This window comes from Anas acuta, chromosome 1, assembly GCF_963932015.1.
Source record: "Anas acuta chromosome 1, bAnaAcu1.1, whole genome shotgun sequence".
Classification (NCBI taxonomy): Eukaryota; Metazoa; Chordata; class Aves; order Anseriformes; family Anatidae; genus Anas; species Anas acuta.
In genome coordinates this window covers 115,814,491-115,926,637 of record NC_088979.1, presented here as the reverse complement: position 1 = coordinate 115,926,637, position 112,147 = coordinate 115,814,491, and the positions used below count along the sequence as shown (strand labels likewise).

Here is a 112,147-nt window from a genome sequence, read left to right as displayed (position 1 = left end):
ACACTGCTATAGTAGGGTAGAACCTTGAAAACAAGAATATAAAGAAGATTTCTGCATTACCTGCAACTGCTTGAAGATCTCCTTTAATCACTCCCAAAACCAAAAGAAAGAGAGAGATTTTCCAAATGAAGGCAAACATAGTTAATTGTGTCCAAAAACCAATAGGCAAAGATGAAAAAATCCCTTTTAGCAAAGAGCTGTTGTCTTTAACGTCTCCTTGAAACAACCAAGCGCATTGCCCTTCTTGAAAATGTCTTGATGTCACATATAGTTAGTTGTCTTTGGAAAAAACATTAGGTAAAAAAAGAAGACATCCTTGGAAAGATCTTTTCAAGGAGAGTATTCCACTTCAGTGAAGAAACAAGGAAAGGTGATGGAAGTAAATGCCTTGGAGCTAGCAGATGGACTGAGACAATTTTTTAATTTTAATCTGGCCAGCTAAGCTCTTTACCAGAGCTTGTCATACCATTAACCGACAGTCCAAATAAGGACAGCACCTTTCACACTTAATTAACCATGTTTTTGCCTTGGCCCTTCAATTTCTGTCCATTTTTAAAATCCAGCTGGCCACAAAACATCAATGTGAGCACGCTACTCTCCAGCAGGTCTCAGTGAGCTTTATCTTTTGCTTGTACAAGTATATGTATCTAAAAATGCAGCAACTTGCTTTAGCAATGATGCATATGTGGGTAAGACTGAAGCAGTATTTCTGTAAGTTTCTGCTGGTGACAGAGGTAACACAGCCCTGCTGCCTGAGTCTGTGCTAAAGCAGGAAATCTTGTGCTGCTAAAACATTGGTTTTTGCATCCCACAACATCTGCTTCCCCCAGGATAAAATCAGGGCAAATCGCGACTCTTTCATTTCTGTTCAGATATAATCTGAGATGAGCATTAAGAACAGATTTGTGCTGATACCTGAAGAGGCGATCAGTTAAGAAGAGCTGCAGAGAGGACACAGGGTGTAGGAAAGCAGCAGCTCTCTCAGCTCCCTCCTGTCCAGGCGTCAGCTCCTTGTGGAAATGTGTACTGAGGCCAACCTGCAATGGCAGGCAGCATTCACACCACTAAAAAAAAAAAGTGGCAGGGCTGCCTCCTGGGTGGCATTACCTGGAACTAGCTGGATACTGCATTCAGATGTATCTGAGCTAACAGCTGGTTTCACTGAGGTGACTTTTGGGCAGTGGTTTTGCATAAATATTCCCAAGGCTTCCCAGATGATGGTCTGCTGAGCGATAGCACAGGGCTCCTGAGGTATACAGTGCTGACTCCTCTGTTCTGGCTGCTCTGCTGAACTCTTAATGATTCAGGTAACATTGATAATCCCTGACATTACAAACAGGACACCCACAGGAATCAAAGGAAACCACCCTTTTAGACTCTGTCTTATGACATCTAACAGACTTTGGCTGGTATTCTCGATACCAAAAAAAATGCTTTTCCTTTTTCCACAAAATTACTAAACTACACTTTATATTAAACCACTGAGCTGCTCCGACACCCTCGAACAGTTTTCTTAGAATCAGACATTTCAGATACATCAAACCAGCACTCTTCACCCTGGCTGGCTCGGTTAAGCTAGCTACACAACTGGCAGCAGCAGTACACACACACTACACCACACCGAAACTGTAAATTGAACAGTCCCTATGAGGTGAGGCATAGGAACAATCCTGCTTTCCTGCCCATAAACTTTTGAGGCTAGCTTGGGTACCTGTACTACAATGCTGGATTCAGCAACACACACCAGCCCTTCTTTAATCCTCTGCAGATGTGAGTGCTTTCATTGTCATGACTGCCATTGCTTCCATTACCCTGGGAAAATACAAATGATCAAAACTAGAATTACTTTACATACTTACAAAGGCAGAGGCTAACTCACCTAAAGAAAGCATGGTAACTAATCCTTTTAGAAAACATTCTCAGAATGTGTGAGCTTGAGTAAGAGTATGAAAAATAGTACGAAGCTTTCCTGGAGAGTTTTCATATTTAGTGTTGCTGGTTTTTTCAGCAACAAAGTACTCAAATGCAATCAGAATTTGGATAGTATAAAAACTACCTGCTTTATCTCTCTGTCAAAATGTAATAGCTTTCGATGGTACGGCTATGTCAGCCTCTGCGTGACAAAGTATTCTAAACATTTAATTTCATGTTTTTTTGTATTAGTTCAAAGCATCAATTTTATATTCAATGCTGATTTCAGCACTGCTATTCGAATTTGCAACAGCTACAAATCTCCTTCTAGGCCTTTATGACAGCAAAATGCATAGCTAAGAAAGCATAATCATCGTTTAAAGTTTATTAAAACAAGCAAAACAACTCCTGGAATAAAGTTTTCAAAGTAACCCTCAAAAACGAATGCCTCTCTTGATTTGGCTAGGACCTTTAGAGTAATGTGTTGCATAAGAGTACTGTTAATTCTTCATTTCCATCAGCCAGATTGCATCTGTTCAAAAGTATTTCGGAAAAGTATATTCTTGCTGGTAAAAAGAGGGGAAAGTAAAGACCAAGGTCCTGTCAACACCTCTGATAATAAAAAGCCAATTTTCTAACACTATATTTCTGAAAAGGATGTGATTATCCAATTCATAGTACTTTACAAGATAACAGTCCTGAAATTCTGCTATAACGCACATAGTTTAAATTTTAGTTTTTCAGATACACTTTATTCAAAAAGCTAAATCCATCCATCTGTAGCTAAACAACGCAAGATGAAAATATACCTTAATTAAATACTTCTATCAAGGGGTTGCATGATGGCTTAAAAGCTCCCTGTTTTTCAGGAAAACAGCATGACACCAAGATTACAAATTGTCTCCTGTGCCTGCACTACAGCAAGCGACTTCATGGTATGTGACAGGATTCTCCAACAAAATTCCTGATCAGTTTAGCCAAGACAATCAGGTTAGACTAAGTCTTTTCACTCATTAGGTTTCTGTGCTTGCTGTTGCCAGCATTTCTCCATGACTGCCTTTTGCTTGTGTCCCTGGTAGCAGGAGCTCTCTGGTGAACCATGTCCCAAGAATAAGCACGGCCTGAGGCTGCTTAGCTTTCCAGCTGAGCAGATCAGCCCAGCACGGCTTGTCCTACTACCACATCTTCCATCATCTAGTATTGTAAAATATTTGGACCAGAAAAATCAGGAAGTGAGGTCAACCAAAGTAATCTAACACTTCATTATTTACTCCGTCCATAATATATAAACTTATTTATAGCATTCCTCCTTTTCTGAATCAGGTGAATACATCTTACCTTGTTTGACAGTCAAAGATGATCCCCGTGCCTGTGCTTCATCTTTGGTGTTTCTCATTTCAATCCTCCTGGACAGATTTATTGCTGTTCGTCTTGGTTTTATTTGACCATCAACAGAAGCATTTTCTGCTCTTTTGAGATCTTCCATGTCTCATTCTACAATTCTTGCTTTTAAATCTAGAAACCTATGAGCCCTTTTTTTTTTTTTTGGAAGGGGTTGCCAGAGGAAATATTTCAACTCCCTTCACAACCAAGACAAGAGTGTTGCCATTGTAACTTTTGAGTCCTCCTAATTTTGTAAGGTATAGTACTTACTGAGTATTGCGACCTCATTTCAGGGTCAAATCCCAGGAGGGGAGTCCCAGAAAGAGAGAGAGATTGCTATGAATCTATGCCTGCCAGTTGACAGATACCTTTTAAAGTACACTCACGTTTTCATGATTCAGTCCTCCAGTGCTTGATGAAAAGAAGTTTTTGTTGTTGTTGTTGTTGTTGTATATATATTTTTCCTGGAAGATTTATTTCCTACAAGTTATTTCTCTTCAGCCTTGTTTCTTGTGTCACGCTTGCCAACAGTACCCTAAATCAAACTCCATGAGTCAGATCTCTTTATGGAAGCCAGTTTCAGGTCCCACACAGCCAGATTGTGGCAGTTTCTTTTAGCTATGTTTAACATTTCATGAGAACAATTGAAAACAAATTGCAAAGTATACATTAAAGAGCCCTACAAAGATTGGTTTGCTTTTAAGTATCACACCACTCTACTATTTCAGTTAAACAGGGATTGATAAACGAAATGGAGACACAGATGTGCACAAAGAGCCCTGAGTCTGTCCAGTACTCCGCATAAAAGAGCACTGCCAGAAGTTATCTCTAGAGAGCTCTAGCAATTAAAAAGAAGCAAACAAACAAACAAAAGCCACCAACAAAGGTACATGGAGTACAACTTGTCCCACGAACACTTCTAGTATTCACCACATTATCTGTTAAATGCTTATGGCTGGAACAATGTGGGCTGAGGCTGTTGGATCCATGCATTTCCCCAACTATCACTCAGGCTGTCCATACTGTTAAGCAGAAAACTGAAAAGACTACAGAAAACTATGTCTGACAAGCCAAAAAGCAGACTTGCTTGCCACAGACGCTGTGAACTAGCTGTGTGCCTTTTTAAGGACTTCAGAGCAAATAATCACTTTGAAACAAATTTGAATTAAGAGAGACATACTAAGTACATACCTTAAATGCAGTAGGATGAACTATCTTACACTTAGCTCACCAGTTATTTGTGGCAGAAGGGAAAAGAATGGTTGACAGTCGTGTTCAGCAACATCTGGAGATTTTAATATCAAATGTATTGGCATTCGCATAGCACGTATCTAACATCAATCTACAAAGGTAATCCTTTACTGTTACAAAATCAATTTAGAAAAGTGTATACATAACTTTTGTTTTTAAATATCTATAAACCAGTCAATCTAAAACAGAACAAATATTGCTTCATGATATAGACTAATTATACCGTAAGAAAAGTCCAAATTTGTAGTAAGGGAACGTTGAATATATTCATCAATTGAAAAGGTGTAGAGAAAGGGTACACATTTCTGCATTTTATCATTTATCTCTTATAATAAATACAAAGATTATCCGTGTAAGTAATGGTGGTGATGAGATTTATTGGATCTAAGTCACAAAAACTCTGGGATGAGAGGGACAGATATTGGTGGAGGGTAGTGATAAGGATATAGAATTAAAGCAAAACTTAAGTCAAAAACACAAGGTAATTGCACTAGGCTGCCCACAGTTGTACATAAAGTAACTGCACTCAGAAAATTAGGTTTTAAAATTGTTTCTATTCTCCAGAAGGAATGCTTCCTGGTTTGAGAAACAATGCTGGTTTTTGTCTTTTTTTTTTTTTTTTTTTTTTTGGATGACAGTACAGAACCTGAAATAATGACTGGATTTTCCAAACATTAGGTATTGGAGTTGCCGTGAGGGAAAGGGTCCTGAGAATTCTGTGATACCATAAAATTGTCCACACCTTTGGGTTGCCCTAAATTTTTATTTTTACTCTCTAGCCTACCTCCAGTTTTAACATCTCTGGTTTTGCAGATACACTTATGACACAAGGTGGTTTTGGTGTTTCTCTGCAACATGGTTCTTCTGAAGCTTACTGTGATACAAAGTTACTTACAGTGAGGAATAGGAGAAAGCATCCTCTTAAAACAGCCACCTTCTATCGTGTATAACTACAGAAAAAAAGTGTGCACATATCAAAATGTTATTAAAGTTTTCCATGATCACTGTCTGAGAAAAACTACATAAGTCTATATGTAGACCATGATAAACTTGTGCTAGTTTATCAAATCAAGTCCTGAGTTCAAACACTTGAACATTTGGGTATCTTTACTCAATTCTCCTGAGCAAAGTATAAATCCTGTTTGTCTAATACATAAATGTAATGTCTTCAAGATATTATATGTAATAATGTCCTTTCTAAATAAAAACAGGCTTTCAGTGAAATATCTCAAACTTATTGAGCCACAATCTACTTGCCTTTTTAATGCAAATGATGCCTTGATATTCACAGGAATAATTCCCAAAAATAAGGCAAAAAAGAGTAAAAACTATTGCCTGCATGTATTGTACCAGCATGTACTTTTAGAGCAAGATTTCTATAATTTGACATAAAAAAAAAATCACAGAAGACATTCAGAAGAGTCTACTTCTGGCTTTAAAAGATTTCAGATCTTACTCTCAAATGTCTTCAATTCACTGAAATCAATTTTTATGATGAAAATGCTCAGGGAGGAAAAAAATCAAAACTCAGCAGTCTCAAATCTCACCAGAATATTCTGAAACATGCAGACTATTTCTGTATGTAATCAGAAACCAAACTAAAAAAAATACAGCTCTAAAAAGAGTCAATATCAGATACTTAAATTAAAACAATACATAGTATTCATTCTATCTGTATGAACTGCAAAGTAGAGATACAGTCTAATAGGGTCAAAATCCTGTCTTCAGGCCTGACTCCTATGTGCTCATCCAGCTCTGAGCTATGTTTAAGTAGAATTACAAAGAACAGGCTCCAAAAGATCAAAATATTTTTACATCTTTGCGGCACATACCTGTACACATTTTCATACTCCAAGTAAAAAAATCAGTTAACAACTTACATGTATTAGCTTTAACTTACATATTTACACTTATCTACAACATTTTCTTTTCAGCCCATAACTGCATCCAAATTAAAATAATTCTTTAAATAAATACACAACAAACAAACAAAATACTTCTTGTGGTAATTTTTCTCTTCCTTGCAAGGTAGGAAGAGCCCAAATTCTGCTAAGCAGAGTTCTAGTTACTTCATACAGCAACATCTTTGCCAGGTGAATTGAATCTGGCTGATTCCATTTATTAGCTACTGCTGCCACTGTGCTGTTGAAAGTACAGTTGCAAGATCAGGTCTCGGATTTCTTCTCTTTTGCTTCTGATCAGCTGACGAGGAAACCACTTCTCCAGGTGCACCGGCTGTTCAAAGTTAACTATGGGATTCTAGTAACAAAAAAAAAAAAAAAAAAAAAAAAGAGAGAAATATTTACAGCTTGAATTTCCTAGAGTGACCTTCAAAAACATTTTCAAAGTCTTCCATTACTGCTGAGACCATGCACGCACAAACAAGTTACCACGAGACATAGTAACAGAGCTCAAAGCTAAATTCTCGTTCCTCTACGGTAATCATATACATACAAACCACAAGCTACTCATGGTAAACACAAAACACATCATTTCTCTTAAAGATACTTCAGTATAAGCTCATATTCAAGACTGATTCCAAGTACTGTAATACAACTGGACATGCACACTTCAGTCACAAGATGGGTACGATCACACTATTGGGAAGGGTCAAACATACAGCAGCCAAGCAAGAGGAGGTTCTGAGGCCTCACGCATGTTTTTTATTGTCATGAGCTGGTCTGTCTGATAGAATGGAACAAAGAAGCAAGAACACTGCTAGCAGGTCTAGCAGGCCATGAGAGGGGAAAATTCGGAACAAAAGAGGATAGCAAATTTAAATGGATGGAAGAGGTTGATAGCTCTGGCAATAAGACTGCAATACCACAGCTCAATTGCCAAAGTTTTTGTTTGTTTGTTTGTTTGTTTTTTTAGCTCCTCTTCCCCTTGTCATTCTTTTACCATGCTTATATTTCACCTTCTCCTTCCTGTGAATAAAGTATACAATAAATTGAAAAAAAAGTGAGAAACTACATCATGATGTGCGGTCTATAAGCCATGTTGAGAACAAACTACAACCACCTGGCCTTGCTTCTGCAATGAGAACACAGCCACGCTGTTAGAGAACGGGAAGCTCAGTAGCTTTGGTAAAAATAAAAAAATGTCTTGTACCTACACAATAGCTCAACCTCTCTATCAAAGAATAACTGAATGGATGAGGCTGTAAGAAACTTCTGGAGGTCACAGGGTTCAGACTCCCTGTTCAAGAAGGGCCAACTAGAGCAGGTTGCCCAGGACCTCTCTAAAATGAAGAATTATGGATTTGACAGATGGACAACTCTATGGGTAAGGAATTGGTGGGCTGGTTGCACTCCAAGACTCACAGGCAATGGCTCCATGCCCAGGTGGAGACCAGTGACAAGCTGTGTTCCTCAGGGGTCAGTCTGGGACAGACGCTAACACCTTCATCAGTGACATGGGCAGTGGGACTGAGCGCACCCTCAGCAAGTTTACGGATGACACCGAGCTGTGTGGTGCAGTCGACATGCTGGAGGCAAGAGATGCCATCCAGAGGGACCTGGACAGGCCTGGGGGAACCTCATGATCGTCAGCAAGGCCAAACGCAAGGTCCTGCACCTGGGCTGGTGCAACCCCAAGCACAAATATAAGCAGGGTGATGAGTGGACAGAGATGAGAACCACAAAGAAGGACTTGGACTGGTGGATGAAAAGCTCAACATGAGTCAGCAAGGTGTGCCCGCAGCCCAGAAATAGCCAACCATATCTTGGGCTGCATCAAAAACAGCATGGCCAGCAGAGTGAGGGAGCTGATTGTCCGCCTCTGCTCTGCTCTTGTGAGATCCCACCTCGAGTGCTGCGTTTGGCTAAGGGGCCCCCAGCATAAGAAAGAGATAGACCTGTTAGAGCAGGTCCAGAGGAGGGCCGTGAAGATGATCAGAGGGCTGAAGCACCACACCTACGAAGACAGGCTAGGGGAGTTGGGGTTAACTAGCCTGGAGAAGAGAAGGCTCCAGGTAGATCGTACAATGGCCTTCAAGTACTTAAAGGTGGCCTACAGGAAAGCTGAGGAGGGACTGTTTATCAGGGAGTGTAATGGTAGGACAAGGGATCACTTGTTTAAAACTAAAGGATGGTAGGATTTAGATTAAATACACATTAGGAAGAAATTTTTCACACGATTGAGTGGTGAGGCACTGGCACAGGCTGCCCAGATGGAAGAAGAGTTGGGGAGATTCTAGAGACAATGTCTGAAGCCCAGTGGCTGCAGATGTTTAAACTTATGTGCTGAACAGGAAAGAGAGGCTCCCTTAGCTCTGTGCATTCTCTCTTAAGGATTCAACCTCTTTGCAGATGCAGTTGCCTGCAGAGAGACACTCAAAGGCAAATGGAAAAGCTGAATGAAGTTCAAGAGGCTACAAGAGGACCTGCACAGGAAATACGTCTTTGTACCATCTGTAGGCCAGAAAAGTGTAAACTACATAGGATCCAAATACATCCATATAGTTAGAGATCTTAAATGTTTCAATGTAAATGCAGTATTAAACCACGGGCTCAGAAAAGCCTGCCTAAGAAACACAGGAGAAATTGTCTGTGCTCCAGATACAAAGACACCCTGCTACTACATGAAGAATGGGTTTTATCTATTCCTCATATGCCTTTGACAATTTTAGAGTCTGAGCATCATGTCTTCTATCTGAGCATTAGCCTAAGGAACAGAGGATTGAAGTAATGTGGGGAAAAAGGGAAGGTAGCTTCCATTAGTACCTGGAAGAAGCTTTCCACATATTGCAGCAAATACACCCCACAATCACTGCTGTTATCTTGTTTAGGCACCCGGGGACAGAAGTCAACCATCGTTGATTTACTGAATTCCCGACGTGTCTTTCGTTTAGCTTCCCATTCCACTTCAAGGTACCTATTGAAAAAAAAAAAAAAAAAAGACTAAGTTTAATGCATTTTGGGATACTTCTCCGTATTGTTCTGAAGCTGGACAAAATGCTAAAATAGCTTTAATCATTTTCTTTCACAGAATCTGACAAAGAAATTCATACTAGGAGCAACAAAATCTCCACTACTTAATATTCTATCACACTCAGATGCAGCTTTACCACATAATAATGCAATACACAAAGGAAAAGATGTGTGAATTATTTAAAATAATAAAAAAGTCATTTGCACTGAGTTTATTCAAGCTTTTAGGATACTATAACATTTTAAAAACCGAGCTTAAGGAAGAACTCAAGGAATCTTTCCTGGCTATCACCCAGATTTTGCTTGGGTTCAACCTAAGAAGCCAGCAGTATTTTTCTACCCTAAAAAAAATTAGACCATTAAAAATTCAGAATTCACCTTTTGAATAACTTCAGTTATAACTGCACCAATTATAACCCTTACATAATACCATTGACTGAGTGCATCAACTTCCCCATTTGTTGTCAGTGAAATAAATCATAAGGAACCACTTGTATCAGCTCAATGTTCCTAAGTTCACTGGGCCTAATAGGATTCATCCCTGAATACTGAAGGTGTTAGCAGATGTTATAGCAGGACCTCTCTCAATTATCTACCAAAGGTCCTGAGAGTCTGGGGAGGTCCCGTCAGACTGTAAACTAGCCAATGTTATCCCAGTTTACAAGAAGAACGCAAGAGAAAGCCCTGGAAATTACAGACCTCTTAGATTAACTTTAATACCTGGAAAAATTACAGAGATTATCCTGGTTACCACTGAAAGGCAGTTAAACGATAACACAATCATCAGGCCCAGCAAACACAGGTTCACAAAAGAAAAGTTCTGTCTCACTGATTTGATATCCTTCTATGGTAAGATCACCAAGGGAAAGCAGCAGATGTATTTTTCTGGATTTTACTAAGACTTTTGATACTGTCACCTCAGAGTATCCTTCTGCACAAATTGTCCAACTGTGAGATGAGCAAGTACACGCTACACTGGCTCCACGTTAGGCCTCAAAGACTCGTAGTGAAAGGGGCTGCATCTCGCTGGCAGCTGATCACCAGTTGTGTACCCTAGGGCTCAATTCTAGGGCTGTTTTTCACATTTTTACCAGTGATCTGGATGCAGGAGTGGCAAGTTTGCCAATGATACTAAACTGGGAGTTGATGTTGACTTTCTGAAGGGAAGAGAAGCCTTTCAAGAGGTATCTGAATAGACTAGACCATTGGGCAATCATCAACAGCATAAAGTTCTTGAAAGGTAAATGCCAGATGCTGCACCTGGGACAGAGTAATGCCAGACAGGGGTAGAGACTGGGAAACGAGTGGCAGGAAAGCAGTTGTGCAGAGAGGGACCTGGGGGTGCTGGCTGACAGTGGGCTCCATGTGAGCCAAGAGGGTGCCCCAGCAGCCAAAGTAAACTACAGGTAACTACAGCCATGGTAAAGTACATTTTGGGATGCATTCAATACAGCATGGCTAGCTGGTCAATAAAGGTGATTATCCCACTGTATTTAGCATTGGTATGGCATCTTAAAAATACCTTCCAATGCAGAACTGGAGGGGAAAAATTACTTCTAATTATTATTTATTCACAATTTCAAAAGACTGCTCACTTTACAATTTTTGCATTATATCTATTGCAGAACAAAGACAGCTTTCTGGCACAAATCTCTGTAATGCTGTTATAATATTGTTGTGGCTGTTTATGGGTTTTCTTTTAGCAACAGAAATACACATCTTTATAGAGGAAAGCATTTTGAACATAGAAATATGACCAGCAGTATCTCTTTCACATAATAGAAACTGTAGTTACTTACTCTCTCAAAACCTGAACTGTCTTCTGCACGGAACCAGCTTTCAAAGAATCTAAGATCAGTATACAAGGCCTGTAAACAATGACAAAAAATCAGTTTAGTGTTTCACTACCAACACAAAGATTTATTTTTTTTTTGTATACGGCTTAACAAGAGCATTAATAGCTGAACAAACCCACAAAAAAAAAAAAAAAAAAAAGCAAAAACAGACAAGTCCCTACATTTGTAGCTGTATGACAAATAGCTGAATTAATCACTGCAGAATTTCTTAATAAGCCCTTTAATGATACAAAAGTTACAAAAGTACTATGAAAACACAAACATACCTTTTACAAATTTGCCTTTTGGAACTACTCAGGGAGATCTGGGAGAAGAGAAAATAAAATTAACCTTACAAAAATTACAAGTATAAACCCAAATGTTTTTACAGATTTAAAGGTAAAGCCAGAAAGACTCCCATTTCAGAAAGAGAGAAACCACTAAGAAATTATTTTTTTTAAATTTGAAACCATAACATAGGCAACATAGATAGGTAAAGGAAGATGCCAGGCTAATTCAAAGTGCCTTGGACATGCTGCAAGCCATGCAAATAACAACAGCAGCTGCAAAAAGGATAATGCAAAATCATTGGTCAAGTCTCAGAGCCTTCAGAAATTGAGTAATACATTTCCTCTGTCAGCACAGAAAGGCACTTACTTTAGAAATACCTGCATCCAGGACTGAGGCAGAAGCAGCAATTTCATTGCCACCTAGTACAAAAGAACAAATGTATAAAGTCTTAAGAAAAGATTTCCTAACGGAAATATTTTCATTTTCAAATTCATGATTATTATCATTCAAAAAACGTAATAAAATATGAACTAATTTTGTTTCCCTTCTGAACGTTTCAAAAGCAAAGTTACCGTGGGCATTCCTTCCTGATAAAATTCTTAATGAAATCAAAGAACTTTCTACTCATGATGGGATCTGAGCAACCGCTTTACATGTCCCTTCCATTATTTTCCACACTTACTGGCAAAAGGAATGCAGTGCAGTCCTTGCTATGCATGGTAATACAAAAACATATTACATCTGTATAGATACTTTATAGATACTGAGATACTTTTAAAGACATTATCTCTCTCCTTCAAGGATTAAGAAAGTATTAGAACTATATACAACAACATAATTTTCTTATAGGTCATTTACCTTTTGAGAATAAATTTCTGTTTGCATCCATTTCTTCTTCTTCAGGAAAAGCCAACACTGAAGCAGTTACAGTGTTCTCACTCCCCTTCTCTGACTGAAGTGAATTCTGATAGGGACACTCCTCATATACAGCTTCTTCTAACCAAGGAAAACAGATAACTGCAATGTACCAATGAGACCTGCCCAGCAATGGGGAGAGGGGGGAAAAACGTCAAAATTCTATAACATTTGGTTCTGAAAAGGATATGAGAAATTTTTATAACACTGAGAACTCATAGACAACTGTTGGACAACACGTAACTGGTGTTGCAATGTTACTTCATGGCATCACACACAAATCCTCTCACTCACTTTTTACTTTTCATTATGGCATAACTGCAAAAAATAAATATTAATTCCTTCCACAGCAAATTATAATTCCCTTATCACCCATCCAACTGTAAATAAAATAAGGTAATAAAATAATCTATGATGGTAATCTCAGCTTTGAATACAGCTGAGGGTATGGCATGCCTCTAGCTTTATCTCTTTCTGCAGATACTTAACATATGCAACTCGCAATTACTATTCATCTTTGCTGGAACTTCCACATGCAGAACAGTTCTTCAGCCAGGCCTAGGTACAGTATTCCTCCTGCTCCTTTTACCAATAACACCATGAGCTGCTGGGATTTCTTTATAGAAATATAACTTGCATGGGAATCATCATAATTATATGCAATTTATTTTGAAATATATAAAAGCATTTTGCAGTAAAACCAAGAAAAAAGATGAATAGGTTACTGAAAATGATAATTCATAAATAACTTTTGGAAAGACTTTAAAATTACTCATTCCACACTTTGTGGTTACTTCTTCAAAATCTAATGTGCTCATTTCCAATTATCCAAGTCTACAGCCATAGATTTTAAATCATCGTAACATTCAAATATTTAATCTTTATATATCAGTAAAAGGTATTTAAAACACAGAGACTTACTCCTCATTCACAGGCACAAAGATATAATCTTTATTGAAGATGTTTATGTGGCGAGTCCATGTTCTTACTCTTTTGTGTCTTCTTTGTGCCGCTCTGCGGAAACCAAATGACAATTACTGTTCAGTTTTGTTCTTTTTAGCTAGACTAAGGTATGTGGATTGGTACTCCTACATATTCCCAATGCCTATATGCTTTTTCCATTTGTTCTTGACATTTCTCTGACAGAAAAAATATACCAGCAGAACATTAAGCCCAAGTGACTAAACCCAAACACAAAACCAGAATTTCCAAATGTATCTCCTGATTGAGAACGGCTACAGGCCTTGAAATACAGTGAATTAAGTGTCCGTCTAGTTCCATGAGAAGGTTACAGACAGTCCAGCCTTGTAAAAGGAATCAGACCAAGGCACAACAGGTTTCTTAACACGGACCATTTTGTCTCCACCCCAGAACATTCAGGGTCAGAAGACAGGCACTTAAACTGATGGGAGACATTCTTAGAAGCACAACTTGTATTTCTGAGACTTCTTTGAAAATACTCGAGAAGTCACATTTTTCCTTTAACAGAGGTTTCATGAGCAATGACTGTGACACAGAAACAAGATGGCACCCCTCTTTCTGCAAGTGGCCTCGTTCACCAAAAAAATGAAGAAAATGGGGACTTCATTAATAGAAAAAAGATCAGTTCAGGGATAAAAACAAACAAACAAACAAACAAAAAACTTTGACAAGCGTAGTGATGGAAACAATACAAAAACACTTGGCAGATGATCACTCCAAGAAGCTGCACTCTCAAACACCAGTGTTGAGAAGAAACTGCAAGTGTGCTACGGACAGTCCCACCGCTTGCACAGACTTAGCTGGAAGTGCAAAGCAACACAGGGTTCTTAAGCTCTTATTGACAACTTTTTGTGAAACTGTCCAACTCCGGGATGTTAGTGTAAAAAAATCCCATGTGTATACAGTTGATGTGCAAGATAAATTTCTTAGTAAAATATTGGACAGTAATTTATTATTAATATGTAGCATGAATTACGTGGTAAATCTAAAATTATTTCTAAATGTACAACTTCTTAAAATTATGTGCTACCTTGCAAAACTCTGAGTTTATAATAAAATTATCAAAATCTAAGTAATTGCCTAAAGCGAAGACTCTCAAAGTTGGAGAAAGGTGGTAACACTTTCATTCCTACTCTGTATGAATTGTGTACAGATTTTAATGAAAAAGACAAGAATTCTTAAATAGTGAGCAACAACATTTAACCACTAGCCCTTTGGAGAACAGTGATTACTGTTTTATGTGCTAATTTGGAGACAATCTGTGGAACGTCTGAATAGCAGCAACAAATAGCTTACTTCTGGTCAGTATGCCATCTGAAATTAACTTACGAAACTTTGGGATCTCCCTCAGAGTTCTTTTCTGTCCTGGTCAGGCACTTATAGAAGAAGCTACTAAATATGTGCGTACGTTCAGCAAGATGTTTTGGAGCCTTCTCCAACAGCAGGTATCTACCAAAGAAAAAAGAAGGAAATTGTTATATTCCCTTTTTAGAAAGTATCATTACGGATAAAAACAAGAACGATTATTTTAATGATTTAGCAAACTCAGATTATACTTATCAGTTGTCTTCACAGCTGCTAATCATGCCAAACTTTTCTGTCTGCTCTACTTTGAACAGGCACATGGATGGACACCAGCTACTAAGAATACAGGTACATTTATCTCAAGTTTGTGCTCTGGTATCAATGCCGCTACGTTTATCTTCAAAGTTATGTTTCTGGGCTTTTCAACTAAGCCAGGATTAAAAATCTGGCCAAATATAAGCCTATGCAGTGCTATACTTCTGCATTTTCAAAAAGCATAGAACAGGTTAGTAGTATAAATTGTCCATTTTATTTCTACAGGCTATGCACATGAAAGTTGACACATACATTCAGGAACTCGCTTTTTATGATTTTACCGTTGACCATTTTACTACCAACATTATCTTGAATGTTTACTCTGTAATCCTAGAAGGCCAAAATTTTAATGATTTCAATGATCTTAAAATTTTAGTCACACTACACAAGGTGCCTTCAGCTTCACCTGATGACTCATGTAACACTGTCATTTATCATACAGTTTGCGGCATGATGTAAACTGAAAATATGGGAAGAAGTCTAATTTAAAAAGCAGAGGGCTTTCTGCAGTAATTGCATTAAATTCCTTATTCAAATCTTTTTCTGGTAAGAAGGAGCTTTAGCTATTACAAGGGTCATGCTATGTGGTTTATTTTAGTTTAGAACAGAAGATAGGAAGGCTTCACTGTAACGCTACATCAAAACACTCTGGTACATGTTTCCTTTACCATTCCTTTAGGCTAGAAGTTTTGTCTGGCTTGTTATTGGTTACAGTTACTACTGACATGCTGGATGCCAAGCTAAATGAAATTCTTGCAGACAGCCCTCAAAAAAGCCAGAATTCTGCTTAGGTTTAAGTCAGCACCAGGAAAATAAATCTCTGCTTTAGGGAATGGTGGCCTACAATGCCAGTTCTCAAGAAGTTACTTTCACAAGTAACTTAAGTAGGATGGCATGAAGCTGCTAAGGCAACCACAACCTCCTCAAAAAGTGTTAGCTATGTTCCTTTCTGCAGGAGCCACGTATCAGAAAAATCCCTGAACTCTTGCAAAGAATAGCTGAGAATAAATTTCATGCAAACGTAGTAAATAAACTACCCAGTACAGACCCTCTGCTTTGCTCAATTGCCTGATGAAAACTGCTCAGCACTTTCTGTTTTGTGAGGTCCCCATGCAGCCTTTTTTCTTCTCCAGCTTTTCTGTATCACAGCCCTTTTGAGGGCCAACGAGAATGAAATTGGAACAGATAAAACTGCTAAGAGTATGCAAGAACTTTTAAAAAAGCCAAACTTACCATGTCATCATACTGTTTCTTTTTAAACTGTTATAGCATATTTAGTGACCGATATTTACAGTTAGAGTTAAGTCCAGATCAAGTCTGAGGAACAAGGAAACAATTAAGTCTATGATTACTTACTTAAGATAGAAATCAATGATGACATCATTAAGAAACTCCCCATATTCTAAACACTCTAGATCTTCTCTTGTGACTCCTAGTCCTCCTTTTGCAGGTGGGGGTGGATAAACAATCAGACTAGAAAATAAAAATCACATTATAACAGCAAAAAAAACATGTTTTACTTCACACTTCCTATTATGGCTGTTCTGCATGGAAAATAATTTCTAGAAAACAAATGGTAGTTCTTAAAGCCATTAACTACCTCAAAAGCCCTTCACCCAATACTAAGAGTGTTTACAGAAGTGTAAGTGTGTTTACACTGCACACTAGAACACAGGAATTTTGAGAAAGCTTTTGAAAAGGAAACTACTTTTCACCTTCACCTTTTTTTTTTCTATTGATAAAAGTAATTTACAAATGGTTATACAAAATGAGAAGAAATACTAGGGGAGGTACATACTCAAAAGGTATGAATGAACAGTAATTTTCTATTCACTAATACTCTGTTACTAGCTTGCTGCATTACACATTCATGTGCTCATTTTCGCATGTCTTTTGTTAACCAAGGGCCTGTAATAAGTAGTGAACTGTATGACCAACTAGTTATACAAAAATCAAATATGACAGAACAGTGAAAGAAAACATTTTTAGAGGAAAAAAAAAAAGACTCAGCTTAAGTTAGCAGTTGTTTTGCTGTGATATGGACTTAGGGGACACTCACAGAGGTCAGAAAGTCTCTACCCTCCCACTGATGCATCCATGATATGACCTTGCAGTCACAGTTTAGGTATTCCCTAACTTCTATGAGATTCTTTTTCCTTTCATCCTGTAACATCCATCTTGTTTGTTAACTATTAAGATTGAAACAGGAATAGTTACATTTACATTTAATGGTATTTTCAATTTCTGTAACAATTTTCATGCAACACTTTCAAATCAACTCAAACATGCCAGGGCTTTCATTCCATCAACTTTTAAAATCAATTTGCTCCATCTTCATCTTCTCATTAAAATGAGAGATACATACTTCGTAACTGCTCCAGTTTCTCTTACTTCTTCCCATTCTTCATTCGGTGCGGAGGACAGAGAGATAGAATAGCAGCCACTACTCTGCTTATTTGCAAGGGCGTAACTGGGCCTGGCCACTTTTGGGTTTGATTTCTACCAGAAAAAAAAAAAATAATAAAAAGCATCAAATAACTTGATATGTAATACAGAACACACAAAGATCAAGCCTGAAGCCCACAAGACTACACTACATCTCTGAAGAGGAACCTTGCTGGAGAGCAGAAGTATACATAAATGAGCATTTAGACAAATGTGCCAGTGCTCAGCCAAAAAAAAAAAAAAAAAAAAAGCTATGCCCCTTCAATACAGTGACAGGTCTTCATCTGTTTCTAACCACTCTCTTAAACTTTTTATATGCATTACTCAGCCAACTGAGGCAGAATTAGTTTTAGAGAAGAAACAGGGCCCGAAAGGGTGATCAAAGACAAGTATCGAACTGCCTTACTAGGAGCTGTGTATTCTTGGAAGCTTTAAAAATCTACTTAACAATTTGTCTTGAAGCAATACAGATTTGAACTGGAAACAGAACAGCTTTACTTTTAAGTTCCAAGTTTCCCACCCGATTGATGCGTTGTCTCTGTGCTTTTTACTGATGAGAACAAACACATATAATATCTGAAGTGACAATGATGTGGGGTTGTGTTGAGACATCTAACTATTCAAAGGGGGCATGCACAGCCCCAACTCCTTAGCAGGCTTAGGAATCCTTTAACATTTCAAGCTGTGAAGCCCCCACAGGGAAGCCTAGAGGTGTCTGGAATGAGTAAGATACACAGCTCCTCCTCTGCTGCACCCATTGACTTCTGCCTCAACTGAAAAATGGCTCCATTGCTATTGACTCCTGGCTTGCTGCCCTGGAGGCAGCACAAGGGCAGGGAATCCCTACTGGTTCTAAGCTTACACAACCATAAGTGAACTGAAAGCTTCAGTATTTGCCACTTACAGATGAGGTCTACACATTATTCCTTCGTGCACAGTTCATTGCAAATCTTGCCTCTTGTGAGAAATAGCAAACATTGTGTTGGTTTTTTATGCTATGGATAAATAAAACGTATTTTCTGCACCCGACTGATCTAAAACTTACTGGAATATGCAAATACCAACAAGTAGTGATGAATCAAGCAACAGCTACTCACTAACCTGAAATGCAGGCTCATGAGCATATGAGGTATTCTCTTTTGTGACACATAGCTTTAGTAAATCTTTACTGGAACTCATAAAAGAGCTTTCTTCAGGAGACAGGTCCTTAAACAAGGGTAAAGCTTGCTTCAAAGATAAAAATTCAGGGAGATCTGGTGCTCTGTTCTTCTTGCTTATGTCTGCAATTAATTCAGACAGCCTGGCTTCTTCTTCTTCAGTGAGTGGTTGGGACAACTCAAGAAAAACAAATTCGCTAGATTTGGCTGGAAAAACGAGAGAATGGATATTATTAACAATTAGGTTATGTGATAAATGCTTGCCTGCACATCCATAGAGGAGCCCAGAGAGACAACAGCAGGAGGAGCCCAAGCAGTATCCTTTCTGGGCTCACCATAAGGCCGTCAGCCCATCCACAAGGCCAGAGGAGCAGAAAGCAGACGTCAGGTCACTAGTGAGCCTCCACCCTGCTCACACAGGGAGGGAAACAGGATGAGACTGTTACTGGTGTCTGTCTTTATATGAACACTCTGTGCCTGTCTGTAGTATGCACTGTCAGCTGTGTATATGCGGGCATGCCTGCTGGGACTACATCTTCAGCCTTGCTACTGACTGAAGTGGGAGACACGGAGCTGCAGCAGCTTTCCCCCCTGAAGTTGTTTGATCTGGTGTGATACATTTTTCTCTAATGTTATCACACTAAGAAAGCAGAGCAGAACTGTAGCAACCATTTACACCATCTGTAAAACTACCACTGATCTGTGTCTACACTCATTTCAGAAGATTTACATTGGTGTGTATTTAAAAGGCTTAAAACGTTCAAGCATAGAAATTTAATAATTCCTGAAGGTTTCCACCAGAATAAATACATAATCAAGATACATAAACCTAATACTAAGAAATGTCCCACAGCTTCATACTTAGATACCACTCATTTAACTGGTAGCTGTGTCTATAGACACTACCAGTAACTTTGATAAACTCAGATCTAGAAAAGTGAAGGTAACTCACTGCTAAAACATCACTTAATGTCTCATGTTAAAGAACTCCTGCTCCTTAGGTAAAGTTAGCATTACATGCATTTTATCTTTATAGAGGTAGTGACTGTACAGGGTAGAAGTACTGTTAAATTTCACAAAGGCAACTCTGACATCATAATTTTGCTAGATGTCATTTTGTAATGACTTTGCTAATGTAAAAACATGGCATGATTCAAACACTCTGAATTAATTGAGCAAAAGTTATACTCAGTTCTTACAGACCTTCACCCTCAAAAAAACAAACAGAGCTAATCTGTAAGATCCTACACACTAACCATCCCATTTGGCATCTAGTCAAAATTTTCTCCAATAATAATCCAATTGCCTTGGCAGTGTTGTCAAAGAAACAAATCAACATTTATCTGCCATGCCATTCTTCTAGCATATACACTACTCAAGAGTAAGGACACTTACCATATCCCATTTATTTTTGAGAGAGGTACTTCTTACACAAGCCTAGTTTTTAAAGGCATTAACACACAAAATTGAACAATGTTACAAGATCTTTTATTTTATTTATTTATGTAGCAGTGATTTCCAATCACATTATGCTGTGTTTTTTTTTTCTAAGATGTCTTGTTATGCTCATATTTGGAAAAGCAGAACTGACTGATTTTTGTCTTAAAAAAGCTATTGGTTTTCCTTAATATTCCAGAAGTGCAACTGTAAAATAACTCCGTTATTGACATGGACTAGACCTTTTCATTGTGTTTAGGAAAAGTTATTACTCACATGGTTTGCTGATAACCCGCTTTCCTAATTGGGTTTCAATCTTTTCTACATAATCCGCAGACAACCAAAGGAAAATTATTGTTGAACAGCCACCATCACTTCTCCACATGCCAAACCTTCTCAAATCCAGGGTATCCACTGTCAGCTTGGTATTCTTATTAAGTGCCACTGTAGAAAATAAGATTTAAATTAACTTTCTTTCGCTACCATAGATAATTGAAGTCATGCATGTCATAGTAATTACATACTAGGACCTCAGTACTATTAGAGTGTATTAAAACTGTATTCACATATTTTATTCCTAGCACTATACTAAATGTGTTGAGAATTTAGTACTTAAATCACTTATATCAAACCAGGTAAAACAAAGATACCAAACAATAACACTAGAAGTTAAACATCATTTTCACGGAAGAGAAATCTTATTCTTGCTCAGAATAACCACAAATAATACATACAAATTTAACAAATTTGCAAGTCATGAACTCCTATTTTCTTTTGGTCAATCCACCTTAGAAATGCTATGAGATATAGTAAACCATACACCACCTTTGGATAACAGACTGATTGCAAATCCATACTTATGTTCCTCTTGGCTTTAATCAATCCATACATTTTTAATAAACCTTAGGGTCTAAAAACCCTAATCTGAAAGGATTAACGTTTCACCTCAAAAACATGATTTGGTACATTAAATACAGTTCAGCACTCCATATATGCAGGAATGTACAAGCAAGCCATTAACACTAAAAGTTACCTTAAAAATGTAAAAACCTGCTGTTATTAATGCTTACACTATAGACACCAACACTTTCATTTATTGAAAAATGTATCAGTGTTTTTGTGAAAGTAAGATTATAAACTATTCACAATATAAATATATGCTGTGCTGTACTCTAAAGATATGGTTAAGAGAAGGCTAAATAAAAAAAATTTCTTACCTTGAAATGGTATCGTAATATACTTGGTCATAAACTGAAATAAGATTAAAAAGAATATAGGTGAGTTTGCTTTTTACAAATTGTTTAAAACTAAGTAAGAATATTTTATTATCTCCACATCTTTTTCTGCTTATAGCCAAATAAACTGAAAACAACAGACCTAATTTGAGACTTAACATTGTCTATTTCACCTAAAACAACACTCTTATATATGTATTACAGAATTCAAATGACAGTGAGAATAAGCAGTAAGTTAGAGTTGCTTACAGACTCCTTAAAAAAAAAAATCAACAAAGATCAATGCTTAGACAAAAGGAACTTATTTTTAGATGCTCCATGATAAAGACTGTAAGTGTAAGCTGCACTATTTGAACTAATAAATACCACATAAACAGTCGACACTGGACAATGACCTCGGTATTTATACTAAGTTTTGCACTGAAGGCCTCTAAAGTTTCTACTTATGCTGCCACTATGTTAAGAAGACTTGGCTAAATAAAGAATGCTTTATGATCACTTGGACTGAAGGCTGTCATATACGCTCACAGAAGAGGTTGCTCTTACTTCACTGCAACATGCACTAAGAATGAGTTTTTTTTTCCCCCAAGGAAAAATTTTACTTTCCACCTAAAAGCATTGATTCTAAAATATTTAAACTGGTCCCTGAAATGTTTTTGGCATATTCATTTAAGAGATTTTCATGAGATGTTTTCATTACTGCATAAGAACTGCTGCACAAAATTGCTGTTTTGTGAAAAGCTTAAATTATTATTACAACTCAGTATTTCAATATGTCTAGCTATGAACAAAAAAAAAAATACACATGCTTATACTTTTATAACTGCAATAAATACAATGAACATAGTCAAACGCCTGTGGAAACTTCTGGAGCTGGTACTGCATTTAAAGTACACCTTCACTTACGTTTCTATACCCTTTTGAGTCACATGTTGCCTATGCACTAATGCTTTTAGTATCGTTTTAACGGTCTTTGAAGCTACAAAACAAAGACTTTTCTGTTTAAATGTTAACATCAGTGCATATTAAACATCTCAACTCTGATCACTATGATTATTTTATTCTAAAATCTGTACTATAACCAAATACCATAGCCAGAATTTTCATTTTTAAATTTTATCAAGATGTCACCATAATACATCAACTTACCCTAGCAGGACCTGTTGATAACCATTTATGTTTCCCGATGTACAGATTATCAAATTCAAAATCTAATCTTGGGTTCATCTGTTCACTAGGTTTGCTTCGAGAAGATAAGCTGATGGGACAATTAACTTCATCTGACTCTGTTAAAAGCTGGAAAAAAAAAAGTATATGGGCATTAAATGAGGCATTTCCCTTCTGCAGTCTTATAAATTCTGTTTTTAAGAATTTACTCCCAAAGCCAAATTCTAAAATAAAAGCCGTAAGTTTTTATCACAGTCATTACTGATAACCTCCTCAAAGGTTGAATTGTATCTTGCTCCAAACCTTCTATCGTCAAGATACAACCTTCTATCTTTTTACTAATTTATAGCCAAGTTTACAGCCAAGTAAAAACTTGTAAAACAGCAACAGAAAACACTCCTCTTCTGATACTGAAGGTACAGGATCCAATTCAATGCTTATGATCAAAATGATGCATCTGTGAGAGGAGGCAACAATGGCTCTCTTGGCCTGTTTCCGGATTAAAGAGATAGCCCAAATCAAGGTCAAACAAGGCAAAACAAAGCTCATCATGTCTAAAAAGGGGAAACAACTTTCATGGTTTGTTTTAGATTGTAATTCCATTGCTAGACACACAGCAAAGGAAACTTTAACCTATCCTGTTCTGGCGTCTACAAAGATGCTTCAACTTCTCCAGGCAATGAAATACAACAATGGACCAGATAACAAAAGAAACTACCATGAAATACGTTACTACAGCTACTCCTTGGCTGGGGCTAATGGTATCTGCACTAAGCATTTCACACTTGTCCTAATGTGCAAGCAGAAATAAACTCTGTATAAATAAATTAAAGGGATGGTATAACAATACGTAGGCCAAAAACTGGACTACCTGCTCTGTACAGCTTTCCACATTGTCTTCCAATGGCTTTTCTGAGAAAAGGACATCAGACTCTTGATCTGTTTCTTTAATATCAGTACTATTACCCTGCAGCAGTTCTATACATTTAGGTTCAGAAACTCCATCATTTGGTTCGGAAGATCCATCTTCATCATCACTGGAAAGGACAACTAAAGAGGGGAAAAATAGATACGTATACTATAAGATCCTGACTTGAGAATACTTCTTTCATTGTAGATTTCAGATTAGCAAAACCTTCTCTCTCTTCCAGATGTAATACCAAAAAACATGATCCCAGCCAGCCATGGCCTGTGTGCACAAAACTGTATGCAACAAGATGTACTGTGTTCTATCTTTATTATCATTTCGTACTCAATTTTCAAAATTATTAAAAGACTACTAAAAGAGATAAGCCGCAACATACCTGCTTCAACAAAGAGAGTACTTTTCTCAATTTAAAGATCATTAAAAGGCACAATCTTTATTTTCCATAGCCACAAAAGCCAGCTGCAAGATAAGGACTGGAATTTGAAAATCCTGTTCTCTGCCTTTTTTACCTTTTACCATCTGTACTCCAGTAGATTGTACTGGACAGTCTGTTCTCAATCTTTTGTTCCATATATTTCAATTAGTCAGTCATGCGTGAGCTCTCCCAGTACCTAAGCGTATCAACAGTAATAGTTAGCAACACAGATACAGTACATACTTGGGTCAACCGAAACAACTGGCCGATCACCCCTGCGGATTCTGTTCCGGAGCCTGCTCAGGTACTGTGACGGGTCTGCCTTTGATTTCCTGATGGCACTAATTTGTGTTGAAATCACATCCTCGCTAGAGGCAGGAAGCTGTTTCTCTGACATATTTCTGGGAGGAGACTCTGAGCCAGGTTTCACTGTGCAGCTGTGAACAGGGTTTAAATGGTTGTGGGAGAGAGTGTCTAATTTAGAGTCTCTCTCCAATGTCCGGGCAATGCAACCCTGCACCAGGTTAGATTTGTGATCTTGTTCATCCTCAGAAGGAGTTTTGCAGCCAGGAGGTGGAGTTGAACTCAATCTTTGCTCTTTCTAGAAAATATGGATCAGACAAAAGATATGTATTGTATATTTATTCCTTGGCCTTTCTGTGATGGTTCAGATTAGAGATCACTGACTTTGCTATGCACTAGATAAAATAATTATAGCTGATTCACTAAGTCTTTTTTTTTTTTCCTAAATAACTGATAAGAATAAAACTTTCGGGAAGGGTACGACAGACGGAGGAGGAAGAAGGAATTCACCATCCACAAGATTTCAGTAACATCAGGTATACCTCACAAATTTTGTATAGAAGTTCCCCAATCAGTTACACCGTCTGTGAAGAGAGCTTCACTTTAGCTAGATAACTTATTTCCCAAATTATTTTACTCCATGCTCCTGTCTGAAGGAAACACTGTCATTCCTCTCTCTCAACCTTTCTGCTACAACAGGCATATTCTAATACCGCGAACAGATGTACATACTCGCTCTTCTTGATGCATCACTGAACTCAAAAGATGTCACAGTTCTGCTAGATATCCTATTTATCAGTACAATTCTTGAATTTTGGATATTGCTACCGCTACTACAGAAGTGCATGCAAGTGCACAGCATGGGCAAACATGTATACAAATATATAAATTAAAATTAAATGCAACTTACAGGCTGTAGAAGTGATTTTTCTGGAATGTGTGCATTACAATCATCAGAAATATGGCCACTATATCTTCTTTTCCTTTTCTCAGAATCCAAAGAGCTTGATCCCTTCCAACTAAGAGAAGTACTGTTTGTGTTTGTTTTCCTCTTATCCAGTTCATCACAGTTCTTGTTTTCTGTGTTAAAAAAAGAAAAAGTGATGTAATAGGTTACACTTTGTATTTCTTTGCATATATCTTTGTATTTCTTGATATCTATTACATTTTATATAAATCACATGGCAGCAGACAACTTCCATGAGAGATAGTTCTTTTCTAATTGTGTGTAGTTGTCAGAACATATTCCCTAAAATAATATGGGAAACATTATCATCACAAGAATAGATAAGCATATAACCAAAGTCACTACTCCCAAGTATGAATTAGTGCTCTATATTCCGCGGTCTTTCTTTTAGTTTCTCCTGGATGCAACATTCTCCACCTTCCTGTTCGCATCCGCATATGTTACTAAACGGTATTGAGAAGACCGTATGTTCCCCCTATAGAATCAGCAGACAGCTCCTTATTTTCAACAAGAAAAAACAAATAGTCATGTAGTAGAAATTTCAGCGGGGTTCACAAACCATTTCAGTATTCCTAATATATTTCATTCTTGAGAATAAAGAGATTTATTTTTAAAAAATCAGGGTTATAATGATGTAGTGAGGTTTCTCTCAGTTTCTTTTTGTTCACAGATCCGATTCATCATGGCTTTATTCTTATTTAAAATCATAACTACCTGATACATTTTACCATACCTGTAAAAGCTTGGTTTTGAGAAAACATATATACTGCAACATATATTAATAATGCAATGACGCAACAACTATTATTTTATTTCTGTGCTCTGCTTGTAACACTAGACTTCAGAAAAAAACATATTCTCAGCAATCTCAAACCATCATATCTGAACGCTAGGTTATTGCTCATTACAAACCTTTCTTTTGTAGCTCTCGTCTTCTACAGGTGACGACATTACTTCTTTCTGGTTCCTTAGAAGCTTTGGTCAATTCAGACAGATCATCATCTGTCATTCTTGAGCAATATTCTGGCCTGTAAAGAACATTAACCAAGAGTTATCTTTAATTTTGAAAGAATACTTTAAAAAAAATCAACAGAAACAAGAGTTGGTTAGACAAATTTCTGCCTCTCAAAAGCAGGTGGAGATCAGCAAATGAAACACAAGCTATTTCAGTTCCCACTATGAAAATATGCAGATGCTCTGACATCACTAATGAAATGAATGTTTATAGAAGACGCAAGGAATGAAAATTTGACATGCTTGATACCAGACACTGAAATATTATTTTGCTGTAAAGTATGACTGCCATGAGAACACAGAACAAAAAAAAAAAAAAAAAAAAAAAAGAGAACAACAGTCAACTAATTGTATCCTTGCCTTTGAATGTAGTAGGAATGAGGCAAAGTAGTATATTTGTTACTTAGATTTAGAACTGCTAATAGAGTCCACAGGGTAAGTTCCTGCAACGAGAAAAGACTTGAAAACGAAGTTCCTGCTCAAAAGAGCCTGAAACAGTAATTTTGAAGGGAGTTGGAAGGTAAATAAAGGGATCTGAATGAGTAAGAAACGTAAAAGAAATAGACAGGGTTTACAGTATGGAAAACTAGGAAACCTACACATGTATCTCTGAGCTTGTACCTTCATTCTAAAAATAAGGACATACAAGAAAGTAATCATCTGGGGTTTTTATTTGTTTTTGATTTTTGTTTTTAATATATTGGAGAATATATAGATAGGATGCAGTGATAGCCTAAACCGTATGACATCCCTACATTTGAGTCTGATGTTGCAAATGTTAACTTCACTATTTTAGTAACTGTACTCTGGCTTCCAGTGTATGTATTATGAACATATAACTCAATATGGTATCATGTGATATTTTCTCACTGCAACATAATTACATCGAATATACAAGACTTCTCTTCTGAAAATTTACCAGGAAACTAACCTTCTTGACCTTTGCTTCATTTGCTGTGAGAGTTGGAAGATAAGAAAAAAAAAACAGAAGATTAAAAAGATAAAGGAATTTAATGCTCCTCTGCAAAATCTGTTCCCTTCCTCCTTTTGATACCTCACTTACTACAAAATGATTTTGTGTTAATCTTTTTATTATGTGTTTAACTTGGAATTTTGCAGTCCAATTTGCAAAGAGCTAACTGCTGATCATATGGGTCCAAACAGCTGAGCTTGGATCTGTAAAGAATGTTGTGAACCAAGGGAAAGAATACTCTTTGCCATCTTTAACTGGACAACCAAAATTGTTAGACACTTTCTGAACAACTGCCCAATCTTCAGCACCATATCTGTAAACTGGAGTTTGACTGCTCTTGGGGAATGCTGTGAAGGTAAATAAAGGTTTCCAGAGTGCTCTGGTATTAGTGATGAACACTACATAAACACCACGAAGGAATTACTAACTCTCTTGCCACTCGCCAAGAACCACAGATGTGCCCATATGCACAAGAAGAGTATATGGAGATAAACTTTATCATTCATTCTAGATATTGAACACGACAGAGTCTTTCAAAGAGCAGGCAGCTCTAGGTAAGGAATAGCTAGCCTTATTGCAGAAAACTTGATTTTGGAACCCACAACTCTACTTAAATGCTTGTATTCAGAACATGTAATCTGACTGCTTTGAATGAAGATACTTAAGTGTTTTTTAGATTTTCTTTTACATCAATATCATAATTGAGACATCTTAACAAGAAATAGGGCACTTTTCTAGGAACGGTTCACATAGTGGACTTCCCTGAACATATTTACTCTATATATACAAACTGTGCAGGTTTTATTTTTATTTGCAGTCTGCACAGATAGTTCCATTTACAATGCACCTCTTAACAGGTATATGCATAACCTAAGAGGCTGTGAAAGTATATTCTGAAGTGTTCTCAAGAGCCACGAGAAACAAGCATAAATTTAGACAGCCCTAAGTTTATTACATTTAAGACCCACCTTAAATTCATTATACCGGTAGATCAGTGGTGACTTAAACAAATGCCTTTCATGCTGGGTTGCAGTGAAAAAGCAATGCAAAATTCCCTCTATAACACCAAAAGCAAGAAAGGAAACAGGGAACTCACAACAAGTTCTAGCTGATAGAGGACAGTTAACTTACGACCCCCCTGTTTTGATCACACACAATTCTTTTACTTCATTTGTGATTTCCATAGCATACCAAAGTAACAATGTTCAGTACAACAGAATCTGCATTCTAGTTATTCTGATGCTACCAGAGAATCTCAACACGGCCAAGTGCATACATATGCATATCCATAATAAGGGGGAAGCTTTGGCTGCTCAGAAGAGACTCCAAAATCAGAAACCATGCCAAGTGTATCCTTGCACAGACAGGAACTACAGAGAGGTGACCAGGATCAAACCGTGTCTTTGCTGGAACAAACCCTAAATTCTCCATTTCCCACAGGATATGTATTAGAACTTGCACTAATACCCTGCTCACTGGGAGGGTAAAGTGCAAAATCATCCTCATGTGCTTTCCTGCTAATAATGAGCTTTTTAGTTCATGCATTAGAAAACTGCATTTCAAGAAAGCTAATCCTTCAAGCAACGAACACCACCAAATCTAAAGCAAGTTGAGGAAACCAGCTACTAAAAAAAAATAAAATTACTCAGACCCTTTTTACCTAAAAAGAGAAAATTAACTACAGCAAAATACAGACATTACTTAACCTAAATTAATATAGATTTAGTTGCATACTTTTATTTAAAAAGTCTGAACTTCCCTCTATTGGTATGTCGGTAATGGATTTCTGTCGCTGTTTCTCCTCTTCACAGGGTTACACTGAGCAGAGTGGTTATCAGCTGTTTCAGTACTGGAGAGTTCAAGCCATTCTTGTTCTTAATATACAACAGCCACCCTTCAACTATGAGCTTGAAAAAACACGCAAGATGCTTCCTTGGATGTAGAGCATTACATTAAAAAGTTGGTGTTTTCCTCTCTATGAATGCACTACCTCCCATTGTACAAAACAATACGAAGAAGAAAAAAATATAGATCTTAAAGATTTTGTAGTAAAACAAAACAAAGAAAATCTAATCCAAACTCCCCACCTACAATGTTCTCTAACATGTTCATGTATCAGAATGAGTACATGTATAACTTACTTTTCTCAAGATTTTTTAATATTTCTTTAATCTAGGAACTGTTGATTATTCCTGCCCCCACCAATTCTTCTTCTCTTCCTTCCTCATTCTATTTTCTGCCCACAGATACCTAGCTATTTGTTCCTGTGGATACTTTGCCGTTAAGCAAAGAGAAGGCCATAAAAGGCAAGAAGAAACAGCTTACTGTGAATTCAACTGCCATCCTGGACTGGAAAAAAAAAAAAACATTACATAATTATAATATCTACTTTCTGCTAGTTTTGTGTGTCAAGCATTACTGTGGTGTTCAATCAATGTAAACACAGGAAGAAAAGAGGAAAAGCAGATGCTAAGCAATGAGTGTGACACACACAGGCCTTAAACAGTGGTCATCTGTTGATGAGACTTACATCTCTGATGGATTAATGAGAAAAGAAATGAACAAATCACAAAGAGGAACTTGGCAAAATCCTGTACGGAAGTTACTTGAAACTATGTTAGAACACAATAATAGCAACAGGAAAACAGGACTCATTCTGGACACAAAACCAACTAAACTATGTTTGAATTACATGTCTGTCTTCAAAGATCAAAACCAGCTATCCGCTGGAAATGCAGATTCCTCTTCTGAGAGAAGAGTAGCCTCTTGATGTAATGCACAGCTTGAATCAGAATAAATGCGAAGTTAAAATGGATCGTCAGAGAGGGATGTTAGTTTGCACTCAGGAAATTCAACTTCTGCTTCAAGGCAGGAGTATCATAAAAATTGTTCCTGTGCAAATCTTTTCCATTGTAAAGTTATGTCATTTCAGGAAAACCAGTGATATCAGCACTGAGTAACATACCTTTCAGACAGAAATGAACTTTCATGAGGAGAACTTAATATTTGACATGTCTGCACGTTGGTAACTGATGATGAAGCTAGTTGACCTGATTGCAATTTGTCAGCATCAGATAAATCAGCATCAATTATTACGTGGCTGTCTATGTATTTTCTTCCAATTCTCGTCCTCAGGACATTCGTCAAGATAACTTGAGGTTGCCTGCCATATATATAACAGTAAATCATAAATACTGCACCAAAATCCAGAGAAAGAAGCTTCATGTTAAATTCATGCATTTTAGGGGCTTGATAATGCCCAACATCATCAAACTTCATTACTCTTTTCTCAATCCTCTAGAAACAAAATGCCACTAAAAAAATTAAAATCCAAGGTAAGCAGATAAAGCCAAAAAATAAAGGCAAGAATTTGTAAAGGAAAAGGCTAGGGAAATAATTTCACCTTAACAAAGTATTATTCACACTATGTTGCCTCTAATACATAATCTAAGTATTGTTTAATAACACTAAAGCAGCTCTAAAACAATTCAATCAATACCTGTATATATTTCTCTGAATTATGGAACAATCTTGATTTTCCTGTGAACAAGAAGCCTCCAGTAAAACAGAACCCCCTCAAGCAGTTAGTCAACAGGTAAAAAGGAGCACATACACAAAAAGTTAGCATTAGATTTTGTTCCCCCTCCACAACTTTCAGGGGAGATTCTACAATACAGAAATAGCGAGGCTCAGAAAAACAGCTGCAACTCTAAGAGACTAACACAAAAATAAGCTAGCCAAAAATATGAAGATGTTCACTGGACCACGGATGTATAAGAGCAGCACAACTTATTTTGCAAAATGCAACTGCAGCCAGCCTGTAGTACAGCCTTTGACTTACTCTCCTCCTCTTTCTCAAACTGGGTTTAAATTCTACCACTTCCAGTCCAAGTTATTTTGGATCATTATGTATCGTCATGGCCTTTTTCACATCTATTACAAACAATGTTGTCTTTTGGGTATCTCCTGCATAATTCTCCTGCTGCCTGTATTCACCCACAAATCACACTCCAGTACAGACTGCGTGATGTCTGGGGAGCACGCAGATCTCCTCCTGCATTGAGATGCAAATCTATTTTTAATCAGGAGGCTACATTAGGGACAGGCTGTTGCAAAGACTCACGGGTGACGTCCAATGATTTATCATTATAAAAACAATTTAGAGGAAGAGTGATACAGAAGAATACCATAGTCTGGATGCAACCTCCAATAAAGGAAGTCCCTAAACTGTTTATCATCAGAAGCTCAGAGAGAAACATCAGTGAACACTGGACTTGATATGTCTCTCTTCTGCTCCTTTGTGCATGTTCTTGTATTTTCATGTGTAGTCGGTAGAACAGTGAAAATACACTTGGTACCTTGCCTGAGAAAGAGGGAAGTTAAACGCAGGTGTGCTCTTCTTTTCCCAAGAATTTAAAATTTGTGTATCTCTTTTTGAGAGTCTAATGGCTGAATGAAATTGGCCTTGTCAGCGGTACAGGAACATCTATAAGTCATATGATCAGAAATCCCATTACAGTGCACCTGGTACCATCTCTCTCAATAATTACCAACAGGAACCAGGAACAACAGAATTCAACCCAGTCAGATGACAGGAGAATGAGAACAAATTTCACGAACAAGACAGCTGTGATACAACATAGAATAGTTACTCATGAAAAATAACTGCAAGGAAAATTATTTTCTTTAGGAATACAAGGCAAAGACAACGTACCTTTTAGACAGAAAAAGACTTTGGAGGGTAGGATTTAAAATTTGCCATATCTTTAGGCTGGCAACAGATGATGAGGGTGGTTGATTTGAGTGCAGCTTGCCAGCATCAGAAAAACTAGCATCAGTTTTAGGTCGCACCTGTGTGTATTTTCTTCCTATTTTCGTCCTCAGGACATTCGTCAAGATAACTTTGGGTTGCCTGCCATGCATATAATAATAAATTAATAATAGGGTGCTGAGAGCTTGTTAAGTCACATGAATTCAACACAGCTTTTCCATGAGTTTCCTGTCCCTGCATCATAATTTGTATATTCATTAGAATTAACTTCACTTTCCTGACAATTTACAAAGCAATTCTCTTTGAAGAGGAGGAATAACAACATGATCTGTTGACCAACCCATCCTTCCAGGGTTTCTTCTTCTGGTTATCAATGACTAAACAGATCCATATGTGATTCCGAAGTTGTTAACTTTCAGTACAGGGACATGGAAATGTCAATGCCTATTTGTTATTGCAAAACGTCAGAAGTAGTAACACCATGGCCTTACAAACTATTCTGAAACCATATTGGGTATTTTCAGGGAATGAAAACAAGTAGTCACTTTGTGACATCTTATTTTAGAACCACAGAGACTGGCTTCCACTTAACATTTAGAATACAATCTCACAGTCGTGAAGCTCCAACTGATTACATCTCTTCAATTTCACTGAAGAAATAACAGTCAAATATGAATTACTAAATTAATGAAGACTCACTACTATGATCCTTTAAACAGGTAGCTAAACTTCTGAGTCTGCTAGGTAGATACTGAAGTCTTGAAGGCCGGGTTAAACCACGACACCTAAAGAATTAATTCTGCATCAAGGTCAGTATCTTGAACAGCTTTCTTTAAACTGATAAGCATTATGTACCATAGTTGGTTTGTCAGGATTTATCCTAGATTACTAATTTCATTTTCAAACAGGTGGGAGTTGGACTGGTTTTCCCAGGACAGTTGTAAGAGCACACCAAAGCTCAGGCTAGCGTGATGGTTTTGAAAAGATTACCAAGGTAAGAACTCCTTTCTCGCTTGTGTGTCTAACTATGCATTTCCTTGTGTGTCTAGCTATGCATTTCCTAGACGAGTGGTCTCCAGACTTTTTTGAGCATGCACCCTATCAGTAGAGACTTTAATCACACAATGTTTATTTAATTATAAGTTATACAAACACACTATTAATACATAAAGTTAATAAACAAATACTGAAAAAAATGAGTAATAATGATAAAAACATTTTATTTCTTATTTATTAACGGTACAAATATTGTTTTCTGCACACCACTGGGTTGTCTTGCAGATCTCCTGAGGGTGTGCACCCCACTCTGGAGTCCAGTGTCCTGCATGACGGACAGTAAACTTAAATGGTTCCAATTCAAAACTAAGTAACTTAAGCTGAAGCATAGACACTGTCCTCCATTCTCTGGGCTTTTCTTACAAGTTTTTAAAGGAAAACTAAATAGAAGAGCACTGGTTTTGGTTCAGAAAGAGTTGATTTTCTTCAGAGTAGCTCTTGAAGTGCTTTGTTTTGGATTTCTGGTGAAAACTGGTGTTGGTAACACACCAAAATCATTACAGTAGAACACCATGAGACAACATAAATAAGTTAATGTATGGAACCTTCCACCCTCCTGACTAGAGTAATGCTAACAGACTATTTGGCAGAACTATTTTTTTTCAGGTTTCATTGTTGTATAAATAACAGGTTTTCTTTTCTTTCTATTTGACAAAGTCGCCGTAATTAAATTTTACTAAATTTAGCCTGAGTTCACAAGATAATTAGTCCAGTGGGAACATACATGGTCACAGAGTCTTCGGTTTAATTGTACGATCAGGACCTACAAAGCTAACTGAAAAGATTCCAACCCTTGAGGACTTTAACAATATCATAGTGACAAAAGAAAACCTACAGCAGGAGGTAAAGCAGTTAGAAGAATTTCCAGTGCAACTGGACTTCATTACCTATAACTTGTTCTGCTAGATTGGAAGCTTAAATCTGACATCCTTTGCTCTTATTCCTATCAGGTTCGATCCTGACAGGCTCCAGGTCCCTTAGCAATTTGGTTTAGTAATTGTTATTAAGACCTGAATTAGCAATGTTTGCCACTCCCTTGATTTAAATAGGCTTTATATATTTTAATAGAAATATCTTCACAAAAATCATCTTACAATTTCAAGTATACACTCATTTAGGCAACTAGCTTTGCACTGGAAACCTGCCTGGTAAGGTAAAAAAGCCTCCAACAAATAGCCAAATATGTATCTTTTTCTTCCTTGTTATCTGGACAGGTGACAGCATCAAACTAAGGCATCACTTCCTACATGGAACCAGTTTCTGACTGAAGACATTCACATGAACCATCTATTACAACCTATCTTCAGAGCTGTACAGTGCTTGCAGCTCTCAATGGCTTCCCTTTTTAAAAGGGAACCTGGCACCTGGTGGTATTTCTTGAAAAATCATGCAACTAAAAGTAAGCATGAAAGAAATGCAATAAAAACACCTACATTTATGCCAAAACCAATCTCTGCTATGAGCACTGGGACACAGATACCTAAATTACCTATTAAATTGTCTGCAAAATGAAGTGAGTAAGTGATGCAAAAGGAATTAAAAAAAAAAAAAAAAAGAAAAACTGATGCAAAGCAGGAAAAAAGCAAGCGAAGTCTGCACCAAGTCCTGCTGACAGAAAGCAACCTTGCACAACACTAAGACTGGAGGCATCTTGGTGAAGGAAAACCAAAACAGTGTTTTTGTTTCTACAGCAAATACCCATCTTATTTATGCCCTCTTCTCCACTTCCACACATACATGTAAAGATAATGAAAACATACTTAAAATTGTACGGATGGGAAAGAAAAAAAAAATGCAATGTGAAAAATGCTGTTAGCAGCTCCTCTCGAGTCTTAAATCACTTTGTGGGCAGAAGTATTACGCTAACTTAAGAGTGCAGGACGGAGTAATTCATATCAATTGGCAGAAAATGGCTGACCTCTACTGCACACGAGAAACAGAGCTCCAAGATCCATCTCCTTTCTCAGTGCTTGTATTTGGGTACAAATCAGTGTCACAACCCTTGGCTCCCATTTGTTCAGAACTATATTACAGTGCGATCAAAAGCAGACCTAGAAGCTACCAACTTCTCTTGGAATAAACAATGGCTTCACAACCATCTCCATTGCCAATATTCTTCTATGAGTAAACACAGATTTTATACAAATACGTATTTTAACAGTGAGATCCCATGTATCATGGCAGGGTCCCCTGTCAGCTCCTGTAATAGCTGAATACTTGTCCTGGGCTCACAGAATAAGGCCACTGATAGACCTGCTATATATCATCTACGTTTTTGCAGTATGTACACAGACTAGGTGGTCCTCAGCCCTTCAAAGCCCAAGTGAATAAAATGATGCACAATTTAATAATGGCAAACTCTCATTGTCGCATTCACTGACTACATCATGTGGAATAGAAAAACCTTTCTGTTGTCCTCATCCTCCTACTCTAAGACCTTGCCCTTCCAGCAATTCATTACAAGTCAATGTTTTAATGGCAAACATTCCAACTACCCTCACCGCTTTGCTGGAGCAGGAAGTTATTACGACCTGGATGCGTGCATCAGGGCAAGGGGAAGCACTATGTAACGATTGTCTCAGGGTGGTACTCGATTCAGTTGTGACATATTACAATTAATGTTTACAATTCTGAGCTGAAAGAATCCCATCTTATTTAAGTACTCCTCCTACCTTCCCCCAAAGAAAACTTAACAGACCAGGACTAGAAGCTTGAATTTCAAAACAACTATGTTGTTGTTGTTGGATTGTGTTTGGTTTTTATTTCCCTCTTAGAGAATACAGGAGTAATACAGCTGAGGTACGTGCATGTCCCTTGGCTTTTTTTTGCAGTCAGTGATAGTCACCCTTGGAACAGTGTCATCCCCTTCCCCAACAATAAAAAAAAAAGCAGCTTCATAAGTGGGATTAAAAAAACAAAAACATAATATGACCAATAAATATCATGCTTAACTTCCTGCAAAAACGCTGATCGGACTATTTGTATTTAACTAAAAGTTCTAATCTGTTCTGACACAATCACAAGAACATATAAGAGATCACCAAGGTATCAGAGGGACTATGGAATTAACACACCTTGACACCTTGTCCAGAGATCACAAACAACCCACCTCAGAGTCACTTTCCACCAGGCCCTGAGCAGGTATTCAAATGTAAGCCGTCACGTTTTATGACCACTTCCAACCCTCATGGTCCTTCCTCTCAGTAGAAGGAACAGAAGCAATGAACTACTACATTTTGTAATCCAGAACTTTAATTAAACCGTGAGCAAATGCGAGTTTGTGCTAACCCATACCTTTAGTCACTTCTGACTAAAAGAAGTGGCAGTAACAATGCTTAGGCAACACTTTAGATGAAATATACCTCCCTAAGGATTTGGTATTAGCTACCATTAATTAAGATCATACTTCAAAAAAAAAAAAAGCGAGGAGCTAAGAGTTTGCCTTGAAGACTTATTTCCTGGTTTCACAGTAAATGCGAGTGTGACAGAACACCTACTGTCACTATGCATTCTCATGATCTTTGTTTCTAACAGTCTCTCCTTACAATAAATCATTTATGACCAAGTTAAATTCCAGTCAGAAAACAGGGCAGAGAATGGGGCAAAAATCATGCAGTTATTTCCATGATTTATGAAACAATAGTTGCTTCATTAAGATAAATAAAATTAACTCTTTCATGAAGTCACTATGCTTCTTGGCTACTGTCACTGAATCTATTTCTCCATTTTCATTTCCATTTGTCTACAATGACTGTAAAGCTTCAGAGTTTTCTTGGACACTATTCAAGATTGTAAGCAGGTCAACAAACTGTAATTCCTCTAGTCAGTATTCCATTCTCATTTTGATGTTGCAACCTTGTGTTGAAGCAAAAAAAGGTATGGTTGCTTCGTAATTTAGTGTCATTACGTCACTGAAACATTATATTCTCCAAAGATGGGCTACCAGCTTGAAAACCATCTCCACATGACCCAATTAACTAGAAACCAACAATACCTGTATTCAAGAAAGATTACGAATTTCAGAAAATACAAACAGAATAACTAATTTTGAAATGGCTTCTTACCCAATTGATTCTTCATCATTAGAGCTGCATCTGTCACAGTCCCTTTGCCTTTTTCCATTTGCATAAGTCCCTCTGTTGCTGGCACTTAATCTCCACTGAAATAAAACAAATAAAGTTGTAAAGTTCCAACAGACCCAAGTGTCATAACGGACATTACACCTGAAAAATGAACAACGCCAGACATCGAAACAAGTCAACTGATCAGATAGAACAGAGATGCAAGGAACACATACAGCAATTTTGTAACATGAGTTTATTTACTATTAAGAATGTATATATTGCCTGATCTTGCTGGGAACTTGCTCTTTTTTCCTCCAGAATTAATACAGGACAATTCAATTACTCCCCTATCTAAAGGGAACACTATCCCAAAAAGATACTTTAATATTAAGCTTGTTTCACATAGTTGCAGTTTAGTGAGATAACCTCTACTTTAACTCTGTGAATTTAACCAAGTGACATTCCACTCACAGATGCATAATTCTAATTAGGAATTAGCTGAAGGTTTGATATTTGCATAGTGTGACAAAAGCAAGACCTGCCCTTCCCCAGGTCATCTTGCCTTACCAAAATGCATTTATAATTCCAAATTACATTAATGAAGCCCACAAACAAGCTGTTATTTCTGCAACTCCAGAAACCTCTCTACTCTATCCTCACATTTTTCATATAAAAGATAAACCAAACTGGAGGTTTGAAAATGATGCCAGTCAGGCTTAAGGCAGACCAAGTTATCATCATTTCTGTTTGAGTGTGATGTGAAAGGATGCCTGAAAGGTTCATGCCCACACATATTTTGCATGCTTTAGAGAATTCTCAAAGATGTGTACCAAATCATACTTTTTCCTTACCAAACTGACTGTAATGGAAAAAAAAACAACAAAAAAAACTCAGTTTTACAACACCTGGAAGCAAGAAGGTGCTTTCCCCTCCTTCTGCCTCCAAACACCATGTAGCTCAACAATCAATGCTCTGAGGTGAGCATGTGACAAACCTATATGCTCAAAACCAATGAAAGCTACACAATATTTTTTCTAATGATGTTGAGCCAACACTCAATGCTAAATACAGCTTGGATAGATGTTTGGTCCTGTGTACAGAATAAAGATTTAATTACAGTAACTCCTGAGTTCTCTCTTTTTACAAGAGAATATAAAAAAGACTCATTTATAGCATATGAAGACCCCTACTGCATGGAAAAATACGAAATACGTAGAAGGTAAGGAAAACAAGAAATTGAAGATAAGACAGTATAGAGGAAATAAGAAATGATTTTTCAATTCACCCAGTCCAGTCACCATTTTTGTATAGGCAGAAAGACAGGAAAAACTCTATACTGGTGCTACCTGGCTCTGCCTAAGAGGCTGCTGCTTTTAACTCCAGGGTATGGCTTCCTAGTTCAAAGCCCTACTACAACTGCATGCTCTGCTTGCTTTGTCAGTAAAGAACATAACAGGGCCTACCATGAGAACTGGGTCACATTACCAGCACTCCTGTAAGTTGCAAGAATTCCTAACTTTCCTTACCAGGTTTTTACAACTTCTCTGTAGAGGAGCTGTTTTGTCTAGCCACGTGGTTCTGAAAGCAATAAAACTGGCAACAAACTCTCAGTGTCCTAAGTTGAAGGAGTCAGGAGCAGCAAAACACATTTCTTAAGTATGGCATTTAAAAAAAAAAAAAGTGAATTTCCAACAGATTTTGTACTTGTTTGCTTCTATGCCTGACCAAGATAATCAAGACAATCATTTATGATAATGCCACTTACAGTCTTAATATGGAAATTAGTTATTTCTGCATTAAGACTTAAAATTCTATGAAAACTCATGCTGTATTTCAACTATTCTCTTAGAGTTTCAGCTCTTAGATACAAATAATAACCAACTGAAAACCGAATGTGAAAGCAACTTCCGTAGCATAATAAAAACAGCTTGGGTAAGTAACCCAAGTCAGAAAACAATGGAACAACAGAAACATGTACATGCCTTTAAATTCATGGTGTAAGAGAGAACTTCAGCACTTGAGATTGGCTTTAACAAAATGGAAACCTTCTGTCAACTCCATCTGAGGACCAACTCTGCTTTTTTACGATTTAGGCTAGTAACACAGCACAGGCTTCCATTTCTGTAGCTGTACACTTGCAGATACATTCCAGACCTACACACTTCACTTTCCTAGTTAATCCAGGTCAGTTACTGGTCACATAGGTATAAGGAAGTACAAAAAAAAATATCCAACCTCCGAACCAGAATAAAATACCCATGCAACTTTCCTACATACTTTGAAGAACTTCTCTTTACCTCTTTTAAAGGGTAGTCCCAATGGTGGGAGCCTGGGAGCCTTGTCAAAGGGGACTGAACTTGGACATCCTCTGACTTGGTGTTTGATTTCTTCTTTGGGATACGAGACTGAAAATAGAGGATGTTACACACATGATAAAACTTAATCTGCTGGTGCTATGAGCTGACTTACTGCCAGGTACAAAGTTCTTGTAACCATGAGACAAAAAGTTGCAAGTAAAGCACTGACCTTTGACTTGAACAATGCATTCTCATTGATGCTTCATCATAAATCAAGTCATACCACATGAGGAGCTAGTTTTAACAGATGAGATGTCTTAAAAAAAAACACAGGAAGACCCCTCATATTTCATTAACTTTACAATGACCTCAACTACATGCCCAAGAGATGAAAACAAATCTACTGGCACTGAGTTTTCTCACTGCCCTCTAGTTTACGTACACTATAGATTAACCCTCACGTATCAGTTTAAAGAACAATAAAGAAAAAACAAAATAGCTGAACCATATGAGGTTTGCTCACTCAAAAAAATATATCTTGTAATAGTATATTGTAATAGTATCACTGCTTTAGTATGATTATTTAGAATCGGTACTCAAAATACTATCAGCTGTTGTCATTCCCAACCTCTGCAAAAATGAAACTGGTATTTCAAATTTAAGTACTGAAGAGGAAGCATTTAAATCTTAGTTTACCAGTTCAAAAAAAAAAAATTATTGGCATTAAAAACAAAAATAATCAAGCTGAATTGCTGCAAGTTCATCCAGACAAGAAAAGTGTTACATTTTCTATCAAGTTGATTAAACCCATTAAATAATCTCAGCTAAACACAAGAATGGAAGCCTTGACATTTCTCCAGGTATCCTGAGATGTAAAGCCTTACCACTGCAAATATGACCAGATTCATGTGCATCAGCAATGGAATGCAGTGCTGATACCTTTCACAGGATCAGTATGTCAGCCAAGAAAAGGTTGAAGCTACTCCGTAAGATGGCTACTGCAAAATGCATTAATGAATTGAGTTTGATGGATGCCAGATGTCCTACCTTGCAACATGAAAGGACAAGTAAGGACTTTAGAAGAATAAGGCTAAACTTAATTAACAGAATCTGCATTCATCAGCTCCATATGTAGTCTTTCAGATCATAACTGAAGTACATGGTATCACCAATGAGATAATCCTTCAATTCTGTAATTTGAACTGAGAGTGCTCTTATTTTTCTCTTTAACTTCTTTGAAACAAAAACATATATATTTTTAGTGAACTTTCAGGCCTGAATTTCTATACTGTACCTCAACCTGCTTCTTATAGTCAAATACAATACCAGATTCCTTAAATTATAAAGGACGTAAGTGTAATAATACACAGGCATCAACTTTAAAGAATGAATTTTTAAGGATGGAAAAGATAATTTTTCATAATCAAAAATCTCTACAGTTAGGGGGCTTGTTTATTTGGAGAAATGGTTTACAAACTTCTCCTCTTCCAACCTGTGTATCAGCAGCAAATTCCTTGCTTCCGAATGCCACAGAAACCACTAGTCAGGCAACAGGTTATAAGCTTTGTGACAGCACGTAATTGAAAAAAAATTTAATATACATTTCATGTTACTGAGGTGCGGATGACCACTGTAATAATACAACATTGAGAACAGGTTAAGTCAGACTCAGAAAACAGAAAAAAAAACAGATGGACAGACAGAAAGGGATAAAAAGCATAAGATATGTTCATCAGCAACATTTCCACCTCACTGTATGTTATTTTGTAAACGTTTGCACTTGTTAAGATCTTGGTTAGTCATGGCCACAAATAACTTCTGGAACAAGCACAAAGTGAACAGGGACCCAACACAGGTCTGAATTTATGGCAATTGCAACGTATGCAAGTTGCATCAGCTTTCCTCTATGAGAAAGGGGCTGAATCAATGTATACATGCGCATACGCATTTAGCAGGTTGCTCATCCCAACCAGCAGTACTTTTCAGGATGTTCAGAGCAGTAGGAGCAAGGGTCAGGAATCATGTGTAAACAAGGCACTGGAAAGGGCTTCATTTCCAAGCCACCAGGCAGACCTTACCCGATCAAACCAGCTGCTGTGCCCTACAATTTGTTTTCATGAGTGCTGCCATTACGAGAAACTACTATTAACATAGATATTTTAGAAAACACTAGCATACAGTGTCTCTGAACACATCTCTGCAGAAAACCAGTTATGTGGCTCTTCCTCTTACTTAATATTTTAGATGTTGCTTGGAACTTAATGCTGCCCTGAAGAGCGTGTTTATGTTAAATCGGAGGTTAACCCTTTTGTGTATTAGTGTGTTCAGCAGCAGACATTGGTACTGAAGGCTGCTACATAAACCGGTTCTCAGAAAAGAGATTCCAGAGAAGTGAAAGCAGGACCACTAGCGAATGAATCTGGTTAACAAACACATCAGGACACACTAGGATAGCCATAGGCTGAAAGCCTATGTTGCATGTTGTAAATTGTACGACAACTTACATTGACTTGACTTGAAGATGACGTTCTTCCATCCATGACTTGCTTCTGAAAAAAAAATAAAATAAGCTTAGCAAACTGTATTTTATTTATTCAGAGGGAATTAAGATCACAGTAGTAGGTACTAAGTAAAAACGAGAAATTCCTTTTTAAGGAAGCCAGCACAAAGAAATTGACAGGCACTATACAAGAAAGGCACGTGCCTGAGGAGCGCTCTGGATTTTAAGTGCAAAAAGACAAGTTGGCAAAGTTTTCTCTAGATTTGTCTTTAGTGAATACATTTACTGCTTAAATTCACTTATTAGTCACCTAATAATTCAGGCTTTGATTACGAAGTGAAAAGGCATCACAGAAAGACATCTGTAATGCTACAACAGCTCTGATAACAATAACAACAAAACTCAAGCGTTTCTGTTAACAGATCAAAGCCTTCCTCAGGGGAAGAACACCGCTTCACAACTTCCAGCTCTCCAAGGGGTTTATTCTCCCTGTCAATACTCTACGTGCCTCAAAGAGGCATCCTACGACCTTCAAACCTCGCCCCTAATCTCCAGACCCCCCAAAAAGCCGGTAACACCCCTTAAGCCAGGCTAGGGGTGTTTCCCCAGCGGCTTCTCCCAGCCGGTGCCCTGCTGTCAGGCAGGGCGAGCAGGCCGAGCGGTGCCGGCCAGGCGGGGACCCGCTGACAGCCCAGGGGGCACGCGGAGCCCCCAGCCCCCAGCCGTGCCCCCATTCCCCGTTCCCCCGCTACGAGCGCGACGGGCGGACACAAGGGGTCGACGACATTTACTGCGCTCTCCCCTCAGCCTCGCAACCCCTGGCGATTTCGCTTTTGTGGCAGAGACACCCCACCTCCCCTCTCCTCCCCGTTGATCCTCCCTCCCCCGGCGGCGGTTCAGGTGCTCGGGCGGCCGCAGCTCCCTCCCCAAGACCCCATCGGGCAGCCCCCGCTCTCCTTGCTGCTCACCCAGGCCCCGGCGCCGCCTTGCGCAGCTCCCCCGGCTGCTTCCGGGCATGGCTCCGCCCGACCCGGGAGAACCGCCCCACAACAGCCGCCCCTTCGCCTCATCCCCCCCCCGTTTTCGCCTCACCCCCCCACCCCCGTTTTCGCCTCACCCCCCCCACGCCCGTTTTCGCCTCACAGGCGGCCCCTCAGGGCGGCCCCTTCCCGCCACTTCTCCCTCGCACCTCTGCCGGCGGCCCCTCTGGGTTTTAACTTTCTGGCTTATAGCCAAGTGTTAAAGGGAAAAATGAAAATAAAAATAAAAACCAACAGTATATAAATGACGTAGAGCAAGTGACAGCTGCGTGGTTGCACAAATCGTCCTCTGTCCGCCGAACCGATGAGTCGTAATAAAATCAGTAGATCTGGAAATCCGTTACAACAGTTGCAGCACGTGCTGACAAACGCTGAAGGGAGGGAGACAACGCTAACATTTGTGAAAGTACTATAAAAGACTCCTTTTTTTTTTTTTAAAGTAACATCCAACCAAACAAAACTCGAGTTTAAACTGTATTTTGTTTTACTAATTGCACTTACATCTCCATTTTAGTCAGAATCCTGGAGACGGATTGTTCCCTTCAATCCGTGTGCCTCCCCTGTCACACACACCGCAACCGCTCTCCTACCTCAGTGCTGAAGCCAAAGAAATCCTGCAACTGAACACCACCAAGATCAGCATCCAGCAACATAACACCCTCAGCTGATGTCTTTGGAAATCCCTTTACAATAAAAACTTTTTTTTTTTTTGTTAGCATACCTTCAGAATTGTAACTTTGACATGTAATTTTTTAAAATAATAGCAGCTGTTTCCTCTTGTTATTAATGATTTATATCAAGTAATGGGAAGCTGTGGGGAAAAAAATAGTTTTGACGCTTGTTTACTTTCACATCAAGGAGACTTAGCTTTAATTTATGCTCAGGTGTAAAACATGAGATGGTAACTGGTAACCTGGAAACATCTGAAATACTTAACACTTCAGATGGCCTCAAGAGTCGACAACTGATGTATTTCATAGGCACACCCCAGAATAACGTATAAAAAGAAAGGAAATGTGAATTCACATGGGTGTCCTTTCATATTATGGAGAAATTATTTATACCCCCCAGAGTCAAAAAGATCTGTATCTATGATGATGACAGATTTTACAGGAGAACTCTTGGTAGGTACTACTGAACTTTGCTACAATAATTTTTTAAAATAACAAATTACATACTGCTTCTATGATTTATACTCTAGTAGCATTTATAATATGCTAAATGCTGCACAAATACTAACCAAACTTAATGGTGAAACATCTTACAGTCTGAGTAGCAAGATAGTGTTTCTTTTTCTTACCCAACAATATTGTTTAAAATCAAAACTTATGACGGCTGCCAGAATACACATCCTTGAATACTATGTTTATATATAAACAATTAAACAAGCAGAAGTCAAAACTGATTTAGAAAATAGATTTAGTAAAAAGAAACTCATTTTGCAACTACAACTAAAACAATAAATTACTGTTGTGGCTTAACTCTGTGATATTACGAGAATAAAATGTTAGTCTAGAGAAAACAGTAAGGTTCTAAGGTGCTGTTCATCAAATGAATGCTCTTAAGCAATAACCTAGTTATTGATATTACTAATTGCTTCATAACTCTTGAGTTCACACCTTGAATGCAATTTGAGTTCAAATCTTGAATGCAAGTCGTACCTTCACTTCTACATCAAGTGTATTTTTGTGTACTTGCTTCTTGAAATCTTCTCAAAGCCTTTACAATACTCTGTAAAACAGAGATTTAAGTAGGTGTCCAGTGTTACATACACAGGGCTTAATTTGGCATCGTATGTTGTTGTTTTGCTTTGGAATTGGAAAAGCATTGCTGTCAAGAGTGGCTTGAAGAGTGTAGTAACTTGGTATTTGTAGCGTGCTGGAAAAATATGCCCTACAGCCTCCTACAGAGGAGGAGAGAAAGAGAGAGAAGTGCTGGATAGCAAGACAGCCTGTGAGGAAACTGCATTTACCAATTCTTATTTGTTTTAGGATGTTTTCTTTGTGCTTATCTCTTCCCCACAGACATCTTTCCTTAAGCCATGTGCATTTTTCTTACACTTAATTTTTAGGGAAAACAACATGAATATGTCCTTACTAAATATATTTTTATATATATGTCATACACATAAATAATATGTATAATCACATTTATATGGTATAGTTTATATATTATTGAATCTGCTTTTTATCCTTTTCTGAGTGTATTTTTAATTATGTATATATATGTAACGAAGAGGAGGGTAGCATTTTCTAGCTTATTCTCTATTAATTGAAGATGGAAATGCCCCTAAAGGGATGGCTTAACATCTCAAACCCTTATGGAGATGACTTAAAGGGAGAATGTATATGCTGTTTTGTGAAGAAGTATACTTTTTTTTTTTTTAATTTGGAAGCATAAGAGCTTATTTTCAATGTGCTAAGCAGCTTACTGAAGGGAACTTACATTCTGTAAAGGAGTTGAGCTCCAACACAAGCCATTTAAACAAAAGTTTTCAGATCACTTTCTGTCCTAGTAATCACCAATACCAAATGTTGTAGTTTTAACATAATCCATGTGATTTATTGCATTCTCAGTGATCCTGGTAGTTCAAGAAAAACTGAAAGATATATTGTCTTGTACCGACGTATTTGCCAAATATAACTTCTTACAAACCATTTGGCAAAATCCAATCAGTGTGTTAAATGATAGACACAGCTTAAAAATGCTTGTATTTGTGGGAATTGAATGCTAGCAAATATCTGTTAAACAAAAAAAATCTATAGAAGTATGAGTCTAACCACACCAAAGGTAATCTCATGTTTGCCATTTTACATGCACAGCAACAGTCAGCAGTAGATTGAACAGATTTGAAGAGTTATTGGGAAAATAGAAAGCTATGATAGACTAGAATGTTCTCTTGTATGCAAACTTCTTCCTGGTATAATTCTTATCTGCTGATCAGTCACATGAACTGACAAATTACTTTAGTTGAAACCAGAGGCCATAGTATAATCTCATGAAAAACTGCTGTATGGATTTGTATGTCTTCTCCTTGTTCCTGGCTCACAGTGGCTGTTTTATTCTGTCATTGATTCCACAATTTCCATGTGGCAAATGCTTACGAAGATGGCTAATAACCAGAGAGATTAACATCAGTGTACTGCTGTTGAAATTTAGCAACTGCAATCTGTAAGAGTCTTTACAAGCAGCTGGTTTACTACAGACCACCAAAAGCAATGAATGCTTGGTATGTAACTGCTTTTAAATGTGAATTACAACAGGTCATCTTTATGTCACTGATGTATGGAGATCTATCCTTATGTTGACATAGTTTTCTTAATTTGCAGTGGTTAAAAACAGAGCATGAACTAAGCTTGTGGAAACTAGTAGAGGGTTCAGAGTACCAAGAGCAACTGAAGTATGACTTCAATATAAAAGGGGAACTGAGGCATCTGGACACAAATGAGTCCTTTGTTTTCAATTATTACAAGAATTCACATGAGAAGAATCATGAACGCTATCAAGTCTTGGGACATCTGATTACTCAATATGTTTATGAGCTCCTGGAAAGAGTCTGCACACTGCAGAAAGTTTATATTCCTACTGATGCTACAGAGGATGAACCAAGAAGCTTCTTTTTTATGAGTGAGAAAGCACTAACAAGTTCCTCTAGCATAATTGTGCTTCTTCAGGACCGTGGAGTTTTCCATGCTGGGCAGTGGGGGCAAAAGACCATCATCAGGGAGGGCCTGAACCACGGAACTCAAATACCATTCATCAAAATGGCCCTCCAGAGCCATGGGGGGGTGATTGTACTGAATCCCAATGACAACCTTGTTGACCTGAAGATGGAAAGGGAGAGGCGAAGTTTTTCTGCTGGAGAAGAATCACTGACTTCTACCCAGTCCTGCCAGTGGATCCCTAAGCGGTGCAGCAGCAGCCCTGAGGAGCACACCATGTATGTATGGGATCACTTCATTTCAAAGAGTGCAGCCAAGCACGTGGCCTTCATTGCCCATGGCTACGGTGGCTTGGTGTTCGTTGACCTGCTTGTGCAGAGAAAATGGGAAGTCATAAATAAAGTCTACTCTGTGGCATTCATTGACTCCTTGCACAACATACAGCATCAGACTGGAAGCGATCCCCAAATACAAGAATGGATACTGAAACACTGCCGTGAATGGGTATCCAACAGTAAGCCTCTGGATAAAGCCGTGGGGTCCCTCCTGAAAGTGAATTGTCCTACTGTCTCTGCTGGAACTGAAAAGTATGGCTTAGCACCTTCCTGCTGCCTGCATGCTGTCTTTAAGTACCTGAAGAGCACACTGAAAGCTAAGACCACAACAGCCTTCACGCGTTCACCTATTGCAACCAGAGGCAGCACAAGTAAGAAGAGAGACAATAAATAAAGGTGTCCTGGTTTGGCTTTGATAGTAGTCTCTTCCTTTCATAACGACCCCTGCACCTACAGCTCTTGGCAGGGGAGAGCCTTGGAGTTGTACATTTGAAGCTAGTTTGTTTTTGAGAAACATACAAGTTAACAATTATGGAAAAAAAAAAAAGTGCTGTGTTGAAAGTTCCAGGTCACGTTCCTTCAGCTATCTGTGAAATTGCAAGTTGCACGAAATAAAGATGTTAAGATATCAACTCTTATCTGTATCTTCTTCTAAATAAACTTCCTGCAGTTTTAGCTCTATAATTAGATGAAACTATCAGCAAAACTGATTTGTTAAGTACATAGCTTTCAGTAAAAGTACAGTTCTGAAGTATATAAGGCATGCAAAGGAACCAGCACTCTGAATTATCCTATTGCCTACAGCAATATTACTTCTTAGTGCATGTCATACAGTGTTTAAAAACTTTCCAGAGCTGAAAGATCCACCTTCCTCCTTGAAATGTTCACTTGTTAAATCTTGTGGGAACTGAAAATGGTCCATGTCTGCAAAAGAACACTGAAGGGCGAGAAAAGCTTTTCCTACAGCATCAGTTCTCATCTCAGTCAAAAAAAAAAAGTTACTGAACAGTAATATTGGTTACAGAGAACAGAGTCAAATTGCCTTTCATATTTATACCTATTTGCAATTTTAGTCATGCCTGGTAACATATGAAGAAATTTCCACCCCATTATTCAAGAACAGATGGAAATGTGAACAGTCAGGTAAACGCTTCCAATAGCAACCACAGCTTTTTGAATTAAGTAAGATGAGCTGATGTTATATTTGAATGAAACTTAGAGTAAATAAGCTATTATTAGAATATACTGTTTAGTTCCTTCAAGAAAATTGCACTGGAGTTGCTGTCACAGTGCATGCAACAAGCCTGTTCTATAGCTGCCAGTCAGCATGCAACTCAAAGAATAGCCACTTACATGCATTCTACATGTTGAACACGTAGCTTTATTTACAAGAGAAGTATTAGGTGACAGAACATCTGTCTTCAGAAGGAGACCAATATGATCCTTCAATGCAAATACTTGAAATGTCCCACGGTGTCAGAAGTTGTTAAAAATGCTCAAAAAGTTATCTAGAATATCTGCCAGTTCCACAGTTCTTTCTCTCAGGCCAGCTCATTAAATTCCTTGGTAGAGAAGGTCATATTTAGGAATGTTATTAGGATCGATAGGACTTCTTACAATGAGCTTTCCACGCATTGCTCCACGGTAAATCACTTCAATAAGATCTATAAAGTCTTGCTTTGTTTTGAAGCTTCCTACAAATTTGGTGTGATCTGGAGACCTAAAGATAAGCATAAGATAAAGGCAGAATTGTAACATTAAAGTGTTCAAAGCAAAAAGACTTGAAGGTAAGAAGAGCTGTATAATGAAATTAAGGATTCTGACTTGGTCATTCTGAAAGAAACCCACATCAGTAGTAATGTCAGAGCCAAATCTGGAATATACTGTGACTTGACATCCTAAATCCGAAAAGGTGCAGCATTGCGTCTAAGATTTTACCCATGCTATTTCTTGCAGAGTCAGATAAATTTCACAACTGACACATACTTATTGAATTACAGCATATTTCAAAATACTTTTTAGTTTTATGTCCTTCTGCCTTTTCTCACAGTTATCTAAAGCAGATGTTGTCAAGAACAGTTTTCAAACCTTATGTCCTATAGACAAGGTAACCCAGAGAGAGACTGCTGATTATTACGGACATAACAGATAACATCAGGTAGGATGACATACCCATAGTCAACCTTCATGTGCTGTCCATTGAAGAAAAATACTGTAGAAGGAATATAACTGATGTCAAAATACTGGGTGTACACAGGAACGTTGTTCACATCCACCAGGTAGATGACTGCCATTTTACTTAGGTCATGAGCTGTCTTTGCAAGCTAAAAAAAGTGAGAAAGATGACAAATGGGTTAAGACACAAGATGGGAAAAGGTGGAAAGCTTCATAAAGCCCATTTCCATTACACCTTATCACTTAAAGCAGGGCTAGAATATCACCTTTTTGACTTCAAACGCTTTGTATGCCCATTACGATAACATAAACATCTGCTTAACTTTCAAATGGTTTATGGCATTATTTCGGTTTATATCTACTTGTCAGCATGCAATCACCGTCTTCGTAAGGCCCCATCTTTTCCAAAAGCAACACGACGTTCTCCTGTGCGCAACAGGTATACCCGTAGAGTTTGTTTATTTAAAAAAGGGGGGGGGGGGGGGGGGGAAACGCTCTTACAATATCATCGAGCTGCAGACAAACAGCATCGTTATCTCTTCCAAACCGGAGCACCAAAACCTTCTCCGCCACGCTTTTTATCGCCTGATCCACCTCCCTCTTACAGCTCAGCTTGGGCAGCAGAAAACTCATCGTGACAGACCGCAGCTTCCGCTGAAGCCCCGCACCGAAGTATTAATAATTAAAAAAAAAAAAAAAAGCGTCAAAAATTAAAGCAGCGAGCCAGCCCCTAACGGCGGGTGACGAGAGAGACGGCGCCTGTCTCCTCCCCGGGCATGCTCTGCCCTTTCCGCTGACGGCGAGCACAAAATGGCGGCGGCCGGCGGCGGCGGCCCTTAGCGGCGCGGGGAGGAGGCAGGTGCGGGGACGGGGCGCTGAGGGGAGGAGGAGGCCTCATGGCGCCCTGGAAGGCTCCCGGGAGGGGTCTCCGGGGACGCTCTGCGGTGCTCGGGGGAGCGTTAAGGGTCTGGCGTGGGCCGCGTTGGAAGTTAGGAGGAAGTCGTGTTTAAAAAAATAAATAAATAAATGAGAAAAGCGGTTATGGTGCTGCAGCTCTAGGTTCTCCAAGAGGTGGTTCAAACACTGCACGTTGGCTGCGTAGAAAAATAATTTGGTTGTTATCAAAAGCTGAGATCAGGTGTTCAGATTGTGGAAATCTGTCTTTCAGTTTCACTGGAGCTCCAGTAATAGAAGTTAATTGAGGAATCTGTCCCTTGGCTTCTGCAGTTGGATGGCAGACATTCTCAGATTATTAATTTTGTTGGGATGTTTAATACTTAGGTTTCAAATTACAAATATTTCTATTGTAACACTTAAGCATTTTCTCTTTGCTTCACACTGTTAGGTATTTTTGTTAGTTTTATCTTAATGAAAGTAGAAAATGAAAACATGGTCACAAATTTTGACAAGTTACGGTACCACAGAATCATTAAGGTTGGAAAAGCCTCCAAGATCATCTGGTTCAACCATCCCCCTACTGCCAGTGTCACCCACTATGTTTAAACGCACTTCATTTTTATTTAAATGCTTATTAATAATATACTCTTTCTGTGGCTCTGCATCTGGGCAGGTATGTTAATTATATGTTAATTCCAAAATAAGTTTAATTTGTTCTCCTGTACATCTGATTATTTTCAGGTGGTAAGTTATTGGGGGAGATTCTGAATTATATTTTGTAGAATCTTAAGCCAATTTTTATGTTTTGGCCAAATAATTTTTTTTCTCTAACATTCACTGAATCTTCAGATCTTCCTTAAGTAGATTTGCACTAGATAAGGAAAATATTAAACATTCTTTGTATTTTTCTTTCTACAAACCTCTTACATTTAAGTACAAATGTGTGTGAGATTAACAGCATTGTAGGTTTCCTGTCCTTAACTTTATGCAGCGATACTGGCTTCATAGGCAGTCCAGCAAAAAAAAAAAAGAAGATGGTCACTTCCTGTACTAGTTCTTTGTTGCTTCATTTTGTTTTTGTTCCAGGAACTGTCTAGCACATCAGGTATGGAATCTCATTTGGCTGGGATGATCACACTTTTTTTCCTCTGTTTTCTTCTTTTCCACCACCTGGTTAGTTGACTGTAAGATCAATTCACTGATCTGGTTCATAGTGTGGCCACGTGAATGTTTGCACTGCTGAGAGAGCCAGGAACAAGGGCCTCAGGTGTGTCTTCACTGGCAGTAGCGTTGGCTTAGCAAAACTGTAGTACTGGTAGTTCCACTACTTCAGTGACCTGCAATGTGGAAATGCCTTCAAGAATTAAAAAGCAAGTATTAAAGTAAAAAGGGAAAACTTGAGTACCAAAGTTTGCTAATAAACCTTTCTAACACAATAGAAAACAAAAATGTGATCTTCTTTAATACAAAGTTATTCCAGAAAATATTACTAGATGAAGCACCTTATCCATTTTCACAGTGTAGGCAAATTAGACCAGGTTGTGTTTTTAAAATAATTTCAGATTACATGCGGCATTTTGCTTACGTTTGTTGCAAAGGCTCTTCTTTGTCAAATGATAGGGGTAATGGAAATAGATCTCAGACAATACTTAAAGGCTGACTGCATTTTGAAGTGCAGTAAGTACCACTGTTTTAAGCAGTAGAGATAACCACGTCTATTTGTGACAGCACTACATACATCATTTTTGTTTAGAAAGAGTAGTAAACCAATAGTGGAAGCAGGAATTCCTAGTGTTCCCCAAGAAGCAACTTACTGTCTGTTGACATTAATAAAGATGATTATCTGTGTGTGTTTTCTTCATGACAAGCTTTCTGACAAGTTTTCTTCACCTCTTACGCTGTTTTGCAGATAAGCGTTTGACCACAGCACATGTCCAAGTATGCAGTCTGCTAACATGCTTCTGAAAAAGCTTGTAAGATATTCTGTCTTTCCATTTGCTGCACAACATGGGATGAAACAGGATTTGTTTTCACTCAGTAGGACTCTGATTTTATCACATTGCCTGAAGGAGGGCAGTTCACGCAGTCCCTCAGAAAAACTAGATTTAGATGCGTGGAAGGAAGTAATGAAATCTGGGTTGCAAGAAGTCAGTGTGACGGCCTCAGAGCCTAAGGAAACTTCCACTTTGGCTGCTGCACGTGAGATTCTGGAGATGTGGAGACTAGCTGGTAGATTGGTTCCAGAAAATGTCACTGAAGAACAACTAAAAACGTTTATAGAATGTCCTTCCAAGTCAGCCAAAAAGAAGTTCTTAAAATTTTTGTATCTTAAAGAACTTCACAAGAAAAGTGAGAAAAGGAAGACAGAGGAGAGAAGGGAAAGGAGGCTAGAAATGCAGGAGAGCACTTCAAAAACTGAAGAGCCCAAGAGGAATCCATTTTTATGCTTGTGGACCAGCTCTATGGACAGAATATACAACTGGAGGGTAGCTCAGTCAATGATCTTTGGCCAACCTCTAGTATTTGACATGTCTTATGAAAAGGATATGTCAGACAGAGAAGTAGCAAATACGGTGAGACAGTTGGTATTGAGTGAAAGTTGTAATCGAAGATCCGTGGATCCATTCCACATTCACTTCTGTAACTTCAAAGATGACAGCCTGTATCACAAGGAATTTATCAAACATTATAGAGAAGCGTGGGGCAAACTACTTATAACTGTGACAGACCAGTGCTACACAGATATCTTTCCGAAGAATAAGCTTGTCTATCTGACCGCAGATTCTCCCAAAGTCATGAAAACTTTTGATCATGACAAAATCTACATTGTCGGGTCTATGGTTGACAAGAGTATAAAAACAGGAGTCTCTTTAGCACAGGCAAAACGCCTGGGGCTGGAGACTGCAGCCCTTCCGCTGGAGAAATACTTGCTTTGGAGTAGGGGTGCCAAAAATCTCACACTGGATCAGATGATGCATATTTTATTAACCCTGAAGGATACCGGGGACTGGAAGAAGGCTCTGGAATTTGTTCCCAAAAGGAAGTACACAGGCTTTGTAAACAAGCCTGTGCATGAATTGAAAACGGCCTTAAACCTGATCAACGCGCTTAAACTTCGGAAGAGGCAGGGTGAGTTACGAAAGCAATTTGCAAAGAACTACTCCAAGAAGCTAACACAAAAGTAGAGTGCTGAGGAAGAAAACGATATTTGCGGGCAGGCTGTACCCTCCAACGCTCCAGTTTCTGTGGACTTGCGGAACTGTATTTGAGTATTTGTCACTAAAAATGCAATTGTTAGTCCAACTGAGATGACCTTTGTGAGGGGTGGTTTTGTAAATTGACCGTGGCGTGGGGCAGACTGGATTTATTTGTGCGTTGTTGGAATTAACGTGCGAGGAAGGAGATAAAATTGGCTGTTCACAGCGCCTGGCTCCGTGCAGTTGTGTGTGGGGGGGCGGGGAGCGGACCTGCCCCTCAGGGGCTGCCGTGAGGCGCCAAGAGGGGGCGCTCGCGCTCCCTGAGGCGCGGTGGCGCCGGAAGTGCGTCACGCCCGCCGCGCGTCGGGGAAGAAGGCGGGGAGGGAGGAACGGGGTCGCCCCGCCCCTGTGGCTGCGCGGGGGGCGGTGCGCATGCGCGGCGCGGCAGGCGGAGGCGGGGACAAAATGGCGGACGGCCGGGCGGAGGGCGACAAGGCGCGGCGGCCGCAGCAGCCCGCAGGAGGTGAACACGCAGCGCCTCGCCCCGGGAGGGAACGGGAAGGGAACGGGAAGGGGGCTCGGCGGCGGCCACGGGGGGTGGGGGGAGCCGGGTGAGCAGCCCCCGGCCGGGCCGTGAGGGGACGGGGCCTGGGCCCGCCTCAGGGCTGGCCGCGGCCCCTCAGGAGCGGTGCGGCCGCTGCGCTGCTGGCGCCTCAGGATCTGCTTTTAGCAGCTGCGGTACTTGTACAAGTAGAGATGCAGGGAACGTTCGTTGTGTGCCATTTTAAGCACCTTGGTGGCCTTCTTTTTCCTCTTTTTTTTTTTTTCTTTCAATTTCATCAATCCTTAAGTTTTCAGTCTGATTTTATGTTATTCCAACCTTAACTCGGATATTCTTGTCTTCTTGTGTACTGCTTATCATCAGTTGTCTTCAAATTTGTAATCGTGCTTCTTTCTCTCCTTCTCTCTCTTTTTTTTTTTTTCCCCTCATGACTTAAAATTGAGAAAATAGTGGCCTTGCAAAAGCTAGAGCTTCCCTTTGCTGTTTTTGGTTTAAGTATACCTAGAAACTGGTGGCACTTCCTTGATCAGTTAAAAGATTAAATTAAGCTTGTAAACCAATTAGCGTAGTCTCAACAGTGAATGTCATTTCTGATGATCGCCAAAATACGAACGGTAACACGTGATTTGGGGTAGTTCCTAGACTCTTGAAACCCTGGTGTTTTGTCTTTGTTTTTTTAATTTGGTTTTATACGTTCTAAATTCTAGTAATATAACCACTGGACAGCACCACTATATCAGGTGTTCATGCTGTCCTGTGCACTTCTTCGGTGTGCTGGAACGAGCTATGGTGCATTGACCCTAATGAAAGGTGTCGTTCACTGATGACATTTTAAAACAATTTAGTTTTTCTTTTAGCAAGTTTTTTCCCCTTAAAGTTAACTTAATTATGACTCTTCAATGTTTTTTATCCCCACTGCACAGTGGTCACAATCCCACAGACAACATATCCTGTGATGCTTTGCACCAAGCCCTCTTGGTCCTGTCACTTGGACCACCTAGGCGGTGAAGGTTGTCCACTTGTTTATCTTGATACTTATGAGGAAAACTCATCTGTGAAGCAGCTTATGATTACTGTGATCCATTAAAGAGCACTGGTCAGACTAGATCTCAGAATAGCGGTGCTTGTGGTAGGTGAAAAATGACCACCTGAGATTTCTAGGAAATAATGAAAAACCCTTAATTAATAAAAAAGTCTACCTTGGCTTGAGAAGTTAGACCAGTTTAATGAACAATATATGTCTGCGTTTATAACTGTTTGCTCTAGGAATATAATATTTCTAGACACAACTGTTCCCACACCCTCCCAATTGTCGTGAGCTCTTTATAGCACCTTCAGCAAGTTGAGTTTTTTGTAAGGAAGCAATTTCTTCCATCAGTCTACAGTTTGCCCTAAGCAGAGCCTGTCAAAAGTAGTATTTATAGTTCAGTGGTGATAGAACCTAATTTTGAGACCAGAGTTGCTTAACATTTCATAGCGAAGGGTGAGAAAACAGGTGTGGGAGTTGATACATCCAACCCTAGATTGTCTTAGACATGATGTTTTGCTCAGCAGTACTGAAGAATTCACAGCCAAAGCAGTGAGCTGCAGTCTAGTGCAGTTCAACTTCGCTTCAAGGTGGCCTGGCTCAGGAACCTGGACTGGGCCCATGTGCCCTGACATCTGGGCTGCTGCGATTGTCGTGTCTTACGAAGAGGCAAACTTCTAGACCCACAGTTCCCAAACTTTTCAGTCCAGTGTAACTTCTCCATCCCCTCAAATCACCTTACATGCTATGGTGTAAACTAATTAGTCTAATAACTTAATATTCTGCTTAATGTGATTTCATGGACAAGCTGTAACCAGCTTCTCAAAGCACTGCAGAGTGGTGTTTGTAAAATGCTGCTAAGACAGCAGCCAGTACCCAAGGTCACTCGTGTAAATGTTGCCTCTTCTCTTTCGTCTTTATTAATCACTTCTATATCTAGAGTCAAATTTCTAGTGGTGCAGACTAATATTGTTTTTTAATAGAGTGAAGTTAGAGATTTTTATTTCTCTGTGTGTTGTATATATGTTGTATAGTGATCTATCATCTTCCCAAAGGTGAATAATAAATCAATTTTTATTCCAATCACTTATTATCCTGATAACTAGAATAGTGAGGTAGAAAGGGTATATTCTGCTAATATGACAATACCAATGATTTGGGAAATAGCAGAAATATATATATACGTATATATAGATGTGGATAGGCAGTAAATGCACTGTGAATGGATGCCTGAAAAAATGCAATATTGAGCAGTTACAAGCTTAAACTGCAAATTGAGGCAATGTTAAGAAAAATTATATATGCCAAATTGAAGGATACTTCTGTTTTTCTCATTTCAGTTTCCTCATGTCCCTGTTTTTCCTTTCTCCTGACGTTGTGTGCTTCCTTTTTTTTCCCCTCAAAACTGCAATCTTGTTGACCCCAAATTCAGACTAGCCTCTCTCCCATTGCTCTGCCCTCTTTATCTGCTTTTGCTGTTAGAGAGCAGTGCCAAGAAATTTCTTCCCTGGTGGCCTGATTTTGCTCCATGTGGAGGGTCCTTTTCTCCGTTTCAGATGATGAGAAACTGGTGCTAGTTAGAGTTTTTCTTAGTCTGATAGTATGAATGCTTTCCTGTCCATTCTCCAATGCATGCTTTTTTTTTTTTTTTTTTTTTTTTCTCCCATCTGCTACTGCAGTGACTTGCTTATTGCAGCAGCAGAGAAATGTATTTTTGCTGAAGTGTTTACTATGTTCACCACGAGTCTTCCAAGGACACCTTTGTACCTTGGTGTAGCTGAAGAAGCCGTGTCTATAGGAGATGCAAATGTGATTCGAGTCATTTTTCCTCTGTGAATCATTGTTCAGCTACTGTGTTTTCTATGACATTGTGCAAAACCAGAAAAGTTGAAATCTCTATATATGTTTTTCTAGTGCTGATTCCTTCCTCAAGCAGAGCTTGGCAGATTTATTACAGATGAGATGTGGACAAGCAGTGACTTGAAACATGGTTGAGACAGACGGCCTCACTCTAGTCACTTCCATGGTCTTAGAGTTGTGCCAGACAAGCCTAGAGACTGGCATGGACACGTTTTTGTAAAAGTTGGGTAGAATTAAATTTATCTTAAATTATCTGCTGTAGATTTGGAATTGGGATTTTGATTGTGAAACCTTATCTGTTGCAACTTAAACCCTAAAAAGATTTAGTCATCTACATTTAATTTACTACATGAACTTTGACTTCCATACTAAATAAAGAGATGGTGCTTCAAGATTGTTTTCCTGGCTCGTACACAAGAAGTTCTTTACAAGTAGTGGAGTGCTTGTGGTTTCTTCTACTCGTTGTATTTTGCTGTCTACTAAATGTACATTGGTGACAACTGCTGTCACTAAAAACACCTAACCTATTGCACTCAAAGTATAATGCTTTATGAGGTTGCTGCTCCCATCAATCTGCTCAGTAAAAATAGCTCATCTTGGTAAGTTGTTTCGACTTCACCAGGACCTGAAGAAGAGGCAGAAAAACCTGTGAAAACTAAGACTGTTTCTTCCAGTAATGGAGGGGAAAGTTCGAGTCGCAGCGCAGAGAAACGGGCAGCTAATGAAGAAGCTGAAGACTTCACCACAAAGCCTGCCCCTGCCAAAATGTCCAAGTTTGGATTTTCCATAGGCAATCAGACAGCAAAGAAGACATCTGCAATATCCATCAAACTAGCAGCAAATGTAAGTTGTCTGAAGGCTTTTAATTCTCAGGAAAGTGTGGTGAAGGGGAAGTACTGTGGGGAGGCTTCCTTGCAGAAGGAGTCTTGAATTAAATGCGGGTGACTTCACCTAAGTTTAAGAAAGCACTGCAGGGCCGCATACTTTTGCATATGTAAGGACTTGCAGGCGATTAATCCCGGGTCAGTTGTCTCAGGAAGCGTAAGACTTCATGGAAATTAACTGCAGATCTTTGAACATACAGAATAATTTTGTAATGAGATTGGATAGTGGAATAATTTCCTGAGGGAAATGAGGAGACTCATTAAACTGTTCAAGCCACTTCGAAATGAGAGCTGGGAGCTCCGTTGCATGGGATGCTTAAAGGTGCACAAAAGCAAGTCCTCTCTGAGATGCCTAATAGGTCATCTTCACTCCAAAGATCATATTTTTGCATGGGAAAGGCTAGCTTGTTCTTCATAATTTTGCTTGTTACTTGCAAGGTCAGTGTGATTCATTTATCCTAGTGCACTCTTTTTTTAACCTTGTTGAAGGACTTTTTGGGAAGCCTATTAAAATAATGTGAAAGAGACGAGACCTCTCTTAAGAATTTTCATGCCCCGTGTTGACCAGTAAAGGTTATCCCTGTGCTTGTTTAATGTGAATCTGATGCTTCTCTTTATTATCAAAGTAGACCTGTGCTAGCTTAGGCAAGGACAAGCCAGATGCTGCCTCTATTTAATAAAGTTTATTTATACTTCCCATATCCCACTGTGCTGGATAGGTTATAAACCCTTGTCTGGCTTCAGTTCGGACTGTAATCATGAAAGGCTTGCACCTGCAGTGCCAGGATTTTACAGATCTGCAAAAAATGAAAAGAGTGGTTTGTTACATCTCCACATGGGAGGGAGATGTGGGCTGGCAGCATTCTGGGGTATAAATGCAATCAGGTCAATCAGACTTTGGAAAAATCGACAGAGCTGCCTTCTGAGCTACTAGCAAGCTTGGATTTCTCATGTAAGAAGCTATTTCCAGTGGCAGTAAATTTGGCTCCGGATTTTTGGCTTCCTGCGGTTAGTGGGTGACTGACAGTGCACCAGGTTTGACAGTGCTGTAACTCAACCGGTTTCCTTTTAGTCATTTCTGTACTTTCTTAGTATGCTACCTGTTCCTGTGGAGTCAAAGCTGTAAAAAATGACAGAATATTTACACATTATAGGCTGTTGGATGTGCTGTAGGCAGTTGCCTAAGGACTCGTCTGCAGTATCAGGTTCCAAAATACGAATGTATACAGAATGATAACCAATGAAGTCAAAATGGAGGATGCAGTGTATATGACTGATTTAGATAAGTGGTAGTACTGTTGCAGCAAACTGTTAATGATGATTCAACACTTTTTTGTAGTCTTACAGCAAAGACAGAAAGTAACTCAGATGTAAGTAGCCTGATACACTTGAAATAGAGGAGGGTATTTCTGGAAATGTAAAAATACGCTTTTCAAGGGGCCTTATAGTTATCAGGCCTCCATGGTGTGATGTGCAGTGATACTAGTTAAAAAGTATTGGATTGTTTTAGGCCAGAGAGCTGTTAAATTGTTAAAAGATGGGAAGGTAAACATATTCAGCTACCTGGCATTAATGGATAAGAAAACTCCAAAAGAATAATGTATAATAATAATAGTAGTGTAGTAAAACTCTGAACACCATGACTTAATGAAGTCCTGGTTTAATTGTTCATGTCATGCAGCAGAGGCTGTGTACCCCTGCAGTGTGCTAGGAAGTTGAGATTCACTTGTTTTCTTGTAATCTGAGAAGGCTCAGCTAGCTTTTCAGAGAGTATCTTGCACAAATGAGAAGCCATTTTCCCTTTCATTGGAGAGAAACCTTCACCTGTTTGATTAAAGCAAAAATACTTTTCCCTCTTGTTGCCCCCATCAGTTTAAATGAAAATGCTTGACTTTGTTTTACCAGGTTATTTAAAATGAAAAGGGGAGTTTTTTTTTTGATTGGGTAGACTTACTTTCCTTGTGCATTTCATCTCTTTCAGAAGCCTAAAGAGCCCGTTCCAACCCTTGCTCCAAAAACGCTTTCTGTAGCAGCGGCTTTCAATGAAGATGAAGATGTGAGTAATAAGGCAGTGACTGACACAACTTTGAATCCTGTTGGTGTAGCTTAGAGTTAGGTAGAGACCAGTGGGTCATTCAAGGTTTTTACACAATCGTGAAAACTTTCAGCTTAGAAACATCTGTCGTTTTTCTCTTTAAGTATGTACAATTTTGCAGCACTGTGTTGGTTCAAGAAATCATTAAACTTAAATTAACTTCTCCCTGAAAAAGAAATATACATAATTCGAATTAATGGTTGCTTTCTCTGGGTTTATTTTATTTTTTTATTTTTTATTTTTTTTTAAAAAGGAGCCAAAGGGAAGTTGTGCTCCTTTTAGTTTGAGTATTTTGTTGTCTTGTTGCTGCTCCATCTTGAACAGAGATGATCAAAGGAATTTGTACTTGTTACTTTGTGTAATCTTGTAGAACCTGTGTTTTTGTTCTAAATCAAATCTCTTTCCCGTGGGACAGCATTCCCCATATTATCACTGAAATGTTCAAAAGATGACAGCCAACCACGCTCTAAACTCTTTTTTCCTTTGTAGAGTGAACCAGAAGAAATGCCTCCAGAAGCTAAGATGCGCATGAAGAATATTGGAAGGTAGGTCAGCTGTGGTTTGCAGAAGGGTGAGCACATAAGAATTTCTTCAGCTCAGGTCAGGTCTTTCAGCTGGTTTACAAATACAGAAAGATGGGTTAGGTTCAAAAGTTTTTCTTCAGACATCAGAACATTTTATCTAAAATTTCAGCTGTAGATTGAAACGTACATTTATGTTTGCACTTTGGATCATACTTGCTGCCTTCTTTCTGAAGAATAAATTGATTCTGTATTAAACAGAAACTAGTTTGCTTCTCGAAAAGTATTAGTCAAGAGCTACAAATTGCAAGTGTTCATGCTTGCAAACTAAACTTTATATCTTTCTAGTTCCCTGTTTTATGAATTGTCCTGAAATAATGTAGTCTGCTCAGATTTTTTTAAACCCATGCAAGAAAAAGATGAAGATTATATCTTTCAGAGGGAAGAACAATAGCTGATGTACTTTTGAAATAAATGTATGTCATTCTTTTGCTTGACACACATTTGAGACACAGTCAGGTCAATCTTAAAGTAAACGTGGATGCTTCCAGAGAAGGCTTCACTTAAATGAGGGATGAATTTGGGCATATATATTTTAAAGAGTCTACCATAATAGACTGCTTTTAAAGGCACTCCCCTGAAGGCTTACTGCTGCTCAGTGGATTTTTTTTCTACAGTAGCAGACTTGGATTTTTATTTTTTTAGCCCTTAAAACAGATTCTTCGCTGCTAGCAGCAGTTACTGCCGCTTCCTCTGCTGCCGCATCTCCTCGCTCTCTTGGTGTACCACAGACAGATGAGTTCTGTGGCCAATTAACTGTTGCCAAACCAAGGGGTCCTGATGTAACTGAAAGAAAGATACGTGTGGTAGCTCCTGGCAGCAGGCTGGGCATGAAATCAATGTTTTCCCTTGTCCTGTTGCACCAATTACTACAGTTAAATTGACTTTCTCAGCTGATACTGTTTTTGCTTTTCACAGGGATACACCAACCTCAGCAGGACCAAATTCCTTCAATAAAGGAAAGCATGGGTTTTCTGACAACCAGAAGCTATGGGAACGAAATATAAAATCTCATCTTGGAAATATCCATGACCAAGAAAATAACTAAATGATGTGGATTGAGGTTTGGGGGGAGGGGAGGGGATAACATTAAAGGAACAGTTTCCTTTTTTAAGAATGGTATAAGACTATCTTTGGAGCCACTTTTTTAAGATTTTGAGTGGTACACTAATAACTGAGTTTGAAATTAGAGGTAATTTATGTTTTGTATACAGATTTCAAGGCATTTGCTAATTTTGTAGTTTCATGTGATTAGTTTCAAAAGGTTACAGATAATAAAGAAATTGGAGTGGTACCTTTTTAAGATTTTTTTTTTTTTGTCAGCGATTAAGGTGGATGAAAAAGGTTACTGTCTCTTTAATCAGGTTAACATTGAATGCTCTTGCATTCTCACTTCTGGCTCCCTCTTCCTAACAGGAGAAACAGTTGGCTCCTGGGAATACTGCAAAAGAGTGAGCATTGTTTGTGCTAGAAGTGTTACTGGACTATTAATTTGAATATGAATTTAAACAGGAAACATTAAGAACCTAGACTTTTTTTTTCTCCCTACAGTTAACTTTTTGTTTAGTCTCTGCAAACTAGGAATTACGTTGCTCTGAGTGGCTCTGGTAACTTAGCTCTAATTTTGTTTAAAACTTCATGTAGGATGTGTTACATTCTGTGGCTTGTTTCATCCTAAGGAAATGGGCCTTGTCTGTATATTAGATACAGTCTGTAAAGAATATTCACTACAAAGATAAATCAGTATTTTCAGTGTGCTCCTCTTAAATCATTAGCCTTGAGTAGTGCTTGTTAGCATTTCCTTGTGAATTAAATAGAGACTAATATTAAAAGCAGTAATAAGTGATACACAAAAGCCACCACCAAAAAGACAAGATAATGTACATTAAGTTTCCCATTTGGTTGAAATATTTTTCTTTACTATGCCTAGAAGGAATAAAAGCCACACCAAAAATCAGTAAGTCACTGCTTAAGTATGAAAAATCTAAGATGCACTTTCCCTGTCTTGCTATTTGAAACAAAATGCCTTGATGCCTGTGACTTCAGACACTATCAGGTTAAAAAAAAAAAAGTTGTTTTTTCAGTCCTAATGCTCCTAGGAAGTGTCAACTTCAGAAATAACTTGCTCTCTTTCTGTCTGTCTGCCTTGTGCAGTAATTCTGAACAACGATACTGGCACGGTCAGTGTAATTTCCTAGCTCATGTACTTCAGAACAGTGCTGAAAGATTTTAAATCTGGTAAGGACCATCTAAACTTTGGTCTGATTTGGATTTAATAGTTTTAAAACATCTTACTAGCAGAACTGTTTACTTAAAAATAATGAAAACTGACAGCAATGACAACAGACACCTGCAGAAACTGAAGGTTCTTTCTAGACTCAAATACCTGATAGTGTCAACCACTCAATTCATTTCAGCCAGGATCTGGTTGTAGAATTCAATATGTTAATTGCTTTCATTCTGTCTCTAAAGCCTCTCTTCATGCTAGAGTTAAAACTGCAAGAGCAGAAAGGAAAGTGCATCTTCAAGTGTATTTTTTTATTTCATTTTAGGAAAGCTCTGACCACTTGGACTTTTGAGTTTGTACGTTCTAAAAAATATTTTTTGTATTTTTGTATTGTATGTGTAATCTTTTTTCTTTTGAAGTCTGATGCAGTTGAATACCTGTAACTATTTTCTTTAAAAGCCTTGTTATAAACGTAACATAAAAATGTATACATTATTTTTTTTCCATAGCAGAAATCTTTGGTTTATTTAAAAAACAACAACAACAACGACAACAAAAATACACTAAAACTGACCTGGGGATTATTGGAGCTAGGCAAGACGAAGTGTTTTGCTTTTTGACTTTTTATTATATGTGGTTCTCCTTGTCCGAAGAAATGCCCATCAGGTAGTAGTAAGTCACTGTGAATAGCTAGTTTAACTTGCTCCTTAGCAGTTACTTGCTACCTTCTCAGTCACTTGTGTTGGGAGAAAGCAAAAGGGGGCTTGTGGTAAGAGGATGACTGAGACCTATTCATTCTTATTTAACTTACTGTCAACTGTGTCTTCCACGTCCTTGGCTGAAGTAGACGTTGATTTCAAGTTTCGTAGTACTTCAGCTTAGAATCCTTTAAGAGACTGCTAGGCAGAACAGCAGATGTGCTAGGATATAGCTTTCACATAAGTCACATAGCAAAAGTTATATTTATCTTATTTACTTGCATGGTCAATTAACGTAATCCTACCCCCTGTGAGAGACTGCAGCAACTTCTAGATCTGAGCTGGAGGTAAGCAGAGATCCTGTCTCACTCCAGGTATGAGTTCTACTTCCTTCTCAGTGCTACGTGGAAGAAAATCAAGTCAGGATTGCCTAAATTCACTCAGGAGAATGAGTGCCTAACACATTTGATCTTGTAACAACAAAGGTGTCTGTTTAGTGTAGGGCCTGATGCAGGAAAGAACTAATCTCACAAGAATTGTCAAGGAAAATGTTAGCTAGAACTTTGCTTGAAGTTCTGTGCTTCTATTATGACAGTCGTAGTCTTTGAATGAATATAGTAGTACTGGGGAAATATTTTCAGGGTTTTTTTTTTAATTTAGGAATTCAGGAATTGTAAAACTCATTGTAAGCTACCTGATTTAGCTATCTTAAGTGCTTCCAGGGCATTTGCAGAGACAGCTGCCTGGTATAGCGAGATATGTATGCCTATGAGTGGTTGAAACGTGTATCCATGCAACTTGTGCAGTTTTAACTCAGAAAGCTTTTGCTTGCTTATCAGTAAAGCTTTACTTAGCACCTGAGCAGCTTGTATCTTCAGCTAACATCCTGAATATTTTGCAAGTAGTGCAAACTGCCATGGCAACTGTCATAGTGTAGATTACCTAATTATTATATTCAGCCAATTTTGACCAAAAAACTATCGTGTCATAGTGTGTCCACTGGGGCATTAGCCACTGATGCATTCAGGCATTCGGGTGTGCTGAATTCCATATGCTGTGGGTAGTTTTATCGAAGCTTTCCTTGGGAGGAGACTTTGAGAAAAGTCAGCGTTGGTGGAAAATAGTTGCTTCTGCTTCCTGAAGAGGCAAACCGAGTTTTTAAGTTACTGGAAATCACTGGGGTCACTAGAACTCTTTTTAGGCTGCTGCAAGATAAGAACATAAATCTGTTTGGAGGAGCAACTGAATTTCGGGAAAGCTTTGTGGCTGCATATTTAGTAGCCTTAAAAGGTGTTCTGCAAATGTGTGTTCGTTTTTTCTTTTTTAATTATGTTTTTTAACACCCTGTGAACTGGGAAATGCCATGAAGGTCCTACAGAAGGGACGGTTACATTCCAAAATCAGTGATTTGTCTAGTTCCCATGCCATGAGATGCTAGAATAACATAAAAATTGGACAACTAGCAACTTGCTTTTTACTTGATCCTATTAATACAGTCCTTATTTTTTCTTTTTTATTAATAAAGGGATCTTCTGCTGTTCTTAAACTGCTGCATATTCATGTCTTAAAAATTACAGTGTTTACTTAGGGAAGGTGCTTGTTTAATAACTTTGAGCTGTTGTCTCAGGGCAGAGGCATAGGTATCTGTATAATTAGAAGCATAAACCTTGAGCTATTACACTTTAACTGCATATAACCTTGTTAAGTTTCTGTTTATGAATTTCCATTTAAAAGTTGGGCATGATAAGAGTCCAAGCAAGGGATTTAGTTACCGAAGTCAACCTTTAAACTCTACAGTGCATGCTTTTTGCAGTATAGGTCTGTATATGCAAGCTACCCTTTAGGGTAGGGTGACTAAGTAGGAGTGGTTGTCACAGCTAGCAATTAAAATATGAACTTTCTGATCCAGTTATGTACAGTGAGATTTTAAAAACCTTTGCTAATCTGGTGACAGCGGTTTTGGTTGTTGTTTCTTTTTGGATTTCCGAATGAAACAGATGCACAGATGAAGTGCTTGTGTTTTTGTAGTGAGAGCTTTGCTGAAGCTTGAAGTCCTGAGCCTGTGTTAATACTTTCCCTGAAGTATGAACGTAATAATCTAAAGTAATGCAAGTTATAATAAAGGCATAACTATCACTCCTCCTCTCCCCCAGCTTTCCGTAATTTGTAGTCATAGTCATTATGCATAAGCGTTGGTTGATTCCTAGTAGGGTGTTATAAAATGCTAATTCTGCCTTTGCTGTTGTGAAAGAAGTCTAACTGTAGTAGCCTTTCGTGTTCATACATACACCTTAGCATTGCAAACAAAGAACAGTAATCATGAAGCTGGCAGATAGCTTAGGATATTAACACTAACTTGCACTACTGCACAGATAGATAGTAACACTTAATGCTGATGCTTGTATTTATAAAGCAGAGCCCTTTTACTAAGAATATTACCCTTAAATAAAACCTTTCAAATGGGGGCAAGATTGAACGTTACTGATCTTGCTGAAGAGCCACGGTAGACTTGTAAAGGTATTTGACAATAACCTGAGAGTGATGGTAGTGACTGAAGTCATTCCAGGCCTTTGACCATCTTATAGTTTTAAAAAAAAAAAACACAAAAACACCCAAATAGCTAGCATGCTGTCATGGGAACAGGTCTCAATGGATAAGTGCTTAATAGGCACTAGGTTCCCAACAGCCAGTGGCAGCAGCAGCTGACCTAACCTATGGTAAGTCCATTACATGCATACTAGTAGGCCACATCACTTCTTCAGTACACAGCCTTTTGAATCCCCCCTTTTGACTGAATTATGTATTTCTAGTGTAGCCTAGTTACCTGTATAGGTCTGCAGAAGAGTTAATATGCTGAAATGCTAACCATTAATATACCTAAGTCTTACCATTTCTCTTAGGCCATCGGGATACACCATAAACCAACAAAACAATGACCAAAAAAAAAAAAAGGCTTTTCTGCAATGCCAATGTTGCCTTAGCGTTGCTCCTAAGAGGACAGGCCAGGAGGCAGCTTACAGCTCAGCCTTCAGCCAGGTGGGTGACTGGAGGACAACTGCCCAGAGCAGAGGCCAAGACAGAAGTGCTGTGTGCTACTGCCTTCTGTGTGGCAGCGTTGTACAGAGAAATAACTTAACTAAAAATGGTAGAACTAATGGTAGAACTGTGTTTTAAGTGAATGAGGAAAGGCCCCTTTACTACATGTTGCAGCCAGATTAATCCAAATATGAACATCCAGTGTTTTGTTAACATCATACTCTAGTAGATTGATGTTCTAACACAGTGGAGGTTTTCCTTTCCTTGTACAAGTTAATTTCAGTATAATTTTAAAAGTAGGTAGTACCATGTAGAAAGTCCCTGCCTATAATATAGAAGGGGAAATACTGAAGAGGAATGAACAACATTGTAACAATTCCCCCCCCCCCCCCCCCCCCAAGAAAATGTTGTTTAAAAGAGAAATTCATGGCAAAGCTTAGTTTATTTAATGACAGAAACCATAACTTTATACATCTAACACTAAATAAAAACAGCATCATGTACAGATCAAATTATATACAAGAGTTCATCACTATACTTTATAAATGGACAGGTCTCATGAACTTCATTAAAAAAATCAAATTAAATAATATCAACTGCATAGTTGCAGTCTGACATCAAAGAGGTTGCGGAAGCATAGTAATCATCTTAAATTAATAGCTTAGGATATCTAAGGAAAAACGTAAGGCAACCTCTGAAATACAGGAACAGCAAAGCTAACAATGATACTCCCTACTAACCTCATGCCCTTCTGAAAGATGAGGCACAGTATTCAGTGTTCAGCTTTGATATTCCTGGTTGAGTTCTGTTTATGAAACAAATTTATTTCCTTGTTTTTAAATGACAGGCTATTAAGTCAGTTGAAGTATTTCTACAGTGGCGAACAAGGCTCTGAAATTCATTTTCACTTGTTTCCTACCATGTATTGGGCAAATAAATAAATGCACCAAAGATTAAACTGAGGTGCTAATAATATTCTTCTTAAGTAACACGCTAAATATACAAATAATGTTCTAGCACTATTTACAGCTGTTTTCCCTTGCGATTTCATCACTCAATACATAATTACTTGTAAGATACAAATACTGGAATAAGTTTTAAAGGTTACCTAGCAGTCTATTAAACCTTTTTCCATCATAGTGGCAGTAAGAACAGTTAATTTACCTATGTGTTGTTTTTTTGTTTTTTTTTTTTTTTAAGCAGGATGGCTATCTCAAGATTCTTGACCATATAGATATTCAAAAATTACAGCTACCAGTTTGTGTTTTTTTTTCCTTCAAGTATTCATTTTAGCTTTACTCAGTGGGGTAACCAGAAAAAAAAAACACAGTTGGAAAGGGCTGCAGGAAGTATAAATAATGACATGACTTCTGTGCAGGACAACATTCATTTTTGAAAGAGTCATCCACAAGTTCAAATCTGAGGCAGGAACTCAAGCTACCTTAAAATTTCAACAACTCTTTATCTACATGTTTGCAAAATCTACAAAGAACAGTTCATTCTGTAGCTTAGTAGGCAGATATTCAAGTAGTTAAACATGATGGAAGGCAGATTCAAAGGAGGTGGTTACTTCATCATGGATTTTGCTTAAATTTTGCTTCGTGAATCAGTTTTAAGGGTTACAGCATTATATGCATACGATTTTAGTGACTGCAGCCTTAACAGGCTTCTGGCTCCTTGGATACCCTGCTGCTGTCAAAGTTGGAAAGCATTTAATAGTGCTATAGAAACTGAAAATAGTTTAAAAGAACACAGTTCTGGTTCTTCCTGTGTCTAGCACGTTCCATGATCTCTTGAAAGACGCTTATTTAAAAAAAAAGCAATTTAAAAAAACAAGAACAATTAAAGAACCCACACCTTGACGCGTGCACTGTACATATTATTAAATCAGCTCGGTCAAGCATGGCTGTGATTCATGCTTACTAGCAGGAAAGCCTAGGAAGGATTTTTTCCATCGATGTGATACAACACTGAGTAATTAGCTTGCCTTAGAAGTATTTGTTAGAGCATCTGTAGTAAGGTCTTCTGGCGACTCTTGTAATTTTGAGACTAATTCTTACCTGATGCTAAGACTTTCATAGTTCTTTCCTTTGACGTGGCTATGTGTCCCATCTGGGAGTCATCAAAGCTCTTCTCGTCAACGATATAACACAAGATCAGTTCCTAATGAGTGGGACTTCAGCATACTTATATGCCCCTTCTCACAAAAACATGCCATTATACTCCTATCAATTGAATGTTTCTGCATCACATTTAATGTAAGAGTATAAGCATCCAGCATTAGGTTGTCTGCTTTGGATATGTATAATGCAAACCATAGGTTCCTCTACACAACTGAACACCATTAACCTAAATATAGCTGTGCACGCAGGATGAAGTGTAAGCTCCTCTCACAAATAAGCAGCAGTTTACTTAGAGAAGTTGTCTCCCCTCATTAGGATATCCTCTAGAGAACTTCAGTTCCTGATCTCAGGGTACCACATGCTCAGACTTCATTGGAACCCCTTCCCTCATTGTTTTGAGGAACCATGAACCTGCCCCCAATGATCTGGAATTTAAACAAGTTCTTCACAACTAGGATTCGCTAATTGCGGATGGTGCACCTGCCTAAAGACAAAAGCCTCAGATTTTGTCACATAAAGCACGCACTGCATGGAACACTCCACCATTGCCTTGTTTTAGGGAGTAAAGAGACGAAACCCTGTGATGGTCATTCACTCACAAACTTGATGAAATGCATGTAAAAATAAGTAAAAAATGCTACCAACTGTACATTTCTAGATTTTAGTGCAGCCACTTTATAGATACTTTAATTTACAGCATGGTACTCCATGACACAGGAAACAATATTATTCCAACTTTTTTTTTTTAAATAGTTATGACCAGTGCAGATATCTTAGCCGTCAAAGCCTTGGACTACACTGAAGCATCCTAACTTTTGCCCTGTAATGCGTCGTGTAATATTTCGTAACCAAGAAATTCAGTACTGGAGATTAACAGTGCGGGTAGGTATCTGTAAGCCTCAGATACCCAGTTCATATTTAGCTGTCATGTATCGTAAGACCTCAGTCCCCTTGCTCTTTCTTATGTTCTGTATTCACTCTTTCTCTGCAACTTGGGCTACTTCTACCTCTACAGTTTCCATGGCCTGCGTGACTTCTGCCATTTTCTGTCCTTGCTGTTGTGCCAGTACATAATTTACCACCTGCATGATGCTTTGGTCAGAAAGAGTGGAGACTGATGTACATTCTTCAGTAGCTGCAACTGCTTCAATTGCTTCAAGTGTGTCTCCTGTCACTACTAGAGTCTCCACCTCCTCACCACCAACACTAATTTCAGTTTCTTGTTCCTGCACGTCTGCTGCTAAAATGCTGATGGCATGTTCCACCTGCGTCCCCTGGTTATGAAACTGAAGAGTATCTTTTTCCAACATAATTTTGCAGGGTACGTAGTCTCTGTGGAACTTGGTCATGTGCTTCCGCAGCGTCCGGGCATCTATGTAAGCCTCGTTGCAGACTGGGCAGACATACGGCCGTTCTCCAGTATGCGTCCTTACGTGACGCTTCAGGGAACGCGCATCAGCCCAGGCTACTCCACAAGTTAGACATTCAAATGGCTTCACACCTGTTTTCAAATGGAAAGCAAAGAAAAAAACGACCATCAGCATTTATAATTATGTATGCATGATGGTGAGAAATGACAGGGAGGACAGTAGTATAAAAGCACAAAGAAATGGTACAAGTAGTTCAAATTTTTCCAAACAAGAAAAAGATCTTACCATTTCTGTACTACAGTCTAACATAAGGATAATGCATTAAATGGTAAGATTATCATTTCCACAAGTGCTCTTGCAAACTAATGTCTTCTCATTACTTTTTTTAAACATTTCCTTTTCATGCAGATGCACTATCTTAAGTGCATAAAGCTTAATGTAAAATTAAGGCAGCACAGACAAAAACAATTTACTTCTGAAACCACGTTTTACTTATTAGAATATGTCACTTAGATTCCTAGTCACACCTCGTTTCTGTAAATCTTTCTATATACCTCTCAACAAATCAGCACCTATTCTAGTTAGTTGATAAGGCCATCTACAGCTTTTTTTTTCTTCCTCCTCCACACTACATATGTTCAAATTCTGCACATGGTGTTCGTATAATCTTATTCTCCCTTATAAAGTGCAAACTCTGTGGCCTGCATTATCTAATGGAGCATGTGGGTGGTGACAAGCACTATTTTAACTGGCTTTTAACTGACTTTTTCTCCATAGCAGTCACTGTAAGTTTAGGCTAGGTATCCAGTATCCAGGACGCATTGTATTTAGAATGAATCTCTATTCCAGTAGTTAGAGATATAACAGCTTTTTAAAAGGAGATAAGCTTCAAAAAATTTTTTTTTTTTTTTTTTTTATTTTTCCCCTGAAGATGCGTCTCTGTATTATAGACTTCAAACACAGCTGGAATAACCAAATACTGAAGATCACACTTCACAGCTAAAGTAAAAAATGCATATACTTTTAAAATTATGAAGTGTTTTCGTAGTTTCCCCAAACATTATAAAGCTTACTACTAGTTATACGTCAAGAAGTTAATCTCCAGTGGTCCTTTTTTTAAATTCAAGCCAATCACTCTCCAGTTTGAGGAATATTTTACTAGCCACATGCAACTTTCAAAGCACTACGTGCAATTCTTTCTTTGCCAGATACATATTTTTTTTTTCCTATTGCTTCTGAAATAATTTTTCTATTACAGTTTGAGAAAGACAAATAGTACTGGGACTGTGTGACTACAGTTTTAGAAAGATGCCAGCAGCATCTCTAGGAATCACCAGAAGAATGTTAATTAATCAGGATAAGCATAAAACTAACTGGACAATCTGTAAGAACTTGTGTGTTCTGCATCACAGGACACACAGATCCCAAGATAACCCATAATAACCCTTTTCTCCACAATGCTTTTAAGGGTAGGAGAACGCCGTAACTATTTGCTTTCTACATACCTTCATGATTGTTCATGTGCCTCCTATATTCCCGGAGCTGCGTGAATTTTCTTCCACAATGCTCACAAACTCGTTCCAGATTTTGTTTTGCTCTTCCTTTTTTACCATGTGTGGCTTTCTTTACATGCCTTCTGTACAAGGCTTTCTCATAAAATTCTTTACCACATACATTACACCTAGAGTATGTAAAATGAGAGTTAAAACCATTATCCTATGCTTAAAGTTTTTAAAGTAAAAATGTACTTGAATTAATGTAGGTAAAATTTAATGGGTATATTGCTTCATGACAGCTATTTCCATAAATAAAAATGCCACTGGACTGTAAAAGCCACGTTTTCTCTTATTAATAGCCACAGAACTTCCACTTACCATTCTAGAGAAGCAAGATTGCATACAAAGCATAACTTTACTAATTATACTTATCCTCTTATGACTTCACATGCGTTAGTCCCAGGATTGTGCCAGCAGATTACCAGTTTGACCACACTATTTGAAGTCATCCATCCACATTCTCAAGGTCTCAACGCCCCAGTCAAGGTCAATCAATCAGTTCTTGAACCACAGACTAGGCAGTTCCTTGGTGACTAATCTAGGGCTGTGGCATTATAATTTCTTACATTTCAGTTATTTCCTCTTACCTATAAGGGTCTGTGACAGAGTGAGACTTCACATGAGAATACCAGTCTTTCTTCCAACTATAACATTTTCCACAAAACTGGCACTGAAATGGCTTCACACCTAAGTGTTTATTCATGTGCTGCCGGAGATCTCGAGCTTCGTAGAAACTCTTTTCACACCTGTAACAGCAAAGGTTGTAGCATTCTATATCAGCAAGATCTTGGTAAGCCTGATTTCCAAGGCACAGAAATCCCCTTCTGTAACGGCAACTGAACACTTGGAGAAGAACTGTAGTGTCATCAATATTAATACAAAGCACAAACTCTTTCCAAACCAGGGGAAATTAAAAGGAAGAGCATCCTATCTGAAAATCTGGAATACCATTTGAGGACATTGTTCTGAAACATTTTTGTCTATTATGGATGATTATATTCCTTCTGTTTTTATTATGAGGATTAATCAAAGGCAGACTGGCTGAAAGACATCAAAAAGGTATATTAGATCTTAGGAATTACTCTGAGGGTTCTAACAGTTGTTTCCTCCCTTACCAAAGAGGATTACCAAAGAGGATTAAATAATAAACCAAAGATAACATATCTGGGTGTTTTTTTTTTTTTTTTCTGTAATGCTGAAGTATATTTTTTTCAAAAGTTAAAAAACAAATTCAGGATTCTACAAGAATGTATCTAAGATTAGCGATGTTCATTCTTTAGTGTGAAGTTTGAATATGTCTAAAACTAAATTCCTAAAGTTTTTCTTCATTTATATCTTCCCATAGTGTGACTACATAAAATAACAAATTTCTCTTGGTGTAAAAACTACAGGGGTAGTCCAGCCAAAAACATGCTTTATCTTTGAAACGTATTTTGCCTTACAGACCTCTTCTTCTACCTAATCTTCTACATCTCTTCCTCATGTATCACGACACACTGTATGACTTGAGAAAGGACAGAGTGCAGAGAAAGGCCAACAAGCAAAGTTATTCATGGACTTCCAAGTCCACTGTAGAGGATTTACATTTTGTAGCTCAACCACCTCTGGAAAGAGGGAATCTCTGAATTCTAACTAAGTGGAATCTGAAGAGAAGAAAGCTTCCATATGAGAACAAAACTTGTAATATCACACTTCACAAAGATTGGGTACCCTGGAAAGGTAAGAAAAAAGCCTTCTATGCTTTAGAGAAATTAAGTAGGTTATAGTCCCTGAATTGCCTGAACAATCTAGGCTAGGAAAAACAACAACAAAACCACCAACAGCTCCATTTCAAATGGGATTCTCAGGGATTCTGGGTTTCCACATCCCTAAGGGTCTTCACAGAGGTTGGTACTTGGTGTTCTCACAGACGGCGTATTTAGAAAATCCCTTAGAGAAGTATTAATTTCAAAAGTAAAAAAAATGAACCATGACAACCACCCTCTGACACTCACACACTGCTGTGATTTAATCTAATATCTACTTCTACTTTTAGCAAAGTACCTTGTGTGAAGCTTTATTTAACCGGGCCAGAAGCTCAAACTCAAGCATGGCAGGACGATTTACATACCAAGCCAATGTAGTAGAAAAATGAAGCCTACTTGTAGCTTAGTGAAGCTCTCTAAACCACTTGTGACATGAATTATATTCCTAGAATAGATCTAAACTCTAGAAGAAACAAGGGTTGTGTCTGTTTTGAAGGAGTTGAGGAATCAAAATACATTTTCATTCAAAGTGATGTTGCATCCATGACTACTGCCTTGAATATCTATTTTTAATATAACTCTTTCAGAACCAAAATTGTCTTCCCTGTTATGTTTCATTAACTACTTCTGTCCTGATGTGGATCCTATTAGCTTTGTTCTTGGCATTTTTGAGATCTACATTTTTAGTACTACAAACCACTCAACAAAAACACTGCAGACAGAATTAAAATGAATTTTCAGCAGTTAGGAAATATTTGTACAGCTGTACTACCCGAGATACATTACAAATATTTTTGATACAGGCTTTTCATTAATACCACAAGCTACATACAGGCAATCATAAATAGTACAGCCCCATTAAATACCTGTCAGTTTTCCAAAGACCTAACTGAGAGTTTGGAAATTAAGTACCACTTGTGCTCCTACAGGTTAATTGAAAGGTTCTCCTATAGTCTGCTTGGTCATATGAAAAACATCATGATTTGTAAACACCCTATGAAACACATTTTTACTGACTTTCAAGTAGTCATATAAGTTTTATAATCAGGTTAAAAATAGCCGGTGAGCCTTAATCTGTATCTGTAATCTAGATACTCCTGCACAGCTGTTTGCCAAACATAGTGTATATTGCAGTGCACACAAGTACATTACATCACAGACTTTAATAGGACATTTTCATATGCAACCAAAACTAACTATCAGGGTAAAGGAAGACAAGAGCAGGCTGAAGACCCTTTGTCTCCGACAATCTTACCACTCTATCTGTCCTACAGGGGAGCTTTAAAACCACAGGGCTACTTAGTACAGCTCCAAGTGCAAACATACTCATTAAAACATAACTGTATGAAAGTAGGTAACAGTTAAAAATTCCAAGGTGTTGCTCTCCAATTCATATATTAACAGAAGTCTCATTATTTTTTATAACACTCATGTTTTACAAATCTCATTGTAGGCCAATGAACTTTTGTTCTATAACCAGGATCTGCTTTTCATCTTGAAGCAAAATAAGGACAAAAACCACCCCAACAACAAACCAAAAGAACAAAACACCATAATAACTAACAACTTACTGAGTACACTGATATCCACGAACTTCAGGTTTTGGCTGGTGTTTCTTTATGTGTTTACTGAGTCCTGAAGCCCTGTGAAAAGACTTCCCACAGATAGAGCAAAGGTACTTGGATTCTCCTGACAAAAAAAAACACAAGCAAACAAGTTACAAAGCCAGGCCTCCATCTCTCTGGGATGCTTTGTGAGTGTTTTTTCTTCCTATGTAATTTATCTGAAGTAAGCAGAGCAGTGCTACAAAAAGAAGTTGGTTTAATTACACACAGATGGAATTTTCAAGTGTATTTTTTATGCGCCAATGTAGTCATAGATGGAAGGGAGAGTAACAACTCTCAATGACTTCACTGCATGTTTCTAAACACAGGGTACAACAGTATAGCTGATTAGCCATGAAATGTGAACAGTTTAAAAAACTGCCCTCATGTGAAAAACAGTTGCCTATTTTCATACAATACGCAATTTCTCCAGCAATGCGGCATTGCCTGTGGGTGACTCACACCTTGAATTTGTGGAACACCACTTCAAAAGAGGAGCTTTCAGCTCCAATTCATCTCTTCACGAGTCTTGAGTACTAACATAAATTCCTCCACTTTTGGTACAGGCTCTTCCTTCTGATTCCTCCCAACTCAGGAAACACAGACAACTTCTACATATTACAACATAGTTAAAAACTACTCGTCTTGGACAAAAGAAGCATCATCTTTTACATGCCAAGATCTTTCAAGATGCCAGTTTTTATAAAATTTCAGTATAAAACTTCTGAAATTAGAATACAAGTCCTGTACTTCTTAGTTAGAAGTACAGCCTTTGAACTGCTGTCCTACTGTAGAAGTTTTGAAGAAAAAGATTTTATTCCTTTGAAATGAGAGCTCTCACAGAAAATAACTAGTTCATAGATCACACAAACAGTATCCCATGAGAAAGTACACAATCTTAAAGACCATATAACCTATTAAAATAGGAATAAATCCTGAAGCATTGCTCATTTTTAAAAATATCTTTCCCTCAAGTCATTTAAAATAGCTGTGCAACAAATAATACATTCTTGCTTTAGAAATGTTTTATTAGTACAAGCAGAAATCTTGAAACAACACCCGGAGTTTCTCAGAGTTTCAATTTAGCAAGTTCTCCTCTGAAAGGACAGACTGAAAGTATAGTTGCTCAAAAATGTTCTAGACTCTTGCTTATCTTTGTTGAATTCACATGACACAGGCATAAAAAAGTAGGAACAGACTAACCACTACTCCCTGTTCTAGTATAGAATATTTGCATAATAATCTTAAGCTAAGATAAAATAAGCCCAAAGAAGAAATATAGATGAATAATTACATCTAAGTCGAGGCCAGGATGAAAAACTGCTTTATTTTTAAATTGTTCCTTTGGCATTAAAGAACAATGTTAAAGTTCACCAGCACACAAAAGCCATCCAAAGCAATTCTCACTACTTACCCGTATGAATGCTCATATGTTCCTGAAGACTTCTTTTAGTGACAAAGGACTTCTCACACAAGTCACACTGAAACTGTTTCTGTACTTCATGGAGAGCTAAGTGCATTTTTAATCCATGCTTATATGTAAAGGTCTTTCCACAAACCTAAAAAAAAAAAATCCATATCCAATCAAAGAGGACAAAAAAAAAACACAGAATATTTCAACAGATCAGTTTTGAATACCTGTTAGCTCCAAACACAATATCAACTCCTGTATTTCTTAGTAACAAGGATGACCAAGCCTGTGATTCCTCACCAGTAGCAAAAATGGTCCGTTAAAAAAGAACACTCAAGCAAAGACATTTTCTAGACATAGGAATATTAAATTCCATGATTCAAGCTTCCAGTTGAATTCTAGATTACAGTCTCGAACTACAAGAAATTTCATCAGCAATGTTATGTTATTTTTTCCCATTGTGAAATGACGTAAATTAACCTAACTTGTAGGACAGAGGGTCAATACTAAAGTATCAAATACATTACTGACGTGATTACCAAGTAATAGAACTTTCTCTTTACCTTGCATGCATGCGGTTTTACACCTGTATGTTTGAGCATATGTATCCTGAGAGAATAGAGCTTAGGTAGAGTTCTGCCACAGATATCACATACAAATTCCCGTTTAGTTCTCCCTTTCACTGAAGACATGCCTGTCTCTTCTACACTAGAAGCTGCAGTGTTCACTTCAGTCTTCCGTGTGTGTCGGACAAGATGAGCTCGCAGGGAGGCACCATACTGGAATTCTTTTTTACACAACTAGGAAAGAAAACATAACTTCAATCTGCATGCAGTATTTCAAAGCTATTTCAAAAAAGGTAAATCAAAGATTTTAAATGTAGTAATCTGATTGCATAGGTCTGTAATTTGACTCCAACAGATTTTTTTTTCAGGTTAATTAATAGAATTAAGCGTTGGCTTTTTAAGGCTACTGACAGAGCCGTTGTTCACTTCCCAGTAAGAAGTAACTCCCAGGATAATCTAAATACAACTGTAAATTTACCAGTAAGGTTAAAAGTAAAGCCCACCCAGCATCACGAGCAGCGCAGGCACTCTCATGCCACACGATGCTGTCAGGCCATGTGGCTGCACTACATTTTAGCCATTTAGATCAAGGCTCTGTCCGTCTCTGAAGTCTGTAAAGAAAATAAATGCAAAATACTAAAAGAGACAAGAAAAATAATTTTAATAGCAAGGTTTACAGACAAAAAAGACTTACTGGGCATTTATAATCTTTAGATCTTTCATGTTTTAGTGTGTGCATTATAAGCGCATAGCGCCGCTGGAACACCATTCCACACTCCGTGCATTTGTGCTGAGCTTCTACTTCATTATTTTCTGTGGTCTCTCTTTTGGGCTGTTTCATTTTTTTCCCTCTCTGTACCAGCTTCATGGCAACCTAAATTGGAAAAACATAACCAGTGAATGAACTTCTTTCAGAAGTACGAAACACAATGTAGCCAGTGATAAAAGCTTATGTTTCTTTATGTTACAGTAACATCACCCAATCTCCCTTAGTTTCTGTAGCCACTGGAAAGTTAAGCCTTTTTAGATCACTGAAAATCCAGAGAGATTATGGTAGGAAAAATGGTCTTCTTTCACAACCACAAGCTGACTGTAATTACAGATAGACAACTTACCACTTCAGATCCAACTAGCCCTCCCTGAGTAACTGGCTAAACACAAGCTAAGTGATAGTTAGAGAGGAACCACAAATACTTCCAGTCATTACTTCTATAAAATGTTTCTAACTAAGTCCTTCACTTCAGCTTTCCTTTTCAAGACTTACTTCAGAAGTTATCAAATTAGACATAAAAAGAGTGGCCTAATACATTCTTACCAGCCAGCAAGAACAGAGTTATTAATAACGTGTAAAAAATTTGACACTATTTAAGCAAAGCTCTTTCCAGTTAAGGGCGTTCCAGCTTGAACGTTTGTGTGAGGTATTGGCAGTGCTACCTTGAGCTGGCAATCTCATTTTCCTTTGCAGAAACTTGCTGTCATGTTCTTTAAAATCCATAGCTTAAGTGATCAGGCTGAAATTTCTTGTATCAAGTATCTCCCCTTCAGGTTTCTGAGAATAAGGCAAGGGGAAAAAACAGTACATTGCATCCCCATTTCTTCTCCCCATTCCTCCAACAAGTGAAATATCTAGAAATTTTTGCAAACACACTAGCCTTTTCTTGTCTCACACAAATAAACTCAACACAGGGACAACATTTTCAGACTCTTTTATGTCTTACTGTTGCTCTGAAAAGTTATGCAAACTTGGCCAAATTAGGAAGCCACAAAAATCATTTTGTCCAGTTGATGATTAATAAGAGCTTGGAAAATCACCCATTCATACAAAGCATGCTTTTATCCATGCCAACTGCAATTATGCTAATTCAAGTCAGCAGTATTTCCTTGCAATTTCTCTTTACTGTTATTCTTCCAGGATTAAAACTAAGAACTCAAGAAGGAGCGTCTATTTTCTAACACTTATACAACATCCAGTGTCATGGTGGGAGTTGAGGAAAGCATGAGACAAAAAGGTGAAAAATTAAGAGATCAGTTATGAAAGTAGAAACCTATTCCTAATTCCAATTCTAAGCAATTATCTAAAACTTTTTTATTCCACACGTGGATGCTGTCTGGAGACCTTCTCTATCAAGGGGAGAGGGTTTAAAAACTGTGAAGTTAACAGGACCTGCTCCTGAAAGAGCTCCCCCTCCCCAAACAGAGAAACAGAAATCACAAATATAGCTCAAATATTTGGACTGTGCTGGTTTTAACATCCGGTCTTCATAATGATCAGAGGTAAAAGGGAGACTAATGCTACAATTTCCATTTAAAAGGGTAACAATTTATACCTCTCAGTGCAGAGGGATGGATGTTACTTTGGTTTGCAGTAACATTGATTTCTCAAAAGAAGAAAACATTTAAAGCATTTGCCAGACAACGCTTGGAAATGGGAAACAGTCTTTTCAGACTGGTGTGGAAACAAAGGATGATTACCGCCAACAGGCTTAAACAGAGATAGAATACCTGCTGTATTGCAGATTTCGGATTTGTCTTTCTGTTTTGCAGCTTTTTTTCGATTCCTTTATGCAATCTGATATATCCACCTTCGCTAACAGAACGCTGGCGAAGCTTGCTTTTATAAGTATCATCCTGGCTGGAAGCCATGCTTTCTGGTTGTGAAGCCAAAGCGCTCTCTTCTTTACTTTGCCTGCCATCATTTTCCTTGAGCATTTCCGAGGAGTCTTCCGGAGCCATCTCTACATTTGCTTGACAGCTTTCATTTAGCTCCATTTCCACTTGACCGTCTGTGTCCATGGCTTCCACAACTGATGGCTCAGCCTGTCTGACAACCACAGTGCTGTTTGAAACGTTCTCCACCAGCTCTATTTTGATAAAATTTTCAGTTGTTTCACACTGCTCCAAAGGCTTTGAAAGGCCATCAGGAGTGGCTTCTGCAGGCTGTGGGGGCAGGAGGTGGGGCTGGGGTGCTGCTGCCTCCTCGGGCCCAGCAGAGGAAGGAGCTCCGTTCACAACTGCTGTCATTTCATGGGCTGCCAGCTCTGCTGGCAGAGGCTGCAGGAGGGGCATCTGCACTCTGATCTGCTCTGCTAAACTTTGTGTTGACTCTACTGTGTGAATGTCTCCCTTTTGGTACACTGTAATTTGTTTCTCTTCCATCTGTTTGTGCACGTTCTCACAGAGTTCAAGAACCTCTGACATGAAGAGGTGACGAGCAAGCATGGCCACTTCTGCCATACTACAGAAGTCGAAAGTTAATTCTGAAGTATAAGCAAATTCCAAGAGTGGGAGGAAGCTCGACTTGCAAAACCCTATCAGAAATAAAACAAGAGATTAGATCAAACACTGACGACCCCCTTGTTACACCAAAATACCCCAGGAAGGATACAACAGTTTGTCTTTGATACAGTTAAGCCTGAAATTAAGAGTGAAACACACTCAGGAATACCATTGAAGCCCCTCCATTCAGACTCAGTTCATTGCCATTTACACACAAAAATCCTCCTTGTATATATTGTGGAAGTCAAACTCAAGACAACTTTTTTTTAATAAGTAAAATTGAGGTAGTTTCACAATAAAATTCTGAAAAAGATTGTTTCAGGATGCTAGGAGGGCCACAATGTTTTTGAAGCAGATTAATCCTAATTTAGCTCAAGCCTTTCTGGGCTGCTACATTCAGAAAGCAGTCTGGAGTTAAGCAACAACTGATGTTGCAGAAAAATAAGTCAAGGAAGTGGCTACTGAAAAAAAATGTGTATATATAGATAAAAATGCTTCCAAAGAAGCATTTGTTATAATTTTCCACAGTTCAAAAAATCGTAAATGAAATAATGAATTTGGGGGACCTTCTGCACCATCATAATAGAAATCCATTGCTCATGCAAAGACAGACAGCTAAGAAAGTAATGGGAAAGCAACAGAACATTTAAGTTCTGTACAATATTCTTCACCACTTCAAAGTTATTTTTGGAACACTGACTTTAGGATTATCTCCCATCTTAAAGGTAACAGGAGGTTTGACAAATAAGCAGAAACATGTATAGCACTGTTTTCCAGACATGAGACAATGTAGTATTTGCTCAGCAAAACAGTTCTGTGAGAAGCTAGTGAACACCTCCTCTTGGTTTATTCAAACAGCTGGATTATGCCCCCTTTTTTTAAGGTCTGTGACTAATACAAGGAGAAAACACACCTAAGCAAGCTAAAAAAAATAAATAAATCCAGAGCTTCTCATAAATTATGAGATGGAATTCCATGGTCAATTCAGTATGGGAGATCAAATTATGCAAAAACAGGAGTGATCATTTTAGCATTAAAAACCATACAAAATACTTTTAGATTAAAAGAGAAAAAAACAAGATAAAATACTTGGTTGTCTTGAACACTCAAAAGAGACTGAATCAAACACTGTACACCTTACTTCAGATATTAAGATTTCTATCTTCAAAACCCACAACAATTCACCTGACAGATCCACTACAGCTTCATGACTAGTGACAGCTCCCTTTTCAATGAAGAGCTCTCGGAAGTACTCGCTGTTGGCTGCCAAGACAGATTTGTGAGCTTTGTACTCCTCTCCTTCAATCAGCAGAGTCACATCACAGAACTGATTGGAAAGCCTCTGCTGATTCAGTTGGTTTAAGACTGACAGACAATGTTTGGAAGATGACTGCTTCACAAGGCCCTTACTGTCAACCTGTCATAAACAACATTACGAGAACTTCATTACATTTAGACTCTGCCTTTGTAAGCATTCACACTGAAACACAGAAAAGGATTATTTGCTGCAACCATCAAAGCAGTTCAAGCCTGTACCATCTTACTATTATTTTCTCTTCCCATCCCCCCCACCCCCAAATTTGCCAACTCTTACCCTCCCCCAAAAAAGTTTAAACAGACAACTGGAAAAACGGGAAGACATATTCAAACAGTGCTTTGGACTGTATCTTCCAATGCTACAATGTGAAACAATTTCTAGATTCAAGTCTTTATATGTCTATAAGCCCCCAGTTACCATCATCAAGAATTTTATATATATAAGTACAGCAAATTTATTAAAGAACAGATACAGATTCCATGAGAAGCTCGTAAGTGATGCTTTTCTTATACTTTTGCAATTAAATTTCCCTTGGATCATAAACATATATATATATATATATAGGGGCAATTTTCTGAAGACCGTATATTATCACTGATTTCATGTAATATGTACCAGTCACCTGTTTTCACACACCAAATATATTTATAAAAATGTCAGATCATGCAGGATTATCACAGCAATAGAAAGTAACTATACTTTTAAGAATGCATGAACATTTAAATACGTTCAGATGTGAACTGCAGTACTTACAAATACAAGCTCATGCTTTGCTACTGGCTTCTTTTTCACAGGCTTTGGGGATGCAGCTGGGATTGATGCCGCATTACTTGATTCATCATCTGTTTCATTACTATCTTCATGAGATTTTGTATCCAGTCCAAGTTCCTCCAGCATTTCAGAAGGATCCGACAGAGATCTAGAGCGATCTAGCTTTTCCTGGCACTTGCTGCATTCTTTAATGTAATCTTTAACCTGCTTAAGAATACCTAAAGAAAATTAACGAAGCTTAATTAGGCTTCCAATCCTCATTCAATTTACCTTAAATTCACAATTAAATATGTAGGTGATTAGCCACAAGATACTAAGTGATTATTCAAGAAAAATGAAGTCAGCCACCTACACTTTCTTTTTATTGTCCTTACTGTAATCCACAGTTCATTCACAATCAAATATTTAAGATCCCTATATGAAGCAGAACCATCCCAGAAGGACATTTTTAAGCTAGAAAAAAAAAAAAAGCAATTTACACATTCACTATAAGAATCCCAAGACAATGAAAGCTGTAAATTGATCCTGCAATTAGCTCCACACAAGTGGATCTTGGTTTGTCCTCACTAAACAGGACAAGAATGGGAAGGCTTATGTAAAAGGTTTGTGCCAACTGGAACCGACTGAATTATAGGCGATGACACTGACTTGTATCGTTAACACTGATTTAAATCAGCTGTTTGGGATTTTTGGAGTTTAAAGAAACTGCATTCCCCTCCAGTACTTGATCAGGTGTAACTAAATTTTAGATACTCAACAGTTCCTAAGCTTAAGGTCCTATGAGATACCAAGGCATTTTCAGCATATAAAAGCTTTCAACTCAAACTCATTTCCATCACTAGGACGATATAAAAGCCTACAAAACCTGTGCCTCTATGCTTCAAAATCTATCACACCTCAAGAGACTTGCTCTGCTTGCAACATTCTGTACTGTGCTATGTCCCATCATTGCATATGAATCTGTGGAAGGATCGGGAAAACACAGACTTAAGGCAATGTGAGACTTGCCAACCCAAGACATCTGTGCCTGTTCCAGACATGTTTTATGCTTCCCTGATTCCAGCTGAAACCAGGCCTAGTTCTCAGGGTCTGCTGCCTGCAGACCCCACTGCCAACACCCTTCTCGACCCTGGGCCCCATTCCAGCTCCCTGGTTCCCAGCTACGGCCACAACAGATCGGCACCTCAAATCCATGAGAGCTGGACTGCAAGGATGGGCTGCAGCTAGAGCAAGCAGCCTACGCGTTGAGATAGAAAATAGAAGTACTATTTTTTCTATACTAGTTTTCTAATACTAAATAGAAAACTAGCTGAAAACGACAGATTTCTTACCAGTGGTTGGAAAAAAAAGGCAGGATAAACAGAAATTGGGCCCCAGGCAACTGAAAAGCTGGAGATTCGTTTAATGGATGCCTAAGAGTAAAAATAGAGCGCCAAATCCAGAGGGAACACAGGTACCACGTTATTGGCTCGGCCAAAAGAAGGCCACAACTGGGAATTTTGGTTGTTACACACGACTGGTTTCTAACTGCTGTGACATGACTCTGGTCCCAGCTGAGGATTGGGTCTGTGTTTTTATCCTCTCATGGGAGGCAATAGGGAAATGTAATGATGAGTGCAAAATTACAGTTAATAGCGGGTGTACTATTTTAAATGTGCACGCCTTCAACAAGCTAGTTGAAATGGGATTATTATCAGGCTAAAGGTGGAACTGGATCGCATGAAAGGGATTACCATCCTACACCAAGCACAGGAATGGAGAAATCCCCTGTGCAACACCTGGATTGGGACGGCTGCTCTCCGTGTTTCCCTACAGCTAGGATCACAGAATTGCAGAATCATTAAGGCTGCGAAAGCCCTCCACGACCACCTGCTTTAACTACTCTCCTCCTATCAGCATCACCCACTAAAACTCGTCCCTAATCACCAGGTCCAGCCTCTCCTTGCACCCCCCCAGGCACGGTGACCCCCCCCGCCTCCCTGCGCGACCCGTCCCAGCGCCTGACCGCTCCCTCTGACCAGAAACGCCTCCTTATTCCCAACCTGACCCTGTTATCCCCGCGGCCGCCGCTCACCTCTCCACCAGTACTTCTGCGAGAGGCCCTGCCAGGTCTGCAGCCGGGTGCGGTGGGCGCCGTCGGGGGCGAGGTGCGCGGCGCGGATGAGGCGTGCGCGGCGCTCGGCCTGCAGCACCACCTCCAGCTCGGCGAAGCGCTGCTGGTCGCGCTGCCGCCGCTGGTAGTAGAGGGTGCCGCCGCGCACCACGTAGCAGGCGGCCGCCTTGCGGATCTTCCTCTTGGCGTTGCCCTCCGTGCCGGGCGCGTAGGGCTCCCGCTCGTTGGTGAGGTAGCGCAGGATGGCCAGGTAGCTCTCCTCGCTCGACATGGCCGGCGCCGGGCCGCGGGGCGGGGGGGCATGCGGCGGGGGGGCCCCCGCGGGGGGAACGGGAGTTGCGCGGCCCGCGGCGGCGGGAGGGAGGGAGAAGCGCGGGCAGCGGCGGCGGAGGAGAGACAAAATGGCTGCTGCACACCGGGAAGTGAAGTCACGGCCACACGCGGGTGGCTGGGGAGAGGGGGAGGAGGGAAAGGGGAGGGAGGGAGGAGGGCGGCGCCGCCATCTTGGAGGCGGGCGCGGGGAGGGGCGGCCATCTTAGAGGCGGGCAAGGGCTGAGGGGAGGGGGCGCAGGGGGTGCTCCCCTCAAAACTGAGCCGTGAGGAGCATGGCCACACACACACAGCCCTCTGTCTCTTCCCCTGTCACATTTACTCATCCAGTCTCTTCCCACTGTGAGATATGTTCATCTGATTCGTGTCAGTATGGATCAGTGCTAGGGCCACATGGTGTGATGAATGTGACCTGTCCTACAGACCCTTGTATAACCACAAGTCTAATGTATGTAGCTCTTGTATCTTGCAAACGAATGTTTTAGCAATTCCTGTTAATAGAGAGCTTGAAGGGAAATGCAGTTGTAGGCTTTTCCTTGAAGTCTCTGATATCTGGGGGGTTCAGAATAACTGCTAACTATGATGATTAGTGCATGGGACACTATGCAAGTCTCTGCTGTCTGGCCAGGAGCTTAAGTAGATGGGGAGAGCTGAAGAACAACTAAAAGGCAAAGCTTGCAGGGGACACTGAACAAGTCTCTGACGTACAGCCAAGTTGGACAAAGGAGAAGGACAAGAGGGAGGAAGACTATGAGCCTTCAGCAGGAGAGACCCCCAGAGGGACCACCAGAGACTGATACGCATGCTCCAGTAGGAGGGTTTGGATTCCAGAAACTAATTATAATAACCCTGCTTTTTTTCTAGAAGTAGTAATGAATATGTATCAGCCTAGGAGCATAAAAATCAGCTGCTTGATGTAACTGGTGTGCGTCTTGGTGGAGCAGAGACTCCCAGCACACCCAGTGCTGTTTGCTTACCTCCATTCCTTTAATAAATTGTAAACTTTTATTATAGTCCTATTTTGAAGACTGAGCCATTTATTACACCATCAAGTGCTGTGAGCACCTCCCACCCCCCCCAAGTATGAGGGATGTCGCCTCAGGTCCCTCAGCCTCCGGGGCTGTGGTGCCTTGGTCCAAGCCCCCTCCCTGGTGGTCTCGTTGTCCTCAGCTGCCTCACCAGAACAGGCAGAGAAAGCCGAGACCCACCCCTCTGAGTTGCATAACCATCAGATACAAGTTAGAGCACGGAAAGTTCCAGTTACCCACTTTATTTCTTTATTTTTTAAACCATAGTGGACAAATGTTGGAGCACCTTTTCCCGAGGCTACAGTTGTTTCAGGACTGAGCTGGGTCAAGCAGCTGCATCTAATTAGACATGCCTTCAGCAAAGGGTTGGGCTAGGTGGCCTCTAGAGAACCGTTTCAAGTTAAATTATTCCACAGGCCTATGAAAAATTTAAGTATTAAATTTTTAGTGATAAATATTTAATAGCGGATCAATTAAGTTGCATTAGGTAAGTGCAAAGATTTCAATTTATGCATTTCTGTTGAATTCATTGCATTATATCTATGTTTGAGCTGAATATCCGGTGTTAATGAGTGAGGCACACTGTACGTAACTATGTATCTCATGGAAGGTGTTACCTGCAAGCTTCAAGGCATTAACAAATACTAATTCCTTGTATTTGACTATACATTCATTTCTATCCTTACTGGTATTTCAAACAGATTGTTTGTAAAAGCTTCTCTCTGCTTTTCAACTGAGGAACTTCATATGCAAGATGTTAAGACTAACATATGTTAAGACTAACTTTCACAAGCATGTATGTAGTGTCCCAGCTACTCACTACCACTATCAAATCCTGTAAAATTGTACCAGTCTTGTGTATAGTCATCACTAACATAGGCAACTTTCAGTGGTATATTCAGCCTTCATAAATTACTAAAAATTCCTTTCCCTAAACGGAAAGTAAAAACATGGAACATTTTTCCTTCCCTTGTTTCTAGCTCCTTCCAAGACTGTTAACCAGTTTAGAAAGTATCTTCAATTTATTTCAAAATAATGAGCAGCTCCTGTGCTCTTGATAGTAAAAAGAATAATTGTTCAAAAAGATACCAGTCCACTGATGCAATCACGCTGAAACTACTTAATTGGGTTGCAAGCTCCATCTGACTGGAACTTAGTTTATTAATGAAAACCAAGCATGATAGAACTCAAAACGTAACCCATAACCTAAAGCACGTTACTTTCGTTGTATTTTTTAAGCCCAAATGAACCACAGGAAGCACAAGTATGATAAAGAGCTTCTTCCTTAGCTAGTGTAGTAACATCAACAAAGCCCTTAAAGGAGCTGTAAGCTAGCAACAGTGTTGAAAGCCAAACAGTAGTCTGCTCTTATTTTCAAAAGCTGTAACAGCTGAACTGTCTGTAGTAAAGGCCTCCTCCTTACAGGCCCTGAAGTGGGTATTTGCCAAGTGGAATATTGTTTTGGATTAAGTGCATGTAGGTCTTACATGTGGCATCAGTTGAGATCCAAAACAAAGAGAGAAGGTTCATTTTCTCCTTACTTCCAGTAAGTCAAAGAACATTCCTTTGCTAAGGCTATTACTGCCCAGCAAAGCTAAGGGAAAGGTTGGAAACACTGCCTACCTGGCCTAACTACTGGATTGGAGAGCTGCATCCTTTACATGGAACATTTAACAAATGGCCACACCTTCTAGGAGTGGAAGAGAATGACTACGGGAACCCACGTCTGCATTCCAGATGTTAATTATGAGACTAAATGAGTTTGAAGTAATGCATACCGTCAGCTCCATTTTAAGCTCAGTCAACCTACTATCAATGTTTTTAGTACAACTAACTAGAATATGTTTGCAGAATGGTCATACTAGGTCAAACAACCCATTTAACTGAGGCAGAGCGTGAGGAAGGACCTTAGAAACTATCCTGTTCCTGAGAGGCTTCCAGCACCTCAGTGGTTTTAGTTCTGGACCCAGGAATTGCATCTCAACATTTGCATTTAAGAGCAATGTGATGTGTGAAACATCCATTCAATGTCTGAAATCGTTTCTCTTTTTATTCTCTACATCTCAAAATGATCTGCTTCACAATGCAAGAAGCGTATTGACCTTTTTACGTAACTTAAGAGATTGTACAGCTTCACAGCCCTTTAGTTTGCCTCATCAAACTTAAAACCTTATTTTTAAGACATTTGGTGTTGATGCAGAATAAGCTTGTACTCGTGCTATTTTTGTCCTTAGGCAAGAACAGCTCCTCAAACATCAGCTCAATCTTCCCTGCCACCTGAATCACTGCATTCATTTAAAGACTTATTTTCTAGCACAACAGATCCTCTAAAAAACTGAATGTTTTATGGCACGGGTGTATTAATCAGTCTGCAGAAGCATACATCATTATCCCTTAATTTTCTTCAGCATCTATCACACAGTTGAAGAGAACATGGCACAACTGATAAAAGTTGGTCAGGTGTTTATTCAGCACAGGTAACAGTTTGGCAAGTTAACGCTTTCCACCAACACGGGGAGCAGACACTTTGACTGGCTTCACGATCTTCTGCTTCGGCGCCGCCTTTGTTGGAGCCTGTAGAGAGAATAGTAGAACATGAGTGAGAACATGACTGCATTCTTGAAAGGGTCCCCATGTTACACTTAAGAATTTTTACAGAAATTAGGCAATTTAACAATCAGATTAGAATTAGAGTTAACAGATTGTTATCAAACACTGGAAGCCTCCAATATGTATGATGCCAACATTTGGTATTACAATAAGTAGTAATGAAGCATATGGTAGCTCTCATCAATATTTTGCTACCAAGTTTCTAATGTAACATCTAGGCAAGTTTTTAAGCCACTGGGCATCTCTGACATCTAATCAGAAAGTGGCTTTACTGTAACTTTTACTTTTTCTGGAAAAATCATTTTGTTCTATTCAGCTGTTCATACAGCTCTAACTCCCAGTACAAAAATTTGATCCACGTGCTTCCAGATCCAAATAGGTGAATAAATGCTTCTTCCGAACACAACTGAGAATTTCCAGTGAAGTGTGGGAAGAGTGCTGCATTACAACCTGGTATATTCCAGATAAATACTTTGTGGTTTCTGTCCGTCTACTGCATCTTACCTTTGCAGCAGAAACAGCTGTCTTCTTGGTGGCCTGCTTAGCCTTCTTGGCTTCTTTTGCAGCCCTGTTAATTCACAGAGAACGAGTGACAGTTAGTCATGCCTGCCATTCCCTGCTTCCTTGTTTCAGTCACGCTGAGAGCTCCCCAAGATCAAGAATGGAATGCATTATTTCAGGTTTATACTCTATAGTCAGTACCTCTTGAAAGACTACCACGTAGACAACAGAACAGTCTGACAGCAGCAGCATTTTCACAGAGGGAGAGGGTAAGAAGAGACCCCTCTCTGCTGATATGAATTTTTTGCTAAGAGTACACAGTATTACCTCCAAATATACTGATCCCCCTCACTCTCTTAATGCTTACGATACACAGAGTTCAGCTACAGTTCAAGATCTTGTACACCTCTTGTAGTTACATCAATAATCTCCAAAATGCCTGGCATAGCTCCAGTCACCCCTGCTGTCTCACCGAATAGCTTGTTCCCTCTGTGCCTTCCGTACTTCAGGCTTCTGATTTCTTTTAGCCATAATCTCAGCTAAAGATGCACCAGTAATAGCCCTTTGAAACTTAACAGCACGGCGGGTACGCTTCTTTTGTATCTCTTCCTAAAGTGACAGAACATGAAGACAATTAGCATCACCAGACATGAAGTAAAAGGCTAAATACAATTACAGCAACAAGCTGCAGCTAAGCATGAAGCTATTACAGAACTGCATACATCCAAAACGAGGAATAAAATTATTCTGTATGTAATTTCTTGATTTGCCAAAGCAGACTAATAAGCCATTGAGCATCATCTTTCTTTCTCTAAGTGAACTGGTCAGTGTTAAGAGTCAACATAAGCCTTTCTAACTGCTCTTCTGCTGTACAAGTTTCAGCATGAGCACTGAAAATACCTCGTATTAACATGCCACGTTTCTTCTATCCAATGACAACTCCATAGCAAAGACATCCTACTAGTTATAACGCAAAGTTTTCAAAAAAAAAAAAAAAGTTGATGTGAACAGTTCCTCCAACCATCATCCCCCAAATCATCTGTCTGGGAATATGATTTACCAGATTAGCAGCTCTCTATGCTATCACCACTCTGAAAGTTTATGAGTCCAAATAATTGAACAGTCCACTGATAAAACAGCATTGCCCGTTTCATGTAAAGCTTTTTAAGAAAAATTTTTGAACATACACCATTCATACAATTATTATACAAATACTCCCGATCTGAGAAAGCCTTCAAAGATGTGATAAAATACACATATAGTGCTATTCCTGAAGTATTTACCTTCCAAGTATAAAACAATATATAAATCTGTGTAAATACACCCACACTTCCTCCGTTATTGACCACTTTATTCTGGTCATATTGGTCATACTTCTGCTACCACCAGCATACTGAAGTTACCTCTATTCTAACAGATGTGTGACCGCACTTTTTGGGGGGGGAACACTTTAGAGGTGTGTTTGATGGTATATACTTACTGACTGCCCCTTCTTGTGCTTGCGCCTGTAGAGGACAGTCCAATTGATTTGACGGGGGTTTCTCTTGGAAAGGAATGCAGACTCACATTTTGCATTCAAGAATTGAAAAACCTAGAGAGAGGAGAAAAAAAAAGAAAGAGTATTTTGTGTAAATGTTACATTTATGAAAGATACTGTCACTTACGTTGGAATATTAAATAATTATTTGATTTAGTGCTTTACAACACTGATACTTTTTTATTTCTTCACACACCTAACAATTCTAAATCTTAGAACACAATTTAGTAACTTGAACGTGTGGGATTTTATTCCTTAGATTAAGGGACCTCATCCATTAGAATAAATTTTTCAGGCTTCATTTAATTTTCTCTCAGTAAGGCCTAATATTCTGATGTTTCTTCTCCTAACAGGATAAACAGCTTGTTTTTTCTGAGTGAAACTCACCCTCCGACCTGTGTGCAGTGCATTCTAGGTGCAGTGCCAACACCTGTATCCCCTGTGACACTTTCCAGCTGCCTGCTCTCCATTAGCTACGTGCTTCCAGAACGCATGAAGGGAATCAGAAACTGATGTAAGCACCGCCCAGAGGCCAACACGCAATCCTTTACGCGTTCTTACGAAATTAATGGATTAACTTGTTATTATCTGTTTGATTTTAAGTTTATATAAGGCCTAAGGAGATCAGCGGGGGGTTCAGTGGGCCCAGTTCAGCTGTCATTTCGCAGGAGATGCCGTACGAGACCGCTGCGTTAGGCTGTTACCCCTTAGGCCACTAATTAGGAGCCCTTTTTAAGGTTATTTTTAAGGTTATTTTTAAGGTTATCTTTAGGTCCGTGCCCGGCGCGGCGCTCACCTTGCCGTCGGTGCGGGCGTACCGGCGGCCGTGCCCGGGGTATATCTTGTACCCGCTGAAGCTGCACAGCTCCACCCTGCAGGGACACAAGAAGGGTTAAGGCGTTACCGGGGCGCCATGGCGGCCGGGGGGCCGCATCCCGGGCGCCGGATGGCGGCGGATGGGGAGGGGGCCGCATCCCGGGCCCGGCGGCGGCGCTTACTTCATGATGGCGGCGGCGGGCGGCGGCCGGGCGGAAGAGGAGGCAGCGCCGGGCGGAAGGGGCGGGGAGGAAGAGGCAGGGCCGGGCGGGAGCTGCGGGCGGGACGCGGCCCCTCGGCCGTTGGCCCGGCGGGGGCTGAGGCGGGGAGGAGCCGAGCGGGACGGGCCGGGACATGGCGGCCCCCGGGGCGGCGCCCAGCGGCGGTGAGAGGGGCCCGGGGGTGGCTGCGGGGGGCACGGCCTGGCACAGCGCCTCGGCGGGAGGCCGAGCGGTGCCGCGATGAGGGCAGAGCAGGGGGTAAATCTGTGGGGATGGCAGTGGGCAGGGGGCAGCACGGGGAGGCAGCCAGCCCAGGTCCCTGCGGATAACCAATAACCAGCGCTGTGCTTTTAGCTCTGTGTTGGAGCAGTCCTGACAGCCGGCATCTTAATTGTGTTCTGTCAGTTAAACGCCATGCTGGCATATTTAACATTTGCTCCTGCCTGAACGTCACCCGGTCTCTAGGATGGCTGTATGGGCGGGTGCTGGGTTCTGGCTTTTGACTAGGTACCACGCAGGGAGATTAAAAATTCATCTGATCATCATGCATACAGGCACCAAAACCCTTTGGCGAGACGCACTGAATGGTTTGGCCATGCAAGTCCTGGACTGGAATCTTTGGCCTCGCATTGGACATGTTCACTACCTGATAAAATAGTTAAATACTTAAGAGTAGGTTTTGCCGTAGCCAAGCCGCTAAAAGGAAGCGTGTCTTGAAATGTGTAATAGAGATTTTTAAAAGAGGAGTTGAATCTTAAGCTTATTTCTTCCACGAGGTTTAAGCGCCCAACTTTTGACAATACAGAGGTGCCAATTTTGGTTTCACAGGTTGAAACCTCCTCTTTGAGTTTGTGCTTAGACTGCACTTTCAAAAAATGGTGCAGACTAATAATATTTTTGCTTTGAAATAAAACGATAATAAACAAAGTAAAGTGATGAGGGAAAAAGAGGTAACTGCAGACTTTAGTTGAGTGGTCTAGCTTTTAGATGACTTGTTTGTGATAAGACTGTTTCTTTTCTTCAAGCTGAGGACTGTGGAAATTTCATATAGATGGGTTAGGTGCCATCATCTTCAGATACAGTAGTGGGGTGTTTGATGAATCTGTCCAGGAAGGAGAAGTTTGTTGGCCTGTATCCTCATAGGGTTTCCCATGTTCTTAGTGACTAGAGGGTGGAGGCTGCTTACCACTGTGTCAGGCTCCCTCCCTTTTTTGCTTTAATGTACTTATTTTTCTTAGGTGTTGTTGCTGCTATGGGTGGGGTGTGATCCTACCTATGTGTATTTGGCGTGTTCTGGGTTTGTCTGTAAGCAGGAATTTAGGGAGAGAGCTCCTGCATGTAAGAAGTTATCAAGCTGCTCAAAACCTGGAAGCTTTGACAAAATCCGAGTATAGTTGTCTTTGAAATTTTGGGTTTTGAGGATCACACCTTTAAATATAGCTGCCTAACTTTCACTCTGCATCCCACTTCAGAGAGTCTGAAGCTACTGACTTCCCAAAACTGCACTAGAGATCTTCACTGGAACAAAGAGCAGAATCCCCATCTTTCAATAACTGGATCAGATTTTCCAACATATGTAGCCTGAATTAATGTATTTGCTTCAGTTCTAAGTAAAGGTCATTTGTATCCGTGAATTAACTGCATATGTTATAAAAACAGTTCAGTTTGTCTTGCTTTGCACTTTGAGTACACGTTCTCATATATCAGGTGTTGAGTTTCATTGTGTTCTCTTTTTGTTTGATTTTTTTTTTTCATTCTTTTTCCTCTAAGGTTTGGTAGTTAACTGGTCAGGTCAAGGATTGCAAAAGCTGGGTCCAACCTTACCCTGTGATGCTGATACTCACACTCTGATTCTGGACAAGAACCAGATAATTAAATTGGAGCACTTGGAAAAATGCAGGAATCTGATGCAGGTCAGTGTTACTTGAATTTAATGTGCTACAAAATAATGTTACTGAGATACCACCTAAAGTATTCCTGCTTTAAGGCCACCTTATATAATTGAAGTAAGTCATCTGTTACTGTCTTCATGGAAAAATAAACAGCGGTGAACTGAAATAGAAAGCTTTGTTTTCAGTGTAGCTCTGCAGGTGGCGGTAGGTAAAGCTGTTCTGCTGGTTGCTTAGGTAGCTAAAATTAAACTAAATAAATCCTAGTGGGATGGTGTTAACGTTTAGAAAGGTCACTGTGAACTCTGATTTTTTGATACTTTTTAGCTTTGGAATGCTTGATCTTTGTAACAAAAAAAAAAAAAAAAAAAAAAACTTTGTAGTTTAAATAAACAAACAAACAAAAAAAGATAAACATGCAGACCTACAGACAGGACTCTCCCTGTTTGGGTTTCAGAACTCTTCACAGAGGAAGAGTATTGGTAACATTTTTGTAATTGAAGAGTATTGGTAACATTTACAGGAAGAAACAAGCCAGTTGGGTTAGGTTAACAATCAAATAGAAAATATAAAAATGTGAAGTGGGAGAGATTTGTTGTCTTGCTAATGTATTGAGTCATGTAAGCCCTGATGTTGCTAGAGCTTATCCCAAACTGTAATATCCTCAATTTTGAAACATTCCTTTTAGGTTCCTGGGGGTATTAGTGGTAACAGTGGTAAGCGTGCTTGCAAAAATCAGTGTGTTAATGCCCTTGGGACAAGGCTGTACAAGTCTGTTAACCAGCACTAAAAGTGCCTCCAAATAGGCTTGAAGTCACCTAAACAGCTTCTACAGCCAAGATAAACTGACACTGGAGATGTGGGTGTTATTGCTGCAGTAAACCCTCACTAGTCTGCCAACTTTATGGCTGTGTTACTAAAGGGTATTTTTAATCTGGATTTATCCTTTTAAAAGTTTGTGATTTACAGTCCTGTTAGCACAATAGTTTTTTTTTGAGAACAGTGAAATATATTTTGCCCTTTGCCACGGTGACAGTATGATTTTATACTGGGAACATTACAACAGTTTATACAATGATTTAGCAATTCTGATTTTAAAAGCTTATTTTCATATGAGATGTCTCCTTATTTATTCTCCTCTTTTTATTAGCTGTTGTTAGGATTAAGATTTCATCTAAGTTTGCAGAGTTGGGAGGACTACTTCCTTTGATCAGTAATTTATTGCCTGTCTCTTGTAGTTTCTTGTCTGTATTATTTGCTTGAAATTTGAATATATACATTAGAGTAGCTCCCATTGGATTGGATTTTTAAGCACTAAAAATAAAAGCCTATTCTGTCTGTGCACTTTAGTAGTTAAAAATGTTTCTTTTATTTGTGTTGATCTGCAGCTGTCTGTAGCCAACAATCGTTTGGTACGAATGATGGGTGTAGCAAAACTGACAAAGCTCCGGGTGCTAAACTTGCCTCATAATAGCATTGGGTATGTGGAAGGGCTGAAGGAGTTGGTGCATCTGGAATGGCTAAACTTGTCAGGAAATAACCTTAAGGTAAAGTACTCAGCCTTTTACACGTTTTCCAGAATGTAATGTAGTAGAAATTTGGGAAACACTGAAAAGGCAATCCTTAAAATGTTTCATTTCACTGCAAATAAATGTTCATTTCTGCTTCTGGTTTTAATGCGAACAAATGTTGAAGCTTTGTGACCCCTGGTCTGTGGAAGAAGACAACTTCTGGACAAGAATTGGCAAGCGAATAAAAATAAATAGATGGTTTGAAATTAAAATTTAATGAGAATTGGAAGGTAGCCCCCAAAATAGGGAAAAAAAAAATCATCTTTAAAATTCAACTGGTAAAAAATGAAAACAAACAAACAAACAAAAAAACTAAGTTCTTATTTTGGCTTAGTTATTTAGTGTTGTTAGCTTCCAAAATAATTTGTATTTTTTTTTACATGTGTTTCTATTTCATGATTAAAATAGGTATTGTAACTGACTTATTTTTGTAGGCCATTGAACAAATCAATTCCTGTGTATCTCTTCAGCATCTTGATTTGTCAGACAACAACATATCTCAATTGGGAGATCTCTCCAAGCTTCTGTCTCTAAAGGTAGTTGTTTTTTCTCTGTTGTTCTTAAATCCTTTGTGTAAAGAATTCTGCTTTGAAAACTTTTGCCTTTTAAAAGCATTTCTTATTCAAACATGCTAGCTCTTAAAACAATTTAATTTAATCACTAACTTATAGAAGGAAGAATGTTAAGTTCTTGTTGTTTTCAAGCTGCAGAAACTGATGTAGTGCTTCTGTAATTACTCTAATGATTTTGATTAAGATAACATGGTAAGATCTTTTCTACAGCACTCAGTTAGTTCTCTTGTCCTGTGATGTGGATCAAGACAAAACAGTGTTAACTCTTTCATCATGTACACTGCATAGAAGAAAATATTTTAAGCTACACTTTTTGTATCCATGGCTATGTACTTAATTTCTGCGTTTCACGAGGAAATTTTGCTCTAAATATAAAAACAAAATTGCCCTCACTGGGATAAGCAAAAACGATTCTGAAGATGCCAGACAGCCTTTATTATCTTTATTATCTTTTGTTCAGTGTGTATTGTGAACGTATTATCTGGAGGAAAAAAAGTTATTTGTTTGTTCTTTTGATCAAGCATGCATTTTAATACCATATTTTTACTTCATAGACCTTGTTGCTGCATGGAAATATTATAACTTCGCTTCGTACTGCCCCTGTTTGCCTACCTCAGAATCTGACTGTTTTTTCTTTGGCAGAAAATGAAATCAGAGATTTAAATGAGGTAAGATGTAGAAGATACCACCTTGTATTCAAGCAGAGTGATAGGAAATAGCTGGATAATTCTTTTGAGGATGTAAGTGAAATGGACTCTCAGCATAGATTATTTTGAAAAAGATAGGAACCTTTAATACTTTGTGTAATAACTACGCTTGCTCTAGCTGCACAAGTTGGGTAATTTAACTTTATTAAATCATTTTTTTAAAGAAATTTTGCCTTTTTTATTTTGTGCTTTCATATATCGATCAGGGATGTCAGAATGTCTAAACTTTGAGGAGAAAATTCTCAAAGAGCTTGCCATGATTGTCTGAAGGTTGAAAACTGAGCTGATAAAGTGTTGCAGATGGCTTCTGTAGCTGCTCAGCTGCTCTGTTTAGATTATGGTCTTTTTATCTCTTATTCAAACACGATGTAAGAGAAATGAATATCCGGACTGTGTTTTTTATCTTTATTGGGTTATTTTTGTTTTTTTTTTTTGTGTGCATGGTGTTTTTGTTTCCTTATATAAGGAAAAAAAACATGTCAGTTAGTCTTCCACATGAGAAGAAAAATCTTATTTGGTAATGCATTGGTCTCTTCTTCAAAATAGGACAGTGTTTCTCAGCTCTTCAGCTTGCTGTTGATTTGTTGACATCTCTATACCTGCTGCAGTAAGCTGGAATACTATACCTTTTTTTATACGTAAAGCCCAATTCCCAGATCTTAAGAGAAGCTAATGCTTCCCAAGGGCTATACTACTTACAGGAAAGTTAATGGGAAAATGACAGGAGTTGATAGAAGGTCCGTTAAAAGATTTTCACGTTTTAACAAGAAAATGTGATTTTTCAGTGTAATTGTAATGATGTTGTTTTGAGCAAGAAGTATAGTGTAACTAGGCAAATGTGGTACATCTTGTAATCAGTTGGTTCCCTCTAGTTGACAAGTATCTTCTTTTCTCCAGGTTTCTTTCCTGGCTTCTCTTTCTCAACTGGAACAGTTGTCAATAATGAACAATCCTTGTGTGATGGCCACACCTTCTATCCCTGGCTTTGACTACAGGCCGTATATCGTCAGCTGGTGTCTGAACCTTAAAGTTCTTGATGGATATGTAATTTCTCAGAAGGAAAGGTAACATCATGTTATTAAATCTCTAAAATTATCAAATCAAGATTTTTGTAAGCTGAAGTTCAGTTTTTACATAATAAAAAATAGGAAAGTGCTAATGATTTGAAATTGTCTAGCTAATGGCCATACGAGACCCCAGCCAATTAATGCTTTTTTCTTTTTTTATTTTGGTTACACTAGTATTACTATATAAAATCACACCTTCAATTAAATAGAATTATAAAGTTAAGGTTTGGTTTCCTTACTTCACTCACATTAGTACTTCTAAAAAGCAAAATTCTGGTAGCAATTCATCAGTGATGTCTGTTATTCCTCTCAGGTTTACAGGCTTTGATTTTGTAGAATGAGACAATTGGCAAATATTGAAGCCATTATCTTGGGAGAAGCTTAGGCATGCCCTTTTATAAAGGGTCTGATTTGTATATATTTTTTGTCAATTAGTTAAATATCATTTTGCTCACTTTTTTTTTTTAACTGTATCACTGCAGTCATTATATCACTGATGTCTGTATGACAGTGGAGATGTTTTCTTGAAGTTCTTGACATCAGAATAGTCCAGCCATATAAATATTCCCTGAAAATATCTCCATCATCAAGTATAACATGTTCCAGTTCAATACATTAAGACAGTCCAAGATATTACTATCTTATTCCCAAGTTAGTAAAATAAAAAGCTGCCTTTTTGGTCAGAGGGAAACCACTCCTGTTTGTTTCAGTGTATATTATGAATATTACGAAGTTCCTGAAGAGCTACCTGTAGCAATTCTAATTTTTTTCATTATTGATGGGGTTTTCTGTATTATTTTATATGGATATATTATATTGAGTTCTCAGATTGAAGACCATCATCAGTTTAACTGAGAAACAGATGGTGGCTGGAGACCCTCAGCAAGATTTGCTCTCTGTAGCTATTCTGTGCATTTGTGGGATCTTTCCTTTTTCTGTTAAAGTTGCTGATAATTTCAAAAAATTGAATTTTGGTTATAAAACCAAAACACTTAAAGAGTACACAGATAAAATAGAATGCACAGTGCTTGTCAGAGACTTTTTCATTTCATCAATGTTTATGTGAGGAATACTTCACTCGTTATTCTGGTAATGAAAATCCCAGTTCCTCCGGCACTGCTCATGTTCGAAGTCTTGGTTAGGTTTGTGGATTAGCTTGTAGAAGAACAGTACTCCAGGACACATCAGTGTGCTGTACATTAATTGTAACCATCTTCCTCCCTTCCTAACAGTTTAAAAGCAGAATGGCTCTACAGTCAAGGTAAAGGAAGATCATATCGACCTGGGCAGCATGTTCAGTTAGTCCAGTACTTGGCTACTGTTTGCCCTCTTATATCTACATATGGTCTCCAGACTGAAGAAGATGCCAAACTGGAAAAAATACTAAGTAAGCAAAGGTGAGAACTTTTTGTTTTTCTGTTACAAAATGCAATTGAGAACACAATTGTATGTCTCATTACGTTAGATACAATAGCATTTCCTTTCAAGTGTTTCAAAGCAACAGTTAGGGCAGGAGATGGAAGAGTGGCAGAGGTACAGGATGAGGAGCAAGACAGCAGCAGGAGTGTTTTCCTGTTTGCCGGGTGCCCTAGAGGCAGTCTTGAAAGTGGTTTGTGTTAGGACTGTGTTTAAAATAGGCTACCTACTCGGATGTTTGTTGCAGAGACCATGAGTAAATCCTCAAAAAGGAGCAGATTTGACTGTTGTTCTAATTGTAAATAAAGACTATTGTAGTACATGGGTGAACTAGCCTCTTCTTTTTATTATTAGTGTGTTCTTTTAAGGTTGTCCTTTGAGGGGCAGTGTTCCTGATGATGCTCTTGACAGCTTTTTTATCTGGAACCGTGGCTCTGTCATTAGAGGCCAAAATAGGTCCTGCTGGTTATGCAAGCAGGAACTTATTTTGCTAGGGACTGTGCAAGTAGATGTGGAGCGTTACAGTCATGCACTTTCTTCCTGCGGGAAGGTGAGTTAATTGGAATTAAAACCCAGAATACTTAAGAACACAGGCATCACTATTTGCCAGGACCACTACTGATAATTTTATTTTTTTTTTTGCTAAAAGACTAGAGTGGAAGACTCAGTGGAGCAAGCTAAATAAGTCATATAGTATGGGTAGAAAGCTGTACAAGGAGAACTGCAGTATTTCATCCAAAAGGGCTGGAAACGTGGGAGCATCTGGAAGGAATTGCTTTGTCAGTATAGACTGATCTTCAGGAGGAAACTGCAGACATGTAGGGGCCATTTCAGAGGAGAAATATATACACGCTTAATTTTTAACGCCAGTTGACTTTCTGATGTCTGCCTCATGGTCTTTGAATTTAGCTGCACTGAAATTACGTTTGTGTTTTCTCAGATTGTAAAGGATGATTATATGTTTGTGGCAACACTGCTACTTGATTTTTGAAAAGGGTATCCCTGTACCCTAATACTTGACTTAGTCATTTTCAAACATAAAAAAGATCACGTCCATTCCTAAACTCTTTGCATGTACAAACACAGCATGTTCTGCAGCAGACACTCAAAGTATCTGCATACCTTGCTTGTGTGTAGAGATACTTGGTGTTTTTTTTTCAGTTGATAGTCAGAATTGCATGCTGTTTTTTGTTTATTTGTTGTAAGTTACAAAGAGGGAGAAGGAAGGGGAACAGAAGCAACGTGTGCAAACCCTGGCCTTGTGAGTAGTCCTATTGATGTCTAGTAGGTGTAGGAGTACGTATAACTAGCCTCTTGTTTTAGAATGGTTTGATTGCTTGTTTTCTTTCAAGTAGTTGATAGCTTTTTAGATGCCTTCTATATCAAAGAAAGTTAAAAAGAAACATAAGATCTGTTGGAACTCTGTGTTTAGGCTCCACCAGAGGCAGCTGATGAATCAAAACCAAAATGAAGGACCACCTACATCTCCCACTCCCAACAAGACACAACCAGTTACTCACGAACAGAGCAGTCCAGCACAGCCACCACAGATAGTTCTTGAAAGTGGTAAGATGTAAATCTGAACCTGTGATCTTACCGGTAGAAACAAATGTTTTTTGACCGCAGATAGCTTTCTGGAGAGAATTTTGAAATGAGGCCCTGCTATTAGTTTATTATTTTTTGGAGATTTTCAACTGAAGCTGTAAGTTGTTCTCTAAAAATGCATTCTATGGTTATTCATGTCTTGAAATGCTAGTAAGATGGCTAGGTAAAAAAAAAAAAAAAAAAAAAAACAGTCCAGTAAATGAAAATGTTATTACTTTGGCTGTTCCGTCTGATCAAAGAGTAACTGCTCCATGGGAAGGCAGTCTGTGCAGTTCACTCTACTCATTATTTGTGAGGCTCATAGATGTTGCTGAGATGAATAGCTACTATCATTATTGTTATGTAGAAGTAATGCTTGTCATGATTAGCGTTTGGGATCTTACACACCCAGTTTCTAACTATCTAAAATAAACATGTAAATCCCTATAAACTAAACTGTGTTATTGAAGTACTATGACTTCTGAATATGTCTTTCTACCTATCTAGAACGTGTCATCCAGAAGAATTGTTGGGTTGGACCAAGTGCGAATGATGATCATTCCTATGCAGTGAAGAACACATTTCTTCTTGAAAGAGATTGTCACAAGGAGCTATACCTTGAAGATATACAGACTGATGAAGACAAACTCAACAGCAGCCTGTTGTCGTCAGAGTCTACTTTCATGCCAGTTGCTTCAGGATTGTCTCCGGTGTCTCCTACTTCAGACCTGAAGTTACATGGGATCAGTTTGGGCCTAGAAGATGATGGTAGTACACTTACTGAATTTGTGAAAGGTGTAAATAGAGAAGAAACAGCTAACAAGGACAAAAAATGGGTTACAAGAGAGCACTCTAACAAAGTGGCGGGAAGTGTGGAAACTGAAGAGAATATAATAGAGAATGTGCAGGTACCATCTTCTGATCCAGTAACAGCTAACCAGGCTGATGCTAGCAACTCTTCGGCATCCTCTGAAGACCAAGTTCTGCATGGTCAGCCCAGCACCTCACTAGGTGCTGAATCAGGATTTACAGCTCTCTGTCCTGACCAGGTGGCAGGAGAAAAATCAGGTTCTCTACCTGCTGTCGATGAAGGTGCAGCTGAACTGCAAAGAATGACTAAAGCAGCTACCAAGCTTCAAGCCTGCTGGAGGGGATTTTACACAAGGAACTTTCATCCCCGAGCCAAAGAAGTGCGATATGAAATTCGCCTAAGCAGAATGCAAGAGCACATCATTTGCTTAACAAATGAAATAGAAATGTAAGTTGCAATCATGCTGTTGGTATTCATATCTGAATTAATATAAACGTTGCCCCAGGATATTTCAGAAGAGTTATAAATGGGTCTAACTATTCACAGTAGAAACTAGCACTAGTAATATAAAACAATGGCTACAGTTAAGGAACACTTCCTGTAAGATGTACATGGTCTGCACATAGCTTTTCATCCTCTCAAAGTGCCCTCTATGAATGGGTTGGGTTAGAATCAACTTTTTCAAGTCCTTTATTGCCCGGACTTGCATGTTTTGCTGCACAATCAAAGTAGCAACAGTAAAGAATGTTTTTTTGACTTGTCTTATGCCAATTACAAAGTTTCTTTGTTAAGCGTCCGTATAGAGTCATTTCTCTGTCAATGGTTGGAAGGATTCTCCCTCTGTCTTGTGTGATACAATTATAAATGTGATTGAGTTTTATGATGATATGGATCCATGTTTTGAGGAGATCATTGCCAAAGTTTTTAAATATGTAAGATATAAATGTTATATAAATAATGCTCCTAAGATATTAGTAATTCAATAAATATGCTACAGCAAAAGGGAGGAACAATCTTAATGTAACTTTGAAAAATAAATGTGTGCTGGAAATTCAACAACTGGATATTGATGACAAGACAGGCTGCAATAACGTTAATTGTTTTCAACAATTCAGTCTTATAACCAGCCATTTCTGTGCTTTCTTGTTCATCTTGTTTACTGAATGTTATTTAATCTAGATAACTTTGGATGTATGTTCTTGCAGGCTTAGAAAAGAAAGAGAGGAAGATAAGATTCAAAGGCTTGTACAGGAAGAAGCTGTCAGATTTCTTTGGAACCAGGTAAATAACTTCAGTCTTCTTATTTTTCTGCTTACACGAGGATTGAGAAGGTATTTCATACTGGAGATCCCAAAGAGACAATGAATATAGTTCATTCTTCCAGTTACGGCTCATGAGAATCTTATTGACATGTTTTTGGCTATACTAGTGTTCTGGGGATAAGTTATATTCAGAAGTTTTAAGACAATAAACTGGCTCTGTAACTAAATGCTAAAATACAGCTTGGTATGAAAAGGAGAAAATTGAAAGAAAACTAAGCGTTGTAGACTTGAAGACTGATGTGACTGCTAGATGCTCAGGGCAAATAAAACAGCATCAAGCTGTGTCACTTCTGAGCAACTAATTTCTAAAGTAGGTGAGTTATTAACACATCTCTTAATAAGCCGATCTTAAAAAACTGACTGTTTTCTTAAGAATGGGTTATTTCCTAAAGGTTCCCTCTCCTCTTTTTAGAGCAGCTTCCTTTTTATTCAGGAAAATAAATTCTTTACGTGAAACAGAAGGCTTGTGTGCTCTGTTGTATTTGGTGTCTAGTTTAAAAGCTGTTAACAATGGGAAGAATATTTTGTCCCAAAAATATAATGACATGTTGGTCAGTTCACTTGACCTTAAATCTTATACAAGTATTTTGTTGCAGATTGCAAGAAGTACTCTACAGACTGAAGTACTTCTTAAATTGCATTTTATAACAAAATTCTTTTTATACTTTACAGGTTAAATCCCTTCAACAATGGCAGCTTACTGTTACACAAAATGCAGGTGCTGCTTGGCAACCGGGGATCCCTCCAGCCAGTAATTCCTGTCCACCTGAACCATCTGTTCGAGCGTCCACTCTTGAGCAAGAAACCCCACCAGATGTTAGTTCTGCTTGGTTAGTTCCAGCTAGTGATGTTCTTCAGGAAAAGTCTTGGTTACAGTTCCCGGATTCTGGTTTTCATTCTTCTATGGCTGATCAAACTCACACTGGTGACTTGTGTAGCTCTGAAAAGAGTTTGACAGAAGGAACTGAGGGTTCTCTTTCGGTGGAAACTGTCAAACGATGTGGCAATAATAATTCAGAATATTCTTCAGATGTAGAGGAGGGCCATGGGGAATGTGGACAAAGTAGAGAGAGCTCTAGTAATGAGCACGACAACAGACTCCTACAACAGTATTTGAAATCTGTTCAGCAGCTGGAAGAGTCAGATGAAGGGACGAATTGCGATGATGAAACAGAGGGTAGCTGGCCACAAATTGCTGTTTCAGCAGAGAGCCAAGATTCTTCATCTGACATGCTCTCTGTAGATCTCCCTCAAAGTACATCTTCGCCAGCACGAAGTGAAATGAGTCAGACACCAGAAAGCTGCAAGCTGAATTCAGGAATAGGTGAAGGGAAGCAAACAGACTGTGATTCTTCATTTCAGATGCTGCATGTTGGGATAGCTGTATAGTAGGATCAATTCCACCAAGGGCAGGGGCTAGGGATTCAATTTCAGTTTCCTTTCTTTTTCTTTTTTTTTTTTTTTCATTTATACGAAATTTATTTTTCATGTGTGCTTAGGTTTGTTTTCTTTTTTTTTTTTTTGGACTCACGTTAACAATATTTTAATGGCATTTTATTAATGTTGCTGAGGACTGATGTGAACTGTGCTAACATGAAATCACCGAAGTTCTCAGTGACTATCATTATGCACTTTATTTTCAACCATGTAACTGATATACTAGTAACTTGCTACCTTGAAATTAACTCTGAAGACTGGGGAGCAGAGGAGAGAGTTTACTGTGAATTCACTACAGTGAATGTGTTAGTAAGTCTTTTGATTTTGATTTTTCTAGAAAACAGGACCAAGTCCTTACTTCACAAAAAGAAAGAAACAGTATGGAAACAAACAGTTAACACAGTGTGTGTGCATTTGTGGATTAAATCTGATGAGAAAGATGAAAGCAGTTGTTTGACTTTAATGAGAGTAATTTAGTCAGGGTTTCAAATATTCATTCCATGAAACCAGTGTCCAAGGCAGTGACTTCTTTTTGTCTTTTACTTGAAGTTCCTGGCTTGGAATCTGATCAGTTACATGGATTCTGAAACAAGGACTTAGAGGAGTCAGACCTTAGGAAACTTCAAACAAACTTTGGCCTTTGTTTTCCCTGAGGTTGAATTTCCCAGTTCTTTCTCAGGTAAGATGCAAAGTGGAACCAGTAGCAGCCTTTTACTAAATAAGTGTTTCAAAAGGGCATGTATCTGGGAACATAGTTTCCAAGACTAAACTGCTGGCTTACAGCAGCTGACTCGATGACATGTTTTGCCTCCACGAGGCTGCTAATGTCATTTTGGGATTCAGATCTGCATGGCTTTCTAGACGTGTATTTGATCACAGCTCCTACCTACAGGTGTAAATATTAAAAGCAAATGTCATGATTTAAAACTATTCTTTGAGTTCTCTTGGTGTTTTTGTTCTTGTTTGTTTTGCTTTGTTTTTCTGCAAGCAATAGGACTTGTATTTTGCCCAAGCCCATTTAATTTTCTTTTATTTTTTTTATTTTTTAATGGAAAAGATTAGGCTTCTCAGTATACAGCAAAAGCGTAAAAGGAATTTTCCTCTGCCAAGCAATTCGTAACGGATGCTAGTAAAATAAAAATTGACATGACTTCTAGGGGTATGTTAGGTTTGCTAATACTGTGTAAGAAAAATCACTATGCAAGAAAAATCAAGTATTTCAACAATTTGCTGGTGTTAATTTGAGATCAATCGTGCCAATCGTACAAGTACAGATACAAACATGTTTGCATATAACAACACTTCGAATCCAGAGATGAACTTCTGGTGCTACTGCGTCCTTGAAATCAACTAGCGCTGTTCTAAAGTGACTCTTCTGGCCATGTTACAGTATCATAATTTAATTTTTGTAAAAGCTTTGGTCGCTTGTCTATTTTAGGTTCTGAGCTGAAGTTTACCCCTACTCAGGAGTTTGGCGTGAGGCCAGTATCCACTTGAGGCCTCAAAGTAGCCTTTATTTAGAACATAAGTGGTGTATTGGAGTTCTACCAGCCATTGGCCCGGTGGTGCAGTTCACCTTGGAAGAATAAAGCTTGCCTCTGCATATAGAGTAGCCATCATCTTTGTGTTTTTTTTGTTTTTGTTTTTTTATTTCCCAGAAGTTCTAGGGCACTAACTTCTCAAGAGAGTTGTCATTGCAGTCTGGCTGACAATTGACTTCATTGCATACGTGACAGCATTAAAAAAAAAAAAAGGTGGTATGTTCTTAAATTGCTGTTTTTCTAACTTGATCTAGTTAACAGCGTATTAGTGGTATGACCATATTCATAACTAGGTCTTAGGATATACGTGCTTTGGTATTGAAAGAGCTATAGGCGCGTGAATGTATCACAGCATCTAATTAGCTGTGCAAAGTAATGTATAGGCTGCTGGCCATAACCTTGTCCTTGGAAGGTTCTCAAGATGCATTTGCATCTCCCATGCTTGGAGATCTCTGCATTTCATAGGATTTGGCTCCTTGACCATCAGTCTGTTACAAAGATGCCATAAGCGCCTTTAAAGATCTCATAACGTTTTTTTTTTGTTTTGTTTTGTTTTGTTTTTTTTAGAAATTATTTCTGTCCCTGAAGCAATTTTTGAACTGTAGGTTCTGAAGGTAGTGGCTAGGCATAAGGAACAAGCTCCTTTTTGTGGCAGGGTGCTGGATTAGCATATGCAAGAGCTGGGAGAAACTAGAGCGCTGTTGGATGAAAATGTTTCACTTACTGAAGATACTGATGGGCCATAAATATTCTGCTACTTTGTATTAGTGTCACTTTCTCTGCAGCATTAGAGGAGGAACAACTTCAATTTTACAAGTGTTAAAGGATGCAAACTTGGTGAAACTAATATTTTATGGAAACCCTAGAATTTCTTGACATGTTCTCTATTATTAGGGCTTATAAATGCAAGAAGATTGATTTTAAATAATGCTTAGGTCAGACATTGCCTTTTTTTAACTTGTAACCTCTATATCCAAAATCAGCTTTTTGAAGAGACAGCAAAATGTGTACCAACATATAATCAGATTTGTCTTACTCTTGAGAAAGCTTGGAAATATCAACGACTTGTACTGATAAGTAAATTTCTTATGTATAAGATCAGTTGCCTAAATGTACATGAATCAAAAGAAATTTTGGATTAGTATTTATAGAGTTAAAAGTAATTTCTACATGCCTAAAATACTTTCATCCTGGCCATTACAATACATACAGGGAAAGACGTTACAAGGGATTCAGTGGAAAAATAAGTAATCAAATCTGATGTGTACTTAAAAAATGGCTTTTTTAAATCCATTTTGTGCTCTCAAAGAATCAGTATATAGGAATGTAGTAGTTTAATACATAGTTTACTCTTGTTTGTGTATGTAAGTTACCTTCATCTAAGTATGTAGTATTTTTCCATGGATAGCAGTGTACAGTTTCCTTTGGACATGATGGAGATTTGATAAAAGAATCAGAAGGCCTGGTATATGAAAATCCCTGCCAGAAATTTTCCTGTATTGTATGTCTTTCAGCATTTTGCTTTTGCAAGGCTTCATGTTCAACAGAAGAATGTACTTTGTAGAAGGAAAGCTTGTGTTTGTTTTGTGGACTGACTGACCCTCCAGTGCTGATGGAAGAGATTTGTAATGGTTACTTGTCAGGCAATGTCTGCTCTGCCGTGAGTACGGTTTAAGCGCTTCATTAATTTGCTTTGTAAAGATTGGCTAAATGTAGCTCAGACTGACTGTTCAGAATGATAAACTGACCCAACTGATTTTTGTCCCTAATGAGGTAGTTGGCACATACAAACCTCTCTCAGTTAGTCTGTGGCAGACATGACTCTTTTACCTGCTCTCTTGAAGGTGGGCACAAGGAGGAAGCTGGAAGTGCATTTATATTTGACTTCAGGTTGAATCTTTATTGATGGTAACATCAACTCTCTTACGATTGTTATTTCAGGTTTCTACCAAGTATGTTTATAGCTTACAGATATTTCAATCTTCCATGTAATGAAGAATGCAATTTTTCTACTGTATGTAATATTTGATAGATACTGTTTAGATGGTAGTTTGAAAAGTAGAACATTAATGAAGAATATTAATGAAGCAGGCATGCTCACATTTTATATTTCAAGTTTGTGTTTAAGGTATTTGGATTGTATTGATTTCTCTGTGTGTTTAAATAACTTCTCAGATGAAAAACACAAGGCGATGCTTCGTTAATGAAAGTAGGTAAACTTCTGTTTCTGCCTTCTTCCATGAAATGTGCTGTAATGGTCACAGCTCTGTTCTTCATACTTCTCATTTAACATTTAGCTGCTGAATGAATGCAGTGACTAACATTTTATTGTGATGACTATTCCTGTGTGGTGCTATTTTGTAAACAACATAAGCATGTGTTGCAAGGATGGGATATTCAGAAGGTTCTGAATGTTGGCCTGATTCTGCTTTTGTTTATTTCAAAGAAGCAGGGTCTTACTTAACTTGAGTGCTTGTGAACTGGCTGTCTAAATCGGGATTTATCATATTTACATCTTCAGAAGTGTTCTTATGCCACAAAGCAAGAAGCAATTAAGATTCCAAATCTGATGTTGTTGCTTCTAGAACACAACTATCTTAAAGCAAATACTTGAGAAAGTCTTTGCTAAACTAAATTGTGGAAGTCTAACAGTTTGTTTATGTTTAAGTTCCTTAAACAACCACAGGCTCTACTACTTGCATGCGGCAATTTAAATAATGCACTTAGCAGCCAGTCTGTCTGTATATATGATTTTTTCCCCCGAATAATGTTGTATGTTATTGAACTTGCAAATGTTTTTTTTTTTTTTTTATGAATTTGTAAATATTGTCTGAAGAATTCCAAGTTTTGTCTCTACTCGTAACAGGTTGTTTGAACAAAAGTAGAAGATACATTCCTTTGAGATTACTTGGTTACTTTTTACTGGATTTGAAGCTATAGTGCATCACATACGTTTATATAGTGCAACACATACGTTTTCCTGAGAGGATGGAATTGTAGCATTTAGTGGGGACTCACTGAATGGCGAGTTAAACTGGTCACTCACTAAAATGTTAAAGTGGTCAGTTCCCCCTACTTTAAGCTAATGGAAGAGACACTTTATTTTCCCTTGTTTTATTAACATTTTTTCTTTTTATTTTGAGGACTGTGCCACCCAAATAAACAAACATCAAGTGTTCTTGAAGTCTCTGAGAAAGTCTCCTTTTGTAGTTACAGGATCTTGTTTTTCCCAGTTTGGCATACTAGGATAAGTTACTGGAGGGGAAAAAAAAAGTTTGCTTTCTATATACCTGCCAAAAAGTCAGGACCTTTTCTGCCTATTTTTAAAATGCTTTCATTGTTTCAGTAATGGGAAAAAAAAAAAGCACAAGATCCTTGATGGTTATGGAAAACCATGAAACAGTATTCATCAAGAAAGGTGCTTTATCTCTTGGAAAGTGCCACACCAAATTTTATTGTATGAATTAGGAGCTCACAATAAGAAACTTCTTTTATGGCTTCATTACAGTTATAAGTAGATGGGCCAAATTCAGTTGTAGCATAATTCTCCTGAACTAAGTTTTGTTGAGTCTTTCACCAGTAGTACTCTACCTCTAAACTAGAATCTGGGAAAAAAAAGAAAAGAACAATTAGGCATTGATTTGTCTTTCTGCTTCTCACCATTTTCTGTGAAGACCAGTGGGTAGTTAAATTGGTACAGTTAATGTTTTCTACAAGTGTTTAAATTTCTGAACTTATTGTTTCTTATATATTTTGTTTGTACCTATGAGTTTTGACTTAAATAAATTATTTGTATGTTTACTGAAAATGTTAATTCGTACTTTATCCTGACTTGTACATCTACTAGTCACATTACAATTGGAGGCCTCTGTTGGAGACTGTTCAGAAGTACAAAGTCATGGTGACAAGATAAGCATTGGCACTTATGACTGGGTACAGCTGAGGCATGTAGTGGCCCAATGTGCTGAAAACAGTGAGTGTGAGGTAGGGTACTTTGAATTTATACCCAATTTGCTAGTAGATGTCACTGAAATTGGGATTCATTACTTGCAGTCCTTTATTTCTGTCACGTTAAAATTCCTACTGTCTTTGAATTAAAAGATGTGGCAGTATTCTGTGCAGAGTGTTCTAGAAAGAGAATTAAGGCTATCAGCTTATTGAGAGAGAGACAATTGCAAAGTATCTTGTTCCCTCTCATGCTAATTTTGTTTGGATGGATGCCTGCTCTTTACTTAAATGCAATGAAGACTGCCTAACTGTCGTTCAGGCTTCAATAGAAAACAGTTCAGTCCAAGAGCTCAGACATGAAGCCAAGTCATGTTTTCCTGCAGAACAGTCACCCCAGTGGTAAAATCTGAAAATAACTTTGCTTTGCTTAACTGTCATTTCAAGCATAGAGATTAGCAGGTGTTTTTAGTATGCATTTCCACTTTATTGCACTGAAGAAATAAGCTGAGGGTTTTAAGCAAGACTCTTCTTGTTCTTTTGTGAAGATATTTGAAAGATAGAAATGGGCATAGCTGAGGTGACTTAATTTCAATCCTTAATAGGACAGCAGCGGTATTTTCTCATGGAGTAGGGTTAAGCCTTAAAGCCATACTATGGAATCCAAATACTGTGTGTAGTGGGGCAATATCCATAACGCTTTAGGAGCTTAGGCTGAAGGTCACTCTAAAAACTCTGGTTTTTAGATTCATATCAGTGATAACATTCAAATCTTCAGCTAGAGCTGAAAAATAAAGGGATAAATAATGTATATCTAGTGGGTAGACCAAGTTATGATCAAATAAGAATAGTTTCTTTGAATTGTATCACCTGACATGCCTTACACAGGCTCTTTTGTGTGTGTGTGTATGACAGTGTGGCTTTAAAAACTGTTAATTTTATATAACAGTATGTCCAAGGTGGGGTATTTTTCCCCTTCACTTAGGTGTTACAGTTTAAAAGCTCCTTTTTTTCCTCTACTCTAAGGTTGCAAATCACTGTGTCCGAGCATGGCTTGCATCAGCACATCATTGCTTTCAAGCTATGGTACTGCACATATTGTCTGCTTTTTCTGATCTTTGCAAGATGACATTGACCAAGGGAAGAAATGGCATAAAATTGTGTACAGGATGTCCTAATGAAACCAGTCATAGCCTTTGACTTGCACAACACTCTAATTTGTGAAAAGTGGGAAGCCTGGATCATGAAGGATGACCTGGAAAATGTAAAATCTGGCATTATGTTGAAATTGTTCAATGGTTGGACTGAAAGTTTTATTGCTTTCATTACAAAAACTTAACCATTACAGAAACCTAAACAATTCTCATACAATGTAGGGTTGTGAGGAGCAACAATCTAGCAGCCAGGGCCATTCTGGTAGCATTGTGCTGCCTGAATGCAGTTTAGCAGTCTTTCTGTTGCCTTTTCCTGTCAATATTTCCTGTCAAGAGAATTCCAGCTGATACAACAGTGCCTTGACAACATGCAGCATGAATTTCTGTTGTGGGAGGTGCAGGGAAAAGGAGCTGAAGAGGTTACTGCCCAAGTGTGAAGAGGCAGTGGGACCTGAGGAGAAACAGGAACTGATGTCCAGATGTCCTTTATGTCCAGAACTCTTTCCTCTGCTCATTAGTTTCCTCCCCTCATTAGCTGCTACAGCTCCTTCAGCCTGAAGTTAAAGGTCAATGTGTTCAATGTGTGTGCTGTTGTAGCCCACGTTGTTTCAGGATCCACTCTACATCTATCTTGTAGTGCTGAGTTCTCCAACACAGAGTTCATTCACTTGTCCTCTCCTCATTACTGAATATACTGTGTATTATTGGTGATATATCATATATACACCAATATACTGTGTATATTGATATGATATATATCACCAATAATATCACCAATATACTTGTGTATATTGGTGATATTATTGGTGATACATATCATTGCTGATCCATTACTGAATATACTGTGTATTATTGGTGAGAGGAAGACAGTAGGGTCAAGGGCCCAGCATAACTTCACCATTCTGCACGTAACTGGGGAGAAAGAAATAAGGACAGATTATTTTCCATGATTTTTCTGTACTCATCACAAAATGCTATGCCCTTCCAGGAGGGATGTGAGGTGAAGTGTAGTGGCAGCTCCTGAAGCTGTAGGTTTCAGGGCCCAATGAAATCTAGCTGCTGCATGTGGAGCAGCCTTTACCAGAGCCCTTGATGTTCAAATAACTGAAAAGTAAACAGCCTTTACAAGGTCCCAAGAGCATGGGGGCAGATGTTCGGTGATCAATATATGGCCTGTTAGACGCAAGGACTTACCACTTCAGAGATTAGAGAAGCACATTTGATTCATTGTTAGGCCTTCATCAAGGCTAATTACAATAACAACCTAAGAATTTATGGATAAAGTGGGTGTGGGGATTCCCCCTCATCACTGAGGGATGGTGAACTGTAAAATGAGGTAGAGAATAGCACAGGAGTATTTATTTCTTCTGAAAAGAGCCCACATGGTTGTGGTGGTATCATCTTCCATTCCCTCACCCCTGACATCACTTCAGTTATATTACAGAGAGAGGCTCATGCCTAACATTTAATGCACTAATTAGATAGTTTTGCCTCAGGCCTCACTTTAACCTGAGGAGTCTGTAGTAGAATTAGAAGCACAGTGTGGCTCAGCAAGGAGGGGTGGACAGGTAACGAGACAGCTATAAACGTGGTAGATAACATAAAGGGAAAAAAATACAAAGGATCTTTCAAGATACGATATTTTTTAGTATTTTGTTTCTACAGCAAGATAAGTTTCTGTGTTCTTGACTGGTACTGCATAGTACTAATAAAAGTTGGTGCCTGTTGTGGCTTTGCTTTCCATCTCTACCACATAATCACTGCTGCAATGTGTGGAAAGGAAGAGAAAAGTAGCAGCCATGTCCCTTAACTCATTCCAAATAGCTGTGGCTAATGCGGCCGCATGCAAGAAAAAGTAGTTAATATTCATAATAGCTAAAATTTTATGCTTGTGGCAGTATTTCAGCTGCATGTTTTCAACTTATTTGTGAAGTGAGCCACTTACTCCTTAGTAAACTTATAGGTGTGCCTTTAACCTGTACACATGCAAGCAGTACCTAGTATGTGGATGTTTTGGAAAAAGCAATCCCTAAACTTACAAAGTGTTTATGTGTGATGGCAAACCCAGTTGTGGGGGTTTTGTTACCAGCCCCGGAGTGCCACATGGCTGTG

General features: G+C 38.7%; 8 protein-coding genes and 1 long non-coding RNA gene across 22 annotated transcripts; 5 read left to right on the top strand and 4 right to left on the bottom strand.

Annotated features, from left to right (window-relative positions):
• Window positions 1-4,568: 4,568 nt before the first annotated feature.
• On the bottom strand, window positions 4,569-48,371 carry SENP7 (SUMO specific peptidase 7). 12 transcript variants are annotated; one of them, XM_068695004.1, is made up of 24 exons: window positions 48,238-48,371; window positions 43,389-43,507; window positions 41,852-41,896; window positions 37,051-37,145; window positions 31,874-32,071; window positions 30,125-30,322; window positions 26,085-26,200; window positions 25,116-25,285; window positions 24,146-24,503; window positions 23,431-23,609; window positions 22,542-22,688; window positions 21,375-21,408; window positions 20,434-20,601; window positions 18,665-18,927; window positions 17,484-17,617; window positions 16,475-16,591; window positions 14,828-14,947; window positions 13,439-13,531; window positions 12,461-12,639; window positions 11,969-12,021; window positions 11,599-11,636; window positions 11,276-11,344; window positions 9,270-9,420; window positions 4,569-6,804 (listed from the first exon to the last, which is right to left on the bottom strand). In XM_068695004.1, the coding sequence occupies exons 3-24, from the start codon at window positions 41,885-41,887 to the stop codon at window positions 6,667-6,669; spliced, it is 3,054 nt and encodes a 1,017-aa protein (XP_068551105.1). In that variant the 5' UTR covers window positions 41,888-41,896; window positions 43,389-43,507; window positions 48,238-48,371; the 3' UTR covers window positions 4,569-6,666. The 12 variants fall into 12 exon arrangements, 11 of the variants coding, with proteins under 11 accessions (XP_068551105.1, XP_068551065.1, XP_068551073.1 ...); XM_068694964.1 differs by lacking the exon at window positions 43,389-43,507 and adding an exon at window positions 39,348-39,455 and having other exon boundaries at window positions 48,238-48,370; XM_068694972.1 differs by lacking the exons at window positions 43,389-43,507; window positions 48,238-48,371 and adding exons at window positions 39,348-39,455; window positions 42,816-42,889.
• On the top strand, window positions 42,986-43,657 carry LOC137862853 (uncharacterized). The gene is made up of 2 exons (XR_011100557.1): window positions 42,986-43,293; window positions 43,402-43,657. It is a non-coding gene; the product is annotated as an uncharacterized lncRNA (long non-coding RNA).
• On the top strand, window positions 43,802-47,516 carry LOC137862758 (putative protein ARB2BP). Its single transcript, XM_068695103.1, has 2 exons — window positions 43,802-44,011; window positions 46,217-47,516. The coding sequence occupies exons 1-2, from the start codon at window positions 43,979-43,981 to the stop codon at window positions 47,276-47,278; spliced, it is 1,095 nt and encodes a 364-aa protein (XP_068551204.1). The 5' UTR covers window positions 43,802-43,978; the 3' UTR covers window positions 47,279-47,516.
• On the bottom strand, window positions 48,243-49,694 carry TXNL4B (thioredoxin like 4B). Its single transcript, XM_068695147.1, has 3 exons — window positions 49,561-49,694; window positions 49,057-49,208; window positions 48,243-48,604 (listed from the first exon to the last, which is right to left on the bottom strand). Exons 1-3 carry the CDS (start codon window positions 49,690-49,692, stop codon window positions 48,439-48,441), a joined length of 450 nt encoding a protein of 149 aa, XP_068551248.1. The 5' UTR covers window positions 49,693-49,694; the 3' UTR covers window positions 48,243-48,438.
• Window positions 49,695-49,776: 82 nt separating this feature from the next.
• On the top strand, window positions 49,777-53,379 carry TRMT10C (tRNA methyltransferase 10C, mitochondrial RNase P subunit). 3 transcript variants are annotated; one of them, XM_068695087.1, is made up of 2 exons: window positions 49,777-49,914; window positions 51,866-53,379. In XM_068695087.1, the coding sequence occupies exon 2, from the start codon at window positions 51,897-51,899 to the stop codon at window positions 53,139-53,141; it is 1,245 nt and encodes a 414-aa protein (XP_068551188.1). In that variant the 5' UTR covers window positions 49,777-49,914; window positions 51,866-51,896; the 3' UTR covers window positions 53,142-53,379. The 3 variants fall into 3 exon arrangements, with proteins under 3 accessions (XP_068551188.1, XP_068551178.1, XP_068551195.1); XM_068695077.1 differs by having other exon boundaries at window positions 49,777-49,918; XM_068695094.1 differs by lacking the exon at window positions 49,777-49,914 and adding an exon at window positions 50,907-51,061.
• Window positions 53,380-53,519: 140 nt separating this feature from the next.
• On the top strand, window positions 53,520-62,884 carry PCNP (PEST proteolytic signal containing nuclear protein). Its single transcript, XM_068695116.1, has 5 exons — window positions 53,520-53,676; window positions 57,225-57,445; window positions 59,468-59,542; window positions 60,071-60,126; window positions 61,081-62,884. Exons 1-5 carry the CDS (start codon window positions 53,586-53,588, stop codon window positions 61,208-61,210), a joined length of 573 nt encoding a protein of 190 aa, XP_068551217.1. The 5' UTR covers window positions 53,520-53,585; the 3' UTR covers window positions 61,211-62,884.
• A 3,662-nt stretch (window positions 62,885-66,546) lies between these two features.
• On the bottom strand, window positions 66,547-84,416 carry ZBTB11 (zinc finger and BTB domain containing 11). Its single transcript, XM_068695052.1, has 11 exons — window positions 83,938-84,416; window positions 81,846-82,081; window positions 80,960-81,191; window positions 79,001-79,806; window positions 77,193-77,372; window positions 76,496-76,732; window positions 75,936-76,080; window positions 74,489-74,606; window positions 71,760-71,918; window positions 71,122-71,297; window positions 66,547-69,747 (listed from the first exon to the last, which is right to left on the bottom strand). The coding sequence occupies exons 1-11, from the start codon at window positions 84,245-84,247 to the stop codon at window positions 69,221-69,223; spliced, it is 3,126 nt and encodes a 1,041-aa protein (XP_068551153.1). The 5' UTR covers window positions 84,248-84,416; the 3' UTR covers window positions 66,547-69,220.
• Window positions 84,417-87,780: 3,364 nt separating this feature from the next.
• Window positions 87,781-91,068, bottom strand: RPL24 (ribosomal protein L24). Its single transcript, XM_068695131.1, has 6 exons — window positions 90,981-91,068; window positions 90,779-90,854; window positions 89,926-90,036; window positions 88,918-89,054; window positions 88,449-88,512; window positions 87,781-87,908 (listed from the first exon to the last, which is right to left on the bottom strand). Exons 1-6 carry the CDS (start codon window positions 90,983-90,985, stop codon window positions 87,828-87,830), a joined length of 474 nt encoding a protein of 157 aa, XP_068551232.1. The 5' UTR covers window positions 90,986-91,068; the 3' UTR covers window positions 87,781-87,827.
• On the top strand, window positions 91,030-104,325 carry CEP97 (centrosomal protein 97). The gene is made up of 11 exons (XM_068695063.1): window positions 91,030-91,183; window positions 92,790-92,932; window positions 94,297-94,455; window positions 94,914-95,015; window positions 95,606-95,719; window positions 96,656-96,822; window positions 98,058-98,222; window positions 99,674-99,807; window positions 100,333-101,083; window positions 101,842-101,917; window positions 102,631-104,325. Exons 1-11 carry the CDS (start codon window positions 91,153-91,155, stop codon window positions 103,345-103,347), a joined length of 2,559 nt encoding a protein of 852 aa, XP_068551164.1. The 5' UTR covers window positions 91,030-91,152; the 3' UTR covers window positions 103,348-104,325.
• The last annotated feature ends 7,822 nt before the right edge of the window (window positions 104,326-112,147 follow it).

Coding starts and splice junctions, on each gene's coding strand:
- ZBTB11 (XM_068695052.1), bottom strand. CDS start 84,247: ATGTCGAGCGAGGAGAGCTACCTGGCCATCCTGCGCTACCTCACCAAC. Junction 82,082..83,937: donor GCAGAAGTACTGGTGGAGAG/GTGAGCGGCGGC, acceptor AATTTTCTTTAG/GTATTCTTAAGCAGGTTAAA. Junction 76,733..77,192: donor CTAAAGATTATAAATGCCCA/GTAAGTCTTTTT, acceptor TTTCTTTCCTAG/TTGTGTAAAAAAGAATTCCA.
- SENP7 (XM_068694964.1), bottom strand. Junction 22,689..23,430: donor TGGAAAGCTGTACAGAGCAG/GTAGTCCAGTTT, acceptor TTTTTTTTCCAG/CTTTTAACAGAGTCAGATGA. Junction 14,948..16,474: donor ATCATTGATTTCTATCTTAA/GTAAGTAATCAT, acceptor TTTCTTTGGTAG/ATACCTGCTGTTGGAGAAGG.
- PCNP (XM_068695116.1), top strand. CDS start 53,586: ATGCGCGGCGCGGCAGGCGGAGGCGGGGACAAAATGGCGGACGGCCGG. Junction 53,677..57,224: donor GCCGCAGCAGCCCGCAGGAG/GTGAACACGCAG, acceptor CGACTTCACCAG/GACCTGAAGAAGAGGCAGAA. Junction 57,446..59,467: donor CCATCAAACTAGCAGCAAAT/GTAAGTTGTCTG, acceptor CATCTCTTTCAG/AAGCCTAAAGAGCCCGTTCC.
- CEP97 (XM_068695063.1), top strand. CDS start 91,153: ATGGCGGCCCCCGGGGCGGCGCCCAGCGGCG. Junction 94,456..94,913: donor TGTCAGGAAATAACCTTAAG/GTAAAGTACTCA, acceptor TTATTTTTGTAG/GCCATTGAACAAATCAATTC. Junction 95,720..96,655: donor AAATCAGAGATTTAAATGAG/GTAAGATGTAGA, acceptor TCTTTTCTCCAG/GTTTCTTTCCTGGCTTCTCT.
- TRMT10C (XM_068695087.1), top strand. CDS start 51,897: ATGCAGTCTGCTAACATGCTTCTGAAAAAGCTTGTAAGATATTCTGTC.
- LOC137862758 (XM_068695103.1), top strand. CDS start 43,979: ATGATGATGACAGATTTTACAGGAGAACTCTTG. Junction 44,012..46,216: donor ATTTTACAGGAGAACTCTTG/GTAGGTACTACT, acceptor CTTAATTTGCAG/TGGTTAAAAACAGAGCATGA.
- RPL24 (XM_068695131.1), bottom strand. Junction 90,037..90,778: donor ACGCCCGCACCGACGGCAAG/GTGAGCGCCGCG, acceptor TCCTCTCTCTAG/GTTTTTCAATTCTTGAATGC. Junction 89,055..89,925: donor AGCACAAGAAGGGGCAGTCA/GTAAGTATATAC, acceptor CTGTCACTTTAG/GAAGAGATACAAAAGAAGCG.
- TXNL4B (XM_068695147.1), bottom strand. CDS start 49,692: ATGAGTTTTCTGCTGCCCAAGCTGAGCTGTAAGAGGGAGGTGGATCAG. Junction 49,209..49,560: donor GTCTGCAGCTCGATGATATT/GTAAGAGCGTTT, acceptor CACTTTTTTTAG/CTTGCAAAGACAGCTCATGA. Junction 48,605..49,056: donor CACATGAAGGTTGACTATGG/GTATGTCATCCT, acceptor GCTTATCTTTAG/GTCTCCAGATCACACCAAAT.